This window comes from Leptosomus discolor, chromosome 3, assembly GCF_034619465.1.
Source record: "Leptosomus discolor isolate bLepDis1 chromosome 3, bLepDis1.hap2, whole genome shotgun sequence".
In the NCBI taxonomy this organism is placed as follows: domain Eukaryota; kingdom Metazoa; phylum Chordata; class Aves; order Leptosomiformes; family Leptosomidae; genus Leptosomus; species Leptosomus discolor.
The window spans coordinates 79,470,451-79,614,629 of NC_141393.1; the positions used below are offsets into that span (position 1 = coordinate 79,470,451).

The 144,179-nt window shown below is 41.9% G+C and overlaps 2 protein-coding genes across 3 annotated transcripts; one reads left to right on the plus strand and one right to left on the minus strand.

The window, feature by feature from the left end:
* The first annotated feature begins 15,520 nt into the window (after window positions 1–15,520).
* CNN3 (calponin 3) lies at window positions 15,521–39,216 on the plus strand. 2 transcript variants are annotated; one of them, XM_086462717.1, is made up of 7 exons: window positions 15,521–15,577; window positions 34,809–34,930; window positions 35,384–35,450; window positions 36,855–36,992; window positions 37,309–37,425; window positions 38,202–38,348; window positions 38,869–39,216. In XM_086462717.1, exons 1-7 carry the CDS (start codon window positions 15,521–15,523, stop codon window positions 39,214–39,216), a joined length of 996 nt encoding a protein of 331 aa, XP_086318843.1. The 2 variants fall into 2 exon arrangements, with proteins under 2 accessions (XP_086318843.1, XP_086318844.1); XM_086462718.1 differs by lacking the exon at window positions 36,855–36,992.
* A 5,445-nt stretch (window positions 39,217–44,661) lies between these two features.
* SLC44A3 (solute carrier family 44 member 3) lies at window positions 44,662–84,615 on the minus strand. Its single transcript, XM_086463056.1, has 16 exons — window positions 84,589–84,615; window positions 84,217–84,324; window positions 81,593–81,735; window positions 80,861–80,997; window positions 79,387–79,480; window positions 76,831–77,000; window positions 76,178–76,267; window positions 75,384–75,508; window positions 73,604–73,790; window positions 65,476–65,641; window positions 59,233–59,389; window positions 56,633–56,716; window positions 46,985–47,122; window positions 46,261–46,497; window positions 44,993–45,091; window positions 44,662–44,847 (listed from the first exon to the last, which is right to left on the minus strand). The coding sequence occupies exons 1-16, from the start codon at window positions 84,613–84,615 to the stop codon at window positions 44,662–44,664; spliced, it is 2,148 nt and encodes a 715-aa protein (XP_086319182.1).
* Window positions 84,616–144,179: the final 59,564 nt, after the last annotated feature.

Genomic DNA, 144,179 nt, shown 5'->3' on the forward strand with positions numbered 1-144,179 from the left:
AGTGAAGTCCCTTGTGAGTCCTTAGAGTATAAAGGAAACAGTTATATTAAGTTGGCTTCATGACAGTTTGTACTCCACAGTCTTCCAAAACCCCCAAAGCATTAAACCAGTATCATTTTTCCTCTGGGCTTGTCAAAGCTGTCCTTATAATCTGTAGTGCACCTTTCGAAAATTGTTGCTCTCTTCTTAAGATAAATAAAAAAGTGACAAGTGTCATGCTACAGGCACAGTACTTACAGATTTAAGAAGTACTTTCTTCAAAGCTTGTGTGCGAAAATCCTTAGCGGGTTTACATCACGGAGAGCAAACTGTCACTTGGGAAAATTGAACTGGTTCAAGCTCTAAAATATAGAAAAGAGGAAAAAAAAGTGTTACTGTCAGTAATAGGGGAAGGAACAGAGTTTCCCTGTCTTTTCCTGATAGAGTGAATTTGACTTTCAGTATATCCTGTTTTCTCATTTTCAGCACCTTACTTTCAGCAGTACAATACGCACTTAAGATTTTGTCATGGAAAATAGTATTCTGTACATTGGAACGACTTTTAAAAGGTATTTTGTTGGAGCTAAGCGTGTGAAAGTCTACTTTAGCATTTCCATTCATCTGGCAAAACGTAATTCTACACGCTGTTCCACCTATAAAGCAATATAAACACATCTGTCATCTGTACACACACAGAGCTATGTGTCTGGCTGCAGAAACATATACAAAGAAGAAAGCTCAAAGAAAAGTAGAAACGCTTTACAGACTGCCCAGCCTGACTCCGGTGAAGCCAACAGCAGCTCCTCGCGCTGCCGCAGGAGGAGACTCACTCTCTGAAGCCTTTTCCTCAGTGTTGGATGTCAAACCGTTGCAGGAGCTGTTCTAGTAGGGAACAGGGGCTGGAATTCGGCTGAACAGAAACGGTGGTTCCTGCTGTTAGGGAACGAGAGTCTAGAGGAAGAGTCTGCTTTATGCAGAAAATGGTTAGAAATCACCAGAAAACGTGATGCAGAAAACTACTGTCAGGGCGCTGCGGGGCCCTGTGGAGAAGCCAGCCATTATAACCTGTCCGACAGGCTTAATAATCCCCAGCGTAAGTAGAGTCCCTTGATGTGGTCACATGTGACTTCAGAACAGAGTTTTTGTGGTTTTTAACCTAGATTATGTCTGACATTAAAGAGCAGTTTAGAGTAAGTGGGAAGGACTCTCTGTGCAGTACATGCTCGGGTCCTTGAAAACGACCTGGCTGAAGTAAATCTGATGTGTGCAAGGGCTTTTTTTTCCCTGAACGGGAGTGAGGACTATCTTATCAGGACTTTCTGCACAGTTGCAGATAGTTTGGTAAATGGGAGAGACACTGGACTTTATTATGGCTAACGGTAGTTTATCTTAGCTTAGTCGTCTCTGCGCTGAATCTTGCTTTGAATCTTGTTTTCTGTTTTGCAAGGGAACTGGAGTAGAGGGGAATGAGGATGGAGACAGCCTCTTCCTCTGCTCCTGGTAAGGGGCAACAGCACAGGATCAACGCCCCGAGGCTTAGAGAAGCATGAGAAGAGAAAGGCAATGAATGCTTCCATTCATACACCACATCCCGTGCCTGAATAGCCCGCTGGCCTGGCAGCGAGGCAGACTCGTAGGCCGCCTCATCGGTAAACACAGCCAGGGCTCAAATGGCGCTGAGTTCACATGCTGCTTCTGTTTAGAGCAGAGCAGAACGTAGCCCATCCTCATCTTACTCGAGATTTATACCTCAGTGAAAGCATCGCTGGCTGCTCGGTTCCTCCCTTAGAGCCTTGCCCAGGGCAGGATTTTGGGGTTTGGTGCACTTTCAAACTGTGGGCTCATAAACTTGGTGAGTCTGCCTTCGAACGCTGGGGAGTCCCAGGAATTTTCTTCGGCCTGTCACCTGCATGGCAACGACTACTGCGAAAGGAAAGCTCCTGCCTGTTCAGACTTGTAACCTCCCGTGTAAACGCTCTGAAGAGAACAGGAGATTTCTTCACAAGAGGCTGTTCTGAAAAACTGAACCGCTCCAAGCCGTCTGATGTGGAGGAATCTTATTTTTAAGGACTTGGGAAGACTTTTTGCCTTTCCCTGCCAGCTATTTGGGGGACCAAAGCTGAGAGAACCTCTGCCTGTGTTCCCCCACCAGCATGTTCTTTAATCTGTTTGGTCAACCTGGGAAACACAGGTTAAAACCGCTTATAAAGTTGTTTTTAATCCGGATAACCAGCTATGAGAGAGTGGTACGGTACCCATTTCCCTATAGTTGTTGCTAGTTTCCTTACTGATTACTGGCTCCAGTGCCAGCTTGAGGTAAGGACACTTACTTTTCAGCAGTTCGTAATTAGTCTTAGCAAGTGAAAACTCGGATTAGAAATGACCCAGAAGTCTGTAAAGCTGAAGCAGCTACAACTATTCAGAAGAGCTCAGAAACAGAAAGATCACAGGCTAACTCTGACCAAAGCCTTCAACAAAACTCTGCATCGCAACCATGAGGGATGGATTCCTGGCTTGAATTCTCTTAAAGGAAGTTTTATTATCAACTAGATTGACTTTTCCTTGAAAACATTATCTCAAATAACTGCTAGTTCTCTCCAAAAGCACGGTGGAGCTGAAGTAAACTAGCATTTTGTTATTGAGTAGCTCTTATCTTTTGTTTTTAGTAAGTGGGTACAACCAAACTGTCATTGTTCTAGGGGAAAACTGCATTCTTCCTGCTCCCAGCTTGGAACAGAAAACAGTGCTCCCGGGGTCTATCCAAAGATTTAAAGGTCGCTGACTGGATTTCTTATGTTTAGATTCTTGGGTTTTGCTGTGTCCCATTCTTTCCCTTAAATATTACTATTGAGGCAAACACGTTTGCATTATGTACATGAGGGACGTTTGGAGTGAAACACGTTACCTCTTTTTTCTCCATTTCCAAAAGAGAAAAACATAGTATCTTACGGATTTAAATAAAAATAGGGAAGAACTATATTCTTAAAGAAAACAAATATGACTTTATGGAAATATCATCAAAATTGGCAAAGATTCAAAAGAGAACAGAAGGCATCCAGAAATTCCTTCCCTGAGTCCTAGCCTGGAAGCCAAATTCTAAATGAGTTTTAGTTATCAGGCTGTTTTATCTAGGTATGTATTAGTTGACAAACAATAAGTATTCAGAGCTGCTTTTCTTTTGACCTGGTTGTCTTCTAATGGAGAGTATATACTGTATGTACATTAAAAAACAGGTTAATTTTATTTTAGAAAAGGAGGAAGGGAAGATAAAAGAGAAGCGCCAGTTGGACTTTAATGAAATAACAGTATGAGAAGAAGGTTGACTCTTGATAAAAACAGCTTAGGAGATTATTTCCAAGTTGTGCTAGAAGAAAGCTAAACAGACTGATCTGAAAGCTAAACAGACTGATCTACTTTCAGCCAATGATTCGAATTTCTTACAACGCTGCAGTGTTCCAATACTTATAACTTCCAATAAAGTTACACTGTTCTGTAACATTTTGCAAGCCATTAAGGATTTCTGGGGGCAGTAGTCAAAGTCTCAAAAGTAACTTCTGAAGTTGTACTCACACAATTCTGCAGACATCTGTTTTTCATGCCAAAACACCCTGTCGTAACAGATGACAACGCCTTGAAACAAAAGATTCCTGTATACAAATCACACATTGACCATTTCAGAGATACAAATGCAAATCCTGTTTGTAAATTTAGCAGAAAGAACATAAACAGAACCAGTGAGACCATATTTTCCATCCTTTTTTCACCCTCAAATGAGCTTACCAGTGTGCCTTAGCCAATGTTCTTATCACAAATCACATCCAAGCAGCAGCCTCTTTTCCTGGGACAGGAGAGAAAGTAGGCTGTCTACGTGGAAGAGTATCTCAGAGGCAGTTAGGTGGTGGCACTTGCACAAAAACCTTTGCTTGCTTCAGCACCAAGTGGTACAATCCAACTGAACGCATTTTTGCCCCAGATGGCACAAAAGGCTTGCTGTCACCATTTCTCTCCAAGGGCTGCGTCTCCTACAGCTTCAAGGTGGAAAGGAAGGGTTTTAACAGACCCTTGCTAGATGTCTTCAGGGTTGCTCAAGCACGCTGCACACACAGTGCTTGTTTTCCCCCTCAAGTCACGTTTGTGTTGCCTTTCCCTCTACCGATCACACTTGAAACCAAGTCAGTGTGGTGGGCTGTGGAGTTACAGCGCGGCAGCAGGTACAAGCTGCTGATCTTACACTGCTTTTACTTCTTCTTTAAAGGAACTTTTGCTCTCCCGGCTGGAGGCACTGGGAGGGAACACAAGCGTATACAAGGACTGTAGCCGTGGTTCACTTCTGGTAGTTTGCAGTGGTGCGCTTAGTAAAAGCCTGACACAGATTACTGCTAGGTCAGGCATGTCAGAAACGTTGAAGCTTTAAAAAGTCATTTTCTTTGATTTAAAACTTTCTGTGCAAGTCAGAAACATACATTTTTATCTAACATGGGCTGTTTTAAGACAGTATATCAGGGATAAGCAATAAAATTATCTTCATAAACATTTTCTACAGCGGATTGCAATACCCCTCTCAACCTTGTATGGATAGAGCAGATTGCGTTCACATTGTCCCTGTAATGCATGTTACCTGTTTACTGTTAGTTTGGACACAGGTAGAGCTTTCCATTCCAGTCAAGCAAGAGACATCGACAACCACGGTGTATGTAAGAGCTTTGATCGCTGGGGTATGTATCAGGGACTTACCAGCACAGGAACAGATCGTACAGCCCTTAATCTGCATTTTCAAACTGACTTCAAGAACCTAGTTCATAAAGTAATTATAAGCTGGTTGTTGAACGTAGTGTTTAAGACAACCGTTCCCTAGGATGTTAGTTTGTAATTACCGTTTCAGCAAAAATAGTTTCCCATTCGTTAGTAACGCTGTGTGAATGAAGGACAGCTTACGTGCGATGAACACACGAAGGTCGTTTAACTGAAGCTTATTTAATTAATGCACTGGGAGGGCGGTGTCTGTATTATGGGACAGAAAAACACAGTTCAGAAATTTTACAACGGAAAGTAAGAGCTTTCCAAAAAAATGTACAGTTAAAGAAAACTGAATTGTATTCTTGTACTAGACGTGACAGTCATGGGAGTTAAAAAAACCTGCTGGTACTGGTCACCGTAAGGCAGAGCACAAGCAAGCACTGTGTGAGGTGTTTGAAGAAGCTCCCTGGCTCTCGGTCAGTGCTTCGATGTTCTTCCCCTTTTGCTGGCCCATGCTGAGACCACATACTGCTCCAATAAATACCTGGTTGTTCTAGGAGGTGGGTGAGGATGTAGGAAAGTAAGCATCGAGGCCTTACGGTTGTTTGCAGCGCAGTTTGAACCTAGACCTTTCTGAAGCTCGGATTTGACTTTTTTTAATCACCGTACTTCCTTATAGCATAATGGTAGTCTCATGACCGGTACTGTTGAAATCAATGGGAAGTACTTTGGGGCAGAGGTCATCTTGCAGAAAGCAGCTTCGTAAAGGACAGGATCTTGCGCACGAATTTAAGAAAACGGGTAGCGTTCACTGTAATAGCTTTGGGCAGCATTTCTCATCTGCATTGCTGCTTCATGCTGCGATGGTAATGGAGAAGGAAGAGAAAGTGACGTCTGAATCAAGATCAGCCTCTGTTGATGTGCTTATTTAAACTCAGGTAACTATTCTGCACAGTGTAAAATTTCACATTTAGTATCTCTTATATCTTCACCTTTAATATCTTTTATATCTTTTTTACCTCCTAACACAAAAAATGTTTAATATGTTTTATAATCCAGTGAGTGGGTCAGGCAGAAATATGCATGCAACAGAAATAAGCAATTTCATGTTTAACTGTGCCAGTGACAGGCTCTAACCATGCCTGTGTCTATAAAAAGGTGTATTTGTTGATGGATATCAGTTTTACACCTACCTTTTGTTATCTTTGCTCATACCTGAGGACCAAAGCTAACCAAGATGTTTGACATGTTTGCAATTCTCTAACCAGAGAGAGACTGGGGGTAGTAATAATATTTAACAGACAAGTATGGGGTAAACAAGGGGTCTTTGCCAGGAATGTTTCATATTTCAAACAATTTATAGCACTTATTATTAAGATATTATGGATATTAAGCCTATTGTTCCACCCACCGAGAATATTCTGTTTGGGGTTTGGAGGGCTTTCCTTTTTTTTTGGCGGGGGGGTGGGGGTGGTTTGAGGGGGTCACAGTTGTGTTGGGGTTTTTTTAATACAGAAATCAGGTATTCATGACTATGCAATGAGATGACCTTCTGGACAGTACTGGATTTAGACAGGTGCTCAAAGAGATTTTGTAAAAACTTCAGAAAGAGAGAGAAAGAGTATTCGTAGATAGATGAAGTTGTCCTTGCACTATGCAGCAGACAATTTTTAAAGGAGTCCATCACACAAAGTTACAGCCTTGGTTTTTTAATATCGAGATTTAAGAAGTATTTTAAACCAAGCAGTGAAGTTGTGCATAATCCTACCCCTTCTATGCACTGGTGCACAGTAAGTTCTTAAAATCAAAACACCCTCTACTTGGTTTAAGAAAGAGTGGATATTTGTAATGTTATATCAACAGTCAGATCTGCTCAGTTAGCATTACTGTAAATTCTACTTTCAGCTGCCAGTAGTTTGGCAATTAGTGTTTCCTGCTTTATTGTTATACAGTGCAATTGAACTCTGCTGCTTTTCATTTATGATCCAGCTTGGGATGTCAGCTGATGCCGAAATGAATGTCCTAACCTCCAATTCAGTGGCTTAAAAGATATCTCCCCAACATTCCCTGCCAAGATCAAGTCCAGAAATTATTATTCAGCAGCAGTAAACAGGGCCTGTTTTTGCAGGCAAGCATTTGTAAAAAAGCAAGCACCACAGCTGGGAATCACAGTTAATGTTCTTTTTATATCCACACTGGAAAGCAAAATCTTAAAAGTAATGCTGCAGTATTTGTAAGGAAGCTCATAAGCAATATCTTAACAGCTCTGTACTAATATTTGTAGTAATTCCTTTAAAAAGTGGCTGCAGAAGGGTGTACCAAGTCAGATTTTGCAGTGTAGTTAGATACAAAATAGATACCTTCAAAAATTATTGGTGTAGGGATCTCCACTCTTCTTACAGACAGAAGTTATCTCAGAGCACAATCACCATTCTAAGCACATTTTAAATTAAACTCCAGACCAGAGATAATTTCTGGAAATCTTTATCTAACTTTTTCCTTGAATAACAAGAATGGGGGTAGAAGGCTGAGGAAGTACAGAGCGAGCTGCTTCCATGTAAAGTACTGCTTTGGAAAGATTGAAGTGATAATTCTGAGAGGAAAGAAATTATGACTGCTGCCTTGCCCACCCCCCGCCCCCAGTTCTTTCAGGTTTGTTGAAGATTCAGAATATGTAGCACAAAGCAAGTAAGGTTTTATACTGTGTAGGCTAAATTTACTACTGGTCTGTAACGTTCAACTGTGCTGGCTGTAGTATAATGGGTATTTCTCGAATATCGTGCTCATTTGCCAAACTTTTCCTCTGAAGAAAGTTTATTATACAATGCAGATGATAACGAAATAAAGTTGTCTCTGTTTACTTACGGTTTTTAACCTCCATAATTAGAATCTTCCTTTGTGTTTACAAGTAAACATCACGAGTACTTTTCACAGAGCTCTCACTCCGCCCCCCCTCCCCTTGGAGGTATGTCAACAGGCAAAACACACGCGAGACCGGCAGGTGCGGAACGGTACCGCCCCAATACCGCATTTACTACTGAGCACGTACACCTAGCACATCCAAAGTACGTCGTGTCGGTATCACTGAATTTTAAACAGTAGGTATTACTTGCCTTAAAATGTAAGCAAATAACTACTTTGGATATTAAATTTTTGTCCCAGTGTGGGAGGAAAAAAAAAGAAAAAAGTCTTCTCCACAGCACACCAAAAAAAAAAAAAAAGAAAACAAAAAAACCCCACACCCACATCTTTTGGAAATTCTGAAGTTTTGTGGGATGCAATACAAGCATAAAACGGACAAGATTAATGATCTGGGATAAAGTGGCTAAAAACCTCAGGATTCTGTGTTCAAGTACAGTCTCAGTTATCTGAGCATCAGCTATTCCTAATTCCCTTCTCTCCCCCCAAGTCTGAATCACATCCTCTGACATCTACTGAAGTACATTAACAGTGACATGGATTATTTGAAACCTCTCTTATCCAAACAGATTTGGGATCCTTACTATTGTAATAACAGAGTCTCCACGCCGTGGTAGCCAGCCTCTGGCTAAATGCCACTGTGTCTCAGCTAGTCACTCATCATGTGCAGCGCTCAGCAGCCTTTGCTGCTTTGCACCGTTTCAGTCCCCAGTAACCCTGTGAAGCACTCTGAAGAGTGCTCTTGAAATTCCCTTAACTTCTAAGTGCAGGTTTTCCATGGAAGTTCAAAGAAGGATAATGACCTAAAGCTAACAAAAAGGCAAAAACCACCATATTGTCTCGAGCTTGTAAGAATATCATGTCAGAGGTGGGAAATATTTCTGATAAGGAATTAGTCTCATTTAGAAAATACCGCCTAGATAATTAAAATTGGAAGAAGTCACAGAATTAGGCAGCAAGGAGAAGGTTTCTGTTCCTTTTTTTAAATATTCAGATTTTGACTACGAAGAGTATTACTGGATAAATAACCAGCCTTTTCAAATATCAGCACTGCTCAAGCATAGCCTGGTTTCAATAAGTGAGCGTGAAGATTTTACCCATCAGAAAACTGACCTATTCATGGGTCGATGTTCTAATTATTTTAGTGCTTGGTATCCAAATAAATAAGTTTGAATAATGCAACATGAAGTTGCATAAAAGGTTACCACATGCTATTTTAAAATCAGTTCTGTTCCAAAGTTGTTATCAGGGAACACAATGGAGGATGAAGGGAAAAACTGGTTGAACATACCATTCCTTGAATTTGTCCACACCCTGATAAGAGTTGCACTCAAACAGATGCAAGGAGAACAGGCTCAAGTGGCATAAAAATCAAGTTTTGGGATTCAGGGAAGGAGATAAAGTCTTCAAGTCAATCTCAGATCATGCTGAGCAGGCATCGGCCGTTGGTTAAGTGTAACAGCCTCTGTCCACATCCTGGAGAGACAGAAATTGCCTCTTCAAAATCTATATGTAGAAAATGGTATTTTATATGTATATATGGAAAGTTAAAGTGGTAGCTAAAAGCCAAGAACTACGGAAGCACAAAATATCACTAAATTATTGTTTTCTCCCTTCCTTTAATTCCCTAGTAGGCTGGTTCCCTCCGAAATAGAGCAGAAAACTGACTCATGAAGCTTAATAGAAAAATAAGGAAAGTTTCAGGCTTCATTCTGCATTAGAATTAACCGATTAGATCATTCATTTTTGCATCCACTCAGAGTTTAAGAAGAGTGGGGCACTTCACATCAAGTCTTGATAACTGTAAGGCATTTGGCCAGCAGCCCCTTCCCATCGGGGTGGAGGTGCCCCGTGGCTCTGAGCGCTCCCTCGGCTCCCGCAGCAGCATGCTCCCAGGCTAACATCACCGGCGAGCGTGGCGGGCACTCGCTATTTCCCCCTGTCACCACCGTTGTGCAGTTCAAAACTGGGAAGAAAAATTTGGGCATATGTTTGTGGGTCCATCCAGGCCTCGGCTCTCCGACCTCCAGGGCTGCCAAGCCAGCGGCCTGGTGAGCTTCAGAGCAACAGTGTGGCTGTTAAAGTTTAAAGAAGAGCCATCAGAAGCAAAATAATTAAGAAGGAAAAAGCCACCATTTTTAAGGGGCCTAGTGCTCTCTTTAACAGGAGCACAAAGGTACAGTGCCAAGTTATTTGCCTACCAAATTCTGCCTTAAGTAGAGGTATGAAAGCTGAGTTATTTTTCTCTTCCCAAGCATGAAGGAAAACAAAGACACACAAGTCTTGTCTCCCTCACAAGGAGCGGTTCTGGTAATGGACATGATCCCTGCAGGCATTTCCTTTGTGTGTTTTGCTGTGTTGTTCCTGTAGGTGAACATCACTGTGAAATAAAACTGATGGCTGTTAATACTCAGCTGGTTGACAACGAGAATCGAACACTGCAGTACACGCATGCTGGGGACACAGACTGACTGCAAAAGTTTTAGGTCCTACTGATGGAGAAGCGAAGCCTACCAACTAGGAGGGAGAAATGACTCTCTGCCCTACCTGCTGCAAGCCAGCAAACTCGCTGTTACAATGCTTGAGGAAGAAAATTGTGAAATATGTCAGGCATTTTGATTGCACAGCAAGCAATCTGAAGTCCTTTGTTGCCTTCTGCTTGTGTACTGTTCAAAACCAATACCAGCAGCAAGCCTTTCACTCAGCTGGGGGAGGAGAGGGGGGAGCACACAACCACACAGGACCCCCAACACTAATCAGGTTGCAGGCAAGTTATATTTTTAGTCTTTTTCTTTTATATTAGCTCAGTCCAGGAATGTACTTTGGCATTCAGCTGTTCCCTAGCTATAACCCCACCGATAAGAATGCAACTATCACATTTTAAGGGAAGGTCATGAATCTCAAGTAAAAATAATAAAGCACAAAAGGCTGCCTCAAGCTTATTTATCAACAGCTAGCACCATCAGATAACAAAAACCCCCTCTGTTTTCATAAGAGGATGGAGGATAGAAGACATCAGTGTTAAAATCAATGAAAAAGTGATGGATTAGGAAGCAAGCATTTAGATATTTTAACAATCTGAATATATTGTTTTGCTTTAAATAAAGCTTAACCTTTACAAATACAGACATGTAGATGAGTCTTTCACTTCAGCAAGTTCATCATAAATATGTGTAACATTTACGTCCTCAAAAATTAGGCACTGAGGGGAGTCTTTCCCAAAAATAAGACTCGGGCTCCCAGTCTTAAAACTGCCAGAACTGATGCTTATAAACCCTTCTCAAATCAGGGATTTCCACCACCACCCCCTTTCAAGAAAAGTTTGGGTTTATATTTCTTTTCTTCTGCTGCAGTATTTTAGGTTTGGTCCTATGCAATTCTCCGAGCATTTTGGCATCATGTGCATCTCTGAAGACATCTCCATATAAGGGAATTTACTCAAGCAATATAGGGAAAACACAGAACACAGATATCAGATAATAATTCCATCAAGGCTGAATTTGGCCCCATGATTCAGTTTGTGGTATTTGTAAGAAGTCTGTGTACTTAGTTTTTCCAGATGTTGATTTTAAGACACTTGTAAGCCAGCCTTTTAGGTAGAATAAATGACTGCCAAGAAAATGTTGTCTTCTGTAGTCTGGTACGGAGGAAAGAGGAGTGGGCTACAAACACCTCATAGCACCCGTAATTGTTCTACAAGGCAAGAGGATCTCTCGTGGGATGAGAATACTCTGTTAAAGTCATCGAGAAGCAATACAGCAGACATACATAGCATGGCATGTTTAATTAAAGTACTGAGGGCAGTACTGCACATCCCCAAAATCTTCCAAAATAATTAGCAGTATGAGCACAGCGATGTTTTAAGTAGGTATTTGAGGTAATATATGAACAGATGTTACACAAGCTTACTTAGGACACTGATTATTTTCAAAAGGAATCCTAATAAATGAAAGAGCAAAGGCAATTTTGGGAACTGCTAAGGCTCACCATGGGCTCTTAGAGCTCTTTCTTCAGTGCTACTGAGTGCTGCACTAATGTTTGGTCTCAACAGGCATGAGCCAGCAGGCAGATGCAAGTCTCACTAGAGTCACAAGTTGTATTTATCATACAGCTGTTTTAATAACTTTAATCACCTACGTTAATTAGGCTGAAACATTACTGAGCGTTCGTGTCCCTAGCACCCTGGGACAGGCTGTTTCACAACACCAGGGCTAGTTAACATCCTGATGTGGGACAGGATAGCCTGGGAAAGGCTCCCTCACCTTTAGGGGGATTGCAAAAGGGCTCAGTTAGCTCCTCGCCTCTTAGCTGCAGCGCTTCGAAGGGGGGCGAGCAGCACAGCCTTCTCCAGGTTGGTACTCGCTCACTAGTACTTTTTCCCCTTGAGCCTTTGAAGAGGACGTAGCTGTAACTCAGAAAGCTCAGAGCATCCTTCCCTTCCTTAAAGCACCAACGAGGTTGTTGGAAAGCACTTGCTTGAGCCAGGTCCCCCACCGGTTACCTGCAGGGCAGCCAGCTCCGTCGATGGCGGCGCAGCGCAGGACCCGCTCCTCACCAGTCACCCCCTGCCCGTACCAAGCTAGCTCGGCTCCCTGCTCCAGTTTCCTCCTGCGCTCCAGTACTTTGGAGCCCTGTAGCTCCCACCTCCCAACCAGGAACCTACTCCTCTGCTCCGGGCAAAATCACACCCACGCCCGTGACCACAAACACACACCCAGCGCTGTATTTTCTTCATCGTCTCCTACCCAGCCCTGTGGCTGGTACCGCCACCTTCCCCAATTCAGAACCGTACTCCTCTCCCTCAGAGCAGCCGCACCGCCCAGCAAAGCCTTCCTCCTTCCCTTATACATCGCCCTTTGGATCTAGTCCTGGCAAACTAACTTCCCGCATGCAGTTTAGTCCTCCAAAACTAACTGCCTCTAGCCCTCAGGGAGATCATCCCGCTCCTCCTCAGCTGAGCCAGCTGCTTCAACCAAGGCCCTTTATCAGGAGCAGACGGGTAGGAAGGAGACGATGATCCATCTCAGACATGGCGAGGCCTGACTCCACGTGTCGGACTCGCCCCCATTACACGTCCTCAATCATCGACACTCAGTGTGGCTCCGACACAGAGCGGAACACCGAAATCGGAATGTGGATTTGATAGTTTTCCGTTGAGCCACATTAAATCTATAGATTACGCCGGAATTACACAAGGGATAATTTAGGCTCAGGGAGTTTAACAGGACTACGCATATGCTTACAATAATTCATGTGCAAGAATGTTTGTAAGATTATGGTCCACGTTTCCAAGAAAACAGACTTTGTCTCTTCAGAGCTCTTTTTCCTTAGTTTCCAACCGAAGTCGTCAGCGCGTGTTTATGATATTACATGTGGTGGCTGAAGAAGTTATTACAATGTCACAAAGAGGATTACGATTTCAGGTGGGGAATAATTCTCGTACAAATCCTCTTTCCATACAAACAATCTTAGTAATAAGGAATATAGAAAAATAGGGCAAAGACAAGAGATTTACACATAATGAGCCAGATTGCCCAGTATGCCCCAGCTGCTTTGTCCTGCCCTGGTGGGTTTCAATTTGCTTTGTGTTGTCAGAGTGATGCAAAACCAAATGTGTTTTCAACCACGCTGAAGTATTTCTTGTACAACCTTTTCCCACGGGGTGTGAGCGTATGACTGATCACAGAATAAATGGCAGCCATCACCCCAAAAGATTGGTAGCTTTCATATCAGCTGCTCAGTATTGGCATAAAAACAACGAGTGGCATTTGTGCCCTGCTCAAATGAGGTAAAAAAACCCTCAACAACTAAATGATTTACTTGAGGATAATTTAAACCTGATTGTCCAGCAAGAAAATATTATGCCACATTTTTGTCTGCTACTAATCAGGACCATTTTATTTCAAAATTGATGAAACGTATAATTTATGGGGCTGAGAAAAGCATACCAATTGTAAATGTCTCAAACTGCCCATGTTACTGTGTATTGTAGCAAAAATGATTGAGAGCATTAACAAATAAGGTCCTGATCCAACTCTACTTAAGTCAATGGAAACATTTCCAAGGACTTCGGAGGATATTGAACCTAGCCCTAAATCATACGTTCTCTGAGGTCATGAAAGATGAGTTTACCCCAACACGAATGCCTCAAAACTAATGAACTTTCATTATGTTTACGTGAACCGCCATTTCCCTCACCCCATTCTTCAGTTTCCTGCTTCTTTTCCACAGTTTCCTTTTCCCAATGGGTAGTTCAGGCAGTTCTGCTTCCTTTAATTAGGAACAGCCCTGGCTGTTTTCGTTAGAGGCTGTGCAGCGGTGGGGCGGCTTAAGCTGAGCTGATCCACAGCACCACCGTACAAAACAACCTCCCGGCTGCCCTGCGAGTCCCTCAGGACTGTTACGGCCCGACGGGGCTCCTGCCACAAGTCTTTTGAAAGAGCCTTGTTGGCTTCAACCGGAGCTACACCAGGCACTTAGTCCTGAATTTTCTGCTATGAAAGGGGAGCACAGACCAGGTTATCTCTGGGGGGGCAGCAAGTAGGTGGGCCACAGCCCCAGCAGCCAGTCTTACAGACTGCTGCGCGCTTCTTATCCAGCTAGTTCTAGCAGCTGATCATCTTCCCATCCTTTTTCTTTTTTTTTTTTTTTTCCAGATTTGTTAAAATGAGGTTACTTTGTATGCCCAGGGTTACGGTAATGCTGAAGGAAACACAGTGCCGTTACTTTCGAGTCTCTACTTCAGTCAACGACCCGAGCGTTCAACCAGTTGAACTCTTTCAAGAGTGGCTTCCGTGCCGAAGCCAGCCATGGCCCACCACTGGTGCCGGGAACGATGCCATCCTGCTGGCGTGCCCACCTCATGGGTGCCCCACGCCTTCCACAGAGGGACGGGACTCTCCTCTGTAGACCCGCCACCCTCGCCAGCGGTAGCCAACACAGCCCTTCGCTGGCCCGTTAGTGCCGTAGCACGGCAGGAGGGGACCGGAGCGACCCGCACAGCGGCTCTCGCAGGGATGGACGCCCATGGCGGACAGTGCAGAGGAACGATCGCCGTCCTACCGCACCTTAATCTCACCGCGACGACTTGAGCACTTTTTCCCTCCCCGCCTTTTTTTTTTTTTTTATCTCAAAAGTTTCCGGTGATTTTGTGACCTTTCAAAGGTATTTCAAAGCCATGACGCAGCGCAAAGGAGCCGTTTGCGGGAGCGACCGAGGCCTTGCCCCGCAGCCAGCCCTTCCCGCGGCCGCTCACCCCTCAGGCTGGCCCCCCCCCTCAGCCCTCCTCTCCGGCGGGAGCCCCCGGTCTCTGTTGGGCCTGAGGAAAGGCGACGGAGAGCCACCAGCGTCCTCCCCGGCCGGGGGCTTCCCACCGCTGACCGGCAGCTGGCCAGCCGGGGGGCGGGAAGGCCCCTTGTGAGCCCCCCCCCCCACCCCGTCCCGCCCGAACTCGCTCCCCGCGGGGCCGCCGCATGCGGGAGGAATCCGCGGCGGCGGCGCATTCCGCGGCAGCTCCCGGCGACGCGGCCCTCGGTGGCAGCGGATTCTTTCCCGCTGACGTTCTCCCCTTCTCCGCTCCCCGCCCCGCCCCGCCCGGGACCGGCCCGGCGCGGACCCCCCGGCGGCACCCGGCGGCGGGGCGGGGCGGGGCGGGGGCCAGGCGGGGCGGGTGCCCCGCCCCTGCGGGCCCCCACGGCAGGCGGGCCGGGAGGGGCTGCCGCGGCCCCGCGCGCCCCGATTGGCGCGCGGGCGGCTCCAACGGCCGCGGGGCCGGGCCGTGAGGGAGGGACTAGAACTTTCCGCGGCCGCGGGCGGACTCTCCCCTCAGCCCGGAGCCGCCAGCGCCCTGCGATCAGCGCCCCCAGGCAGCGGGGAGACCGCCGACATGACCCACTTCAACAAGGGGCCCTCCTACGGGCTCTCCGCCGAGGTCAAGAACAAGGTAACGGGCGGCGGCGGCGCGGGGCTTGGACGGGCTTTGTCTGTACCGGGATGCGACGCGACGCGGAGTTTCGCTGCCTCCGGCTCCCGGGGAAGGATGCTCCCGCCGCCGGCCCCGGGACAGCGCTGTCCTCCGTGGCACCGCTCGGGAAACTTGCTGCCGCGGCGGAGAGTTGTCAGCGCCGGGCGGACCCGTGTGCGGCGGCGGAACGATTCGCGCCGCGTCCCGTTGCTGCCGCCCGGGCTGCACCTGCCCGCGCCGGTAGCCTTGATGCGGGACGTCCCGTTGTTCCCCTCTCCTCCCGCCGGGACCGGGCGGGGCGCAGCGCGGCGCCGGGGCCCGCCGCCGTCTCAAGCCCGTCCCGGCGGCCGGCGGAGCGGAGCAGATGAGACGCGCGGCGCGTCCCGGCGGCCGCCCCACCGCCCCGCCACACTTCCCCCCCCCCCACACACACCCCCGCCTCCCGCGCGCGCGGCGCATTCCAGCCGCATGACATCATGGGCACGGGCGGTGCGCGGCCAATCGGCGCGGGCCCCGCACAGACCGCGCATTGTCTGCCCGGCGCGGCCCCGCCCCGCCCCGCCCGGCGGGGGCACACAAAGGCGCGCGGGGGCGCCCGGCCCCGCGCCTGGGGGGGGGGGGGGGGGGGGGGGGAGCGGCCGCCCGGGGGTCCCGGGTCGGCGCTGGCGGGGCCTTCCCGGGGCTCTGCTTCGTTCCGCTCCCCGTCCCCGTTGAGAGCGGGTCCAGCGGGGAGAGCGCCGGGCGGCGGCAGCGGCTCGTCACGGCGCCCCGTGGTGGGGTTTAAAACGGCACCAAGAAGTCGCCGGTGACAGTGGCCGAGCCTCTGCTGCCGGGGGGCGGGGGGGTGGGTGTGCCTCCCGTGCGGTGTTTTACTGAGTTGCTCTGCGCTGGCTTTGCTGGTTTTTCCCATATTCTGTGGAACAAAAGGTGCTTTTTTTTTTTTAGTGGCCTGTTACACAGGCTGTTGCCTTGCAGCGGGCAATTACCTGGTAAGAGGGAAAAACTTGGCAATAAAAACTACACCGGTAAACGCTAGGGATGAGTTGGTGCTCCGTGTCTTTATTCACAGGCTGACGTTCTGAACGTGGGATTTAGTAACTGGTTATTTCACACACACGTCTGGTTTCAGGCTTCAGCACATCCCCAAATCCTGTTTTACTTGTGGCTGAGTAGAAAGGGGAGGAGGGAGAAAAGTAGTTTGCTTTAAACACTGTAATTTATGCAGAAAGTCTAAGTTAATGTGTTGGAAACTTTACACAATATACTCTTTTTTTTCTTTGTTGGCTTTCTTGGGATGGTTGTGGGCTTCTGCTGAGAAGTTTGATGACATCATGTAACCAAATGTCTTCCAGAGCAATTGCTTCCAACGTCTAAACTTAGTGATTTATCTACACTGTTACAGTCTAAAAAAAAAAGACAGTAAAACATATGTTGTGTATCACTGCGTGTGAATTAGGAAGAAAGTAAATGCTCTTCTACTTCACAAAATATTGATGGAATCATGCAGGCCCAACAGCCATCCCTTTATGGGGACAAGATGGGAAGAAGTTCTTTGTTCTTTCCTTCAGTTTCTTATTGTCATCAGCTTCCTTTGGGCCTCCTGAGAGGAACTGTGCCAAGCCCCTGCATTAACAGAGGGTTTGAAACTGGTGTATTTCACGCCTTTATGCAAAGGGCCTTCTACTTTGCCATGATGAGTGTCTGTCATTTAACTCGCTTTCTCTGCCTTCTTCAACGCGAGTCTCGCAGAGGGATGGATGTTCTGAGGCAGCTTTGGTTCCTTGTGTGCCGGCTGCTGCTGCTGCAGTCCTTGGAAATGTCAGTGCAGAAGTGCCATAAAAAAATTATTCAAACGCTCCAAAGACAAATGAACTCATGTCCCTTAAAAAACCCAAGCAAACAAAAAATCCAACAACAAAAACTCCAGTAAAAGATAACAGCTTTGAGAATGTTGCTCTTGCTGTAAGAGATCAAATTTCAAAGCGGTTATGTTATAGACAGATACACTGCGTACCTCCCCTCTAGCCTCCTGCATGGGTCTGTGCATTAGAGAAGTTCCTGTTTCTCCATTTAATTCTAGAGGATCAGAGAATAATGTCTCTGAAAAGATCAGAAATTCCTTTTCCCAGAGCTTTCTGTCTCTTAAAGATTTGAAGAACAACATCTAGTTTCCAGCTGTTGGTGGATAATTTTTTGGTACTGATTTTAATCACGCTTTCTAAAACGCTGACCTTTGTGCAAACTGTTGTGTTACGGGTGTGCTTTTAGTGTGGTGGTGGTGTAATGTTTGTAAGTAGCTGTGGTACCTCCCTGCTTGAATGCAACGTGAATGTTAGATACCCTTGTTTGAAATCTTCAGCGCTAATCCCCAAGCAGTGCTTTTCTGCAGAAAACAGATGCGTCGATAGCTGTGCTGCCTGAGGGCCCAGCTGTGCTGGATAGAAACATCTCTTGGTTTTGGTTTTTATTCTTTATTTTCTCATTTGGCATTGTATTAGTGTTCAGAGAGACCTTTTGTTTGCTATGGTATTTGAGTAGATGAATATAACATGTCCTGCTGCTTTATAAGAATTTTGTTTAATTGATGTTCCAGATTTTGTCTCTAAGCGTAAAATCTCTGTTAAGTTTGGTGTTTATGGGTTTTTTTTCCTTTCTTTCTTTCTCCTTTTTTTTTTTTTGTTTTTTTTTTTTTTTCCCCTGTCCTTTCGAGGCTCCACCCTTCTCTTGTTTTGCTCCTCACCTTAGTTGACACTGATAAGGTGTCTGGTCTGTTATGGATCTCTTTTCCTACAAAGGAAGGATGGAACTTGTGTACTGGTTCCCAGCTGTAAGGAAGCTTGTCTGCATGAGAAATGTGTAGGTAGTCAAACTAGTGTAATCCCTTTGAAGCAGATTCCCTGTTTACTTGAGATCACAGAAGATATTTGATCCAAAAGAAATATTCAGCAAGGAGCCCTTGAAGCTGATTGAAATGGATAGTTGCTTCTGCAGGCAATAAATGATTTTCTTCTTAAGCAATGCAAGGGCTTCTGCAGCAGATGAGGGTAGCATAGCTTGAGGTGGTGATGCAATTAGATAAAGCCACAAACTGTTACGTTTGTCTCTGATTTACAGCTGAGGTAGGTAAGAAATTAGCAGAAGCTTTTGCTCCGTTGTCTCGCTGCATAAGCTGTGGAGCAAACAGGAACACCGGGCAGGAGAAGGAGAGGTTCCAGTTCATCCCGCTGCTTCCTAGCGACTCCACCCTTCCCACGGAAATGACATTGGTATCGGCCGGGCATTTGTCTTCTCCCTCCTCTTAGGTTTGATACGCTGCAGTTTCGTCTCATGTGAAAGGAAGGCCAGGCAGAAATACCTTCTGCATGGGGAATAAACCTTTGCATAGCATGTGGCTATCCCATGCCTTGACTCTAGTCTCTGACCTTCCTTCCAGGCCGTCCCTCTGTCAGGAAGCTGGCACTGGTCAGTACCATTTTCCAAACTTTTTAAAGACAGAAGAGTAACTGAGGTTAGTCTGGCCCGGCAGCTGCCACCCTGAAAGGTCAAGCACCAGCGATATGGAAAAGGAAGGGAAACAAACTTTTTAAACGAGGCTATTGGACAAATGAAGCCTGTAAACAAAACGTCTCCGATTTTGCAAGTGCACAGGAGGGCGGTAGTACTTGCTGCTTTCCTTCTCGAGGGAAAACACGGACTATTGAAAAAGAGCTGAAGTCTGTGGTGAATGATGCTAGCCAGTCCTAGGTATGATCATTGTGTTCCTCCTGAAACTGCTGAGGAGAAAACTCTTTTACTGTTGTTTCACTTGCTACAGGCCAAATAAACAGATTTAATTGCTTTGTCCAGAAATTACTCTTTTATGGATATTTTTAACTGGGAACGAGATTTGAATCACTAACTTGCAGATTTTTTTAATTAGTGATTTAATAGCTAGATGAAGTTTTAGATGAAGTTTTGGCTGCTTGTAGTTGGACTGTTAGTCCCTCCCCTTCCTCTTCCTTCACCCCTCCTTTCAAAACAGTAATAATACCCATTTCCTTCTTACAATGTAACCGTTCCTACTATATACTTGTTTTACCCTTCTGTAGTTCCTGTAAATTATTTTCCTTTAGCAAACCTTTAGGTTTGCTCACTGAATTTTATGAACCTTAGATAAGGATGTTTGCTGCTGCTAAGACTATTTCTCTTAATGTTGTCTGCAATGGTGCAATGAAAATGGAGCCTGCATTGGATAAAGGCGGTGAAAACTTACGCTTTGAGAGCGCAGGTGGATATCTTCTGTGGTGGTAACTGACAGTGTCAGGTCTCTGCATTCCCATTCTCTTGTACGTAGATGTCTATAGAGCTTTTAAAGAAGTAATATTGTTGATTTACAAGTTTTGAATTAAGTTCAGGTGGTTAGTTTAAAATAAAATTTGCCTGCATGTCCTTTTCCATGACATAAATCTTCAGTTTGTTGCATGGAGAATAAATGAGAAGTCCAACATTATGGTGCAGTCAGAAATATTATAACAGAAATACATAAACTGTGATCTTTACAAAAGGAATTTCAGAGGAAATAGCAGAAGGATTTTACAAGATCAAGCATTGAACTTCAGTTTGCCTCAGCTAATTCATGGTTTCTGATAGTTGATCATAGCCCTTGAAGTTAACATTTACTAGCTAACTATCAGTTTCAATGTGCATGGCACTGAAACTTTTCTCTTTGTGTCCAATTTCTGTATTTTTTCCAAAGAACAGCGAATTTTTTTCCAGCTGGATCCAGGCTTTAGTAACAGATCTGCAGTTCAAATGAACAACTTCAGAACTTTGTCTTTTATATTTATTGTCTTCCAGAAATATCTCAGCATGTTAATCTTCAAGCATCCTATTTTTTTGATAGCTGTTCCCAAACCCTCCTTTATAACTGTAATACACAGAGATGAATGAAATGCTGAGGGAAAGCTTCAGCTATAGGTTTAGTCAAGAAATCTGTCAACTAGATGCACAGAATGCATTTGACAGAAGAGAATAGTACTTGATGGTACAGTTTTGATAGCTGAGTCAACAGCAAAACTGTCCACAAAACATAAGCGTGACAGTGGAAAAATTCCATAGCTAAACTTAGAGTCAATCAATGTTTAGCACAACTACAAGCATCACTTAAAACACATTAGTGATTGATAGAAACAATGAAAACTTGTGTTTTGTTAGTCTTAAGATGCGGTTTTTTAATGTATCAGGAACCAAATGATGAGAATTCTCCAACTTATTTACAATATCCCTGTTGGTTACTTCTTTCTGATGCTTAGTTTTACCTTGACTGATAATATGAACTTTCAGTAACTTGGGTTCAACAACACTTCCTGGAAGATGGTCCTGCTGCCTGCTTCCCTCCGCTTCCAAATCATGTGGTGTTCCTTGTCGGGGCAAAGAAGTCTCTTACGCTGCTGAGAAAGTCTTTGCCACCTCAGTTGCTGAAACGTGAGTTTAGCCTTTTGCTGGAAGTTTTATAGAGAATTTTTTTAAAGAAACCAAATGAAACACTAGCTTTATTATGCTGTAGTAACCTATTAATTTGTATTCTCCTAGTGCAAGATCCCATGTCTGAAGAGTTCTCATTGAAGGTATTCCTGTGGTAGAGAATCTTAACTGCAGTGTCTCCATTCATCTTCATGCTTTACTGCCTACCTCAGCGTGTCTGCTCTGTCTATCTCGATGAGTCTAATCCATTTTCTTCTTTCACTGTTGCTATCTCAGGACACGTCTGCTCTCTTGAGCACGCATTAGCCAGTTTTCCAGTTCTGTGGCCACTTTAGTAGAAGTATTAATGCTACAGCAGTAATAAGTAGACCTACTAACAGGTACAAACTTGGTGGTGAGGAAACCTGTGTAGCATTGAGTTGACAGTCCATACCTGTGATACGTCTCTTTATGATAAGCAGAAGCAAATAATTTGCCATGGAAACACTTCCCTGCCATCTGCATAAAGCCTCTGTGTTTGTCAGCCGAGCCTTGCCCGATCTGCCCACTTGCCCAAGCCCACGAACAAGGAGACTGGCCTTTGGGAGCCCTTGCACAACCCTGCTAGGTAGGCATGCCCTGTATCCAGCGTCACTGGTCAGTAGCCCCGAGTAGGTGAGATGAAACAAAGCTGTGAAAGTGGCCACCGTGGTGACGTCTGGCAGTTGTAGCTGTAACCCAGTGACACACAGGAGTTAATTTCTTTTTCTCAATGGTTCAAATCCCCAGTAAACCTTGGCATGTCGTTGCCAAGTTGACAGTTGTCTTTTGGAGTCCTCGTGCATCTCAAACCCGTCGCTCAGAACAGCGCACAGCCGTTCTTGTATCGCTGCTCCGCGTTAAGCCCTGCGTGAGGGGTGTAATTTCCAGTTCCTCCTCTCTGCTTACACCACTTTTCCTAGGAGGAAGGTGATGGATGGCATGGCCTAGCTGGGATTAGCTACCACTGCCTCATGAACGTCAAAGCAGAGGTGGAGCCCTGGACCGGTCCTGCTCCTGTGCGTGCCTGAGGACAGCACGGACAGAAGCTGCCAGTGCTGCTGCCAGCAAAGGACGGCACCCAAGTAAATTAAGAGCAAGGATGTTTGCTGTAAACTTCTGTTATGGTTAGCCTTAGGAAGCACGCTGCGCCTGCACTTTCAAATTTAAAGCACTTTCTGTGAATTTATAAAATGTATTATAGTGACCTTGTTATCTGGTGGATTAATAAACTTCTACTAAAACTTTTACTGGTGATAGGAAAACATAAAACTTGCTGAGGTTAATGTTTAAGGGTGTGGGATAGATCTTGCATCGTTTACGTGCAAGCTCACAGTAGACTTCCTATGACCAGAACACCTCTGAAGAAAGCAAATAGAGTTTGACAGAGTCATGACAATTAAATGGGATTAGTAGTCACAGAAAATAAAAAGCTTAATTTGCATTACAGCAGTGCTTGCTTGTTTAAAATGAACAAATGAATGTGCTTTTTGTGTGGTTTTGGAGTTGGGCTTAGTTTAAAATTTAGAGAAAAATACCTATTATATTCCCGTTGCTGGGTCAATGCCCTGAAAAGACAGATGGATGGATGGATGGATGCATTGTTTTAGGATAATGGCACATCAGTGATTTTTTTCTCACCTTGGCTGTTTTTGTAAGAACATTAATTTAGAGGCATTTTCTTGCCTCCGAATAATTTATAATTTGCCTTGGAGAATAAAGGATAGAAACTTCTTTGTACTCAGAATTGTTAGCTTCTGTAGCTGTGTAACACCGTATACGCTGTGCATCTGACACGTCCTTTTAAGGCAAACTTTGTAGAGATTCCCATCCCCTATGGAACTGTACAGGAAAGGCCTTCAGTGAAAACGGGCTTGAGGCCAGGACACGTAGGGCAATTTGAAACAGATTTCTTCTAAGTGAGATCATGTGAAAATCTGTCTTTTTTCTTTAAGAGGGACTCTTTTGCTTAAAAATGCTTTTTGTAAGTATCTGATTCTAAACAACTATGAACTTGTGTAGCAATATTCAGCAGCAAATGCTTTCTTTTGGGTAAATATTTTTGGTTTTGCAGTAATGCCTCAGAGTAACTTATGTTGTCGTTTCTCTTCAGCGGGATTGAATTACAGTGTTTTTCTCAAAAATAGTTTCGGCTTCCTTCAGGTGGGTAGTTCTATGTTTGGGTTTGTTTGTTTTCTTTAAAAAAACCACAAACAAAAGACCCCTCAACAACCCCCTTTTTTCTTTTCCCCTTTTCGCCCCCCTTAAACCAGTGGAGAGTGTAGTAGATATCAGGAGGGGAGACAAATAAACTTCTTTTTGCTTATAAAAACCCTATCTCTTACCTGAAGCAGATACGATTGTGGATGTATAAATTACAAAGACTTAAAGGCATTAGTCACAGTGGAGGAGCTGGCAGTAAGAGGCCATTACAGCGAGGCATGAAGTGCTGCTGTCACAGCTACGGTCTAGTGCCCCGTTTGGACTCTCCCCAAACTGCCTTGCCCAGTCCCAGTGGCTGGGCCAAGCGTGCTCTAAGCCCTGGGAGGCTGAACTTGCTCTGGTCACTGATCCTTGCTTGCTCCTGGAAACCAGGCTTTAACTGTTCAGTGCCTTTGCTACCTCCCTTCCAAGTCTTGACCTGGTCTTCTGGGGTCTAAACAGGGTTTTTCTGAGGACTTTATTTAGGCAGACATCCCTTTGGTTACAGAGTAACCTTAAAGAGGTATGGTGAAGTGAAACCCTACGTGGCTTGTGCATACACACTGCAGGACTTGAACACCCAGTCTTTTCCTAGATTTGGGCAAAACCGAAATATTTCTGCGCTTCCTTGCTGTTTTGAAATGCTTTCGTGAAGGTGGGACCTGATCTACTGCAAGTCCCAGATGGATGAATTATAGATGGATTCTAAACAAATCTTCCTACCCTGCTTTGCATGGTTGGACCCTGGCTTTTCCCAGGGTAAAACTGGACGGTACTACTATAAAAACCTCACTTTGCTGACTTTTGCTAGGAAAGTTCTCCTGTTTTATTGCTTCCTTGTTGATATTTCCACTGCTGCAGCCTCTTATTTATGGACAGAGAGCGTAATCTTAGTATTCCTAGTTTTGCTTGAATAAGAGTAATTTTATTGAAGAGTATTTTTCTGTTGTCCCTAATCAGTTGACTAAATGCTAGAAGCTTTCCCAGCAAAAGATAAGGCATAACAGACACATGCATTTGGGAAGGGATTTGGTGATACTCAAATCTTTGTGGTGAAAGCCAGCCCTTACCTTGCTGCTAACGTGGGCTCCACCAGAACATTTCCCCTCTGTGTTCGGAGTCAAAGCTCAGGCCAGCAGGCACCAAGCGGAAGGATGTGCTGGAACAGGACCTGGACTGCAGCTCCTGTTGGGATTCCCACCTGCTGACCAGCCCAAGCGGCCGCTGCGTTGGCTGACTTCATAACACCACGTGGGATCACCTTGATGTTATGTTATATATCGTATCTGAAAGTCAATACTGTGTGAAGTCAGCGAAGCGTGTGTAGTTCAGACACCTATCTAGTGTTCCAAGGCACGCAAGAAGCTGTCCCCTTACCTTACTGACATCATTGTATTAATCATGCCCCGGTAAAGGTAAAAAGTACAAGTAACTTTCTGAGAAAATACAGACTATTGCCTTTTTGCATGGTCTGTCTTGATAGCATCCTTCATCATTCATAAACGACGGTATGAAAATGTTTGTGATATGGAAAGGTACTTCTATCTGAAAGAATCTAGCAGTTTTAATAAAAAATTAACAAAAAAAGCTGTGAGAGTAAACATCAGAGATAAAGAACTGGTCTTTGAATGGTTGGAAAAGGATTGGAACAGAACGTAACTAACAAGTTAGAGTTCAGTCAGGGCACCTGAGCTTTTTATTCTGCAGAAGAAGAATGGAAGCTTAAAGAGGTGAGGACCGGGCCCTCTCTGGGTGCGTGTGTGTTTCACACCTGCTGTGAATTCAGGTGCGCAGCGTAATGAGCTGCACCTTCACTTGGGGTATCTGAGATTGGATGCGAGGCGGGGGGGTGTGCATCCCCAGCGCTAGCTGTTCCTTCTGCTCGTGCTTAATGGCTGAAAAACGTTGGTTTAGAAGTTGCTACAGGGTGTTTAACCAGAACCTCTCACTTAAGAGTTTGACTGCCTTTCCTCCTTTAACTCTAGTACTTTCTTTCGTACTCGTTATAAACCACAGTAAAGCAAGCTTATGGCTTGATTTTTATGTAACTTAAACTATGTTTTCATTAAATAAAAAGTTGAGCTAAAAGTTCATCTAATCATAACATTTTTTTAAAAAATACCTGTCCAGATTTTGATTTATGTAGAACTGCCTAGAGAAGCTATGTAAGTTTCGAATACTCTCTCTTACTTTTCTTAGATATTTCCCAGTAATCTTCTAAATTTCAATGGTAGGCCTTTAAAGATGGATATTATTACAAAACTAGATGTTTTCTGATATGTTCATGGTTCTTGTTTTATTTTTTTTAAATATCACATTAAGTGTAGTTCATATTCTTCTAAACTTTTTACATTGTTAAAGCACAGCTTGCCTGGGTGGCCATATCCAAAATATTTTTGGATGTTTCCTGGAATATAATCCCCACTGTGCATCACCTACTGAACTTTAACCGGTCAGAGATATACCCAGGAAGGGATGGGATGAGGTGGAAGGCAGGGAGCAATAGAAGCAGATTATTATGTTTCATTCTTTGTGCTGAATTCATTCTTCCAATTTTTTTGGTACTGGTAAAGCAGAACAATAGTACAAAGCAGCTGATAGGCAAGGTCTTCTAAAGCTTAGGGTGCAAAATCTGCATTTCTGGTGCTTCTGCTAAGAAAACTGGATATGGGGAAAATTAGCTCAACCAGAAAAACGTGCTATGTGTGAATTCAGAGATTTTGCTCTACTACCTGCATGAAAGATCAATCTAGGCAGGCTTTGCTATCTAGTAGAAGCTAGGGAACTTCTCAAGAAATCGTGTCTTTCACCTAAATTACAAAAACCACAGATTGAATCATTTTGTGCAAGGATGAAGTGGTGGTAGGAATGAGAGAAATCTGTATTTTCCTTATGAATACTTCTGGCAGGCACCTCGGTTAGCCTGTTCAGCTAATGTGAGTTCGTGGAATTAAATCAGAGCAGGCTGACAGGTGACCAAATAGGATCAGAGCCGTTGCTGGGAATTGCTGAGCACTATCAACTGGGAAATGGCCATTACCTTGGGACCTGCCATGTCATCTGCTTCATCTTTCAGTCAAGCCTGTGCCCAGCTGGGATCACAAGTGGCAGTGAGCAGTCAAGTGTCTGAGCTTATTGGGTGGGGGCAAAAGAGGTGTGAAAGCAGCAAGGTCTTGAGGTTTACCTTTGAGAAAAGTGCTGAGAAAGTGCAGCATGCACTGCGCCTTTGCTGGAGAGGCCATGTGCATTTTGAGTAGCATTTAGCAAAGCTTGCATCGACAGGCTTCAGCTTTCTTCGGCTAACTTTTTTTGAGAGCTATGTACGTTTGAGTTACTAATTGGCCACTCGATGCTATAAAACAGCAAAGCCAGAGGAATTATAAGTGAAGAGGGTTTGAAGAGAAGAAAAAAAGGTGTGGAGAGAGACTCAGGCTAAAATAGTTAGATTTTTGTGGTCCTGTTCGTAAGGTGAAGGTGGAAGAGTTGTCAACACAGTTGGGCCTTGGGGAAGGGCTACAGAGTCACAATACAGTTTGCTTGAATGTGACGTATTTTAAAAGCTGTTCTATTGGGGAGAAAAATAAGTAAACTTGAAAGAATATATAATTTCCTGGATCACTGTAGTAGCAGTAGATTAGAAAAGTACTCTCAGAAAGAGACAATGATCACTGATGTTGCTCTTTCTGTTTGCAGGCTCCGTCTAGCCTTTGAGAACTCCCGTGCACCAGAGTTACAGTAGAAGTTGTCTTGGGAGATGCTTCCTGGGTTACTACTAGGAAAACTAAATTGTTTTCAGATTTGGGGGGGGGGGGAGTGTGTGTTGCTGTTTATATACCAGATTATTCTGTTAGATTCCTGCCCCCCCTCCTCCCAAAAAAGCACACCTAGGGATCACTGCAGTCTGTCAGTACAGCAGGTTACCGATATTTCCAGTGCGGCGTTCAGCTCGTTGTTCCAGAAGTGATGTCAGCGCCTGCCCAGGTTTGCTGTGTTGTATCAGAGCTCAAACCAGTCATACTGGGGGTGGGTTTCAAAGCAGGGAGAATCTGTTCTCCTCGGGGAACAGCAGGCTTTTGTGCATCGGGTTGGATCAACACTGCCTTAGCTGAAAAGAAACTTCGTATCCCAGTGCTTTTTCAAATGAAAGCAGCAATGATTCCAAATAATAGTGAATATTGCTGAAACTGTGATCTCGGTATCAAGAAGTATAACGTATGCTGGCAGGACAAGAAGGTGCTACAGTTGAAAGTGGAAACCGATGACTAAGGAGAATTGGAGTTATAAGCCAGAAAACTGTGACTGGGACCGTGAAGAAATGATAAGAACAAGAAATGTGAGAAAACCCGTGAGAACAGATCTGGATGGGCACGAGCATTGCGGTAATACAGCTGCAGAGAACGAGAGGGGACCAGCACTCAGTCCGAGGGCGGGCGTACATCCGAGTTGGTAGGGCACTCGGGGAAGAGATGGTAGCGTTTACTTCTGGAATGGTTTGCGAGCTGTCATAAAATCGCACCGGACAGCCAGGGAGCAGAACACTTAGTTCTTCCAGCCTGCTGATCTGGCAACAGACGCCATGCATGACTACAGGCATCTTACTTGTAAGATGACTTGGAAACTTTGAGGCATGGCTTGTTCTTACTTCACAGAGTTTAAACTGGTGCCTGTGGGAAGAGTGCCAGGAATTTTGGATTAATGCTCATCCATCTCTCCTTTAAAGATTGCAGCCTAAATTTTGATTTACAGAGAAAACAGTGAGATGTTGGCCAGTTATCAATTATGCTACACATAACAAAAAATACTGTTGAATATTAAGCAAAATGGATACAGCTGTAAAATTTTTGTGCTAAGTAACGTAGTGGGACATGGTGAGATCTTTCACTATTAGTGTTAACACAGTGTGTGCTCTGCCTTTCTGTACAACAGTCCATAATCACAGAAAAAAATACATGTTCAAATACCAGGGCATACTTAATGGTGGCTTTCAGGTTTTTTGAGTACTTTCCCCTTTGGTTTTCATCTGGATTTTTACAGTCCCTTTACCTTTGGGTTTCTCATGCGCAAATGTGCCTCCTCTGACATCTGCTTTTGCGGGCAGTCCTGGTCAACAGATGTCAAATTAACAGGAAATTTTAATTTGTCCTCATGAGGAAAGGTCATTGGGCTGGTAGCTCAAATGGCAAGAAGCTCCACTTGACGGAAACCTTGGTACCCTGTCACTCCCTCTTCTCGCCCACTTTCAGTAAAAATCAAAACCTTCTGTTTTCCCACTGTCTTGGTTCTCTGTCTCAACTTAAAGGGTAGGCTAGCTATTTATTCTATGACTAAGTAACCACTCAGTTGGCAGACAACTAGAACCATTCTGCAGAAAAATACTGATAATATCCTTGTCGCTCTCCCTCACCTCTGAAGATTAGATACGTACAGTGATGTATTTACACCATAGAATTTTAACCAGAAAGTTTTAACTCGGTTCTATAATGAAGCAAAAAATCTAGAAAAACTTTCTTCCTGCTTGTGAGAAGAACACTTACTGTTCTGTGCCTTTTTCTTGGTCGTTCACGTAACCATTCTTAACGCTTTTTTGTCCCAGACAATTTGCTGTGTAAATTTTAGATGTGAGATTTGAGAGCTGTGTTCTGGAACAGCAGGTGATGAACAGATTGGGGCAGCTCAGGTGCCAGTAGCTGGGATTCTGGAGAGTAATTTGGGACTGGCCGTGTGGTCTGCCTCACTCCCGCTTCTGAGGAGTAAGGGCTTCCGAGAGCTTCTGCCTTGAGACCAGGAGATAATTATGCTTTCATCTTTCCTCATACCATCATGAAGACTTAAAAAGGGGAGGGGAGAAAGGTCTCATCACAAACTAGTGCCAGGCAAATGATAAAGTGTCAGCGTTGGTATCGCTGGCCTCTGCGATACAACCAGCTCCAGAGGGTAGTACTTATTTCAGAGCAAAGGATGTTTGTCAGCAGCACCGAAACCACAAAAATTGTTTCACTCTGAAATTTCCAAATGAATAAAACCTGAAAAGTTGATATAGGAACAAATTGCTGCTTAAAATTTAAACTGCATAACTTTAGGTCTTAAAGCTGGAGTTTTACCTGTTATCTTTATTTGCTTTCAGTAGTTTATGACCTAAATATGTAAAAGTGAAATTAATATTAAAAATCCTGGCTGGACATGGCTTAAATTCAGTATCAGATGAATATGCTCCCATACTTACCAGAAACCCAATAAGCTTTCTGTACTTCATCTTCTTTTTTGCCTGAAAAACTAGTAATTTTGTGTCACTTTAAGCAAGGATGTAGGCGACACCAAATTTCTCCCTATGAAGAATATTAACATCTAAAACGTAGGGCTTTATTTTTCTGTTCACTTTGGTGAAAAAGTCTGTGCGTAACCTCTTCATATACTATCTTGGAGCAAAGTCCTGGCTATTTCTCTTGCTGTACATGGCCCTGTACTTTATTTACCTTGGAAAACAGCAACATACAACCTATTTTGCTGCACTTTTATATGTACAAAAATCCTGGGGTTTGTTGACAAACACAGTTCCTACGATAGAGTTGTTCACTCACTTTGACAACCACAGGTTTTTATTGTTAAAACTTTCGACCAGAGAGCAGTTTCTTAAATCCTTACCTGTACTGTAAGTGTAGTGTGCTGCAGTTAAACATTTGACCCCTGCTATGGGGGCATAAAGCCTGAAGCTTTAGTCGAAAGTTTTATCAGACCTAAGAAGCGTGAGCTGCTACGGCGTGATGGGTAACTTTGAAAGTTTTACCTTTTGTACCTGCTTTTTAACTTACTAAGGTTTCTGTTTGTTAGTTCCAGTGACTTGTATAAAGCCATGCAGTGTGCTTAAACTCCTTCTTGAGATAGTGTTACAGTATTTTTCCAGAGTAGCAGCAATATAGACAGCTGAACTCTTAAACTGGAGATTTGGCATATATGTAGCCCTTAGCGTACAGTGTGTACTGTGTAATTTGGAAAAGATTAGTATAAAAGGACAATTGAAAGTCCATATGATATCACTTATGGTGTGAAATACTGGTTAACATCATCACTACAGGCACGCTGAGTAACTTCAAGGGACACAGACAGCTCGTTAAAATTGGCCAACATAACTTCATTTGTTTCCAGGAATCCATACACTTGATAAAACCAGTGATGACTGCTGTCCTTGTACTACGGATGGAGGGAGGGTTTTTACACTGTAAGAGGTCCCAAACAGGAAAGTCCTACCTGAACAGAACAAGATGCAAAAACGGAGTGTGAAGTTGCCAGAGGAATCAAGTTTAACCCAAGGATTCCAGCCTGAGGCCTACATTGGCATTAATGGGTGTATATCGGCTTGCACTAGGCAAGTAACACCTACTTTTTTCCTCCCGCAACCTTAGATCACTTATAATTTTGACCACTTGTATAAACTTTAGTTTCCTTTAAAATATATTTCTATTAAATCTGTATCTCTGAAGCATCAACAAAGAGAGTAGCGTTTACAACTTTATATATCTTTGATGATTTGTCAGAACAAAGTAAAGAAACCAACAGTTGGCTTCCTGCTATCTGGTTTTAAACGTCTGTAACATCTTTATATCCGTTGCTACAATCGAATCCTTTCTACTGTGTTTTGAAACCATGGCTTTTTTTCATGGCACTGCCGATGTATACTTTGAATGAAGCTGCTTCGCTACTGCTTTCATCTTTAGCAGACGATGTTTTCTTTTGCTATGCACTTGTAGGATTTAAGTATCTTCCATGAAAGTTCAGTAATCAAAAAAGGATCAAATGTTGGCGTGTTGATTAGTAGTAATGGAAAAAGCCATAAATTTTTTTTTCATTTATATCGAAGCTTCCAGCTTCCCCTCTGACAGACATGTGGAAAAGATGAAGTATTCACTAACTTAGTGTTACACAACTTCTGGTTGTGCCATCGGGAGTAAAAGAGCTAAGAATTCAGAGTGAGCTTGATGCCTGCTTCTGGTAGTGCCTGACCTGTCGCTCTCTGTTTAACCCCTTCTTGTCACACGTTTAAAACCGGATTCTAAAGTTTCCGTGTCTCTAGCTTTTCAGGCAGCCTGAGTATAACTTTCAAAGAAACCATCACCACTCTTCACTTCTTGTAACCTGGCTTCCCACCAGTTCAAAAATCAGAACAAAAACTTGACCATATTTAAGCCAAGCTGTACAACAGGGAAGACAATTCTGAAAACTTGCAGGTTTAATAGTAATGCTTTTAGTGGCAATAAGACAAGTTTCCTCACATGTATAAGCATTTTTTATTTCCAGTCTCTAGATAAGCACTGTAGCGATACCCCAAGACAATTTAAAACCTCTTGAAAAACTCAAGATCTGAACCCATGATAGAGTACTCCAACATAAAGTAAATATTTTTCAGGAGAAGTGATAAAATTCCATCTGGTTACTTCCAAGTTCCCCAAGCAATGGGGGCAGTTATTTAATATTTAGCTCGGTTGTAATCACACGTATGGAATGCACTTAGTATTAAATGAGGAAAATTTTTTCCATTCTTTTCCTTTACATGCTTACCAGGAAAGATTAAAATAGCCACACTTGCAGAAGTCTTTAGGGTTCTCACTCTTACTGGCTTCCATATTTACTCTTAATTTTTTCTAATATGGGGAGGGAGAAGAGACATCTTTAAAATGTGTCTCTTGGTGGCGTGATCGTGGACTTAATTTCCTCTTTTTTTTAAAAAAAAAAAAGTGATTACCAGTGCTTAAAAATAAATGAAGCTGTAGAAAAATAAGCTGTAGAAAGGCAATTCCAGTGGTATTCCAGACAACTCCAACTGCAGGATGGCTAAACTATGACTTAGCATTGTCTTTAGGCTGCACTGAAACAGAAACTGCCTGAATTTTCCGAAAGCACAATGTTCTTTACATTTCTAACTATCTAAAACATTGTGGCAGAGATCAGCTTAAACCCCTCTCTGCACCCACATGCACGTTAGAATGGTGATTTTAACGTCGTATGGACTGTCAGCATAGGAATGACCAGCCCCAGTTGTCTGCTGTCTTCTAACTGGAATATCAGAACATACCAAGTTCTGGCCTTTCTGCAAATCCTGTTTCATCTTATGAACTGGTGTACAGAAATATATTACCTACTGCATGTCTTGTCTGTCCGTGTGACTTAGGATTTTGTGGGTGAGATCACTTTTGTAAGAACTCTGTGGGTTCTTTAAGGTGTAAGAAGAATACGGTGCTGTGTTAGACTTTTGGGGATGTTTCGGGATCCTTCTCCTTTGCACAGATACTTACTTTCTCCCAAAATAATAACCGACTCGGTTATGACCAAGACCGCTGCTCTTCTGTAAGTTCGAACAAGCTAGTTGAGTTCTGCCAAATGTTACTGGGGACACAAATTAAGGTTGTGATCATGTAAACCTTGTTTCCATAGGAAATAAAAATAGCCATGAAAAGTGGTTTGTGAGCTAATCACCAGGTTAGGAAAGAGAAAGCTGGTAACCGGCTTCCTCATACCCCATTTTCAAGACGTTAATCTTTCTGGCAGCCCCTCTTTACCCACCCTTTACTGTTATTACTGTAAATGAAGAACGTGGTTGTGCTGCTTCTGGTGCTGAAGGTACAAGAGGACTGTCTGTCACCCAAGAGACAAAAATGCAGCGGCTTCCTCTATATGAAGCTGTGAACTTCAGCTAGCTTTTCTAGTCTGCTTCTCATCTTTGCTAGCTAATAGCCAAAAATGTGATTAAAAAACAAAAGAAAAAGTCATGGCATTTTCCTCACCCTGTTACTGGAGCTTTCTTCCTTTTTTCCTCAATGAGAAAAGGGGTGTCTTGATTATTTTAGGACAGCTTTGGTCTGAGGTGCTTGTCATCTTATGCAGAATATTGCACAAAATTTTACACCTTAATCAAAATCTGATTAAGGGAATGGGTTAGTCCGTTATCCCGATCTGTAACTAAGGCACCATAGCACCGCTATTACAAATAGTCTAAGGAAAATAAGTATTACTCAGACAAGTTTTTGAAGTAAAGCCAGAGATACAGGAATTTTCCATTCCCCTTAGAAGAAAAATAGAGAACAGAATACTGTAATTTTTAGTTTGGTCAGTTTGGAGTTGGGGATTACTAACGCTAGCCAAAATGTAGGGATTGCCTCCATCCAAGTAATTCGGATAGGTTGGAATTATAATCTCCTGCAGGATAAATATCTGCTAATACCTGGCCTTTCTGGGCTGAAGTCTGGATTTACATTTTGATCTGAATGTGAATGGCTTTACAGGAGTTTCTTGGTAGGAATTTGTAAGCAACTGACCGTAGCCGAGCTGAGTTTCCATCAGCGGGAAATACTGCAAGAACATTCTGTACCTGCCCGTCCGGTTTCTCACGGTGGCTCCCTCACTGCCCCGTCTCGCTCGCTGCCCCGTGCGGGACAACTGCTAACGAAGGTTCTCTGTGCCGTAAAATCTCGTGCTCAGGGGACTTGTTTTGGTTGCAGAAAAAGCAGCAATGCTCTCAGCGATCTAATCCCTTCTCTCCGACTCGCCAGTATTGAGAAGCGTTGCAGAAGCACCAGGTTTAGGCTGAAGGAACCCTGAGCTGCTTTTCCGTGTCTTCAGGGGAGGGGACCGAAGGGCAGAGGGTGGAGCGGGGACCCCGTTCGCTGCTCGTGTCGTTGGAGTTTGTCCGTTTTAATCGTTCCATTCACATGGATTGATTTCTAGTGACTGAGCACAAACTGACACACCGAGTAGCAAAGTCTGGACGTCTGGAAAAGGGAGTTTTTAAGTCGCCTTGCTAACAACTCTGGGCCTCTGTTTGATGCCTTTAACTTCAAAGACCACTGTAGGTTTTCTCTCTTTGCAATTAAGACATGAGATCACAGTTTATTCCATCAGAGTCTTCCAGCCAGGCCAAAGAAAAGAGAAATGGCAGGCATACTAAAGCTGAAGTTTGAAAGAGCCACACACACAACCCCCAGGATCCCCAGCAAGATAACAATGTTGTAGCAACAAGGCGAAAACTGACTAGGTCATCTCCATTAATCATACTCTAGCTAAAAAAGCAAACCCGCCATAACCTTGCGCTGAATAACTCCAAATCTGTTCTATGAAATTTCCCACGTAGCCATCTGAGCAGCAGTACTGATGGCATGGCAGTTCGGAATTCCTGTGTTCATAACACACTACTTCACTGTTTTACTTCCTGCTGAAGTACAACTTGGGTAGAATATTTTTTTTTTCCAAAAAAGCCCTCATTCCTGTGCAGCTGTCAAAAGACTATTCACAAGCTCCAGCAATTCTTACAGCAGGAAGAACTGTTAAGTGCTTCAAAGCGCTGTTTGCAAATAAATGTTTAGTAAAGCCATAAACATTACAGTAGATGGGATAAAAGGCTTACATCTGTATGCTGATACTTAAAATCCAGCAATAAAACTGGTGGGTAAATGCCCTAGCATACTCTTTGAAATGGATTGGGGGGAAAAGAGTTGCAGTTTTCTCTCGTGAAGTAACTTTTTAACTGCTTGTGTTACAGATTGCCCTGAAGTATGACCCCCAGATAGAAGAAGATCTGCGTAACTGGATAGAAGAGGTTACAGGGCTGAGCATTGGCGCAAACTTCCAGCTGGGATTAAAAGATGGCATAATCTTATGCGAGTAAGCATTTATTAAGTAACCTTCTCTTTTGGCGGTTTTCCACTTTTGAAGAACTAAGGAGGGACTTCCTGAAGACTCCCCTTCAAACACATCAACAACAGTAGTCAAAGACAGCTGACAGTAGGGTGGGAGACAGCTGCTTTGGAACTGTGGAAAAGAATGAAAACTTACATCTCCTTTGTATTTCAGCAAAGATCTCTTAAGTGTTTCTAAATTTAATGGTGAAGCTCTTTTCTATAATAATCAAATGGCACACAGAAATTCTTCTGGTCTGTTAGACTTGTTAGAGCTGAGGCCTGAGCTAGGCACTCTGTATAAACCAAAAAAATTAACCATTTTGTTGAAACTAATGCAACTAATAAAGCATGAGTGAAAATATTATATAATGCCTGCACAGATGGTATAAGGATGAGATTTATTGTTTAAGCATTTCCCTTTTTTTCACCTCCCCAGGCTTATAAATAAGCTGCAGCCAGGATCAGTGAAGAAAATTAATCAATCAAAACTAAATTGGCACCAGGTAAAAACAAGAACAAAAAAAAAACCAACCCAAAGCTACACCTCTAACCCCTCCGACCCCAAACAATTCTTCTGTCCTGTATTAACAAATTTGCTGTGACTATGGTACACCTGAAATCTGAGTGGCACCAAGTTTGGGATGTGATGCGTACACAAGAGTTGAGGACACTGCGTACACGGACAGCGTTTAACAGAGAGCAGCGAGAGCCGAGATGGCCCCTGAATGGCAGTTGAGTTCACGTGCTTAACAGCAGTGCTTTAGGTGCTAGGTGGCATTTCAGACGGAAGAACCTAGAGCCCTATAGCAAAGCCTTTTTCCAAGGAAGGAAAAAAAAAAAAAAAAAGCTGTGAAATTTTTATTACATCACAACTGGAGTTTTCCATCCAGGCAGTGCTGCAAGGTGTCAGGTGAACAGCTTGCCTGTACCTGGACATCTCTGTATGAAGTGTCCTCCTGAGAAAGCAGCTGCAGAGGATGGGGAGGGACAGGACCTGAACAGTCTCAGAAGAAATGGCTGTGTAACAGAACTCAGAAAACAATATGGTGCAAACTACAGTATGTATTTTATTTCAGTATATCCAGTTTTCATGTCTTAGAGTGCTCTGTCTAGCATTTCCCCCCCCAGGGGACTAGCAGAGGCAACACACATTTAGAACAAGCAGTGGAAGGGTTGCTGGTTAGAGCTGACTGCCTTTACTGTTGCTGGGTCCAGCCTAACACTGCTGCGTCCGCCTCTTGGTTTTACTGGCGCTGAACACTTCTAAATATGGTGGAGGATTTTTATTTTGTCAGAAAGTTCTAATACCTCCCAAGACTTCAGAAGGAAAGACGAGATTCTGTCCTTACTCCTTGCACTCCGTATCGCTTTCCAGTTTCCACAGCACTCAGTGCCAAAAAGGGCTAGTAAACCCCAAAAGGTTAGTTGAATTTATCACGGGAGATGAGCAAGAGAATACCTTCAAACCGAGGTAAATGCTCTTGCTATCCACGTAGTTATGGTTGTATTTTACTCAAAATTACCGATTGCTGAAGTCAGATAGCGTGGACACGGTGTCAAATTGTCCAATTGGAAGCAGGTTTTAGATTAGGATTTCTCTTAGAAGGGACACTGTTGCAGCAGTTTTGTCGTCAAGGCCCCCTCTAACGAAGTATGTGATACTGATGGAGAGATGCCAGGCTAGATAAACCCTCAGACTGATTTCTGAAGTTAGTATTAAACCTAAGACAAAATGATCACAGACTTCCCACCAGTCACTCATAACTCTGCCAGCAGTTTTGTCCGGTGTGCACAAGGCTTGTGTAAAACAAGCAAAACAAACCAACCAACACCAGAAAGCTTTAAAGTTACTTTGTTTCCAAATTGGATCGATGAGTAGAAAACTGCCTTTTTTTGTTTCCGTTTAGCTGGAGAACATTGGGAATTTTATCAAAGCCATCCAAGTCTACGGCATGAAGCCCCATGATATTTTTGAAGCAAATGATCTCTTTGAAAACGGAAATATGACTCAAGTGCAGACTACTCTAGTGGCGCTAGCGGGTCTGGTGAGTATTTGCACCGCTGGAGTCCAGAGTCAGGATTCTTGACTGCAGCTGGCCTTGCCCCGGGGCTGCGGGGGCATCCACAGAGCCCGGAGGCTCGCAGGAGAACATCCCTGCACAAGAGCCTTGTGACGAGACCCTTGGGTAGCTTGGAGTGCCACCTCCAAATGGCAGGGGAACCGTCACCTCCTCTCACTCCTAAGAGTTAAACCTGCTTGTAGCACCACTTGAGAGCCCAGGGTCAGGGCTGTAAAGCCAGTGTTCCGGTAGCAGAAGCTTTAAACACTGAATACTCTTTATTTTCTCTCTCCCTAAATAGGCAAAAACTAAAGGTTTTCATACTACAATCGATATTGGTGTCAAATACGCAGAGAAACAAGCACGAAGTTTTGACGCAGGAAAACTCAAAGCTGGTCAAAGTGTAATTGGCCTGCAGGTAAGTGTGAAATTCAAGTTTGCACTTAATCTGTGATATTTGAGAACAACTTTCTTGTTTTAAGATTAACCGATTAACTGTTAATCTTAACTGATTCACTGATACATTGTTTATGCGAAAACAGCTGCAGAATTACAATTTATTCTTATCATGGAAGGAGGTATGAGGTTTTAATTCTTGTAAGCAGTTGACTGGCTTCGTAAGCTCAAGTGACTGCCTGGAAGGTTCTTCTGTTTGTTTTAAATCTACAATAAGAGTGATAAGGAGGAAAGGAACAGCTAATATTAGCAGTGTCACCTCTGTCCTCTAAAGCGGTTTTAAAGTAGAGGCTTTGGATAGCTAAAGCTCCTTATATGGAGAAGCTTTTTTCTCTCCACTTTCCTTAATAGTCATAAAACCCAAAATAACTGGCATAAAACTTCAGAATTCCTGCGGTGGAGAAGTTGTGGCAGCTTAATTGAACCATCACTGTCCGAGGTAAAAGCTAATGACTACGTTTGGATGCCTCCCTCCGTTCTAACCGCAGCGCGGCTGGGCAAATGCCAGCCCCCGCAACGCCTTCGGGTGACAGTTGCCTTGCTTTTCCCTTTGGAAGCTGGGTATGGAGAAAGGGTAATTTATCCCAGGTAGTGGTCAGGCGACTGAGGGAGGCACGTGCCGCACTTGCTTGTTCTGCCAGCCACCAGTTCCCAGCCACGGCTGTTTCCTCAGGCTGTGCTTGCCGTACCAGTCAACATCCCTTTCTCTCTCCCCCTCTTCCCCCCGCCCCGATACAGATGGGCACCAACAAGTGTGCCAGTCAGGCGGGCATGACCGCTTACGGGACCAGAAGGCACCTCTACGACCCCAAAATGCAAACCGACAAGCCGTTCGACCAGACGACCATCAGCCTACAGATGGGCACCAACAAGGGGGCCAGCCAGGTAAGCGGGGCACGGCCCGGGCGGCGCGGGCGGTAGCGGAGTCTGAGGGGCAGCAGCGCGCGGGCGCCGCTCGGCCGGGCTTTGGTGCGGTGACCAAAGAGCTTCAGGAGAGGAAAAATTCTGACCTCTGACCAGTGCGTTCTGTGCGGAGGATCTTAAGGCGTAAAAATGAGCTGGCGCTGCTCGAGTTTCCGGCTGGCTGTGTTGTACCAGAAGAGAACGGTGACTTCATGGCAAGTACTGACTGGGCAGAGGCAAAAAAAGAAATGGTTTCCTGGGCGCTGCCTCAGTCCAAACGCTTAGTATGTTCTTTCCAAAAAGCAAAATAAACTGGACCTTTCTGCAAGGACTTTCTTCTGCGCCTACTAGTGACCACGTGCTGCTGTGCTGTGTGTTGTTACGCTTTAATTCCCGCTTTCTAGCGCGTCCCGTGAGGTGTGTACTAGTTGCAATCATGAGTCTAGTGCTGACAGCTCTTGACAGTTCTCCTCCCTGAACCTCTGCCATCCTGTTTTACTAGGCTGGTATGCTGGCACCGGGTACCAGGAGAGACATCTACGATCAGAAGCACATATTGCAACCTGTGGATAACTCGACTATTTCATTACAAATGGGTACCAACAAAGTAGCGTCACAGAAGGGAATGAGTGTGTATGGGCTTGGACGGCAAGTGTATGACCCCAAGTACTGTGCTGCACCCACAGAGCCCGTCATTCATAACGGCAGCCAAGGAACAGGAACTAACGGGTCGGAAATCAGCGATAGCGATTATCAGGCAGAATACCCCGATGACTATCACGGAGAGTACCAAGATGACTATCAAAGAGATTACCATGGCCAGTACAGTGACCAGGGCATTGATTATTAGCTTTGCATCAGAAGTTCAGTATTAGTCCATTATTTTATTCAGTAAGAACGAAACTAGCCTTGTGGAATTGTTACCTGTCTTTCCTACAAACTATGCTTAATGTACCTAAAGGAATACTGCCTTACATACATTCCTTCTTCCTTTCTCTGCCCTTTCCCTGTCTAGTTGCCTTTAGTGCTGTAACAGTTGTAGTCTACAGCATAAACAATAACTGCATATGAAGTAAAAGGAATACTGTGAAAGGGGGAGTGCTCTCGTACAGCCAGGCCGTCTAATGAGGAGCTATGCATTTTCACAATCTCTACTTAAGTAGGTATTTACATACCACATTAAGCCTTCATTTTACATATTCACAGCTTTTCTGTTTTCCAGATGAGATAAAAGAATTTCATGCTTAAAGTTAAATGCGGTCTTTGCCAGTTAGAGCTCAGACATCACATCAGTGATTTAAGTATCATTACTATGTTTCTGCGGCATTGTTTGCTAATGGTAAGTCCTGCATTAGACATAAGTGTGCATTTGTGATTGTGTACTCATTCCATTATCAACACTGACCAAACTTAGAAATAGTTGTCTTACTAAGAAGGGAGCTTGTACAAAGTCTTGAGCCAACAGAAGTCCCACGGTTGATGGTGCATTTACCTTTTATTGTGCCATAATATATCCATGTAGAAATGCTTTTTCTTCCTTGAACTGTATTTATTGCCACACTTCTCAAACTGATCCCAGTGTATTTTTATAAATAAATATTTTTTCTTAAAGGTACGTAGAAGATCCTGTCTCGTTTGTTATGCTGCCATTCTTAAAGATTAGGTGCCACAAAAATTATTCCCTAATCAGCATCACCCTTGCCTGTGTTAATGGTAACGTAGAACTGCTGTAGAACGTTGCAGTGTGGGCTCTTTCCTTCACAAGGTTGTTAGACTAAATCCCATGGAAAAAAATCTCCTGGGAGCAAGTGACAGTGACTTAACGGGAAAGGAATGCAGCTCCTTTACAGCAGAGTTCACTTCCCCTCTACTGCACTGTGAGGTTACGACCAGAGATCCTTGGCTGTGCACTAAATCCCTGCCCTTTTCTCAAGGCAAAGGAGGAGCTGCTGCACCTATTTTAATGCTGCCTCTGCGTCAGCCCGCAGCCTTCGTACCGGCACCGCTGAGGACTCCAGAGCACGTAAAGAGCTGCCCCGTCTGCGCCTGCTGCTCTGCGATCCCAGTTCTTGGCTGCCGACAGCAGAGCTCTGGGCCTAAACAGAAAACGCTTTCTGCCTCACCAGGGAGCGCGAACAGTCTGCACGGATTTACCTGGGCTGTTTTTAACGGGGGGAAAACCAGCCCGCTATCAATGGGGGCCGCTGTTGCTGATCCTAACGTCTGTAAAAATAAAGCTATTTTCAAAGTATTTACTGCAGATTAAACTTATTTACACTAACATGAAATGTTTTGTACTTGCAAGTTCTGGACTTGTAAAGGAGTCTTCCCTCAAGAGTAGGAATTTTTTGTACTTTGCTCCACTAGTTTCTCCTGTCTTTGGGTATGATGTGGTGACCTGACTTTCAACTGGCCTATTTGTTGCATAAGCCTTAAGCTTATTTGTTTCACAGAATTTAAATATGAAAGGACAGCGGGAGGTCACTGGTCCAAGCTCTGCATCTGAGGCAAGAGAGTTAGTTAGTACCAAGATGTCCGTCAAGACCTGCTCTTCCTGAACTATACTATTTCCTCCCTTCAAAATAATAGTATTTAACTCTTTAGAGCTGTGGTATCGAGTGCTGAAGAGCAGCGCTGTGATCCACAACAAAAGCTTCGTCGCCTTCATAGTTTGCATGAGAGCAGGGCCTCTCTCTGAAAGCCTGAACCGTCCCCTCCTGCTCTTTCTGAATCCAGAACTTGGGCTTTCACCTGCTTGCACGCGTTCAGTCTGTACGTACTGGAACAGAGGACACCACACGCACAAACTGCTCCGCGTGCCCGTTGTCTCCCACCCGCAGAGGTACCCGCCGGAATCCCAACTGACCTCAGAGTCTGAAGCAGACACCAAGCAAGACCAACTGCAAACTGCCTCGCTCAGAGCAAGCAGCTGTAACGCTTCGCCATCTCCTGGTGTACAGACACCAGGAGTTACCCCCCCATCGCCTGTTTTTGAGGACGGTAGTTACAGAAGTACCGCTTGTTCCTCCGAACCCCATCCTCCGTAGCTGCGGGAAAGAAGAGTTCACCCAGTACGGGGCTGCTTTGCAGGGCAGACGACGTTGAACTACCAGAAGGGGCTCGGACAAGCATCGGTACCTGAACTAGTGCTAACGATCTCCTCGCGGGAGCTGCGCCTCCACCCAGCCCCAGCGCCTCCTGCCCGCCCGCTTCACAGCTGCCCGCCTGCACAGCCCTGCGGGGGAAGGCGGCAAGGAGGACCGGGCGCTAAACGGCCTCAGCTTCTGTCGGGGCTTTATCCCCCGAACTCGGGTGAGGGCTCACAGCCCCACGCAGGAACGCTACAGCTGGAGGTTGTGTTGTGGAAGGTATGTAGGATCGGGAGGTCCTGGGTTGCACCTGGAAGCTACAAAGCTCTGCTTGGAGTATTAAACCTCATTGAAACACTGAGGACTTCTGTAAAAATACACTGTGACTCAAAGCATAGTGTCACGGGTGTAATGTGTGGACTATGGGCAGTACAGCATTCCTTAAATGAAACACACTCAAATACAGCTTAATTAGGATTTTTCAGTACCTTCCTTCTTTACAAAGCAAACCAAGCTTGGTCTTAAGTGTATAAAAGTCCTTTCTCCACCCAGGAACTGCAGTGAAGGCAATGACGCTGCATCACCACTGCAATGAACAGCATCACAGCATCGCTGAGATTGGAAGGGACCGCTGGAGGTCGTCTGGGGATTGTCTGAACGGGGACACACCTATATAAAAATTTTCCTCCCTTTCTTCCACCAGAGAGTTCCTGAGTCAAGGGCCAAAACGTGCCGTGTGAGTATCAAACGCAAACAGGACAAAACCCTCCCATGCTTGTAAATTGGTAAACGCCATTTTTACATGGAGGAGAGGCTCCCACTGGGAAGCAATCTCACCGGGACCTGTGGCAGAGGAAAAGTTTTGCCCCTCTGTAAGTACCACCCAGAAGTACCCAAGTACAGTTTTAAATGATGGGAGGCAGTGAGTCACGAGTCACGGGCCGGTAGGAGGTCAGCTTCACCTGCCAGGCAGCGAGTAATTAACCCCTTTCATTCCCCTTTTCATCATCTGTCCCACATTCCTCAACTTCTTGAAGTGCCTCATATTAAAGCAGACAAAAGCTAATTAAACGAACAACAAAAAGCAGGTGTTTCTTAGCATTCCCTAGCAGATAACCAGTCTCCTTTCAGCAGCAGCAGATCAGATACAGCATTTAGCTGGAACAGACTTGCCGTTCAGGCCACCAAGGAGCTTTCCTGTCTGTCACTCTGAGCTGTGCCTAATCAAAGCTTTATCAATCTATTCATTACGGCAGCTTATGAGTCACTTACCTGCAGCAATGTCTCCCTTCCTCTACTCATGTGGACTTGACCAAAATCCCCCGTTGGAGTCATCCTCCCACCTCGAACCTCTCCTCAATCAAAAGCTTAAAGGAACTTTTGAACAAAGAGAATAAAATCATGTGCCACTGAGTAAAATCTGTAACTACCCCCTGCTCGGGATGAGGTGGAGCCCATGGAGTGTGTTAGAACCAGGGGCCAGGCGCGGGGTTTAAACAAACCTCAAAATTGCTCACAACAAAATGCTGACAGGCTGTTTCCAAGTTTGGGTTTTTTTTTTAGAAGTGTCTACAGCTACCACGTCCCTCTTCTGGCCAGAGCCCTGACAGTCTCTTCGCCCCCTTCCTCGATGAGATTTTACATTTCACATCCATGTTACAGCTAACATGTCTATAAAGTATGATTGGTAACATCCTTTTATCTCATTTCTGGCCAGCCATTGCTCATCTGCTACTTCTTTGTCAAGCTTTAAATCCAGATACAAATTTTTCTGCTTCGTCTTTTCCATTGCAAAGGGAAGGTAATTGTTTATTTTCACTTACCAAAAAAAAAGGACTATTCCTCATCTGCCCTTTGGAGAGGAGCCAGTGGCTAGTTTATGATACCAACTTGTAAAACCATTCCCAAAAGAGTGTAATTAAAAGAAAGACACCTTCCTCATAGCCATTCATTATCCTGACTACGGAGAATTTCTATCAATGGTCATTCCCACCACCGAGCGCAGTACTGTTCCCTCATTGGTTGCACCGGCTGTTCGGATATACAGAATAAATCAGGCGGCAGCATTCATCTCGGAGTGCCGCCTCTAGAAAGGCTGGTACGTTTACTCAGCCAGGGATGACCGGCCCCATGTTCCCAGAGAAGCAGGAAAGCCCCATGTGTGTGTTAGCTGACACCCCACAAAGCTACAACGGCCCTGTGGACTTAGGATTTGTAGTCTGACAGCACAGACATTTACAAGGAGTTTGTTTATTAACAACTTTCAGACCTTCATAACAAGTATCTCGATAAAACTCAGATGTGCTGACACACAAAATACTTTATTTGTACAAACAGACTGTGTGTCATTTTGTCAGTGGGGAAGGTACAACAGAGATTTAAAGAACTGATACTTGTCCTGGGGTATTGGTAACCTTTACTGGGTTTTCTGACTGTTTTTGCTATTGCTGGTCTGCCTTCACACTTCCTGGTGCGCTTCACGTTCAAGTCTACAAAGAGAGAAGAAAGGAGTCAAATAACGTGCAGCACTAGTCCTGTTATTGCATTTAAATGTCATTAGGGCAAACTGGGGAAATAATAAGTGTCCTTTTGTGTCTCAAATCCACAATCCTGTCGCAGGGAGTAACACACACACACAAACACACACAATTTCTGTGCTTGGCAAAAAATGACTGAAGAATGCATTAACAGACCCAAACAATGACAAAACCAAGCACAATGAACTGCAGCAGTGCTCTGCCTACAGCAGAGTGCCCACGAGATTGCGTGAGAGCTCGCTAGAGCCTGCTACCTCTTGAAAGCAGATCAGGAAAACCCACCGACGTCTGTTACGCTCCTGTAAGAAGCAGCTGGCGGGAAGCACACGACACCAGCAGCGGTGGCCAGCAAGCCCAGGTGCCAGCGTAGCTGATGCTGGGGGAAAACCAGCCCAGACTCTGAACGTGCTGGGGCAGCTTCTCAGGTCGGGCACTTTGCAGTATTTTTTCAGATGTCAGTGAGTGAGCGCTTTCTCTCAGGACTTCCCCAAGCCTGGGTGTGAGGGGAATGTTCCCCTTCTGGCACCTCAGCTTTTTTACCCCAGCATAAAATAGAGTAAATAAATATAGACACTAATAAAGAAGAAAGAAAAAAGGGTGGGGATGGAGAGGGAAGGCCTCTAAGCTCTGATCGTGCAGCTCTGGAACTTCAGCAGTTCGGGCATGAAATCAAGCAGCCTGCCGCTCTTCCCACTTCCCTACAGCAGACGTGTGAAGGGGGATCTGAACAGCATTTATCTCCCACCCCCTCGCCATTGTTGGATCTTTCTCCTCCTCTGCTGGGCACACTGGGGAATGGGACGAAGGAGGAGGACAAACATTTGATCCACCCATTTTGCACCAGCAGAGGGGTTCCTGAGGAGGGAAAGCAACAGAAGGAAAAACTGGGGTACAGCTGTGAGACATCAGGAGATACATGCCAGCCTACACCCGTTCTTCTCGGGACACAAAGGCAAACATTAGCTGGCAGATAAATGCATACCCCACACTCGTGTCTCACCATGGGCTGGAGCTCTGTCCCATCTTCATTGTCCTGCAAAGGTCTCACGCTTCTGTGTCTCTGCCCTTCTGTTAACTTGTTACTCTGACTCACGAAAATCTACAAGCAAAAACCAGGGTGAGATCACTTGGGAATGCAAACCGTGCTGTCAATCTAAGGAACCGTAGCTGGTTCCGAGCTGGATGACACTGCGCGACGCCGGGAGGGACTCTGCAGAGGCAGCAAGGGTGATAACGCAACTGAGCAGGACGAAGCAAGAATCTCCCTTACATCTCCTGCGGGAAGGAGGACTCTGTCTGGAATCCTTCACCCAGCTCTCCGCCCGCTGCCGCCTATCGTCCCGAGGGCCACCGCGCCTCCCTTCCACCCCCAGATGTTTGCAACCCGCCTGTGACACAGACAGACGTCCCAAGTCAAATGCCTTCGTGCGTTGGGAAACTCCAAGTTCTTGGCTACGTGAGCAAACTTACTCTTGCTCATGCAACGAGCAGGAGTTTGGCTGTGCTGCCCCCAGTTTTTCCATACGAGGTTACACAGCCCGCCCTGCTTGGAAGGCGCCTTTCCCCTGGGGGAAATCCTCTCTTCACCCAAGGCCCTAGGGCATAGCTAATGACGAGGAATTAAGACCAGAGTTAAAGAGAAACTACCACAAAGTTTGGAAGTGGAGAAAGGAAAGCCTCAGTCTGTTTCATGAAGGAGAACTGGCTTAAGAAGTATTTTAGCATTTGGCAAAACGGAGGGAGAAGAACAGAGGTCAAGGCTTCAGAGTTTTCCGTTCAGTAACTTATTCCCATTCGGGACGTGCGCTTAAGTACTGTTCTGAATCAAAGCCAAAGAATATCTATCTGCTTTCTTCTGTGCAAAGGGTTAAGCCTATCTTCAGGCTGCCTTTTTGTTTTCAACAAAATGCTATGAACGTTACAGGGAATCTAACAGCAGCATTAAAAAAACACCCAAAACCAGTTCTTCTGACACTGTCCTGAAGAAATCCATCCAGAACATTCGCATCATATGAGCTGTTCTGGCTGCTGAGTTTGTTTTTCATGAATCACTAAGATTTCCTTTGTCGCATGGTTTATGAAGAAAAAGACAGAACTGGCCAAAATAGCATGGAAGGAAAAAACATCTGCATCTTCAGAGATTCTCTTAATATGAACGGGGTGGCATATATACATTCAAGTGCTTCAGACACAGCTATTAAGCAAAGCTCTCCACCACTGCTAGCTTAGGAAGGCTCAAATATCTTTGCTGCTATCCCTGGGGTTTACCAGCAGTTCCTGATCCATGAAGTATGGCTTCTCTGCAGACCCATCATTTGTTTCCATGTCAATAGCAAAGCAAAGGAACACGGCATCTGCTGTCACTTCAAACACGGACAGAAAGCTGTGGGACATCACGTAGGCGAAAAATCCAACCAGCAACACGGGAACTACCCAAGCTTGCAACTCCCGATGGTAGTTAAAGGCCATCAATCCTCCAAAAACAGTAAAACATACAACAAACACCTGTAAAGGGCGGCGAGAGAGAAATGCAGCCTCATCAATCACGTCGAAATGTATCTCAAAACCACCCCAACCCCCGAACCCTAAGGCAAACACATCCCAGCCAATACTTTAACAGCACATCTCTCCCGCGACAGAGCTGCACCGTTTCTGGCATCACGTACTTGTCACCCCCCTTTGTGGCCCATTCAAGGTGTAAATTCTGTAGGGCAGAGGCAATCTTCTACCGTGTGTTTACCAAAGACTGACTGCAATGGCAACTGCAAGAGTGGCACCAAGGACACTACTGTAATCCACCTAAGTAACTCCGTAAAGACTATGAACAGGATTAAATTCCTCAAACATTATCTTCTCTCTCGAACTCATTTTACAGCAGTAACAACACTGAGTTTAATAAAGATAAACCTTATTCACTTTAGGTGTAAGAAAAGACAATCAAACCCTGATTTTTCACTTCATTCTCACCGAACCGTACTTTCCTCACTCTCACCTTTCCTAGAAATAGGATAAAATCTCCAAAACAGCTAATGGATGCAAGTTTAGCAGAATTCTTCGCCAAAATAAAGACAGCATCCTTTGCTGATGTACAAAAATCTGTCCCGTTTATGGCTGTAGTTGTGTACACATGCTGAAATGAGAGAAGACAATAATGCAGTGAGAGGGGAAAGACTCATAATCTAGATTTTACTTCAGCAAAATGCAAAGCCTTACACTCTATTTGGAAATTCTGACTTTATGAATATAAAGAGTTATTTTGCATAATATACCAATTTTATTTTAAGTGACTATAATAACTATACTTCTAACTTCAAGTAGTTTTTCTACGTAATTTCCACCATTAGCAAATGCTGGAAGACTAAATAAAATTTCTGAACCCACCTTTATCCATTTTACTTTAAAACATCAAAGTTCTCTACCCTAATTTTTGATAATGAATATGACGCAATTACCACAAAACACTTACCTACCTGGTGTCACACTATCCAAACTCACTTGCTTATTTTCTACGAATCTGTCTCCAAGGCTGTTGGCAAACTACGTAAGCGGAACAATGAAGTTATGCAGTTGCCAAGTCATTTAAAAGTTGATGATTAAAAAGCTTTTATATGTGGCCCTTTCAAACTATTCAGATGCTACTGAAATTCAAGCCAATGGCTACAGCTGTTAAAAAAAAAACCTTTTCAGGACAGATGAACCCAACTGTGAAAATGGCTGGAAAAGAACAGCTAAAGGATCCCGGACTAGACCAGTGAGGGTTACGTCACAAAGACCCCCAGAATTTCAACAGACAGTAGGGGCACTCCCAGTTTTTCCATGCATTGAGAAGTTCACAAGATTTCTCTTTGTGGAACCTTGCCAAGACAGGTGGGGAGGACGGAATGTTTACCTTCACGGATCGGATTATTTTAGCGCTTGTTGTGCATGGCTTGACATAGGTGTCCCATTTATGGAGCTCCTCAACAAGGTTTGAAACTCTGTCCAAAATGCCAGCTAAGAAAAACAGCACTCGATACCTGAAACGTCTGCGGAACTTTACCAGCAAGGCTCACGAGTAGTTTCCCTTTACTGAAAATACCAGAAGGTGGATTATGCCACAAAACATTAGTCACATCTGGTACTGGTCAGTAAGAACCACAGTGGGCAAGGGATTACTGTCCTGAAGGGATTTATACACCCCAACATGTACTTGGCGCTCAGATTACTTTCTGCTTCACCTGGAAGTGGAACATAAGCTGTAACTGGTTTGCTGAAAGTGAATTATACAGACCTACTGCAAAACACTTCCTGTTCAAAAATCTGGTTTTTCTTACTTACAAATCAAAATGTAAAATAGCTTCAGATATCTGAAGGGAGAGAAAATTTATTTCCGCAGAGTCCAGTTTCACCCCATAGCAATTTCTCCAACATACTGTAGTGTAGCAAAGCTCTACTGACATTATCGTAAAATAGTACAGACAGAGAAAGAAATTAAATGCAGTCAAAGATCCTTTGTCTCTTTATTGTGGATATTATTTATTTTATGTATGACAAAGGTATTTTTTGTCTCTGATAGTAAGCAAAAAAAGGCTTGAAGTAAACATCCTGTAAATATTGTATATCTATAGCAGCAAATACATCCATAGATGGAAAAAGTAGACATTAAATAAAGACCATGGATTTATTGCCTACTCTAAGAAAAATCAAGGACTCCACTGAACTCTACGAGGAGTATCTGCATACAAATCTGTTTAAACAAGCGAGTTCGCTTCATTCCTAAATAGGAAAAAACCACTTTCTGGGCTAACGTTCATTTATCCTGACGCTGCTCCTTTCCCCTGGGAGTGCTGCACCCTCCAGCTCGGCCAGGCGCTGCCCACCACACCTCTGCCCTCTCGGCTGCCTGCACCTCCAGAGGAGAAGCACCCTCGTCCCACCCGCCTCACCCAGCCCGCGGCCATCCCGGCAAGCTGGCCCACGGCCGCGCCGGCCGCTCGGCAAGGCCAGCGCCAGCCTCGCTGGGCGACCGACTGCCCAGGACGCCGGCGGAGGGCAGGTGGCCTCACGTCAGGCCCCTTCTCCGTGTGGCGTCCCGGGCGCCGCTGCGTCCTTCAAGCACGGACAGGCCTCGCACGCCGTGAGTTAAGCCTCTGCCGTCGTTCCCATTAACAGGCAGGAGGCTGAGACACAAAGTGGAAAAGGGTTTTTCTAAGTTTGTTTCTGTCCCGTAAGGACTAAATTCACAAAGCAGATCCCGATCTGGTGAGGTCAGTATAAATTTTGCCAATAAATTAAACAGAGATTCTGTATTCATTATAAATAGCAAAAAACGTCCTGTGTTAAAAATTAAAAACAATGTTGAAAATGCCCGTGCACTTGTACAAACATTGTTTCCATACTTAAAATAAATAACCATTTGTTTCCACTCTTGAATTAGCCACTTCGGTATCCAAGGAATGTGCAACGAAAAGAACGTGTGATATTTATTAACTAGGAACAGTTATCTTGGAAAGACTGAAACTAATGCGGGAGACTGAATGCTACCTGCACAGGGATTTGTCACGTTACAAACCAGTTGATAAAACCCGGCATTTATAACAATTACAACTTCAACAACTCATGTAAGTATGACCATCCAAGCAAGAAAGGCAGCCAGGTAACAATCCAACAGTAAGATCCAGGAGTAAGAGAGACACAGACACGAACAAACTGCTGAAAGCTACAAAACTAGTCATTGACACAGGTGAAGCAGGAATGTTACTAGTACAGCCTGGAGGCTTAGCCAAGTGATTTTTATCTTTGGGCAAAAAATAGATTTCTGAGGAAAAAAAAATGATGTATTTGGAGGGTTTCTTGTTCAGCCCAGACCGTGGCTCCATACACTTTCCTCACAATTCTCAAGTTTCCCATCCAGCCGCACAGAAATCTACACGTTCTCACTAACAAAATACATGTCTGACGTTTTAGCAAATGTACGTTTCCACGAAACTCAGAGTTGCACAGAAATGAGCTCAAGTGATTTCTCATCCTCACCCACCAGAGGACACTTAACACGTGCCAGCCTTTACCAACATTTGCAAATCATTTTGGACTTTGGACTCAGAAGCTTAGATATCCCATTAATCTTCCAGTTGCAGGGTATGTGCAACAACCCAACCCCTTCCAAAGAAAAGATCGTTGCGGAGGGTAAGGTGGTGGACCACGGTCAGTTAAGAACCTGCTGTCATGGAGAAACAGGTTATTTAAATGTGTTTTTCTTTTCCCGTGCACAAAAGCTTTAGTGGACTTGAAAATGTTCGAGAGAAGGGCAGCAGGAATGATCCAAAAGGTATGGAATGTCTTCTGTCTGGGGAATGGCTGAGTACACCAGGCTCTTCTGTCTGGAAAAGAGATGACTGAGGGAGGACGTGGTAAAAGGGCTACAAAACCATGAGAAATGCAGAGAGGGTAGGTAGGGTGAGGTGGCTCACTGTTTCTTCCAGAACAAAGACTAGGCAGGGGGGGAAGACCATACGAAGCAGTAGGAGCCCAATTTGAAAACAGATGGTGTTTCTTCTCACCGTAAATCCGTAAGCTGTGAACTGCTGGACAAAAGATCCTTTAGCTGCTAAAAGTTCGCATGAGCCCAAGGGAGACTGGGAAAAGTCCAGGGAAAAGGAATCCACTGGGAGTTAATAAACACACAGAAAGCACACTCAGCTCGAGAAGTCCCGAGGCTGAAAATAGCTTCTTCAGAAACAGCACGGGGACCAGGGCAATACGCGCTCGTTCTACCTTCGCGTTCACTCACAGCCACGGTTGGAGATGGGAGACTGAGCTAGGTGGAGACTCAGGTCTGGCCCAATATGGCTGCTATGGATTTTTTTAACGAATCAATGTTTTACAACGCTAGTCAGCTATGGTGACAATGGCATCGACAGCAGACCACTGATCAGAAAGTGTGGGAGATAGCGAGTCAGGAACAGCCTTTATCCCGGCACCAGCAGGTTGGTATGGGATCACCACCTTTGTGGGGAACACAAGCCTCCTCTGGCTGGGAGCCTGGGAACTAGACACTAGTTTCTCAGCCTCAGGATGAATAAATAAGGAATGCGAATGTTTACATATTTCCAAATACCACAGTATGCAAAAAAAAACTATTTAAAGAATACATCCTTCTGTGCCTCACAACACAGAATGTCAAGGGTCTTGGAAAAACTGACCTGCTAGTTTCATGAGAAAGGCGCCGTGGCTCTGATCCAGGCCCTAAGTTCCCCAATTGTTGGGAATAATTGCTACTTTGTGTAACAGATGAATTCAGTCCTCCGTTCTAGGACTTGCTTTAATAAAACGAGCTTGGGGAAGACAGGATTGCCATAGCGACAGAATCTTCTTAAAAAAGAAGCAGGAGACATGCTGGTCTCGCATCCCACCGCAGCTTTTTCTCCTCCGCTGGTATTTCCAGCCTGATCTGATCTCGTTGCTGGCGGCTCTCTCGGGGGCTGCCCTGGTTAGCTACACCCACCGCAAGGCTGTGCCGCTCAGGCTGGGAGTTTCAGTGTCTCAGCTCGCAGGCGTCACAGCCGCCAGCGGGATCCCCTCAGAAAACAAACCGCAGCAGTAGCGAGAGGCTATGGCGTTTCTGTGGCTGCCGTACAGCAGCGAGTGACCCGGGGAGAAAGCTGTATCGTGTCTCTCAGACAGCGGTGAGGAATCCGAGCGACGTGGGGCTGTCAGGCCCCACTGAAGAGATGAGGACATGTAAGACTGGAAGGGACTTTCAGCCACTCTAGTCCCTGGCTATTTCAGATTAGCACATTATACCATTTCGTCTCTTTAAGTGGAAAGTTCCCTCTTTAAACTACTTAGGGCTTCCCCCTCTCCCAGCCCTCACCTTTGGAGCTGTTCCAGACTGCTGTCCCTCCGGTTCTTAGGAACCTTCTTCCAACTTCCAGACAGTACTTACTCATGAACAGTTTACATCTACTCATTCTTCTGCTGATCTTGTCTTGGCTCTTATCCCTCCCTGCCGTTTCTCTTATTGATATACTCGCAGACGGCTAACGGGCTTGCTCTTACCCTCCATTTGTCAAAGCAGACACACCAGCACATTCTAGTCCCCCCGCCCCGTGACATAAGCCTGATCACCTAGCCAGCAACTTGCACAATGGCATTTATCCCCCTCTTTCTGGTGCAAGTATTTCATCTCATACCTCCCAGGACTGAATCTGCCCTTTCTGCAGCCTTGTTAACTAAAGGCTGTTGTCCTGTGGATGACAAACACACGGAGAATATTCTCCTTATATCTGCAGTCTGGACTTACTGGAGAAAAATCTTGTCCTTCAGCTTTCCTTGCTTCCTACTCCGCATGCCATCTACTCCTTCCATGGCTGTCATCCAGTGGGCAAGACCAACACAACTTTCTCCCCGGAGGGTGCTTGGGTGCCCTTTCCAGCAGCATCCCACCGCTACACCTGGGCTCCATTTCAACCACAGGGGCTGGGCCACAAGGATCCTGCTTTCGGTGCCCGTTGCGTCATGATTACATCATTACTGGAGTTGCCTACAGTGGCTTCTGCAGTTAGTGTGACAATGTTCTCATCTGGGATTTCTGAAATAAAATCAAGCTGAACATTTCCAGAGAGTTGTTCATAAATTGCTGTGCTTAAAAACACAGAATTATTGGTCACTTGCTTCATTGCCTTCTATTTTCTTTCCTTTTTTTTTTTTTGTTTTTAAGGGGATAGGGGAGAGGAGAAAGGTATTAAAGCAAGAATCAGTCAGCCTTGTTCATCTCTATCCTCTACATGGTTCACCCTACAGAGCAAGTCAAGACTACAGAATTTTGTTTCCTGTTATCGCACCCATAAAACCTCTAGAGGGAAAACAAACACATTTAAAATATGATTTCACTGAAGATGAACAGTTTAGTCAACCACGTTTTCAAGGTGATTGAAAATTTAGCTTAACATCTAGAAGCAATTTTGCCAGTACCATTAAAATGCAGTATTGGTTTTGGGAGGAAAAAGCAGCACTTGATGGGGTGAGGCACGATGTGTTTGACAGCGCAGAGGAGAACTGTACTTACATCAGCATGCATGAGTTTTGGGTTTATCTAGGTCACTTCACAAGGCATTTAGCCACAACCTTCTGATAGGCTTCCATCCAAAGTTTAAGAGACAACCAACTGCCATGGATATACCACCAGACAGACTTGCTTCTGGGTTTTTTTTTTTACACTAGGCAGTTGCTGGCTTTCAGTATCAGCGAAGGGTCTCAGCACCAGTAAATGCAGGCTACCACAGCGCCGACTTCAGCAATGGCTACCACAGGGCCCGGAAGGCTACGCTGCAAGGAACCGCGCTGATGAAAACAGAGAAACCACGTCCCGCTCAGCCACTCCTTCAGAAATCCATGTGCTGTGCTTCGGAGCGGTTGCTTGCCAACTGGCTGCAGATGACCCCAAAGCAGACACAGAAAATAAAACTATCCTGAAATAGATACACTGTTTTAAAAAAAAAAAAAGTCACTGCAATAAGGCTGTAAAGGGAAAAAAGCGAGTGCTTTGATGCATCGAAAGTTAAGACTGCCACTACAATTTAAGAAAGGAGGAGACAGACAGACCTTGTAGCTCCCAAACCACATTAAAAACCCAGTATGTGCTTTTTTACGGAAGAGAAATTTCAGTCTCCCAGATTTTACTTGAGATGATTGGCTATGTTTATCTGGAACATACTGAAACCATCGGAGCCAGCAGATGAAAAATCTGTGGTAATTCTGACAAGTGTTGGCAAACAGAACTGTCAAGTAAGGATAATGACTTTATATTCACAAAGCACTTTTCATCCAGATAGAACCCAGAGTGCTTTACAATTGTTACTAATGGATTATACACACACATGAATCACTTTGCCCATGACTGAAATGGAACAGCTTAAGGGGTGAACTGTTTAACAGCACATAGCAACACTACACCACAGTTTAGCACAGGATCCAGTTGCAAATCCAAAAGAAATTTAGGAAGGCAGAAGGTAATTATCCACACTGCAATGTGCGCAGGGTGCTGGGTTTACATTACCCCTCCTCCAACAACCACCACTGGAAATACGGCAACTGTCAGCGTCCAGCACAGCGCTCTGTCACCACGGGAAGAGGACAGGGCACCTTTTTGGCCCCATTTTGGTTAAGTTTCGGGAGAGCTGAACAAAACTTAGCGGAGCCTGCAGAGAACGAGTCGCTTCAGGGATGCAGGCAGCTATCAAAGTCAGCACCTCAGCCCAAAAAGGACTCTGATAACGTAAGAGAGCGCTTGGTTGATACTGCACGGGAAGAGAGAAGCTCACGCTCTGTCACCAGTGTCACTTCCTCCAGCACCTGTTTCTCATCTGCAAGTTTCCCAGAGGGAAAACAAGGGGCTCTGTTTAGTCCTGATTAAACTGGTGAATGAAGGAGCAGAAAGAATTTAAACCAGCTAAGCAATATAATATCAGGTTGAAGAAAATAGTGCAGAAGGGATGAGGAAGGCTTTTCTTTTTTTTTTTTTTTTAGAGTTTCATGTACTTATATGCTTATTACTACAGCGAAAGTAATACTAGAATAAAAGGCAAAACTATAGTAGGGAATGTTAACGCACACAATGAGCTTTGGACCAACTTTTGTAACAGCTGTTCCACATTTCAGTAATTTCAACTCACACAAATATCAAAATCTGAACTAAAAAATACTTTCAAAACGTTAGAAACATAGGTACAAGCAATTTTTTAACCCCTCCCAAGTCGCAGTCTCAAGTCCACGTTCCACACCTACGTGAAATTTCAAGGCTGTACCCAAGTTTCACTGCTCTCAGTAAGAGCTTTTAAGAGTTCAGTGCTTTTGTTAATCAAGCCGTATGTTAAGCTGCTTAAAACTGCAGACCTGTCTTTTTTTTTTTTTTTTCCTTTTTTTCTTCTTTTTTTACATCTGGCTGCAGATTTTACAAAATTGAAGATGAAGGTTTTCAATCTTAGTCAAAACATATTTTTTTTAGAAATAGGCTTGAATACATTCTTTATAAGAAAGAAGGAAAGAAAGAAAGAATTAGATACATTAATTACTCCATGAAATGCAATAATCTGAGACAAATGTTACCCTTCCACGCAGATAAAATTTCTACTAAAATCTTACAATGTCTTCTAACTTTTCTTCTCCTCTAACCCTTGCCCAAAGAGCCCTGGATTTGGAGCACGTGGAACACCATCATCTTTGCCAAAAATATGTTCAAACAAACAATTATCTAACAGCAAACCGGTATTATGATCATTAGGTTAAAAACCACAACTTGTATAAGACCAGAAATTTGCCTACAATAGATTAGGAAACAGGAAATAAGAGCTACAATACAGCCCTCTGAAACAAAAGGAAGAACAATACAGTAATTAATTCTTCTTTTAACAAACACATAGCATACAACAGCTGGAGAAAGTAAACACTAGGATGCTGGAGATCTCTTTGAAAGGCAGGAAGCCAAGGGACAAGGGTGACTACAAACGGAAAGCCTGGAGTCAAAACGAACTCTGAGATTCCTCACCAAGTCAGCGACCATAAGATTCACCTAAAAAAAAGTAAGTCTGGAAAATCCATTGTCTAGAACCAGAGATTTCACTGCACAAGTATTTGATCTAGGCTGAACTAAGTGAAAAACTTTCTCTTTGTAGTTATCCAAGATTAAGCTTAATTTATGGACCTACTTTAGAGCAGAAGTCAGCTCCTTTATCAGAATTGTCTTGTTTACTTCACTACTACCCTCAGCAACGAGAACAAAGAACACAACAGGCAGAGAGTTAGGAATCAGCGTGAACATCTGATTCCCTTTCACATTAAGAATATCACAGTCACCAGAGACAACAAAAGGGGACTGACAAAGAGAAAAATTAACTATTTACAATGATGTATACGGAGCTGGGAAACATTTGGAGAAAAAGATCAGGAAGCAAAAAGTAGGAGCCAAGTACCTGAAAAACTGCTGCATGTCAGAAATAATCCATTTCCAATAAAAACACTTTTGAAACAAAACTGTTAACAAAACAAAGATGTCTTTCAAAGAAAGAGAGTATTATATCATCTGGCTTTTTCATCATGGATCATATTCCCAGATATATTGATAATGGAAATCTGCCAGGAGTTCAAGTTTCTTTACTCAGGACTTTCAGGTGGAAAATACTACAGTATTTAATCTACCTTAATCTAGTTTATTAAATAATCTAAAAATTAAATTAAAAACTAAATTAAATTAAAATTAACCTAGTTTAATGACACATCTCCAGGTGGGTTCCTTACTTCTTCATTGCTTCCTTCCACCTGGACCCTCTGTATTTCAGTAGTTTGTCTGGCACAACTCAACAAAATGTTACGTCTTCTCACCCGCAGAAATGGCAAGTGCCCTCTGAAAGGGCTGTCTCAAGCTGCACTAACGAGTTTTCTAAAATCTTGCACCTTGCGTGTTTGTCAGTCCCCTGCTTCTTTGCAACAAGTTCCACCTACACTTGAAGACTTTCCTGCGCGTTCAGTTTAGGTGGCCAGCGGGAAACTTTGGCCTGCACGCACCGGACGGTGCTTTCGTCGTGCTAAACGGAGGTAGCATGCACACCCCGTGCCTAGACTAGGGATGCAGATGGTTGAGTGAGAGAGAGATGACAGAGTGTACCTGGTTAAAGTATCTTAAGCAACTTTCCTGGCACCAAAACCAGCAGAAACAGCACTTGAGCAGGCACTTTGCACATGCGCTCTCCTGCAATAAAATGAAACGGCTGGTTACTGGACACAGAAGTAGACTCCAACAAAACTGCCATTTTAGAAAAACTCGCTTTACTGGCGACTGACTCGTCTAACAAAGCATTCACTTAGGCAGCAGATACTTCCTTTAGGATTATAGGAACTATTTTCAATTCAGTATTAATGACTGATGAGCTGAGCATATTTTTTTTTTTCTTCCTGTGGATAGAAGATTCTTCTCTGGGAAAAGAAAGTAAGTGCTGCAAGCAGCTTTGTGAGCTAACAGCTGCTTGCAGAACAAACCAGGCAGGCAAGTCAGTAACCCTTACAGTACTCTGCAGTGATCAGGGAGCACGCTGACAGACTTTTAACTTTTTTGTTTATCAAAAGACCTTCACAGTTCTGGAATGACTGGTACCCTAACGAACAAAAATAAAGGAATGGGCAGAAGGACTTATAGGCACGTGTGTGTGTTATTGACTCAGGGCACACAATCCTTTTTCAAGACAAGAAGAAAAAGCATGTATCAGAACAGAGCATTCATAGACCATTGATCTATATTAATTCCATGCTAAAAACAGAGCAGAAAAGCTCAGTGTTTGTTCCACCCACCCACCCCACCCCCCTCCCCTCCCCCATCACATCACGAGCTCAGAACTGTTTATCATATAAAGATTTTACCGAGCAAGACAAGAAAGAGACATCTTGGTAGTTGTGGTAGCCTTCCAAATTTAACTGGCTGTTTTTCTCAGCAGAGGAAGTTCAGTTCAGTGATAATTGAGACTTTTTAACCTTCTTCTTCCAGAGGTCAGAATGTTTTTGTTTTGTTTTGGAAAGCAGAGATCTTCCACTCACTGTATGAAAACCCCAGGTCCCCACAACTACCATTGTTCGTGCAGAAACCACAAACCTCCCAACTTTTTTTCCAAAAAAAGTTCTTGAAAATATTCCAGGAATAATTCCTTTAAAATGGCGACTGTACATGCAAACTCCTGACAGCAGAGAAATACTTTAATCTTGCCGTGTATTGCTGGAGAGATTTATTTTAGTAAAACTGTATTAATCTCAGTAAGTAATTTCTTAAAAACCTAGAGCAAGGGATTTCAACTGCAACCTCCTCTCTGATTCTGCTCAAAGGCTGTTGTGTAGAAAACATCTGTGAATTTACCTGCAAGTCTGCAGATCCCTGACTTTCCCCCCTGTTCACGGAAAACAGCAGCACTTTTGCAAGGGTGGCAAAGCCTGGGTGGGCTCTACAACAATGCAGCATCACTTCTCCATCCTTCAGTACCACCGCTCTGGCCCTCTGTGGAAAGAGCCTCAACGGAAAGGGGCCATAGCCTGTCCTTTCTCCCCTGGGAAGGAGCAAGGTTACTTTGCAGGGGGGGATCTTGCTGTGGACTGGGGAGAGGAGCTGGCCTGAGCACTCTCCAGCCTCTTTAGCAGCAGTTACAGCTATGGGTCATGTCATGTCCTCAGCTGAACACTTGGCAACTGGACCAAAAGGAGCTTGTAGCACGCTGCTATAGACCCAAATAATTTTTCTTTGCTAGTTCAATCTTCTACAGCTATTCAGATTACGAAACCACGTACCCAACAAGGCACTTATTCTGCTTCCTCTAGAGGCAGAAAATACTCTCATCTTCCGTCTAGCGCAGCTCATCCCACCGACCACCTTTAAACAAAGTTCTCAGTTGACCCAACTCACCAAGTTTTATAACCAAGGCTTTCACACGAAGTGGCATAAACCCAGGCACGTGTCTTTCAAGTATCTTATTACAAGGGGCTTTTATTTAAGCACTCACAAACTACACCCCACACACACGCCTCACAGGTACCAGGGATGGTCAATGTAAATACCCTGTCATCACTATACACAACATGCTTCAAGGCCAAGGTAAACTCTAGAGGGAAAGACCTACATTTAAAAACTGCCTGAATCTTCCTCCAAAATCAGAGCGGTGCAGTCATGACAGCCCCCTCTCCTTGCCAGAACTGCAATGGTATGTTTCCAGCGGAAGATAAGAGAGGTGGAGATGCACGAAAGATAGAAAAGGGGCAAGCAAAACAGCCCGGCTATGTTTTTTATATATCTTAAAAGATGTGGTTTGGATCCTACACAAACCTCTGGAATAGTTATTTCATACATTCTTTCTATAAACTCGTACTACAAGGCAGATGAAATGTTTTCTCTAAGATATTTTATGTGCAACAATAATGTTCTTAATTACCTTTGCTTTTTAAAATTTACGATGCAAAAATTAAATAGAGCATTCTGCCAAATTTTTCCTTTATCCTTCATAAAAATCTTTATATATAAACACCAATTAAAGGTGGTTTTTAACGTTGGTGTTTTCTGCTTCTGTCTGAGTTGAGAGGAAAAAAACGCTTTCATAACTAACAAAATGGGATAAAATATATAATCCACATCATAACATTAATTTTTAAGCAAGAAGTATATTCTTCACCTTTTTTCCATGAATCTCACCTAGCAACTACTATTTTTATAGTGTTACAGAAGTATAGACCTACCTTTTGTTTCAGGATATTATAAAGGTACAAGAGAACAATCCTTGGTATTCTCAGTATTGTGATCAGAAATGAGCCTTTTACAGCAGTTCCTAGATGATAGCAAAAAAGAACTGATATGGAAGACAGGACTGGGTGAGGTGGTGGGCTATTTTTATTCCTAGAAAAGCAAAAACAAAGAATTTGAGAATGTTTAGAAACTTATTTAAGAAGATATACATTGTATCTTTTCAGTATTTGGAACTTTAAAGAACTAAGCTGGTATCTCCTTTCCCACTTGAACAACTCCAGTTTTCCTACTGACTTCATCTGAATGTTCACCTTAGTCCAAAGGAAAGCAGCCAAGTTTATAACTTTTATTGGATTAGTTTAATTCTTAAGCAATGACTGGTTTGATGTATTCAGTAATGGAAAAATATCTAGAAAAAGCCTACAATGGAAAATACCAGAAGTAAGTGAACAACATCTGAGAATATTTCCTTGAACACCTCTCTCCAGTTTCTGTCGCTTCTCTTTTTCTCCGCAATCTTTTATGTGACTGTTGTTTCTGCAAGATTTTAGTCTGAAGGAATTAATCTGTTATTTCTGCTTTAGTGGTAAAATTAAAGCTAGAAAAAACATCACAAGCTCTCGCACATAGAATTGAGATCTACTGTCTACTTTTATTGTTGCAATTTAGTCGAATATTTGCTTAAATTTTGTTCAGATAATTAATACTTTTTTTTGTTTTCACTGAACAGGGTTTATTTTAAAATGGAATACACAAAAAAGGAGTATCACACTGTATTTTAGAATTATAATTTGGCCTAAAAACCTCTGTAATTCTACTGTACACTAACCTGTACTGTTTTGGAGAAATAATGTGTTTCCCAAAATTGAAAAGCAAAGACAAAAAATTGGCCTAGATACAAGTTTGACTTTCTTGGTTCCGTTATAAAGGTCAGTTTGAATGTCAATCATTTACAGAGAGTAGTATGACACAGCTCTCAAGAATTTACATAAAAAACAGGAAACGAATTTAAAGCCACTCTCCCACCCCTCTTCAAATGCTGCAAAAAAAACCCCAAATTCAATTAGATTAACACTATAAATACCTTTAAAAAATGTTTCAGAGGATTACAAAAACCCCACTGATCCACAGTCATACACAGCCCTTCTATAAAGCAACTCTTAAGCAACTGGCCCAACCCTGAGAAATTTGCTTAGGCAGCAGAATCAGCAGCAGCTTGACAAAGTAGTTAAGAAAAGATCAGACCTTATATCACAAATAAGATGTCTTGCTTTCATATGTGATTCCTTCAAAACCTCTGTTACCTTGAAAAAACTAATAGTGTGCACAGGATACTAAAAAATAACAAGGCAGTGATAAGCGAGTGACTGTTTGGGGCTAAAAAGCTCTACAAATATACTTTTATTAAACCCTCACTTCAGCAGGGATCTAAGTCATACACACTATATCAAGACAGGTATCACAGTTCTGCAAGAACCCTGAAGGTATCACTGCAGTTCATTCAAAACACCACATACTGTGCAGCCAAGAAGTTGTATTTAAATATGTGAATATACCACATTATTTTAAATAGGAAATTCCAGCAAAGCAGTTGGTGCATTTATTATTTTTGGTCTTACAACTAGGGGAATAGCTTGGGGGAACAGTGGAATTTTATACTGAATAAGGCAGGTTGTGGGGTTTTTTTTTTCAGTCATCAGGTTTCTGAGTTAGAAACACATACATCGCAATATAGATGAGTTAGTCTATCCATATAGTACTATTGTTTCCTTTTCTCTCATACACTACCTTACAATGACAGTCTTAGTCAGATCTCAGAATTTAAAAGATTATGCTTCTGCAAGTTGAATGTTAACCAAGGGTAAGAAACACAAAAAGGACAAAGTTTAGTCTTGTGTTAATAATCTACTTGCTACTGAAGAGAAAAATGAAGAAGGGTTTTGACATTTTTAACGGGACTGATTAATGATCAGGAATGTCAAAATTCAAAGTTTAGTTTAGATAAATTTCAACACATTCGGATGCTTTTCCACACTTTCTTTTCCTAGCAAAGGAATTCTCGCAACAACGGGGTCTGACAAAGTTTCCTGCTTTGCTTCCAAACAGATCAGAAAAAAAGAACAGATTTTCCTTGTAATTCTGGCTCCGGGTGGGAAGCACAGGCAAGCAGCTAGCTAACCACAGCAGGTGACGCCTGGGACTCTAAAAAAGCTCAAGATGGTTCAATCGCCCACCTACACCCAACTACCCTTAAGGATGACGTTTCACCCAGCTTTGTACGTTGTAAGGCTGCGATCCCGACATGGCTCCAGCACAAGCACCCAGTCAGCCACATGCACAGAGTTCTGGAGGCCGTTCCTCCCGTGCAGCGAGTGCTGGGGACGTGGGCTCCGCTGCAGGCACACAAGCTGCCAGGGGAAAAAAGAGGAATCTCTCTGACAGAACTGGTTACAAGACTGAGTAACAGTTTGCTCTTCCTCTTGGTATTCCTACTTTATGGTATCACATAGGTTTACGTAAAACACTACTATTCCAAAATCCTGTGAACCTCTACTCAATACCACATCATCTTTTAATATTTTTCTTTCTTCAGTGCTGCCAACAGCCTTTATTTTCTTGTGAGCTCTGACACTCGATATCTTTCTTAACTCTGCGTTCCACGAATCAAATGATCACTCATGCATCTCAGCTTTCATTTTAAAACCACTTTTTTGTGTGTGTGAAGAAAAAATGCAATCTTGACACACCCAAAAGACATAGACATTTGAAAGGGGAAAAAAAAAAAAGCCATTTCTTTAAAAACCTGTTCTTCTTTTCAGAGCTGTGCTTATAGTTCTCTTGAGTCCTGCCTCATCTGATTCAAAGACTGCCTAAAAAGAGATCTAGTGTAAAACACTTTAGAAGTGTTAAGGAATGAATCATATACTCCTCAATAAACATGAATCTCAGCTTTTAAACAAATACAATAAATTAGAAGATTTGTAATAAGAGACACTATCAGACTAACAGAGAACACACAGACTGTACTTCCAACTGCCCTTTTACCTGCTCTCAAAGCCACAAGGGACAGGCCTGACTACACACATGCTGATGGCTCTTTCACAAGGGTTAGATCAGGTATGTAAGCAGGGTAAAGGATGTTCATAAATACTGCAGGTGTATTTGAAAAGGGAAGGGGAATCCTTTAAGCATTTGGTCCTAGTTCATCTCTCAATGACTTTGGTGCAAATCCATAAACCTGGGTTTTTGACTTACTGGGAGATGTATGTATTTCACTTCTCACTGAATCTATTGGCAGTTGTGGTGCTGAACACCTCAGAGCCAGGTGGAAAACCCCAATCCTGCGAATGCTTACCTTCTTCCTTAATTTCAACCTTGTGCAGTGACATACATGCACTGGAGTTACTGAATAAGCTCAAGCATGGACAAGGACAGTGATGCCTGTGACACTGGTCAAGTTACCCTAATACCTTCCTTTAACCCCAGAGAGGGGAGAAGCCTCATCTCACTGAAAAGGTAAATATGCACGTAACACCCAAGCACGCCAAGATGAAAATAAACCCTCATGTAAAACAGCAATAGTAACAAAGAAGGTTTTTTAAAAGACGGAGCCCTTTTCACAAGCCCTGAAAAGTAATCATTAAGCAAAAAGGTTCCATTTACTTTACTAAATTAATAAAATCTCTCACGTATTCATGTTTCATCTGAAAGAAAAGAAGGCAAAATCCATTTTCAGTGGTGGCATTACAGGTCAAGCATATATCACCTGTAAAGCTACTCCAGCTAAAAGGACCCCCGCCCTCCCCCTTTGCAGCTCCACGGCGGCTGTTGGCCGTGTGGCACGTTGCTGTGCGCGCTGTGGAAGGCGATTTCCGCAGGGAAAGGCCGTGCCATTTCCTCGGAGCACTTACAAGCAGAGAAGAAAGCCTCTCTGTGAGGCATCATAAACAAACTCTTGTGACATGCCTTTATGATGCTGCCCCAGGGAATATATTAAAAAACACACAGCAGACAAGCTCAGAATTGCTGGAACAGCTTGAGATAACCCTTGCCCTGGATGGCGTGGCTGCTCTGGCAGCTAACCGTCCTCACCCCGGTCCTGCACTGCTCTGCGCCTCTGCAGAGCTCTGCTGACAGCCTAAAGGCCAGGAAGAGGGATCATCACCGCGGAAAAACTGCAAGCCCCTTCCAAGCACAACTCTCTCAACACAGCACATGTCACCCGGCAAGCAAGAGGAGGGCTCGCCAGTAGATGTACAAAATGACTTCGGTACAATTGGGTGCAGGAACCTTCTGTACTCTGTGGCCAGTTCCTGCAGCAGTAAAAAAAAACAGCTGGCAAGCGGAAGACCCTGACAGAGCAGTAAATGTCATCACAGCCACTTCTACAGGTGCTTCCCTGCTCTGTGTGAAGTAGACACGGACAGTGCCTTTGCCTTGGGGATTCCGACGGTGTATCAGACCAAAATGCAACGCAGCGCACAGCCCAGTAAGTCAGCGAAACTGCTTTTCTTTCCTGTGCTTTCTCAAGCAAGTTTAAAGCAACCCTTAGTGCCTCAGCATTCGGGTGCTAAAGCTGAATCAATTGTTAAATCTTGAGGTATGTAAACCTGCTTGGAAGAAAAGAGCAGCCCATTACCCACAGAACCACAGCCATGCAAGTTGTGTTTAGAGCTTCAACAGGAAAAAGGAGATGACATAAGAAATGCAAGTTCCTCCCTTTTCAGGTCCTATCATGGCATGTAAAGTAGTACTGTGAGACTGTCACTCTACAGATCTCAACCTTTTGAAAAGCAGCATTTTAGGTTTTGTCTGCTCTTTTACTAGCACCGGTTCAGTGGCACGGCTCTTGGCCGTGCAGAGAACCCTCGCAGAGACAGGCTCCAGGTACATGCCTTAAATGCTGCCCAGCCTTGGATTTCTGGATGGGACGACAAAACGTTGCTTAAAACGATGGTGGGCACTGGCTGTTACCAGCTCTTCTGGCTTTACTGGTTTGGCTGGAGCAGAGCCGCTGTGGGCCGCAGAGGGAAATCCCTCCAGAGTGGCTCCTGCCAGCAGGGCCTGTGCTGCTGTCTCTGCTGGGGGCGGGGGCGGTGGGAACAGACCATTTGGAAGGACCTTTCCATCAGCAGCTGAAACACCCAGGGATACATTCCACAGACCATCAACCTGCCACCTAGGTTTTGGAGAAGCCCAAAGCCTCCCTTCCCAGCTGCCCAACATCCTGGGTGGCTGCAGCCAGTGCTCCAGGGTCCCCAGGCCCGCTCCTGCCAGGCAACCTGATTCAGTCCCACATCACCTTCCCCAAGGGCTAATCTTCCAGCAAATGGAGATTATCACCATATTGCTCTAATACAAAATGAAGAAATGCCTTAAAATGCCAGATCAGAAAACCTCATCACAGGGTGTGGAGGAACAGAGCAATGAGGGTGAGAGAGCTCATAAAATACTTATGAGGAAAAACGTTTTCAGGATACTACTCTTTTCATTGTCAAAAAAATCAATGTATTGTGAGATTTAAATCTTCCCCTGCAATGAGAGGGCAGCACCATGCCAGTCCCTGAAACAGATTTCATTTCATGTTATAATATTACAAGTCTGAAAAACAGTATAAATAATAAAAAGCAGGGATTTTTCCTCATTTCCTCCAAATTTACATTTCAGGGCAACACAAAATTCAAGGCAGTTTGTTTACACATCTCTAAATTCTTAACAGTGGTGTTAAATCATTCTCAGTCAACTGAAAATACCTGCACAGAACGAAAGAAAGAGTAGCAGACTATGCATTTATGCAGCCAGAACAAATGCAAACCCAGAGCAGGGATGAACACCAAGGAAGAGGTCAAACTGCCTCTGAATACATGAAATTACTGAGGAGCTATATATTGCATCTCCATTTGGAGCTAATGCAGGCTCCAGGAAAAGGGTCAAATGCAGCCTGTGCCTTTCGAATGGCAATTTCACCAGAGTCAACTGAGCTCTGTTGGCTTGGATCAAGGCTCAGTTTGGCCCAGTAACTCCAGCGGCAGGGGTAAGACCCATTAATATCACACACATTGTAAAATCTTACTCAAGACTTGCAACAAACCACATTATTTTATATTAAATTGGATTCCAAGATAGCGCCATAAATTGCAGTCTATTTGAGGCTATTTTGCCTAGGAAAAGATGGAAAGTAAAAGCTGAAAAATGCCCAAAACTATTGGGGGAGGGGGGGGCAATTTTGCACTCACCTGTTGAAATAACAAGTAACCACTGCCCCAGCAATCGTCATTTGCTGACAGGCAAGAATGAATTCACTAGTCCAGATAAGGCCAACGAAATGATACCATGCCATGTAGCAAATTCCAGACAGAGCTCTGTATTCTACTTGTCCTCCTGAAGTAGTCTGGGCAGTACCTGGAGTTGGGATTACACCACTGTATTATTATAATAACACACCAAACAAGGGGAAAAACCCCAAAGTACATATAAGTGCTTCTGTACCCTTTTTCTTAGCTTTTCTTCAATAAAATTACAAAGATATTAATTCAGGTGCTATTTAGTTGTACCCATTGTAACAAAGTCAGAGAGCCAAAATGTTGTAATTCAAACAGAATTTTGAAAAATAAAATCTTACAAAATGCAAAAGCTTGGGTTTAAATTGAGACTGAGACACAGCTGCCAATGAAGTCAAGAGGACAGCTATGGATTAATAAAGAATTCTGAGAAAACATTACTAAAGATTTGAGTAATTGAGTGGTTTAGAAGTAAATGAAATCCTAATTTTCTTCATTCAAATTTGAAATAAACTCATAGTCAGTTATGAATGCCTTAGATGTTTTCTACAAGAAGCAAAAAATATTAAGAAAAATTATTAAGGGTGCACAACGTACTATCGCAACAAAACAAAACTGTTATCTTAATGACTAATTAGAAGCATGGCAACTAGTTTTCTGTTCTCTATACTTCACAATTTTTGTGCAAAATACAGGCACAAAAAAAACCCAGCAGACATCTTATGCTCCAGTGTCACTACTGTATTCAGGAACATTGGCAAATTCACTTATTCAAGCTCAAAAATATTGCCTCTGCTTCTGTTAATAATAAACAATTTATTCCATACTCAAAAGACGGCTTTTCACAACAGGTAACTCAGCAATCAGACCTTTCTCTATGCAATCCTATTTATGCCACTTGACTCTGAAGTCTAGTCAGGAGCCAACGGCATTTGTTCCTAGTGAGAGGTCTCTGGGTCCATAACCTGCTATTTTTTTAGCTTACCAAGCCTTAAGTCTACTATCCTTAAAGATAAATATGTTCACAGAATAAAATGATCTCTGTAGGTGAGTAGCTTCTTACTCTAACTCCATGAAAGAAACAACAAAGGGAGACATAGAATTGTCTATTACAGCTAGAACAGCATTGTAACTTAAGCTTTAATACTTCATGCATTCATTTGGTGGACTTGCCAGCGTCAGGTTTATGGTTGGACTCGATGATCTTAAAGGTATTTTCCAACCTAAACGATTCTATGATTCTATGTCCTCCCACAGGACAGCACACCGCCTTCAAGTTCAAAACTACCCGAGGTACAAAGCTATCTATGAAACGGTTCACTTATTTCTGTCCTATTTTTCTATATCCACAGAGTTCATACTCAAGAATAGCTAAAAGCAGAGACAATAAAGATTTGTTTTCAGCAACACCATCAGGTTTAAACAAGCTTTGTAAGTCCTTGGAACCAAAGTCTGTTTGTCTTTATATTATGAAAAGTATTCATCTTCCCCACAGTAGCACTGCAAAATGATTTTAAAGCGTTTTGAAAGGATTGTATGGGTGCAGAAACACAGATATTCTAGATATTTTATCTTCTGAATGGTTATCAATTTTAGCTAAACAGGCAAGCTCTCTGCAGTGCTGTATGGCTGGTCATTCACAGAAACACTGTTGCTTCCATTATATTCAAATGTATTTTAAGCCTGTGAAATGCAGGATACTTGATGGTGTGAAAAAGCTGTTACTCAGATCTCACAAACTCTCAGCCATTCCTTCCCATCCCATGCCTCCCTAGTTTTAAGTTTGGATGCAAAAGCTTTTTTCTTTTTAAGGGGAATTTTTGACGACAGATTCATTTACTTTGGTACATTAAAATAAGCTATGCACTATACCATTCTGAATTCAATGGAGTTTTCACCCCCCCTTACTTCTTCCAGAGGCTCTAGACTGCCCTTTTCCTGCAGCACACACAACGCTCATTAACCACAGCTTAAGCCCCTTTCTGAAAGAACTTATGCAAATGGTAGGTCAATGAGACACAAGAAGGTCTCCTACCTCCCCGTTTTTATGCAAAGACGTTATGCCATTTGGTAGCAGAATTAAGGACATTTTCCACCCTACAATCCACCTGATGTTTCTTTTCCAAAAAAGGCACATTTCAGGCTTTGCTTCAGTAGTTTTGTCATGAAGACTGACAAGTGTATGTATGGTAAACCAATTTTGTTTGCTTTTTACCAGCCTACTGAAATAACCACCTGCAATAACAACAGCCAAGGCTTTGTCTTTCCTGGCCAACCTTACGCATGTGCATGGGCACAGTGCTGTGCTCTGCTGCACAGAAATCAGGCACATCCACCCGTGAGTTCATCGCTGATCACTTTGCTGCCTAGGTATGGTAAACTGGTTTTGTTCCTGCGCAGAAATCCGTTCACCAATGTAAACATCTGTGTCTTGACTGATTCCCCGTCTTCTGGGCCCACTGTGCATGCATAATTTTGTCAACAGAATTACACGCAATGCTATTTTTTGTATGTCAGTCTTGGTAGCACAGATAAACTTTAAAGCTCTCCTAGATACCCTGTTGAGAAAAGTACAGGCCATTTTCCTCACCACTCCACTGTGATGTATCTGTTCACACAAGTTAAACTTTCTCAACGAAGAAAATGAAATATGGTTGAATTTGAAATATGGTTGAATTTGTCAACAGAATATTTTTCTCCAACTACATAATCATGAATCTTTCTGTTGAACTATACGCTCTTAGCAGGAACATGAAGAAGTCAGTAAAGACCTGAAGTCCCCACAGCTGAATGACCAAATCTGAAAACCTCTGACCAGTACAAATCGATCCGCTGCAGAGACCTCACAAGAAGTGCTGTTAACAAAGCAAACAAGGACAAGTGTTTGCAGCGGAATTCAGAAGAGTTTCTCCACCTGACTCTGCAGCCCAGCGCCGTGCCGTCACGTGCGTCAGCCAGCACAGCAGTGCAGTGACACCAAAGTCACCGCGCACATTAGCTGCGTTTTGGTACGTTCAGACTTCTGTCAGATGTTCTTTCTCGGCAACTGCTGCTGTGAGGTTTTGCTGATGCCTGGAGCAGCAAGCTGTTGTAAGGCATGAAAACTGCTGGGAAGTCTAGTTCAGCAACTTCCTTATCAGAAACAAAGAACCACTGACCAGAAAATACTGAGAGCCTGTTTATCAGTTCCTGTCAACATGAAAATATGATGTGCCCCTCCCACTGCAAAGTGAAGAGAGGTTCTGGCATCATACACTGAATCTTTATGCTTCCTGCAACGGAATTTATTGTGTCATTTTATTTAGCTTTTTCCATGTGGTGGTATTTACAGCTAAGCTAGCTGACTGTAATTGGAATGTCAAGGACCCTGCAGGAAATACACTTTTATTGCTGGCTTTGCTACTGCACAGCTTTATGTGGCAGTTTTATTGCTCAGTTGCCTGTAGGATGCACCTTCATTACATGAAAATCCCACACCGCCTCTCACCCTACATTACACGCACAGTACTTATACCGTGCGGATTTCACAGCTCCCGCACGCTGGGAAGCTGAAAGACATGCTTTGCGGTGCCACACGGCCTCTTCACTTCTGCGGTGAAATGCTGCACAAATTAGCAAACAATAAGACTCAATAACCCTAAGACATATCAGCTTTTCCAAAGCACAGCTGAATTCCATTCCTAGCCAGCTAATGGTTCTAACTGGTGCCACTGTTTGTGCTGTCTCAAGTCTTGTGGAGTCTTGGCATATCTCCTAGTTTTCTAGGTCTGGAATTCACTCTGTCGCCGCTGCTCTTACAGATTCTGAATTACCAAGGTACTTAAGCAGGTGCCTACCTCAAAATACTAAGTAGTCCCACTGATTTTAATAGGATTATCCATGTGTTTCAAGTTAGTCATGTGCATAAGTACCTTTCCAAGTGCGGGCTATAGTTTTCTATAGCTCCCAAGAAGTTAGGCTTTTCTCAGAGTAACACTAACTTTTGGAGGGGACGTAAATAAGGTGCCTGTGTGGTCGCATAATGATCAGGTGCACCACAGCTGAAGCAAGGATCAAGCGCTCCAGGGCTGTAAGATGCGGAGACACTGTAAATATTTTATGACTAGTGAAGATTCAAGGAAAATGTTAAGAACAGGTGCAGCACAGCAGCAAGCCAATTTCACTTGTCCATCTCTCTGTATTAGACAAAAGACTTTGTAAATGTTTCATTTTCTTAGCTTTCTTGGTAGAATTGTATTTAAAATATAGCCTGCATAGCCCCATAAAAATATATTTGTGAGAACAAAAAGTCAAAGCGTCAAAGACAAGACGATCACCACTTGTATCCTGGATAGGTGACTATTTGTCAACAGAGAAAACAAATTGCTCAGAGAGAGCGTATCTTGGGAGATCAGAGAAGTTCTCTCAGCTGCTGCAAAAAGTCCCCAAAACTCAAAATCAAAAGAAACGTCTTCCATTTACAGGGCCATTGTAGAAAATTAGTAGAAAACACAAAGCTGTTCTGCCAATGCATTAATCACCATACAGTACTATATGTACTTATGTGTAAGTACTGGTCAACCTAGAAGAGCAAAATGAGCCACCTTACTGTGAGCTGCTTTAACAGGCAGCATTTCCCAGGACTCACATCTGGGCTGAAAATTTGAAATACAATCTAAAGGAATATTCTCAATACCAAATCTAGTCTACTGTTCATTTGTCCAAGTTTTGAACAACAAAACAAATCTGAGGTAGAGTATGGGACTGGAAATCCAAACAACTATCACGCTTCTTGCTGACACCAACCTCCTGTGTCACCTCGACAAATCTCCTCAACCTGACAGCTGGATAGCTTCACTACCTCCCCATATCATTAAACGGCTAAAATTGCCTTTGTTGTCTCCGAACTCCTCTCAGGAGGAGTTACTCTGCAATCACAGCAGCTGTAAACAACCGAGCAGATTCAGAAGACACTTTCTCACACTACTTTATCGGCACCTAGCGGGCACTGACACTGCTGCAGGTCATTCACATGTTATTTCCATAAACACCTCAGTCCCTGGACTTTGCTAAGAACTCAGTTTACACCTGTTGGGCAACAACAACCACCATTTAACACAGATGGCTTAAGAAAAAGAATAATTACAAATACAAATGATAAAATTAATAGAATCGAGTTTTAACCAGAAAAATCATCAAATACATAGTGGCATTTTTCTACCCGCGCTCACGCTTAGGCTGCAACTCAGAATTGGTTTGGATTATTTATCAAATGCACCTTCTCTTCTAAATAGCAACACGCTAACTGTTAACAGAAAAATCTTACACGGATTGACACCTAGACTAAAAATATCCTGGCAGACGACCTCAGTCAAAACATATGTTTTACTTGATTCCTCACGTGAGCAATATATTGGCAGCTAAGTGCCAGGAAATGACCTTCCCTTCTTCTGCTGAATCTGCAAAAAGTCAGTTCTTTCAAAACTGAGAGCGTCCTAGAAACTTTAACATCACTCTTCCGTGCAGCAAGATTCTGCCGCCTTCTGTACTGTACTGTACTGTTTGTATCACTGGCTGGAAACAGCAGCATTCCTATTACGTTAGGGAGAAGACAAAAACCACCAGGAGACGTGTGCCGCGCTATGAATGTAACAGCAGGCCATAAACTGTTCGGATCCTACTCTCCAAGCAGGCGGAGGGGTAAAAAAAAAAAAAACCTGAATGGAAATGTGTAGCAGGAAACAGAGAATATAACCAATGGTACAGCACAGAGAAAGCATAAAAAGCCTCTCAAAGGCAGTTTTCATTGTGTTTTATTTCCCTGTGAATACATGTGGAATTTGCTTTCAGATATAATGTGCAAGTCACTACTTTCCTGCAAAGTCTATAAAAGCATCCAGGAAATACCCGAGCAGCTCCCCATCCTGCACTTATCATCAAGCCGTTTCTGTCGCATGAGCTAATATATTCCTACTCTTCTAATGATTGCTGCATTTCCAAAAGCTTTTGAATACAACAGACTCAGCTGGCGTTTTCTAAATTTAGATTTAACAAGGGCGAGCTTCACATCCTTATGTGTGCATATTAAGAGTACCAGTCAATTTTCCTGTGGGTAATGGGCCAGCTCAGCTTAACAAGGATGTAATACTTCCTCCAATAGTTATTGTTAATTATCTATTTAGCAAATCTGTGTGTTATGATTAATTTTATTTACCTGCTACTAGATTTACTACAGTTAATATTTATCTTAAATTGCATCTGATCCAAGCAGGTGCATGAAATGAACAGCTGGCTGATAGGTCAGGAGATGCTTTTCTCTACAAAGGACTGGTCTGAACCAGTGATAAGGTATCCCACAAGGCCAGTTTGGCAATTACTGCTGCCTGGCTGCTAAATGGGATGAAGATTCTGCAGAAAAGCTAACCACCACACAAAGCTGTGTCTAGCACGTAGTGCTGCCTCTGTAAAGGGAAAATCCAACTCAGAGGAGTGTGGAGAAGGAATATTCATGACACCTAAAGCAAAGTGAATCCACTTGACTGTTTAGTCAGCCAGGAACAACTCACAAAGAGACTGCAGGCTGGACATTTGGCCTTGCTAGGTCTGACCCCTTTGCAGGAGAAGCAGGTGATCAGCCAGACAAGTGCTTCAAGCAGCCACTTCTGACAGACCTGAGCTACTGGGGGAAAGGCAGCAGAAACAGAGAGACCTTTGCAAACCTGCAGGACTCTCCAGTGAAAGCTGGTGGGAAACAGATCCCAGTCTAGTCTAAGAAACGGGCGAGTGATTTACAACCCCAGCACGGACTCAGACAGACGGACTGTCATGTTACAAGTGAAGTGGGTCTTATACAGAGCCAGAGTATAACAGGGTGAGACTGAGATGGAAGCAGTGGCGATGGAAGAGGAGTGAGGTACCTGACCCACGGAGGTGGGGAATAATTCCAGTTTTGCCAAATGAGCTCAGCTACAGAAAGGCTGGAGGCTTTTCTGGCCTAGCAGGGATCTGTAAGCCTGTACAGAGGAGTTACTGCAGCCACTGTCTCCAGGGCTGGTGGAAACACAAGATAAAATGGTAACACACAAGCATTTGAAGAGTTCAGCTGCATTTGGTTTTCCACACAGAAACCACTGCCAAGTTTCCGAAAAGAGAAAACCCATGAAAAAATATGGGAATGACAAACAACGGCCTCTATCGGCATCAATTCTGCATCAGCTCCAAACCAAAGGACAACAGCTGACCCCTAGCAGTGGCCCTAGAAATTTAAAATGTAAAAAAACCAACCCCCAAATCATAACGCTTCCTATTTACAAAGGCTGATGTCTGCATGAGGGGTTATCCCTGGAGCTGCACAGAGTTTAGCTTCCCTTCTTTGGGTGATGTTGCATGGAAGAACAACCTCCCCTTCCCTTGGATGCTGTGATACTGGGCCAAGGGACAGCATCCAAATTATCCCAGTTCAATCAGCGACAGGTCTTACAGTGGTGTGTCCCTCAGTAACACCACTTCCATACTCAAAATCTGTTCTTGCAGCTCTTTCATAGTGATCGACTATTTCTACAGAGCACCTCCCCTACAACTGCAAGAACCTCTGGATTAACCCAAATACTGTTGATCCAAATACTGTTGTATCAGCCTAAATAACGATAGCAGTTGTCACTGAACTACTGCCCAGAAACAACCTTCTGTCTCCATGACAACTGGACATTGTTTACAGTCAGAGGAGATGAACATTCTCATTTCACAACTGCGCTAAAAGCTGTCTCCTCCCTCCTGTTACTTTCTGCATTTAAATACATCAGACATATACCGTATCTACCACAATCTACTAACAAATTAAATACTTAAGAAAGAGCAAAACTAAAGCCCACATACAAGAGCAAAAACTCTCTGTTCTATAGTGCTGTGACTCACCGAACTATGGCAACCTTGAAGACTCCAGCAAGTGGGGAAAAAAAAATAAACAAAAAAAGGGAAGAGTAACACAGCTGTGTAACAATGCTAGCCCACATTTTGTACACTAACACCAGGAGGTCCCATATTTAAGAAGTGAACTTAGGAAACAGATAGCATTCATCCAAAAACACGGAAAGCATATACTTACCCGCAGTTCCTAAGCTAAGTAGTACAGCAACCCAAAATACCCAGAACACAATGAGAACCAGAAAGGTCCAGAGTGGTTGGAAGAGGAGGAAAGGAATTCTGCCAATGATTTTGCCAACAATTCGAAAGAGCTGTATGGTGAACGGAAGCCTCTTTTGTAGTACAAGTATAAGGGAAAGCACAACAACCTGTTACAGGAAATAAAAAGACAAATTATCGGGGTTTTTTCGTTAAGAAAAGAATCAGAGTTGTCAAATGTGGGATCGGGGGGGGTACAGATTTCACCAAGACATGACAGCAAGGCAATTTACACAGTTACTGTGCACTGAAAAAGCCTTCTGAGACACTGCCTATATTCTCAAAGAGCCTGTGGATTAAAATCTGGTTTTCTGAAATAATTTCTACTGTTTTTTTAAAAACAAAAATCGGATTTGTAAAACTGTAATTCACCGAATGGAAACAGTCTGTTTCGCTTCACAGCAAACACAAATGAATGTTACACATTGCTTTCACGTACCCTGTATGTCATGAACATTTAAACTTTCTTCCTACTCAGGTCAGCTTGCCACTGTTCACAATGGTAGGAGGACCAGTCCTTTCCTGCAGAAAGGACAGCAGCACAACCAAACTAACTTGGGAGCTGTGTATATATGGAAGCAAAGCAGACACGAAATGAAACCTCATTTAAATAAAAAGTAAAAAATACCACCACCACCAAAACCCTGAGTCAAAAACCCCAGAATGTCCCCAGTTCTTTGTACACGACAAGGAACGATGAACAGCAATTAAAAGAGAGGTTGGAATCTATAAAATAATAAATGCAACCAGTGGCAGGTGCTTCACTAGTTTTCTTGCCTGCTCCAGAAAGAAGCCGCTGGCTCTGAAGAGAAGCGTAACCTGCAGCAGTGGATGTTCCCCCAGTTCTGCAAACGACAGTCGGTTGTATTGGAACACACATGCACACAAATGAACTTTTTCTTACCCCTTTAGTATCAACAGAGGTAAAAAGGTCATAACTTAAAGAGGACGTGAAAAAAATCTCATCTGTGACATATTTATGATTCTATGATTTATATTTGCCACTGTAAACTGTCAGACTGTTCATATGTGGTGAATTCCAGTCTATGGATCCTACTCTTGCTTTAAGAAAACAGAAGAATAATCATTTTGACAAATGTCTCGTGAAATGCAAACTGTCTGTACACTCACATCGAGCAATGACTCCTTTAACATTGCAATATCGGAGTGAAAAGATAACTTTAAAAGTTGCAAGACAGACTCAGATTTTCGTTTGGAAAACAGGATTAATGAGACAAAAGCAGAATTTAACCCCATAACTTGAGGCCTAGACATTGCTGCCTGTGCTTCGCTACCCCTTTCATTGTCGAAAAGAGCTGCCACCCCTTTCTCCTACTGACAAGGTAGGCTGAATCCACAGATCTCACGTTCATACCGAGCCAGTGCCCCTCTGTTCACTCAACATGATTCCCCATTTAGCTGATGCAGAGAAAAACTGGGGAGGGAACACAACTCTTGCATTTCTACACCACCAAAGCGAACACTGTTTGTACAGGTTTGCAGTGTGGCAGAGCCCTGTGCTGACAAACAAATTTCGCAACGAAGATATAAAGCTATTTAAATACGTGTAAGCAGATCTTATAATTGATCCTCCTTTTCAAATTTGAAAGGAATGAGGAACGATTTTTACTGTTGCAGAACCGCTGTAGTTCAAGTTTTCAAGTTACAGCCTCTGCCGTTGCTCAGGGTAAAATGCTACTTACGGTAACGACTGTTGAGAAGACAGCGTATCCAAGCAGAAATTTTACGTTTTCCTTTTCTGTTTCCAATTCAGTGCTGGGATCGTTCCTGTAGTCATAATAGAGCCACCAGAGAACACCTGAGACAACTAAGCAAACAAGAGCTGCGTGAAGACGGGCAGCGCTCCCCGGGCTGCAGCACACTGCGCTGGCAGGCTGATCGCTGCCTCGCCTCCCTCCTGGGTCTCTCGCCCCTCTGCCTAACCCAAGCTCCACTCTGGAATGCTGTCGTGTAGCGAAGAGGCACAGTTATCAATGATCACGGAAAAAAATTGTATAACGGTCTGTTAGTCTGAGGTAAAACCACAGCAGAATGTTTGGGTTTCTTGCAGTTATTCTAAGACTCAGGCGTGTAATTTCACTAAGGAGATACAACACTGACTTTCATGGAATGACAAGCTTTAGCTGGCCCATTCCTATAGTTCTCCTTTTGTAAAGCAGGCAATGTAAAACTTCTCTGAACTTTCTTTGAAACAGCTTTTTCATAACTGCATCCATCTGCCAAAAGAAATGTTGTTTCCAGGCATCTATAAAACCCCCACAAATCATCACTGTCCCAATGCTCGGCAGCCGGCACAGCACAGCCAGACCTTGTCACCGACAGACAAGCAGGGCTCAGCTTGGAAACAGCCGGGTAAGCTTAAGGTTATGAGGATGGCCATGGAGAAAAAGGATAGGTGTTTGGTCAGCTGCCTCTCCTTCAGTTCAGTGAGATGATCCATCTAACTAAGCATATAATGAAAGGTAAATATACTTACACAACAGCCCGAACACAACCAGTGCAATCAAAGTATGGACCAGAAGCGGCCGAATGAATCTGAAGGTTAAAACCAGTATAAAAGACAAGGCTGAAAACCAAACAAAGTAAGTTTATTACGAGTGTTACAACCCATTTAACTTAACTCTTACTTACTTTAAACATAAATTTAAGGTTATTGCAGAATTTAGCCTTTTATTTTTAAACAGTGGTCTCAAAAGCAACAGCATTTAGTAAAGCTGGCAACCTGTTTAACATTTAAAACACACAGATACCTGCAACTTACTAATAATGAACTTACAACTGAAATACTTCACCTTGGGAATTATTAGCTTTTCAATAATATTTTTATAAGATTTAAGTTAAAATGCTTATGCTGATGCCAGTTTTTTTTTTCATCAACAATTTCTTACAGTCCCCTGAAATGAGGTATATAATCATTTGAAGGAACACAATCTGGTATTTCATGGAGCTGCATTTCATCAGTCTATTAAACGCCTCCTGATAAAACACAACCCCTCTTTCTTGAAAACAACTCTGCCCAGAAAATATGAAAAAGATCACTCTAAAATTAAAAATACAAAGGTGATAGAAACATTTGAAACCTCACATTTTAATTTAATATCATTATTCACTTTTTATTTATAAACTTACCTAGTGCAAGGACACTGAGTCCTATCACAGTATCTCTTCCTGCCAATATTCCACTCAGAATTCGGTGAAAAACATCCATTTCATTAACCATACTTATTAAAGCAGATGCATATTTGGAGTAGCATTCAGGATTTTGTGGAACACATCGATTAAATAATGGGAAAGATTTACTGGAAAGTTAAAAACAAAGATGGTAAAAAACATTAATTACTGGACAAACAGTTTCAAATCCACAGAGATCCATTCCATCACTCTTTTTTTGTAGAATCATAGAACATTTTGGGTTGGAAGGGACCTTAAAGATCATCTAGTCCACGGGCAGGGACACCTCCCCCCAGACCAGGTTGCTCCCAGCCCCATCCAGCCTGGCCTTGAGCACTGCCAGGGAGTGGGCAGCCACGGCTGCTCTGGGCAACCTGTGCCAGTGCCTCACCACCCTCACAGGGAAGAATTTCTCCTGATATCTCATCTAAATCTCCCCTCTTTCAGTTTGAAACCATTATCCCTCATCCTATCACCACCCTTCCTGTAGCTCCCTTACTACTGAAGCGCTGGAAGGCCGCTCTAAGGTCCCCCTGGAGCCTTCTCTTCTCCAGACCGAACAACCCCAACTCTCTCAGCCTGTCCTCACAGGGGAGCTGCTCCTGCCCCCTGAGCATCTTCCTGACCCTCCTCTGGATGCACTCGAGCAGGTCCATGTCTGTTTTGTGCTGGAGGCCCCAGAGCAGAACACAGCCCTGCAGGTGGGGTCTCACCAGAGTGGAATAGAGGGGGAGAATCCCCTCCCTCGACCTGCTGGCCACGCTTCTCTTGATGCAGCCCAGGATGGGATTGGCTTTCTGGGCTGTGAGCGCACATCGCTGGCTCACGTTCAGTTTTTCATCCACCAACACCCCAAGTCCTCCTCCCCAGGGCTGCTCTCGATCCACTCATCCCCCAGCCTGTATCTGTGCTTGGGATTGTCCCGGCCCAAATGCAGGACCTTGCACTTGGCCTTGTTGAACTCCATGAGGTTTGCACAGGCCCACCTCTCCAGCCTGTCAGGGTCACTCAGGATGGCCTCCCTCCCCTCCAGCGTGCCCACCACACCACACAGCTTGGTGTCGTCAGCAAACTCGCTGAGGGTGTACTCGATGCCTCTTGTTTTCAAGCCCTCTGCAGTACCCTGCTGGCATCCTCAACATAGTGTTGCAGCCACAGCTGGCCAGTCTGATCTGCAACCTGGCAGGCATCCTCTCTGGCCAGGAGGGGAACTTGCACACCGAGTCTGACACAACAGGGCCCTGGGCGCAGGAGTGGTCGGTTACAAATGGTAGTTTTATGTTTCATCTGCAAAATAAATTCCTAGCAGCATCATGCCTGTATCCCTGTACTGGCACATCCATTCAAGATCAGTCTGGGGGAAAAAACGAGCCACTATCTCCATCACCATCAGCACATAGCTCCTATTCCCATTCTAGTCTGGCTTCACGTGCTCTGCTCCCATGCTAAACTCCCCTAAACTCAGGCTAACATAGCTGTAAGATGCGTTGGTGCAGATAATTCTAGACTACAAACACTTTGCATTGTTTTTATGATATCTAAGCATTCCAAAAGCCACATCAAAACAATGTTTGTGAGGTACAATTAACACCATCAAATATTAACATACAAAATTATTTGGCACTCCCAGACAAGCTTCTCAAATATATTTATTGTCCCACTTTGGCAATGCTGCACTACAATAGTCAAAGACATCTGCAGGTCTAAAAAGGAGAGGTTTATTCATTAATGGTTAAAAACTTCTCTGACTAGCTTTCTTTCTACTATAAAAGATTACTGTGCAAGATGAGTAACTTTGCTTGGTCCCTTGCCAAACAGAAAAAAGCCTAAAAAGTAGAAGAAATAAGTAAAAAATGCCATATTTTTTCATCAATTTACATGCTCTCCTTTGATCCACTGTATGTAATGTTTTAATGTGTCTCCTGCTCTCTTCTGTTTGCTTTTTTCCTCTGTTTTCTCTTGTTCAGAGCAGATGATTTCGCTCTCCAAACATGGAGATTCCAATTCTTTGCTGTGTTTTCATGACACAGTGGAATTTAAAATAATGGGTTTAAGGATTTTGACTCACAAATGCCAAATGTTAAAGACAGTGCCATCCACAGACCTGTGCTTCAAGCCAGCTGGCTATGAAATGATTCTGACGGAAATTTCTGGCTTCAGGATAACAAGCAAGACCACACCTCCTCTTCTTGGAGGAGGGAGAGAGCAAAAGCCTGTGCAGGAGAGAAGTCACTCCTCATATGCAGTGTATTCTCCTGATTTGGAGAGGAAAACTCTCTAAAGCACAGAGGAATGGAGGGAACGCAGTCCGTGTTCACTCTGTGGGACGGGACACCGGCGTGTTCACGCACATAGGTGAGTGTGATAGCTCATAAGGATACATGTACAAAAATAAATAAACAAAGGAAAACCATTCTGACTTAAAGCATCAAGCCAAATACAAAACGTCAGGAAGCAACAATCCCTAAGAAGCTGTTTGGACTCCAGGGTTGTAAAGTACCCAGTAATTCTTACCTTGGTGGAACTGGCAGTGTGGGACACAGCTCAGCTGCCTTTGGATCTAGTGTGTAACTGGAAATGTTCAGGTTGTAAAGACAAAGACAAGAACCTAAGAAGGAGGGGAAAAAAAAAAGGTAACTTAATATTAGTTACAGTTTTAGAGCAAAACACATGATCAGTTAAGTTTTGTTTACACTTCTGCTTTGATCCCTTAGCAGGCCATACTCATCCCTGATACTCCAGTGGGAATGTAAATAACAGATTAGTTAATTGGGTAAATCTAAAGCAACCTCTGCAGCCATCTCTTGCCTTCCAGACTTAACTGCAATTACCATTTACTGAACTTCCTGGAGGGCAGGCAGGCTGTTTGTTCCACAGTGCGATACTTCAGCTCTGAACTCTTACTCGTTACGATAAGGTAACAGAAGAAGCTACAACAGAACTAGGCCCCTCATGATTTAGAACAGAGTATATATATCTATCCAGAAACTTCACATTTTCTGGGATCTCAGCTAAATATTACCAGGTACTCTGCTAATAACACTCTGCTCCATTATACAATGCTTCTGGGAATGAAAGGCTGGATACATTCAAGCCATTCAAAATGCAATACTGCCCTCTCCCTCGAGATAAACATGCAAGCAGTTTTAGCCTGTAGATGGAATTTCATGCAATTATATTCAGTTACACTGAAAATGCTTATATATCACAGCTGTTTACAGCTTTCTGGACATACCAAGCGATGGCAAACTACCCCAAAATGAAATTAAAACGAATGTTGTCGATTTAAATAGCAATGCTTGCCAAACAAAACAACATAACAAAAAAAGAATGGAATTCTGACCTCTGATAAAAATAGCCACTAATACTCATATAGTCTGCAGTTTACGCATACCCTATGGAATAGCAGTTAGGCTACAGGTCATTTTATTTACATGTTGGACATGAAGGAACTGGAGCTGCCTCTTTTGCACAATAGCTACTTCTGACATCATATCCATCTCAAACAGCAGAATATAATAAAAAAATTTCTAGGTGGAATAGCAAGCTTTGGGGGATCTGATGTCTAAGGGGATAAACCCACTTGTGTAACTCTGGAATTGATAACTCCATCATGGTTTTAATCAAATTTAAAAGAACCAACTGGATAAGTTTCTCCAATAGCAATGAGCTCTGTTCCCCTACTGGCACCCCCACCAAACTACACTAGTTCATTCTCAGCAGCCAGTTTTCTGCCGCATCATCTCAGCATCGTGCAGGAATTAATCAAACAACTTTTGAATTTGCATAAGAGACCTGTAACATTTCTAGAAACTATGTCTTTGAAATAAAGCAGAAACAAGACATTTTATTTTCTGTTGCCATGGACTGCTCAGGAAATTAACGGTAAGAAATGACTCCCTAGCGTAGCAAACACAAGGATAACAAAGTGGAAGTTGTTCAACTGTTCTACAGATACACTAAGATATTCACATTCCCTGTTGCACACCATTATTCCTTGCAAAACTCTGGAGGTCTTCCAAGGAGTCGAGTTGCTCTTGTGGACAACTAGACACGCACAAGGAAAGTGAACTGATTTTGAGGCTTTGCATTTCCAGGCTGCATGAATTCAGAAAGAACACATACCTAGAAAGAAAAAAAAGATCCTCTTTTCAAAAAACGAGCTTTCTGAGTTTTATAGGTTTAAATTCTGAGCCTTCTTTCCATCTTTTTAAAGCGCAACAGAGCAAATGAAACTCTTTTTTCCACATATAATGGAAAAAAATGGAGTTTGAAGTCAGAAGTTAAGAAGGAATGTGAGAATATGCTACATTTTTATGCTTCATTTTATGTCCTTAAATGGGATCAGAAGATGCCAAGGTGGGTGCCATTCTACAAGTACAAGTACATGGGAGGTGACAGAATGCCTGGGAACTTCCACGTGCAACTTCCTTACGTACAAAGATTTGCCATATAGAATGACTGCTGGTTTGGCTGAAATCCTATTTAAGATCCTGTTTAAGAAGCCAGCATAAAGCATAACAACGCAGCACATTTTCAAATTCCACCATAATTTTTTTGTTTCACTCACCATTTTGCACCATTCTCACACATTTTTTTTGCCTTTCAATATAAGCGCGTAATACACACATATACGTATATATGACTGACAACTAGAAGATGTGTATGTTATCAAGTTCTCAAACATTTGAGTTATTTAGACATTATCTGATGTACTTACTTTTTATTAGTCATGTCCTGTCCAGAAAGGGGTGCCCCTTTTACAGGAGTGTTCTTCCTACCACATATGTTCCCAAAGCTGTCGTATCCAAGCACAAGTCTCTCTGCAGCTCCAGCCATCACAGCATAGCCAGTTATAAACATCTGTTAAAATATTTTTTAATGTGAAATCATGCCACAATAGCTTTTCCTTCCCATTCAATAAACACTCCTTTTAACCCATGCACTTTTGTCTTGTGGATTCAAAACCAGTTACTTCTAAAATTCACCCCCCTGCACAAGGCCGGAGCAAGTCACAGGGACAAGTTTAGCCCTGTCGCCTCCTTAGAGCTTTCCTTTGTCTGTTGTTGAAAGCACATAACTTCAGCAGAGTATCACAGGAGAGGAAAGATAGGGGTCCTGATTACAATACTAGGAAAGCAGCAGTGAGGTGCTAAACACCACCTCTACCGAAGTTCGCGTGTGTCACTAGGCAAGGTCACTCAAATGGTACTTTTTCACGTGCTCACTGCTTCTCGTTTTTCAGGGTGCCCTTCAAGACACACCTGGGCAATATACCTGCTGAAATGCTGAGCCCTTGCAGCTGCTAGTGAATTTAATCAGAGGTATAGTTGAAACACATCAAGCGTAATTAAAATGCAGGTTACCTGAAATTTCAGGAAGACGCATTCTTTGACGTATGTGAAAAACCTGGAGAGAGCCACACTGTGGACTCAAGTGACACTGCACTGATCTTTTAGATGCTCTGCGGTCAGATCAAAGCCCCAGTAGATCAGCTCCCTGTAAACCCCGGGGGCAGCTAAGCACCTCCTTTAGCCAAGCAGCAGCAACGCCTAGTCAATATAAGACACCTTGCCTAGGAATGCAGCTTAAACCCTGCCCATGTACCCCATGATGGCCAAAACATCCCTTGAAACCTTTCCAAGTTCCAAGCAGCAGTAATTCTTCTGGGAAGGTGGTGAAGTCCTGAGCACTGCTTTACCCAAAGGCTTATTTACAGCACTCCAGCTATTGAAGAACCCAGTGATTCAATCGTCTCCTCTGTCCCACGGGGTATAAACCACATTTCACACACACCAAGGCCAATAGGCTAAGCTCTGTGGCTACGTGCCAACTGCTGGCAGCAGCAAGTCTTCTCAGTCCCACATTAACCACTACTACTTTGCACAGATATTGCCGAGTTATCAGCTGCGCTGGAGACAGATCACATGTCTCAGATCCAGCACAACTGCTTTCTTACTCAAGGTTTAGAGCCTTTATTTGTTATTCGACTTTTAACACTTGTGACTAAAGATGGGATCTGCACAAAAACTGAGTGTCCTACACAAACATGTAAGTATGTGCTTCCTTAGTCCTCAGTGTAGTCTCATGTCTGCAGTCTAACTAGTTAAATAACTTTTTTTTTTTAATTATGACTGCATGTTAATGCCGTTTCAATATGGAGATCTTCATAGAGACTCCAGAATTAAAGCTGACATACTACTTGTGGATATGACATATGTTATAGTAAGAAATACTTGTTAATTTTTAAATTATTCTCAGAAGAAAAAGGAGAAATGAGCTGGCATTGTAATGCAACCTGAAATATGCTTTCACAAAAATTCTGGCATTGCTTCTAAAGATGGATGTTACAGGTCCATCACCATCAGCGCAGCAAATAGTGTGTACATGTGATTTCCTTTCTTTTTTTAAGTGCAGAATACTGGAATCAAGACATAACCACTGTTAAGTAATAGCTATCTGTATGAGTGCTGGAGGGGTGTGTCTATACATGTCAGCGACACGCATTTCCACAGAGTTGTTAATGTGGTTTCAATTTTTTTCGCTATGTGAACAAGTCAGTGTCACCAAATTTTTTTTAATCTTTTAAAAATAAGATCAAACAAAAGAAAACAAATACATCCATGCAATAAGCTGTTTCGCAGAAACTGAGCAATATAAACAGTGAGAGAAAACAAACAAAAACCATTTGACAGGTTTAATTTTTGGCATTCCCTCTCCACTGATCAAAGCACTAAGCAGAAGACAGCATGTAAAAAACCCCTATCCTGATCACAAAGTTCAGCTTCTACTTATGCAGTATTCAAAACGTGTATGTATTCTTCTGCACTGGCTTCCATTAAGAGCTAACTATTAGGAACTGAATTGAAAACTAACAGTGTATTCATGAAATCCTGAGTTGCTTCAGACATATCATGAAAAAAACATTCATACTTGAGAAAGACAAAGCCTGTTCCCAAAAGCTTGTGTGCTCTTCTAAGCACAGGACAGATAGTGGCTTAACATCAAACGGACACATTGCAAGATAACAAGAATGAGATAGAAATAAAAGCCCAGTCAGAGCCTAGTCTAATTCATTAAAAAAAAAAAAAAAGGTGTGAATTTTAAATAACCCAGCCTTGTGTATATATGCCTTCTAAAGCATTTGGGCAGAACATCAAAGTCTTGTGTCACAGGCACTGCAATAAAGCCCTACTCTGCCCCAAAGGTCAGTTCTGTCCCAGTGCCATCCTGGGACCCTGACACCTGCGCCCACAATAATTTCAGTTTAGATTTAGTCCTCCACCGTGCAAAACCCCGTTAACTTTGGATCTGATTTTTCTCCCAGAAAAAAAGCATGCTTACCAAACCAGCCCAGAAAAGAAAGAAGAGGAGCAGCCAGAGGGTGTCGGTGCACTTTCTGTAAATGACCGGTCTCCATTCCCTCCGTTCAGACACGCTATCTCCAAAATCCTAAAACGAAACAAAGAAAGAAAAGGAAAAAGCCAACCCCCAAACTTCCTGGGAAATTAAAATCAAGTTTCCAACGGCTGAGATTCCTGCCAGAGCCCAACCTTGCACTGAAAACGCCAAACACCCGGCAGCCACCCGCAGCGGGGTGCGCTGCCACCGCACCCCACACCCCGCCCCGCACTGCCCGGGGCCGGCCTGGCCCCCGCCCCCGGCCCAACTTTCTCTCCCCACCGCCCCCGAGCACCGCTCCGGCCCGGCGCTCACCTGCGGCCGGCCCCCGCGCCGCTCCATGCTCCCACCCGCCGGGCCGGGCCGGGCTGGGCCGCGGGGCTGCGCGGGGGCTGCGGGCGGGCCTGGGCCGCAGGCGGCTCGGCGGGGCAACGCTCGCTGAGGCACCGCACCAACGCCCGCCGTCCGCGCCGCGGGGCCGGGCCCGCCCGGGAGGAGCGCCCCGGCCGGGCGGTGGCACCGGCGGCAGCTCCTCCTGCCGCTGCGGCCGGGCACTGCCAGCCCCGGCCCCTGCCAGCCCCGGCCCGGCCGCTCCTCCCGGGCCGAGGGGAGGCGGCATTTTCCTCCTCGAAGTTGAAGCGCCGGCGGGCGGCTGGGCCCGGAGGCGGCGGGCGCTCGGCCGGAGCGCTGGGTCGCTGCGGCTGGGGACAGCCGGTCCCCGGGCGGCCCCTCCGCTCCCTGGGTACCGGGGGCTGCCCGCGGGGCTGGGTGCTGGGGCAGCGCCCGGGGAGGGGGGGGGGGGGGTGCCTGGAGGGTTACAAGTGGGCACTGGCCAGAGCGGGAGGCTTCTTTTTCACCGTTTTTTAGTTTATTTATGGGAATAACTGTGGATTTGTCACTGCCTTGTGTAAAGCCAAGGGATGCTGAGACCCGTCTGGGTGTTCTGGCTGCAATGCCGGTGTGCAGTCATAGATCCTTTTCAGCTTTGGTTTCTTCGTTGGTTGGTTGGTTTGCACAGGTACATTACATTGACATGTTGTGTTAGACCATCATTCATTGCCTCTCGTCGATGTCCGTATGAATTTTGCACACACAGAAATAGCCACACTGAATTAGATCAGTGCTTGTGACTTGAATGACCAATGAACGCAGAAATCATTAGCCCCTTCTAATCTCTCAGTGCTGTCCCTGTTGTCTCTTTATTTATGTGTTCACTAAGTTCACCTCAATAATCTAGAGAAAATTAATGTTATAAAATTAATGTTATGAATCACAGAATCACAGAGCAGTAGGGGCTGGAAGGGACCTGTGGAGATCACCTAGTCCAACCCCCCTGCTAAAGCAGGTTCACCCAGAGCAGGTCGCACAGGACCACATCCAGGCGGGTTTTGAATATCTCCAGGGAAGGAGACTCCACACCCTCCCTGGGCAGCCTGTTCCAGTGCTCTGTCACCCTCAGGGTACAGAAGTTTTTCCTCATGTTCGGGTGGAACTTCCTGTGCTCCAGTAAATTGAAAATTGAAAAGATATTAAAAGTATGATTTTGTTCCCCTCCTGACAGTCAATGGAAAAAACGTGCTCTTTAAGAAGTAATACAACAGCTGCAACTGCAATAAAATGGAATTAAATTAAAGCTGTTTTGGAAAGCTGTTCAGGAATTGGTCCATCTTGTACAGGAGACGGAGCATTAGCCTGGTTTTGCTTCAAGAAAATAACTTATTCCCTTTAGCAAGTGAAAATGCAGAATGAAACCTCACTGACAAACTAGCATCGATAGAAGTAAATTGGTAATACCAGAAACCAGGATTTTTTTTTTTTAAAAAAAATGAATCTCTGCCCCAGAGCGTTTCAGAGTCCTTCTGAACTAATTGGAAATAAATACATTTTTCAAAAAAGTTAGCTTGTTCATTGTTTCTGAAATTGACTTTTCAACTGATTTAACAGAGCTCGGTACAATTCTGGTTTAAATTTACCCCCCCAACAAGTAGTTCTGAGAAAACACGACAGGAAATATTTCTAAAAGCTCTGTGGCTTACAAAGGATCTATTAAACTATTTAGTTTCCAGCCAACTCACAGTTATTGACATTATCAGAATTGTGCCTTTTAATGCTCATTATTCATCAATTTGTAGAGAGTTTTCATAATTTGTATGAAAATGAAAATAAAATTCTGAAGTCTAATACATGTTGCAAAAGCCATTTTGTGTCTATAGAACCATATAAAGAAAATAACTTTTCCTTCACTTTGCACTATTGTACTTTAAAAAAAGTGTGAAAAAAGTCATTTGACCTTGAAATACAAACGTGAAATGTCATGTGAAACGTAACTTTTTTTCCATAGGATATTTTTATTATATCAAGAAAAATAACCAAAGTTATTAATATTCTTTTACCTAGACACAAAGAATAACCTTGTTATCTGATTAGGAAAAATCATTCTAAAAGAACAATGCCAATGACGAAGGCCGATACTAGAATTTGATGGCTTGCTGTCATCACATGCTAATATTAGCTGTCATCGTTGATCTGGCCCTTTTTGAATGATTCTCCTTAAACTTTGGGTTACATTTTCATTGTGAATAAAGGGAAACAGCAAGTGGAACAAATATTTTCAATAATATCCAGATTCTAAGCAACTGAAGTTCATGGAAAAACACAGGAATCGACAGTAAGGCCTGCTTTTACCGAGCAATATCAATCGTAGTTCTTGCATTCCTTCCATTAGCCTAGGAAAAGTTACCTTATACTCGAGAGCAAGTAACTCAGGATTAGCATAGGCTATTTTTTAAAAATTCTACATTAAATACTTTAATTATAGTGGGTTTTTTTCTGAATTTCAAATATGATTGAATAAAACATTTATGCTATTTATTAACAGATGAGTAATTTCACCATGTGTCACTAGGTGGTGACCTGCTCCTTGTTTAGTTACACCACCGCATTTCGGATGGGTCCGAAGAGGTTATGCTCTGGTTAGCCGCTGTTCACAAGTGAGGCTCTTCGCGTTACAGTCAAAGAGCGTGCCAGGAAGCGAGGCTCAGATCGGGTAAGGGGTTTAAACATCCACATCCAAAAGGTAATACTGACAAAACTCTTGCTTGTTATTTGTCCAGCAAGTGCCCAAACTGCCAAGATCGATTTTAAACTTTCTGTCTTAGCGCTTTCCCAGGAAGGAGCCTGGTTCTGCAGCCGGGTAGTTCCAGCACTCAGTGAGGAGTAGGGAGTTTTAGAACTGACATTTCGTAGGGCTGATTCGGTTTAACCTAAAACAGAAATGAGATTAAAAAGAGTTCTGGAAAAAGAGTATTGGACTACAGAGCTGTTACTTTCACGGGAGCATTACGACTTGGCCAGAGGGGCACGCTGGTTTGTGCTCACTCCCTCTGGTGAGAAGCCCAGGTTGGAGCCTTTGGTCTCAATCCCTTGGTCTACCTGCGTGAGATGCTGACTTTGTAATGTGCATCATCTAGGTCTTGTATCCAACTACAGCCACGTTCCTGGGAGATTAGTATGATGAGGGTCCACACTCGCCTTGAGTCTTCACTGCTCTCTCGAGTATGTAATGTTTCTTGCAAAGGCAAAAAAATATTTTAAATCCTGGAACTCACAGTGATTTAATTGGGAGTTAGTAACAATTCAAACTGCTTGGTGTGTTGTGGTGGGGCGGTCACGGGAAGGGAGGTTAGTATTTACATTTTCAAGACCACTTGTAGATTTTAAAAGCTTTTTTTTTCACACGTTACCCATCTTCAGACATGTTTATCAGCGTCAGCAACAGAAATACTGCAGCAGTGAAACCTCGTGGGCATTTTTCTCTGGTTTCAATTCTTCACAAAGTCACCCAGAATATATGGAATAAAACTAGACATAGACTCAAGCTTCCTGACTCCAAGCCTCTGCTTTAATCACAAGGTTCTTATTATTTCTTATGAGTCTGTTGTTTATTCACAGAGAGTGAATCCTAGTGCCTGCACTTAAGGCTCCACTGTCATACCAAGAAACTTACCTGGTTAAAACTGGGGCAGGAATGTGGGTTGGGAGAGGAAGTTCTTAAACGAAACCATGACAGTTCCCTGCTAGACTGGTTAAGCGAGATGACTACCCCTATCTGTATCCCCTTCTGGGTCAGACAAGGAGCAGAGACCAATTACTTTAATAGCAGGACACAGCAACTGAGAAAGTCAGCCTAAAAGCAAACATTTTCTGCCTAATTAGAGAAGGTGCAGCTGAGCATAATTTCCATTACTCTCAAATGATCTTGCTGACGTACAGTAGCTTAGCAAGCAGGCACTATTCTCCATATGTAGTTATGTTCCTTGGAATATCTGGAATCGAAACACCCAGAGACTGAACGTAATGGCACCCGTTACGTTCAAGCTGCCTGTCAGGTTTTCTGATGATTTCCACTCCAAGACCTGGTGTTTATGACCTTGCCTCACTTGAACCATTCAGTCTGAAAGTTCTTGTGGCAGGTGCTGAAGACTTTTGGATAACTTCAGCACAAATTATTCAGTCGTTTCTAAGAATGAAATTAGAGAAGCAGACATTATGGTATCTGCTTTTTGGGTAGCAGTAAAGAAATTCTTATGCATGATTTGGATCAGAGATTTTTAATGGACAGGAGAAAGAAGTGCTTCCTGCCTTTTCTCATGTCTGAGAAACTTCACCCACATTTGCCCAAATCACTTAGATAAATCACAGTGCATGCTCAGTCATCTTGCTGAGCCTCATGGCTAAGGAATCTGAAGACTGCGTCTGCATGGTGTACTCCTGAGCCTGCCCGAGGCAGTTAGAACCACCCCAAAACGTGCTTCTGACCTGCCACATACTTTCACTGTCTTGCCTGTGCCTCAGTGGTTGTCCTGGTGGTGGCCAGGCATGATGGACAAAGAAGGATCCTGAGAGGAATGTAAAGAAAAACAAAAGGAGAAACGGCTATTGCTGTTAAACAGCTGCTTGGAGTTCGTAAGGAATACCTTGGTTAATAGGGAAAGCAGGGCCTAGGAGCTCTCTGAGAAGGATTGGGGGATTCATAAAATTCAGTGTCAGGAAGGATGAGTAAAGCATTTAACTTAATGCTGTACACAGTGGGCCATTATGCCCTTGTTGAACCACGGTAGCTGTGACTGACCGAAAGCCAGGACTGGCTCAGAACTGGCTAGAAGCAGAAGTCTTAGAGGAAGATGGCAGGCTGTGACAGTGGAGAATGACAGCCAGAGAGAGGAGGTGGACAGAGGACTGGCTGGCAAGGGACAGCATTGGAGGGAAGGGTAGGACTGGATGTCAGTGAGGCTGAGAGCCAGGAGGAGATGCCTGGAAAAGGGGGGTGAAGATTGAACAAAGGAGGAACCAGAGAGCTGAGGGAGGTTGGGTTTGGCACAGGGAGGTATACAAGTGGTTGGGGAAGAAGAGGATAGATCAGAGAAGTATGAAAGCTATGTGGGGATTAAACAAGCAATAGCACAAGTCCTGAAGGTACATAAAAGAATAAGGCTGTGGGGAATGAGCAAAGGAATCCGGGTCTGCTACCACTCCCTTTCACAGCCTGAGTATCAGCTTTCCTCTGCTGTCAGCAAACATGCACAATGACGACTTGAAAGTGCCCTGTCACACTCCGGCCTGAGTAACAACTCAAACCTCCCTACAAAGTTTCTGATCAACCTGCTAGTACTGTCAGTTATACCGCTGGATCAGCTGGCAGATGTCTGTCCTATGTATCCAGGGAATCCAATCCTTTATGACGACTGGAGTTGGTCTCTTCATGATGCTCCATGTTAGATTCTGTTTGCTCATCTAGAAAATTCCACCTGATAATTTGTTTGCAGCTGGAAATTTAACTACTCTGTAATCCATACAATCACAAAAATGCACAAATGATAAAATAAACAATACTGCTTTCTAGTAATTTGATGATTTTTGAGATGCCTCATTTTGCAGCCCTGAAAGTCACTTGAAATTAAGAAGTTAATAACTAATTAATAAGCCACTTATTTCCAGCTTCCGATGAACATCAATCCCACCTTTTTCTGGATATCTCTGATGCATGAGAAGCTCTATTTTTATTTCAGAATATTGATTATTGAGTAGATTATCCAGGGATCTAGAAGAATAGAGTGTGCACAACTTATAGCCCAGCTATGTAGCTTTAGCTTACTACTGCTAACAACCAGACCAACCATATGAATCATTCAAGGAAGGACTATAATGCCACAAAGTTAATTTGTTCCACTTTCCACACGAGCAAGCAGAGATCTGCACAAAGAGCCCTTTCATCCCTGTCAATACACAAGCTAGAGTACAGTCTGACCCTAGGAAAGTGTTCTGAGTGTGTTTGCTGAGTTGAATCTGCTAATAAACTTTAGAGCTGCCTCATTTCAAGGTTTTGGAACAGAGCAAGAGGATCAGTGGTTCAGGATTAAATCGTACTTTATATACCAACTCAGACTAGAGCCAGCACTAGAGCTGTGGCTTTCTGGGATGTCAGAATTACGATGTACTCACTCAGTGTTCTGACTGGTAAATGGTATGGGTAGAATAAGATGAAAGAGCTCGAGTTGGAACTACTTCTGTTAATAATGTCCCTCTCCAGTCCAAAGAGTAGACATGCCAGTACATTTGAGTGCATCAAGACAGAGAACAGAGAAGTAATTGTATTGCTCTTCAGAACACCCCAGAAAAGGCCAGGGAAGGGAATTGCTTGAGTTTCAGAGAAATTGAAAAGTGAAAGATGCGGATTTGTAAGGCTGGAGAAGGGTGGCTTGTTCTGTAAAATGGGTAAACGGAAGGAAGGATGGAAGGCATTCTTGGGAACAGCGAAGAAAACAGAATAACCTAGGATAAACCCAAATCAAACAGGCAGCTAGCAAAGGCATCAAGCTGGCCCACGTGCAATCTGTAGAAATATCCGTGACCTACACAGTTAGGTCTAGTTCTGAATGAAAAGGATGAGAGGTTTTCATTAATTGGGTGGAGACCAGGGCAGTGTGGTTTTTATCAACACTGAGATAAGCAACAGGTTCATTACAAGGACTAGAGGGAAGTCTTTTGTGTCAGGACAAGATCCTCCATCGGTAGTTTAGCTCTTGTAAGGACGATTTGTATTGATGGATTCAGCTACTGAATGTTTGCCAACGAAAAAGAGTCACGTCGAATCCAGACAGCCGGCTGGGGCTGTAGGCTTGACATTAGGCCCTTCTAGGAGGGCAGCGTCTGCCCAAGGAGCTGCTGCGGCCGCCGCGGGTTTCCCCACACGGTGTCACTCTCGGGCAGCTCGGGCAGCCCTGGTCCTTGCCTGCCGCAGAAGGGTTACGAACTCGGGATGGCAAGTGCGTGTGTAGAGCATCACTTTGTTTACAGGCTCTTCTAAGTGGCTTAAGTGCAATTTTCTTGTTGCTTTTAGTTTTGCTCTTTCTGGGAACTGTTTTCCACTGGTGCCTCTAGTGACTACTTAAGACTGATTTCATGGATTTATTGTGTCTAGATGTTTATTGTATGGCGGTTTAAAAGCATGTACAATCCCTTCTGTATTCTATAGCTGTCTTTTCAAAAGAAAACATGTTACTGTATAGTGAGGCTTGGACAGCAGCATATATTTTCCTGTTTTCTCTTCTTACAAATAACACAGTTCTTACATAGAGAAGGCATTAGACCATCTAGTCTGCTCAAACCTAGTGCTCCCAACCACACCACAGGCAGCCAGCAGAGAATCTGCTCAAGATGTTAGGCTATTTGTAGACTTCATTGTATTTGCTGCACAGTGTGGCCTATTACTGCAGTTCCTGTACATAAGAATAATCATTAATTTAGTCAGGATCTCCAGGATAAGCCTCTTCATGTGTAATAATGTGTTTCTGCATAATTTTATAGAACTGGACAAGACCCAAAGTTCCACTGCAATACACTTTAAAAAGACTCGAAGACATGGCATCTTTATTGCTTGAAAAGAGAATACTGAACATCCTGCTTTGGTCAGCCTGTCAATAGTGGGAGGAAAGGTGACTATCGGTTTGCTCAGTGCCAATAGCCTGCCCTGCCAAAGAATCGACAGTCTGCTCTATAAACGCTGGTGTTCGAACAGCAAGTTTGAAAGAATCTGTATGTGGCTAGTCATGTTGAGTCAGGTAATGGCCCACAAGATGTCTATTATTTATCTGACCTATTCTTTATCCTACCTTTGGTTTACCTTCATGTTTTTACAGACACTTCTCATGAATTACCTGCTCAATTAAGTTTCACCTTAATTACTCATGAGAAGAAAATCAACAGTGAGTGGAATGCAGCCATGGAACCAGCAGTCAGTGGTAGCGTTACAGAATACGTGGTGGCACGACTTACATTAACAGTTTACTCATCTTCATTGAAGTTAGATGGAATCAGCACCGAAGTTGCATGCGAGAAACTCTCTCAGATGAGTAACTCTAACTCATAGGACTTCTGCAGTCATCCTTAGAGGCACAGCTATTTACAGGATAAGAGTCCAATAGCTGAAATATTTGCTAAGAACAGCGTTCCAGTTCTGCAAACCCTAATTAAATGTTGAATAACTAGCGAAAGAATTCCAACTTGATTAAGAGTTCCTGGGATCCAACACTATATGCTACTGTTTCAGAGAGAGGAACCCTGAAATCTAAAGTCTTTTCTATAACATTTTAATTTTCCCCTTTATCTAAAAAGATACAGAATATTGTTACATGTTATGTATCAGACTCACTTGTAAGATCTCATCCTGCACATACAGATGAAGTTCAGCTAGTTAGAGCAGCCAGGCTCTATAACCAGAAGCCTCACAGCTCCGTGTCGTTGGCCAGCCCTACTCTGTTTCAGGGCTCCATCCGGTTGCCTCCCGGTACTTCAGGTATCAATATGCAGTTTCATTTTAATTTCATTTTCAAATTTTTAATCACTTTGCCTCAATGTTTCAATTGATTGTTTAAAGTGAAAGAAGAAACAGTTTTCCTATAATAGCAGTAAGATCAATACTCACTGGTTTTGTAGTATTGTCACTAGAGTTAATAGGTAATATTCGTGCCATAAAAAAGAGTTGTCATTCTACGAGCTGTTCCTACGAGAGCTGCATTTTTCCTAGTAAATGCATGTCATTGCAATGGAGTAAACTGTTAGGTAACGTATGATACAAAAACACCTGACATAAGATAAAAATGTCCTCTTTGAGAAGATTTTTGAGGAATGGTTTTGCAGCAATCATTACGTGTTCGATAATGGAAAGATACTTTGAAAAGAGGATGTTGACCCTCTTTCTAGTGACTAAAATTTGAAGCAGTCTGAGCAATGGCAATATAATAGTTTCCTGTTCACGTAACCTGTTTGCACAACAATGTTGCTGATAACACTAGCTAGTAAAGTGTACAGAACCGAAAGGATGTGCAAGTGTCTGGGAATTCCCATGGTCCTTCCTGTCTACCAGTAAAGAGTATTTGTAGGAATAAGACAAAACCAACATCTATGAGCTAATCATGCAAACTCTTATTCATACAGTTTACTGCTCTTCACCCTGTTGACCCGTGAACTTTACGCTTCAAATTTCTGTATTCAAACAGTCAATTATGTAGCTAGTAGCAATCCAGCTTTCTGTCAACACTTGGCTCAGAAAATAAATAACATGCCAGATCGAAAACAATATTAGCTTTGGTTCTATTTTGTGTATGTAACTGTTGTAGGAGAGTTAGAGGCAAAAGGATTCTGCTCTGTTTCTGGCTTTTCTTTGACCTCACAGGAACCCGTAGGTCAGGCAGTGGTCTAGCTGCTGTCGCTGAACGTGGAGTGTTTTGAAGCGCACAGGGACATACCAGCAACTTGCCCCTGCAGATGGCTTTTATTTGTTTGTAGCAGTTTGCTTGCTCATTCTTGCAGGAAAAATTTTCGTATGATTGAGGTTATATGTAGGGATCTGGCCTTTAGATCTAGCTTCGCCCTTCTTCTGTGCCTCACTCACTGCTGTCAAGCAAGCATCTTCACCTTTCCATGCCTCAGTCCTGCCTCTGGCTTGGGAGTAGCTGTGTTCATCTACTCTCATAAAGCACTCTCATATCTACGTATAAAAGGCAAGCTATCTTTGCCACAAAGGGCTTGGTTCATTATTTTAATCTGATTATGGTCTGCTATGGACCATACCCAGTGTAAGATGAAGAACATGTATATTGCACATAACTTTGATACTACTTATGTAACAAGGTTGTTTAAGTTCTAAAAATAGTGGCCAGTGTACATCAGTTTTCCTATTTCCAGCTGATCTATTAAAAATTTTTCAAATACTCAATTTTGTACTAGGAAAACAGGCATCAAACCCCAAAATATTTATTTTAGATAATGTAATCTGAATAAAAACATTCAACTGTGATATGTTTCCCCAAGGAATCAGACTCCCACATAACTGGCAGTCACAGCTGGAGCCAAATTTCCTTGCATTTTGAAAATCATTAGTAAACCTGATAGTTTTGTATGCCGTAGAACAATGCTCTTCTCACTAAGACACAGTCCCAGAGAAGCATTTATTGTATATGTATCTGATGCTTTGAAAAGGACGATAGCTATAACCCAAAGAATTTTAGCACGTGTTCTGCCTTACTTATCACTCTTCTTCTAAGAACGTTATGAAAGAAACATTGAGGTCCAAAGTAGGTAGTGTTTCAGCCATTGATTAACAATGTTGTGGGTGTAGCCTGTTAAATGGCACCTGATCAGATCAGTGTGGACAAGGCAGTGCGTTTCTTTGTACCTTATTTTAAAAGCTCTTCTGTTAGTACGTGTGTAAAACAAGCCACTAGTCATGTCGTTCACGTTGCAGCTTGCTTTTCAGGCTGTTGCGTGAGAACACAGCGCTGGTATGTTAGTGTTCTAGAGCAGTTTGGATTTCTGGAAGTATCTGTAATTTCGATAACTGGAGGGAAGTTCCTTATTGCTCATACTCATGTTTGTTGCAAGGTTTTACAATTTAGAAATCCTCATGTGCAAATCTCACTTCCTTCCTTCTAGTGATCACTGAAGTAGCTTTTTAATACTGAAGAGTTTTATTTTTCAGGCAGTTGTCCGTTCTTCTTTAGATTCAGCTAATACATATCATGTGGCAAACAGCGCTGGGTGTAGTACAGAAAATTTGGCGGGTAATAGAAAATAAAATAACTGATGCCTCAAAGGTTCTAAGGTTAGAAGCAAAAGATTGTGCAACAGAAAAGTTAAGGAGAGGGAGAAGGAGAGAGAGGGGAGAGATGTGCCTCAGGACAATGATCTTAAGTGCTTGGGTCACCAGGGAGGAAACAGGCATCGTGAGTGTGTAGGCAGCAAACGTTCTCAGACAATCTCTTGCTATTTCTTCTTTGTTCTTACTTATAACACAGAATGAATCTAGAAATCTCATGTGCCTCATGTCTAGTCATTATTTCAGTGGCAAAACACAGAAACAGAACAAATCCTGTCTGTCTATTCAGAAAGATTGTAGAATTACTAACAATAGAACAGTAAGGTTTGGGGACAAAATTGCAAGTAGGTATTCAATATGATTTTGTGGTAAAGGGGAAGGTAAGGTGCGGAAGAAGATACACCGGCTGCTAACATGTGCTATCCTTCCTGATGTCTCAACAAATTAATTCTGTAGCTGTCACATCTCTTGCCTGAACCCCTCCAGGGACGGAGACACCTTTGTCAGTCTGTCCCAGTTTTCTGGGGTTTGTGCATTCAGGGACTTTGAGTTAGGCATACAGTTATTGACAGATGCCATCCAGTCTTTGATGGCCTCAGAGTACAAACCACACAACAACAGCTTCCGAGATACTCGCCATCTGTAACAGTAGTTATTGTGTATAAATAATTCTCCTAAATGAAGCTGATTGAATAATGATTTCTTTGACTGATTCGGCCTTTTTTTCTGTTTATGAAATGCCAGTGCCAATTTTTTTTTATGTTGACTTATTGAAACAGTAATTTTTTTTCCACTTTTTTTACTTTGTTGATGACTGTGACTGGCTGAAGAAAAGTACGTGTTACTGTTCGTTTCTGATAGTAGGAGTCTGAAAATCTTATGCAACTAATACTAAGAGACAGTTTCATAATACACATTCTGCACTGGTAAATTGAAATGCTTAAGTGTTCTTGCATGTAAAATGGATGCAAACATGAACAAGATAAATGGATTAATTTACATACTCAGCTTGCTGATAATAGAAGGCATATGCATTATTTGTGATGTGCTTTTTAAAATCTGGTTGGTATATGGGTAGCAGCACAAATTACTACCTAATTGTCAGTATACTGCATATAGTTAGTAATGCTGTGGAAGTAATTGCCTGAGTTGTCTGTGTTAAACAGTGATGACAAAATACTACCAGAGCTAAAATCGGAGTTGAAAACTATAGTTAAGTAGCTAATAGTAAAAACTATATTAAAACTAAGTATTGATGCTGAACATATTTTGATTAAGACCTACCCACTTGCCAGCATCTTTTTCAGGAATATATATGCCTGTTTACAATTAAACGTAAACATATGGCCATGACCGTATATTTAACCTAAAATAATGGAACTGTGAGGGTACAGGTGGCCAGATACTTATAGTTTCAGGGCATTCTTGAAACCCAATGCAGCAAACGAGCTGGTAACCGCAGGTACACACCGCATGGCCATGTTCACCTCGCATTTTTCTCTAAACTGAAAAGCAAATTGTTAGGTCACAATATTGGGACCTTCAGTATGAATGTGAACAGCTGAAACAGCAGTAGCTAGGGGTGGAGATATGAGCAGGCAACGGACAGATGAGCAGACAATGCAAAATACCCATCCGTGCTTTGACTCGTAGAAATGAGAGGGCCAGGAATGATGAGAGATGGGCAAATTCAGTACTTTGTTTCATTCTTCTGAAAGGAAGCGATATAAGGTGGACAGAAAACAGAATATGCAACACATTTTTTTTGTTGTTTCTAGTATACTCCTTTTGTGGTTTACTTCATCATTTTTAGCCTGTTACACCAAGTTTGGCAAAGAGAAAACAAAGGAAAAGTAGATAAAGAAGAAATGGGTGACGGAGACTGACTCATTGCTATGCAAAGCCTCATCAAAGGGTGCTTACATGAATCAGGTGGTCTACATTGGGATAGCCTTGATGTTACAGCCTGTTGGACAGACAGAAAATGTCTCCGAAACTGCCAGGCTGGAATTTTTACTAGAGTTACAATTGACTGAAGCTGGCTGTACGACAAGATGAAGTGGACAAATACACTCAGTGAAGTCTAATAAAGATAAACCTTATGTGTTTGCCTGTACTTCAGGTTGAACTCTAGGCTGGTAGTAATCAGCCTGTTACCGAGGGACACTGCAGGTCAGCGAGACATCGGAAGGTAATACGCAAAACGACTGCAAAAAGGTTATTCCTCTGTCCACCTCACCCATGCGCGGCAGTGCACACGGTTGGCAGAGTTGTGTCAGCCGTTCCTAGCAAACATGGGCTGTCCACAGCTCCCACAGGCCCAAAAGACACATTACGTCTATATCCCCTGCGCTGTTTGTTAATATGGGTAGAACAGCTAACCTGTAATACTGTAAAGTGATGACACTGTGCTTAGCCAAACCACAAATACTTTACTTATCTTCCCTCGAAATACCAGATAATAGTGGGTTACGTCATGGCTTTTCCTCAACGCAGTCAAGCAGCCACCGTACCAGAAAAGGCTACAAACACCAATCCAGGCCAAATTCTATGCTCATTCATGCAATGATGGGGCACAGTACAAAAATAAGTGTTTTCCCTGCTGCAAGGGTCCCTCTGAGATAGTGAAGGGACCCTAGAATATATTCCAGTGCTTGACTTTGCCTGTCTGGAAGGGAGCAGATAACCTTTCCTCGTGGTCCTCCACCTACCCCAAGCCACAGTGCTTTGGAAACGTAGGGTCTGATCCAAAGTCTTGGACGCTCTAACTGAGCGTGTATTTAATGAACTGTATAAAGTGAATTTGTCATGCTACTTGTTCTGCTCTAAGTCTTTAAGAGGATGCTAAAATGAACAGGCAGGAGCAAATCCTGCATCTTGAAGACAGACATATAACGTGGTCCATGTCTGGTACCAATGATGTCACAGAAGTAACAGAAGCAAAAATTTTAATTGGCGAAATGGTCCTTTCCTTCTTCACCAGAAAGCCAGCACTTCCCCTGAAGTTGAGTTTGGAGCAGTTTTGACCGAGATGATCTGATCAGGTTTTTGGTGCTTACCCAGGGTATCTGTTTGATAGCCAAAATAATGTTCTGACATTATCCTGCAGATTATTCCTGGTCGTTGGACTTACCTTAGTAATCTTTTTTCTTTCCCATTCTACTATTTACTGTTATGATGCTATTCCATTCCCAGAATTGTCAGTGATCATCTTACTCCCTCTGTCAGTTAGTTGTTGGCTGATTTAGGAAACAGTGTAAAAAAGTCTAAAGTGAATTGGACTGAAAGACTGTAAATAATGCAGTAAGGAACTATGCAGTATCTTCAAGAATTTTAAACACAACAAAAATATTTACTTACTAATAATCTCTAAAGTATATTCTTTAGGAAACAGCTGCTCCAGTCTTCCCTGTGTGTGGTTTAAAATTAAAACAAAACAAAGTAAAACCATAAAACTGGAAAGAAGAGACGTCATTAAGTCTCCTTCATTTTTACTGTAAGGAGTCCAGCCTTGTTTAATTTAATGCAAGTGTTTATTCCTCTGGAAAAACAACGACTGCCAAAAAACCCAACTTGTTGAATGAGGATTAACAGTAAATACAGAATATTTATATATGTTATCTATGTAGCCCTTAAAAAGTCATAACAAAATTGAGTCATTGCCTTGACTAACTTAATCAGACATAGAAGATGTCTCAGATGGAGGAGGTGGTGCAGTGGAAAAGACAGAACAACAAACTTAAGATGCAGCCTCTTCTCAGACTTACACTGGGGATGATCGCAATCATTATCTGCTTTGCCCCCAGTAGGGCATCGTTATCTGAACACACTATGAGAAGTGAGGCTTGAGGAACCACACGTAAGTAACTCCGGCTTCTGAAAAGTTGTGTTTCTCCAGGAAGGACAAAAGCATCTTTCCAAGTGCCACACGTTCCCTGCAGAAGATGCAATGCCAAACTCATCCCTGGCATCGGAGCCACTGCTATTATCTGCAGGATGTAACTGATGAAATGTGCAAAAGGGGAACCCCTTTGACATTCTTGTGCGATGCATTTTAAGAAACACGGCTTTGCTAGATAACAGAGAATCGGGATGTGAAACTCCTCGAGCTCCATCTTCCTGAAGACACTGCAGGGCGCACTTTCATTCTGAATCAGCCGGAAATATAAGCAAACAGATATTAAATGTTTTGATTCATGAATATTTCAATGTTGGTTGTTTTTTTTTCTGGCTGAGGATGACAAAATATGGTATTTTGTCATGCTGGCACTTTTTTTTTTTCCAGAACTCTGTGAAAATGTCAATATTTCACTCATGATGAAAGTATAATGTAGGCTCTAATGAGGGAATTCCCCGTTCTGATTATTTGCATTGCTGGCTGAGTTGACATGGATGTACTTTGTTTTAATAAAGCTGCAGCCAAAGTATTTTAAGAGCTAAACATTCATTAAATACTTGCCTTAATATGAAAATGTTCTCAATGCACTAATGAAATACTCTAAGTGAAATTGAAATTTTCACTCCAGACATGTTTCTGTAATATAAAACTATATTATTTACTCTCTCTCAAAGTCTGGGTAGTCTGAGTCTTAATGGAAACTCCCCACTGCCAAATGTATCTCAGAGTTTGAAGGAACTGTGGATTTACATTTGAGATTTAAGTCTCTAACTCTAGCTATTAATTAGGAAGGATATAGGCATCACTGAAACTGCATTTCAGACCCTAATAATTGATTTGACAATCCTCAATAGTGATTCAAAGTAGCATAGGGTCATATCACAACAAGATGAGAGGACAGAGTGTTTATTTTTCTAGTATATGTCAAGGTCAGGGACCCTCTTGCCAGAAATAAAGATGTTTTTGCTTTCTTCTGCTGATCCATAATGTATGTGCTTAGATAGTGTTTGAGAACTCTCCTGGTTATGATGTCAAATCTGAAACTAGAAAGGACTTCATACTTTCATTTACTTAAGCAGACAGGGAAAAAAAAAAGAAGAAAATAAAGTAGAAATAGGTAAAATTTACTTAATGCCATAATGATAAGAAGAAATTCGGACAGACATATCTCTTGCAGTTTAAGAGCACTTGTACTTTAGGAACAACGATAGCAACAGCTATGGGTGACTCAGGCTAAGAAAGCCAGGCCATGAAGAGTACAATATAGAAAATATTTAATCACATGCTTTTGCAGTTCTCACTTGGTTTTAGGTGTTAGTAGTGTGTCAGGAAAGCAAAAGCCCTTCTCCATACCCTCAGCTCTATTTTCCATTGCTCTTTCCTGACTTTTTCTCTGTTCTTTTTACAGCCCTTTTTGACAAGTCTAATAGCTGTGACAACTCACGGCCGTGCTCTTCTTTCTCAACCCTGTTGGAAGGAGTTTATCTCAAAAAGAATGTAGAGGGAGAGGAACAACGAGTCCAGCTACAGCCTTACCGAAGCCCACATAGTGCTTTCTGCAGCCCACCACTGACTCCACCTTGGCCTCTCCTGTGGTGGCAGGGCACAGGCTGAGAATTTGGGGGGCAGCACACCGAATGCTTCCTGAAGGAGTTGGCTGTGTGAAGTTTGGGATTGCAGGTACTGTGATGCAGCAAAGGGTAACTATGCATCTATGACAATCTGTCCATAATATACTTCACTTCTGCATGTCTTTCTCAACATTCCTGTTGTCTTTTCCCTGCTCCCACACTTTTGCCACTGTCAGTTACCTTTTCTCTTAGCTGGGGGATGTACTTTAACCCTAGCAGCGTAACCCTGTGCCAGATTTGGCCTAAGTCAAAGGTGCCAACACACCTTAAGCTGGAAAATGAAGGTATTCGTAGTACCTGACCATCTGAACAGATTGCAACCCTTCCTTAAGGTTATGAAGGTCTTATTCACCAGATTCTCAGCCTTGTGGAGGCATTTCTTCTACCAGGTCAGTGGCAGCATGCCCTGCCACTGCTTAGCACACGGTATTCCAGAAGTTACAGAAGCTAAACAGCGGGACACAACAGGTCAGTGCAAGACCTGCCATGCTGGGAACCATCTGAGAGTCATGATATTTGAAACCTTGTCCTGTAGATCATTTCGTGCCTGTCTGGCAGACCAACATTTAGATCACTTCACCTAGTAAAGCATAAACCCAGAGTTCAACTGAAGAGAATAAAACACAAATTAGTGAGGTGTGGGCAGGGTCTGTGTTCAATTTTATATATGCCACCAAGCTGTCATGACATAGGACAGTGGGATGGAGGTCAAAGTATTGTGGAGAGGAAGACAAGAGACACTGAGTCTGGAGTACTGGGATGAGGTGTCAGTGGGAGTGCGGCACAGAGCTTCAGGGCCCTGGGCTGAGAGAGGTGGTAGGACAGGCAGGGTAGCACTGAGGAGCTGTGGCCCCAGCACTGTTTTGGAGCCAGAGCAGACATGGTGGAGCAAAGCTTGAGGGCTGGGAGGATGATGGGAACAAGATGTGGTGAGAAGGCAGCTAGCAGGGCACAGTGCCAGGGGCAAGGCGGGCACGAAGCAGTGAGACCTGAGGCAAGGGAGGACCATGAGAACAAACATTGAGCATAATGAGGAGGTGCAGCTCATGGCACCACTTCAGATGTGAGGCGGGCACGGAGGTGCAGGGCTTGGGGCTGAGAAGGGCCACCAGAATTGGCCAGAAATGTAGCAAGTCCCTGGTGTGGCTACAGAGAAGACAGTTCCCGGCAGCGCTTCTGAAGCATGGGCCCATGCTGAGGCTCAGGGTCTCAGGGGAGGGCTGCCAGGCCCAGCAGATGCGAATGAGCTGGGCCAGGACAGGACCAGGTGTGGGGACCAGAGTGCAGTGAGAATAAGGAGCAGCACAGCTGGGAGGCTACGAAATGTCAAGATGCTCAGTCCTTGGCTCTATACCCGGACAATGATAAAGAAGGAGGAGAAAGAAAGAAATCACATAGAGCAAGTGGCAACATGCTCTGTCCCATGGTCCTCCCTGGAAACGCTTGGCAAAAAATGAGTTGCTGTCTTAAGTGATTTGTGTCAAGTGGCAACAACATTTCTGAGGAGCCAAAAACTGTCTTCACCATGAGAGACTGTAGCCTAATGCTCTATTTCTGTTTGTGGCAAAGTTGATTGAACGATTTGCTATTCTCTTCTTTTCCCCTTTTCCAGCTGCTTAGTGGAAGGGTTACCTTTAACATCTATTTTATATACTATTGTAAACTTCAGAAGCGAAATAGTTCATGGTATCATTATTGGGTTTTGTTGTTATTTTGTTTTTTTCTCCAAAATGTCTCCTTTCCCCTGTTTAAAAAAGAAACATGAACGATGGACTCCCTGTAGCCACCTAAAACCGAACATCTAAAATCCTCAAAGAAATGCATTGACTCCTATGTGTGAAACTTGCTGAGTCACACTACATCTTAAAAAAAAAAAAAAATCTGCTCTAACTCTTGCAGATGATTTGCTGTTCTTTCAGACCACATCCTCTAGAAGACCTTACTACTCCATGTTACATAATGTCTGTGGCAGTTGTGCTTTTTATCAGCTGTATTGGCACTTAGTAAGCATACAAATATTTTCCAGTTCTTTTGCTTTTTATGTCTCTGTATGCTTATGCTAAATGCTGTGTCAAAAATTGCTGTGAATAGGACGCTGTTACATTCCTTAGCACTGAGCAGTACTCTTTCTTTAGAAAGAGGAGATATAATTTGAAATTGAGCTTTTTTTCCTGTGTGGTACTAACTATGTGACACACACACACATATATATAGCAACACATAAACATACTGCTACATACATGACAAAATACTGTATTTCTGAATGTTGCTGTTCATATGTCCTATAATCTAAATATAAAACCTTAAACATAAAACATTGTATAACCAACCTGTATTACAGACACATTTTAGAGTTTAATGCCTACTGGTAACAATAGAAATAAATACAAAAAATATTCAATTTTGTATTATAGAAAAGAAAACCCAATACAGAAAAATAACAGCAAAATCAGAGGGAGGGAGCTGCTTTGTCTACCCCACTAAAAGCTTATCATGTCTTAATTCTGCATTCCTTGTGAACCCTAAATTGCTATCAAAGTTGATAAAGCACAGTAAAGTGGAAGTTGGGGGTTTAAAAATCTATTCACACAGGTTTGTGAATGAACATTGACGTGACTACAACGGTTATCTTTAGGACACTAGAATGCAGAGGTGGAAGTTCATTTACCTCAGAAATGGATCTTAGTGTAACAATAAGAGTCTGTACACTCAGATGATCTTCCAGGTCTTATTTCTTTTGCTGGTTAAACACATCCATGGTTAAAGGTGTCCAGAAACACACAGTGAGATGTGGAAACTGTAATAGTATGCTATTGAGTATATAACTTCTAAACACCCTGGAGGTAGCTATATAAAAATATGAAATTATCTCTCTAATGTTTATCAGAAACTGCAGTGAAATCTGCACTACTGGAATATAAAACAGCAGCTAAAGCTGGGATATGTTCAGCTGTGACAGTAAGAGAATGCACTTTTCTATTTTAATAGAGTACCTTTTGAAGTCATATAAGCTTTAGCCATTGTCTCTTATGCAGATGGAATGTATTTGAGAGAAACTTTGTCTAATCTCTACATCAACCTATATTTGTTGATTTCAATCCCTTTGCCAAAGGCTTTTCTCCACTGACCCAGAAATTTTGCTTATTATGTGCATTACTTTATGCCACTTCCTTCGATGCGTCCCTACAGTCCATCAAATACTATTACTATTTCGTGGGACATTCATTTTACAAAACTGTGAGGAAAGATCATGGCTCTCAACTACATTTGAGCGGAGCAAATATTGAAAAGATATGCCCTATCCTTACACAAATATGAAGATATATATGTTTATAAATATAAACAAACGCACCGGAGCTGTCAGGAGAACTGAGGGAGTTTGCAGGTGGCTTTGCCCAGGGCACTTCCTGTGACCCTGTTTCCCCATCTGAGAATGAAAGAGTGTCACCTAGACCTCCACCTTCCTTTTATAGTGTTTCTCAGATGAAAAAGAAGATATTGTTGTTAGCACAATTACTTTGGTTTGCTTTCTCCAAAATACCTTGAAATATAAGAACAGACATAAACACCATAAGCACACGTTCCTTGTTAGTGAGTCTGGTGGTAGCGAAAGAATACTAAATACCCTCATGCCTCAGTTTCCTACTATACACTACCACAATGAAGAAGTACTTTATTTCATAGGAGCAGTAACCATTACAGTGCTGAACTACTTGAAGACAACTAGCTTGGGCTTAGAGGCAGAGAAAGCTTGAAAAATTAAAATTTGGGTTTGGTTTTAAATGCACAGCAGGCATTTAACTATCTTTGAACTCAAGAAATTTCAATGCTTTGGGGGCTGGTCAGAAGTCACATTTTTCACCTTCGGGAACGTCACTAAAATCTGGCTCCGGGCACAAGCAGTTTTAAGTTTAACACAGGAAAAATATTTGTGATTAGCAAATAATATAATGCATAATTATTCAGTGCACAGACTACACAAATAATAAGATACACAACACTAAATGAGAGAGCAACTACCATCCACTTGGTTTGGCCAACAACATTACAAATACAGACAGACATTTTGCACAGTCGTGGTCTCTTAATATTGAGATTGCAATTTTTCATGACTGCTTCTAGGATGTCTGTCTTTATGCAGTATTGTTACATTTGGAATCATCCAGCACATTTTTGCTAACACAAACATTATCGATTCCGAGAACTCTGAGTTTCTCAGATTTTTTCTGAGAAAGCTTAGTCTTCTTGACTTTGTTGGCATGATTCTGATTTCATGGGCTTTTTGCATAGGGTTTGTTGGTGGGAATTATATTGACTTCTCCTGAAGCGGTATCTATTAGGCATAAACATTTATCCACATGTTCAGCCTACATTTTGATAGCTCTTCTTATATAGGGTTTTAAACATAGATGTGTGTTCATAATTGAACTCTGTATCCAGACTTTCTGAACATGAGTCTGGGCTCAGACACAGGCTTTGGGGGAATTTGCTAGCATTGGGAAGAGACCAATAGTGTGCCTTCTACCCTGTCACACAGGCCTGTTATTCGTGTGGGTAAGCAAAACACGGGCTGAGCAGGCACAGCTATGTCCAAGTCTGCCATTGTACACCCCATAATACCCTGCAGCAATATCAGATGACAGCCAGGTTGCTATACTGTTCCATAACTTAATGTTTCACATACAAGTGCCTTATCAGAAATACAGGTTACCAAGCTTATATTGAATAATGTGGATATCTAGAACAGGCTCTTATCTTGCCTGGTCTTGGGACTCATATTTCATTTACCAGCATAAAGGTAGACTTCATACCAAAAAAAAGTGTTAGAGGGATGCTTCATACATGTTTCCAGATAAATAGATAAAAAGAATAGATCTTTCTGTATAAAAACTTTGTGACATTTTCAATAGATTTTGTTTCCAAATTTATTTCCAGATACTCCAGAAGAACGAGAAATTCAGTATTTAATGTCTTCCCATAGAGTCTTGGAACAGACTGCTGGAGTGGGAGGCCTTTGGCAGAGTTCTGCGTACACAGGAATCAGACATTAAGAGCAAAATTTCCTTTGAGCTTGGAAAGATTTCAGCCATACATTTGACTTTAAAAAAACATCTGTCTTTGTTTATTTCCAGCCTATTTATTTATTTTGAGACAGATGACTGTCATTAGCCTGTTGGTGGGGCTTGGCTTCCTGAGGTAGTGTCATGCTCTCCTCTGTTAGCTATTGCTTTTTCAGTTTCTGAATGAAGAGCTTTTGGAGTTCCTCCACTGCTATACAAACATGATTTCTTCCTTTACTTTTGCACATGGTCGTATGACCCCTCTACTCTTCAGCCAGGAAATTACAGTCTTCATTAATTTTCATTCATTCGATTTACATGTGTAAATCCTTTGTCGTTTTTCAAAAAGTGGGGAAAATAAATTTTCAAAAAAGTAACAAATTAAGTAAAAAAAAAAATAAATCAAGAATTATCAACTCAGTAGCTATAAAGACAGCAGAAGCTCTGCTTCAATATACAAGACTACCTGTCTTTCCATGTTCTTGTTACAGCATTGCATTTTCAACACACTCCAAGAAACCAATATTTGGTTGTTTTTTCCTTGTTGTAGACTACATTGATGGAAAAATATTGGCGAAAGTCAATGAAGGCTCATCAGAACAGACAGAAGCATAGGAGGTCAGAAGCCAGCCTGTTTTTTTTCTGCAGTAGAGTTTATCAGTCCATCTATTTCCAAGTCTGTATTCAGATGGCATATTTTAAGAAGCTGAAAAAAGTATCACTGGATGCCAAACCCCTCATTTTTCAAAGTAGTTTCTACTAGTGCACTGTGTCCTCATTACTTCTCTGGTCTCTGGTTGCAATAAAGCTGCAATGAATCAGCACATTCCTGGTCTTGACTGGGTCTACCTACTCACGGACGTAGTTGGGCTAACAGCGGTTAAGAAACCTCAGAGAAGCTGGGTTTCCAAGAAAATAACAAGCTGAAGAGCCTCCCCTATAGCTAGTAGAAGGGGAAATCAAATTGCTTTGTTCAGCTTTCTTTCAACCAGACGCTTACTGCACAAATTAGTGGAAATGCATTCTACCATAATAATTTGTTTGTCATTAAGTTTCTTCTTTTACCAGTGTGGGAAAAGAGACGTATTCAGCTGGTTTCACTGCTGGCCCCTCAAGTCTGTCTCTTCCATTCGGGGGAGTCATTAGTTGGCTGTTTTGTTTTGTTTTTTTTAGACTGGAATTTTGTGTGCTAGGGAATAGAAAAAATTAATTAAGTGTCTCATCTGTGGCTTAAAATCTATGCCAAAATGATGACCAGCAAGTTTCTCAAATTAAAAGTCATACCCCACAGAAAGAAAATCCCTTGGTATCAAAAAAAATATCTGGTGTTTGCTTTTTGGTAGTTTTATACTTTTAACTAGCCGGATCATTTTCAGAGATTAAAAAATTATTAGTTTTTAAATTTAGTATCTTTTACCACATCACTCAGTTCTCTAGTGCTTTCTATTTCTCTGCTCCATGAATCTGGAAAGGATTGATAGAAAAGTGGGAGGCTGTGGAAAAGGAAGAACATCTGACTCACGCGGTCAGAAATCGTGGCCAAACCACTCTGCAAGGAGGAGGTAGAATGTCCTGGGAAAACGGAAAACAAGCTGTTGGAAACAAGAAACACCAACTGTGTTCAATAGGTCCATGTGAATCTGTGTATTTAGTGTATTAGTCCAAATATGTACTCAGCTACAAACATTTCAAATTACTCGTGTCATTTTCTGTCACATTAACAACTGAATTAATGAAACTAGTTAAAATAACCACAAACTTACTAGGGCTTCTCTGTGTTTGAAAAAATAGTTTGTATATTTGTATAATAAAATTATGTGGACATCTAAATATTAGTAAGAGTGATCATTATGTAAGCAAATCAGAAATCTTCTTTTGTCTAAAAATCCATTGTTATGTTCAGAAGTGATGCAATCAGTTGTTTAACTAAAAGTTTGTACTCAAAGACAACTGTTCTGGAGAAGAAACACCTTTTTGATTTTTGGAACTGTTACAGCTGTCATCCATGTGACAAGTCAGCTATCATCTTTTCTTATTACTAGATAGCTGATTTTTATTGCTTATTTGCCTTTACTATATATATGGGAGCTCTGTTTTTAACAAACAGAATTTTATACAGCGATGTCCTCTATTAAACAAATCAACAACTGAGATTTCAAAATATGTCATTCACACACGAAAAACTAAGCAATTGGGGCAGCGTAACTGCGAGGATTGCAGCAGGGCACGTGGGACCTCTCCAAAGGCAGTGAAGTGGAAAGGCCTGATGGGGCAGGAGCAGCACACAGACACTGCCGAGCATCGGCTAAAGTCCCAGCCCGCGGGAATGGCCACTTTCACCTGTAGAAGGAGCAATGCAAGAGGAGCTGGATATAGGGGCAGGCACTGAGACTTGTTCCCCCCTTATTAGATCCCAGATTAGCTAAAGGGTCTAAGTGTTTAAGAAGCTTTTTTTCATGCAATAAGTTGAATCACTCTTCTTTGATTTGACTAGCAACAAAGACAGAAAGGTTTTCTGTTGGAGCCATGACAAACATTGCTTGGGCTGGGTTACCTGTATGTAATGGCAAACATGAACAATACAGCCGTGGGAAAACATGGATCCAGAAGATGCGGTAAAGGGGAAAGAGCAGGAAAACCAAGTCTATAGCAGATGCTAGTGAAGAAACAACTGCAACCACTAATAACAAATCCTACGAATACTTATTAAAACCCACTAATAACTAGCAGCAAATCCAACAGAAACTACAGGAAAACCAGTCCTGTTAGCAACTATAGCAACTCCTTGCAGAACATGGCAGTTACAACAGTGGCAATTTTAGGGAGAGAACTAACAGCAGCTTCTGCTCATCTGTGAGCCCATGAGAGCCAAAGTCCCTGCTGTAGCACTGGGAGATGCTACAGGAAATATGGAAGTCCTCTTACAAACGGAGCACAGTTAACTCAGAAGCCACTGCCAAAACTTTTGAGATCGATAACTTACAAAGGGGTGAAAGAGCCACCCAGACAGATTACTGTCTCACTGGGGAATGCCACAGAGTGAGTATGAGGTGCAGGATGGTGAAGCACTACAGATCTCTCCATGCAGCCAGTCTAGATAACACTGGGCCAAGTAAGAGATCTTAGTGATGGTGAATTAGACAAAAAATACCCCAGAAATCCAGCCTTGAACAGTAGCCTGATAGTTCACAGATTTGTATGTATGTGTAGACTGAAAACTGAGGCATATTGCAAAGGCGATATGGAGCAAGTCAATATAAAACAACTTTGCTGTATCTTTGAGACAGACCTTGGTCCTACTAGCTGTTTGTATTTTGGCTACACGAGGCAATATACCTGACGAAATTATTTGAAAATGGAACTGGGGTACCAGCTGGGAGTTGGGATAGGGATGCATCTTCTAAGGGATAAACCCAAATGCTGAGCTCTTTACAGCACAGTTGGTCTTAGGTTATCCCATGTGTTGTCAAGCAACATGAAGACTTAGCAGTTGCAAGAAGCACACAGATGAAGAAAAAGAGGTCTTGTTTTGTCTTGTGATCAGTAGGTGACAAGAGCAGAGGCTGCCCCTTTGTGTGGCATCTCATTCTGTACTTCAGATACTAGGGAAGATCCAGCAGATCATGCTGTTTGTCATGTCTGTGTGTGTATGCGGGCTGCCTCTGTGACAATGTACACTTCTGGCCTATGCACAGGAAGACAAATAATATATTAACTGCTATGAAGCAACTGCAGTACCTGGTAATATAGGCCTAAGACTGGGATGCATGCGCCTGGCGCCTGAAAACAGCCTTGGAACATTTAATGGAAAAATATTGTCCTTTCTGACCCTCACTTGTTGATCATTAGCCAGTATCCTGCTGAAAACGGTGCTGAAACAGCGGGGAGATGTCTGTAGCCCAAAGGAACTTGAGAAAAAAAAAAATAGCCTTGGAGTGCAGTGTAGTAGAGAAGCTCTGGGGAAATATCTTGGGAAGCAGGCTGCTCCCACAAACCCTCTGCAACTGGCTGACATTCTCTGGTGTCAAGCAGATTTTGTTCAAGGTCAGAGAACCTTGTGTTTTGTACATGCTGTTCAGCAGATGGTTGATCAGCTTCCTTTATTCTGAAGTTTCCTGGGTATGATAATCCTGAACACAGTGGCAGGACACGGGATTGAAAATGCCCAAAAAGAGACAACACGTTCTTTGGGCTTTTCACCATTTGAATGACTATATGGAAGGCAGCCCAACAAAATACTGGAGTTCTTCTGAGAATATGATCAGAGGGTCTATTTGTTGTCTTTGGTTTTAAATGCAACATCCAAATCTAACATTTATTCAATGTCTTGGATTAATGAAACATTAGAAGGTTCCATAAAGGCATGATATTATATAACACCACCTGATACGACACAGGCAACAGCATGGATCCCGGAATTCAGAGCAGCTTGCTGCACTTTCTGGGCCCTGACATGTTCAGAGTCTCCTGTTTATGCTACATGAAGTCCCAACAGTACTTTAGAAACTGCTCTTATTTCCAGGCAGGTGATACACCTTGGTGATCTCTGCCAACCTCTTCATGGGCAGAGCTCTTGCAGAATGTGCGAACTGCCCAGGAGTCTCCATCTCAGCTTGTCTAGATGTCAAGTCAGACATGAACAGACAAAACACATACAGTAAAGCCTGAAGAATTAAACTGCCTTTCAATCAAGATTTAAGATAAGCCCTCTTCAGGTAAGGTGAGATTCCTGTTCTATTAAGCAACAGAAGACATTTTTGGGATGGTTTTAATGATCACAAAACCATTAGCTGATTTGCTAGGAACAGGAAAGTAGAGACTACACTACAGTATAGAGAAGTCCTGTATAAACGCACTTGGCAAGATATAAAGACAAATATATACCTTTCTAGATTTCACTCTGTCAATGGGTGCTTCTGAATGATGTTATTACTCCTGCTCAGTGGCTGATATAATTAATTACTACTTTGCTGTGTGTGTGTAATGTGGTCAGGATAAACTCACTGATAAAAAACTTGGACATAGCTCTTTCAAGAGCTGCATGTAGTTTCTTTGCTGCAGGTAAGAGTTACTTAATTTCTTGTATTTTTTTAGCATTTTATTGCTTTTCAGTTTATTAAAGTTGTTGAATAGTCTGTAGAGTTTAGTGCTACACTGTGAAATGATTCCTTATTCCAATCAATACATAATAGAATCGAGTTCTTTGGTTGTATTTTGCTTGGAATAGCATTCACAGGCCAGAAATGGCATCAGTATGAAACCTTGGCATACTTTTGCTAAGGGTTGTGCATTTCTGTTCAGTATATTGCTTGCAAACTGCTAGATGATGGTGCTTAGAGTCATAAAAACTTCTCCACCATTTCATGTGATAAGAAGGAAAGAAATACAGGTTTGTATAAAATATCCCTGTTCTAGAAATCCATGTACAAGTGATTTTTAACTTCATTAAAGATTGTTGTCTATCTAATAATGCTGCTTAAAGATACCAGAGGGCTTAGGGCAAAAGATTGTGGCCTTCCCTGGCAAAAAAGGATTACATAAAGTGGAGGCCCTTTTCAGTCCTTCAAATGAAGAAACAGAAAGCAAACTCTCATTTCTGATCCTTTCTGCCTCCCACTTTGAGGCACAGAATTATACCCGTGCTAAAATACGAACTCCATCCTGTTGTCCCGATCTGTTTCACTATGCTAAAATACAGGAAATTTACCATAATATTTGCCTACATCTCACTATGTAACATCTGACCAGTGGCTTTTTCAGTGATATGCCATGTAACTGAACTTTAATTACTAATACAGACAGATGGCTACAGGAGTGTTGGTAAAGGAGGGGGGAGATGTTAGCTTTTTAATAAAGTCTTTGCCTAGCAGCATGGCTAGTCTTAAATAGTGATTCAGTCCTGAACTGAGAATTTACTTTTGCAAATAAGCTGAATATGTTAATAAATTATTAGCTATATGCTGGTAGTCTGTAGATAACTCCAGACTGCCCAACTGTTTCCCAAGCAACTGAAGCTCTTCTGCATCTTTTGCTTCTTTCCCGTAGTTACACAAGGAATTTTGCACACACTCTGAGTGTGGCTCAGCTGCTCAATGTGTGGCAATTTCTGGAATTTCCATATGTGCTCAGAGCCACTCATCATGTAATGCATGATGACATGGGAAAAAAGCAGAGCTTGGAAAAAGATATTTTGAAATCAAGTATAGTCACCACATTTGTGGCTATGGATTCCTATCAACAGCAGCCCTGTCACGAGGCACGAGAATCCTCCATTAGCTCTTCTCTCTGTTATTGTTATGTTTGGAATATAGAGTTAAAAATTCAAAACAAACTCACTACTAAATCTCTTAAGTCAAACAGACATTAAGCTATTTCACTGCAATAGTATCCCAAATATTTGTTTAAAAGTACTACTAGTACAACTCCATACCAAGTTCAACTATTATTACAAGAATAACTTTTTTCTTAAATAGGCTGAATTCAAAAAAGAAAAATAAATTACAGGAAACAATCATCAATTCCCCTAGCTTTCTTACAGCTGGTTTTTTAATACCAATCTTTCTCTATTATAGTAGTTCTGTTAAATCCTCTCCATGCTCTCCTCCATTATTTTCTCTTTATATTTTACTAACTTTTAATAGCCTTACATAAATACAAGGAAAAGAATCATACAGATGGAACAAAGAATACCAGATTCAGGCAAAAAAACAAGCAAAGATTTAACTAGAATTGGATTGACATTAACTGCTAAATGAACATGAGTTATACAAGGTGTATACACGATACAGCACAAAACCCTGCTAGCAATCAGCTCACTATTTCAAATGAAGATGCTGTCATTTTGGCAAAGTTTAAGTGCATAAATACTTGTGAAAGTAAATCCAGTGACAAGAATCCTGTAAATAAATGAAATAAACACTGGGATTCTACTGAACATAGGATTCTAATAGTGCTCTAGTACCAGAAGATAGAGTGTCCCAGCTGACACTGCATCTCTGGATATTGTCACAGTTCTTGTTTTCAAAACGATTCAAAACACCCATCAATGCTCACTGAAGGTGAGTAGAATTGTCAGATGAAGCAACAGTTCTGTTTTGTCAGTTTTAGACAACAATTCAGTAGTGTCTCAAAACGAAGAAAATAAATTAAATAAATTAAATGTGAAATTAGCACAAGGATAAGATGGTCAAAAGACTGAAGGTCTGTTACTTGTGATTTGGCTTGGCTAGTGCAATAATCATCTCACTGTTGGGGTCTAACATCTAGGCTAGTATTGGAGAAAACACACCTTGTATTTTTTATAATAAGAATCAAATTTAGTATGACATTGAGATATCTGTGAATTTCGCTCACTGTAGTTCTAAAAACCTGAACAGAGAAGGTTCACTCCATATTAATTTGTAGCTGCTTGGAAAAGCACAGTCATATCTGGCATGACACGTTAACCAGAGTAAATAAAGAAGAGCATTGAAAGCAGGGAAACTCAGTCCTAGTAGAAGTAAACCCAGTTTCAACTAACAACCAACCAAAAAAAAAAATATTAAAAACTAGGAAAACAAAGAAAGCAACAATACAGTAACTGAATAGCACAAGAACTAGGTTTTTTTAAAACTAGGAAAATATGATTTCTGCTCAGACTGACTTTGATCCTTTTTGAGCTGCCACATATAACCCTGAGGAATCCAACATGCTTATTTAATCAAATGAAAGCATAAAAGAACTTCACTTAGCAGTGAATTTTCACTTAATAGTGACATTTTAATTACTAATAGTGATTTTCGTGCATGTGTGTTTATCTCATACCAAAAGCAAAGAACAAAAAAGTATGGAATGTTATATCCTCAGGAAGTAACTTTTATGTTTTGCTCTCTTTAAAGCTCTTAATCCTTCAGAATAACAGAAGTCTCATCTCCGACACATTTAGAGTCAAGATATAGGAAAACTGCCCAGACATTATCAATGTGTACATATAAATACGCATATATACATGCCACAGACTGTCTAACTGTTTAAATGGAACTATTTGAAGGGAGTAAAATAAAAGCCACCTTTTGCCAACCAGTTTTACTTGTATGATACGTTTTTGTCTGACTAAGTAGAATTCAAACTCCATCTACACTACATAGAATTCAAAAATTAGAAAAAGAAATGAAGTGGAAAGATATCTATCTTTCTTTCCTCATTTTGAGAGGTCTAAGCTCCACCACTTGATGGACATTTCTGCCATTTCTACTGCAGCACTAAAAGAACCAAAGAAAACCAGAATATCTGGAAGAGCTACTGGGGAGTGCATGCTGCTTTTATGATGGAACAAACTAGAGTGGAGGGTTAGCTGTGGGCTTTCACTCCTATGAGAGCATGACGCGTTTTGAGTCCCAGAGATCAGAATATCCTTAGAACCAGACCTGAAGGAGATATTTCATGCTTGGGAACTAAAACCATTAAGACCTTTCTTGGCAGTTTAACAATCTTCAACCCTGAAACAGATTATGTTGCAGATGTTCCCCAGATGTGAAGCCAGTGCTCCATAGCAGTAAGGTGAATGAGTCAGAAAGGAGTCAGACAAGTATCTGTAATAAGGTACTACATGCTGCCAGAAGTCCCTTAAAAGATATATACTCTTTGCCAACTATTCATTTAAACAAATCAGTTTTCTAGTGAAAAACTGTTTAACAGAAAATTGGTGACCACTCCTACTTATCACCTTTTTACAAGATGCCCATTCACAAATGGAACAAACAATCTGTTTCTTGCATTGTTCTTTCCACTAGGCTATTCTAAATAGGATCTAGCAGATACAACTAAAATCAAAAGGCTAAACCAATATAAGCCTACTCAGATGAAGGGAAAGGAATGGGAATCTCACATTCCATATCCTCCTCCAAAGTTATGAAACCAAAATCAGTTGTTTAGACTCTATTAATCTTTAATAGGTCATCTTTAAGAGACACACATTAGCAGCGACAACATCTATTGACTTTCAAGAAAGTGTGCAAAGAATAAACCTCTAGCATCTGTTTGTGCTCTATTTTAAGAATGTAGAAAAATACTCTCAGTTCTAAACCTTTTTTCATCCTTAACCTCTGTGCTGCCAAATAGACAAAACATCCTATGTGGATAGCATTCTAATTACGTTACTTTCATTTCTGAATAGCAGCAGCATGTGATTATTGTAAAAGCAACTCTTCTTTCTGAAGAGGATATGCATGATCTGATGGCCTACAGATGTGCACTGAAAACTGCCTTTTGGTCTCCTTCCTAGAGCACCAGATGGTCTCTCATCATGAGATTCCTCTCATATACGAGTATTGCAGTCTATATGCTTAGTCACTAGAGCTATAAATAGTATAATTTTTTTTTTTTTTTTTTAAACCAGCAGCATTCATCAGTCCCTTTCATAGGAAAATCTCTCTCAAGGGAACAGCAACAGCTTGAACACATGGCTGGTTGAAACTGTATTTGTTAAAACTTACAAAAATGTAAGTATATAAGGTAGTTTCCTAAAAAAAAAAAAAAAAAAAAATCAAATAAATAAACTCTTGGAATTGCTGCCCTGAGCTCCCATGAAGAAGCTTAGCTTTTAGCAGTTGGTGTGGGAGGATACGGTAGGAAGAAGCTGGTAACAATTACTAGTCAGAGTTTCAGCCTTTTGTGTAGTCTGTCTTTTTCTGTGCCTCGCCACATGTATTCTTTATTGAAAAAAAATCTGTTAGCAATTGTTAATCAGCGCTGCAGAGAGCACCCCGGCAATGATGTCAGCTTCCCAAGGTTTCTGCTGGGAATGGTTCTTAAAACAGCAGAAAAGAGCCTCTTTTAATCCTGTTCTTACTTCATTATTCTCCACATGATATCTATGATATCATGCTTCTGTTATGTTGTGCTTTTACAAGAACGCCATAAAGAAACTCAAAAGGCTATGAACTGGCCTGGTCTAAAACTCATTGAAGAAATAATTGGAAAGACTGATTTTAACTTCAGAGGATTTCAATTCCAAAAGACTCTTCACTCTGAGGTGCATGACTCCTTCCTCTCTTTTCTGGAGTGGTGATTCGAAAAGGAACCCAAACCTGAATTCCAGCCCCAAATTCTCCACATATTTTGAGGAAGTATTCATTGAGGTCTGAATCGTGTAGCTGCCCCCACACTAATGGCTGAATCAAGTTCTTAGTTACAAGCACCTTAAGGATGTAAGTTCACACCATTTAAAAAAATTAACCTATTTGATTCCCATGTATGTAATTGCCTTCCTCCCACACACACCATGGGCAGGGTGGGAGGAGGTTCACCTGTAAACTATAAAGTTTAACTAATGGTCTACCTGCAATTAAAAGCAGAAAATCCAAATCAGTTGTATTGCCATTTGCCTAAACCAAAAGCTTTCATTATAGAGCTAAACATTTGTTTAAATGACAACTTCAGTTTTCGGCCAATTCAGACATGTCTTCTTTCCATCCTTTTTAAATAAGATGAAATATTTTCCTGAGCAGGTAACATAAGATATTGCTAATCTTTAAACGTTATTCTGAATTTTCTGTGTTTTGACATTTTTTACTACGAATAAAATACATGAGGTACCAGTTAAATGATCTTCACCGTGACAGATAAATAATTCAGTTTTCAGAAGACAGTTTCTCTCAAATCCATTTTAATTTCATATGCATTTCAAGAAGTAACTCCTTTCCCCAGGCATCGCGGACTTGACTCATGTACTATGATGATCAGCGGAAAGCACTCTCTACTCACAGATGTTTTCTGTGACACGTCAGATCTAGTATGAAATGCCTTATAAGGTATTGCCCTGGTTTGGCCTTCAGCATATTATTCTGAGATTTTTTGGCATGATTTGTAGGAAATAAAAAGTTAAGTAATCCAAACCCTGCAGATGTACAATGAGGAAAAGCCTTGCAGGGATGAAGTGATGTGGGGTTTTAAAAAAATATACTACACAATAATAGCTAGCAGTAGTCTCCAGTGACATTGCTTAGCCTGCTTCATTTAGAGAGATTCTTGAGTCTTTACCTTTTCAATCAATTAAATAATAAAGATTTTGGAGAATAAACCGAGTGAGAACTCAGTCACAGGTTCCTAAGAAGGATAAAGCTTCATTCCCCTTCATGCTTCATATTCTAGTCAAAGGGTAGAACTGCATGGTGTGAGTAAAGATGGCCTTCAAACTGGGGGAACAAGTCCTACTCAAAGAAGCACAGATACATCTTGTAATTCTTATCTGAGTGTATTAGCAGCTACAGATACGATACAGAAGGTAAAACTACTACTTTCACAGAGCCTGTACTTGTTAATGCACTCTATACCAATGCTTTAGGATAATTTCATCATACTCCTATATTAGCCTGATTTTCAGTTCTTCCGAAGTGCTGCTTCATCCAGGTCTAAGGTGTGAAATATATTCAAATGTCATGGTTCCATTTCATTGGAAATAACTGGTGGATAGCTAAAAATATCTTTATGAATACTATCTACATACATCAGTTCAGTGTTCCTACACTATCCCTCTCTATATAAAATCTACATTGTTATTTGCTACATTATTATTTGCTTTACCATAATGCCTAGGTATCCCAGCAAACACTAAGACCTCAGAATGGTGCCTTCGTACTAGTAGTAAGAAGACATCTCAATTGCAAAGAGCTGAGCAGATGAGACAGTGTGGAGAAAGGAGATACTATTTCCACAGCAATATGTAGGAAAATGAGATGCAAGAAGATGGTAGCCTTGGTTTTTGGACTTCGGTATGCCTTCAATGGAGCACGGAAATATGCCAGAGTCCACAAATCCCCTTCAATGCTTCACCAGTTTTCACAGTTTGTGCTCTGAACACTCTTGCCCTTTTGCTGACTAGGGCTGTTCAGTTGAATTCCTGTTTGTCATCTCCCTTCTAGCCTCTGTGTTCTAGGATCATTCCCTCTGCCCTCCAATCTCTTCTCCATTCCATTCAGTGTTTCTTCTTCTCCCTTACTGTTTCCCCTTTTGGGCAGATTCCTCTCCTAGTAGAACTTCCTCCCTGCTCCTAAGCATTCACAAGCTGCCTCACTGTTTCATCTCCTGTATGCTTTACTTGTCCTCCCTGCCCAAGCTCTCTCTAGCTTGCCTGCTCAGGCAGTAAGTTCTTCTGGGCAGATATTATTTTGTTTCCCATTTGTGTAGTAGCTATAGAATAATAAGATCCCTATATTAACTATTGAGGGACCTTGACAGCCTGGAGAGGTGGGCCTGTGCAAACCTCATGAAGTTCAACAAGCCCAAGTGCAAGGTCCTGCATTTGGGCCAGGGCAACCCCAAGCAGAGACACAGGCTGGGGGATGAGTGGATCAAGAGCAGCCCTGTGGAGAAGGACTTGGGGTGTCAGTGGATGAAAAACTGAACATGAGCCAGCGATGTGTGCTCACAGCCCAGAAAGCCAATTGCATCCTGGGCTGCATCAAGAGAAGTGTGTCCGGTGGGTATTCAGCCCCTCCACTCCGCTCTGGTGAGACCCACCTGCAGTGCTTTTTCAGTTGTCCAGTTCTCGGGTGTAATGCCCAGTGTACCTGAAGAACGTCAGTGACCTCATAAGTTTCTGTGTATTCTCTAAGAGAGGCCTATTGTATACACTGTTAAACAAGCCCTGTGGCCAGATAAAGAAAGGCCACCTGTTTGCCTGGGAGAGTGCTTTGTCCTGAGATCAACTGAACGTGCTCAGACTGGGAAAGCTCCTGAGGCACAACCTTGGGGAGCCAGGAAGGAGACAGTAAGTGAGAAGCTGTACAGACTGGGAGACTCCTGTGAGAAGATTTTCACCTGCTGCAGGGAGCGGCTCTAGTGCCAGTATGACCGATGATGGGCAGAAGGCAGCTATGACTGCAGTGACAAGTGAGTTAGGAGCAGACTTGTACAGTTGGTCCTGCAGACCAGATATCTACAGTGTGAGCCAGTGGTTTTACTGCAGACAGCTCTAGCCTAGTCCCATGACCAGAAAGCTCAACTGTATTTGGAAGACATGAGTGTCCAGGGGCAGATCTTGCACTGCAGTTCCATCTGAAAGGAGTCCACTTTATGTGCTGAGATTGCTGAACAATATGAAGCAAAGCATAACGAATGAGAACACTGGAGATTCACTTCAAAAGCACATTCATGATAAAAATTTAGAAATGCTGAAGTAAATACCTTCAAAGGTTTCCCTAAGAATCCAGAGAGAACTGTTGGGAAATAATTTGAAAAAAGAAAGTCACAGAAAAGGTTAGACATCACTTCTGCAACGATACAGTAAGCAATAGTTTTGTTTACAAGTCTTCTTTTAGTCTCCTATGCCCAGTAGTACAATGTTCTCTATTATTACAGAATTGTGGTTTTTTCTGGTTTATTATTTGTGCATTCTAATGCTATACAACCCATCTTTAAAGGAAAGGCATATGTGTGAGCGAAGGCTCCAGTTCCTCCTCACATCTCTGGCTGGCACAGCTCAATATTGTGTCTTTATTTCTGTAACCATGAGGATGTGCCGCGCTTTACTGAAAAGATAACGCTATGGTCTGTAACAGTTAAAGTGGATTTGTCCATCACCTGAATAGTCCTTCCTTTAGCATATCAGCATCCCAGTAATTCTGAGCTGCTGCATATGTAACCATATTCAAGAACTATCCCAGCACGTTACTAAACTCACAAACATGAAGAAAGTGTTTTCAGTATTAATAAATTCCTGACCTTTTTTTGTGCAGTTAGCCTCTCACCATTCATTTTATGATGTGATGATATAAGGAGGAAGTGAGAAATGGAAATGCTGGCACTGAAAGGCAAGTATCTTTACTTCCTGATCGTCGAAGAGGTGTATTACAGGAAAGCAGCGTCAAAAATCTCCTCTGTGGATTCTTATCTGAGCATAAGATTTTTCAGGTTGTGTTTTTTTTTTTTTAATAGCACAAGATATGAAATGGTTTACTTAGAAGAATACAACTGCATTTTATAGAAGTTTTGAAATCAGTATGTGTTTGTCTGATTCCATTTTTACAGTGAGGAATCTTTGGCTGCTTTGCTGTGACTTTTAGATCTTAATCACTTTCAAAGATAAGAGAAGCAAACTGTATTGCAGTTTAAGAGCTTTTATCATCAGTAATAGATACACTTAGAAACCCATATGTAAACATCATACATTTTTTAGAACACCATTATTAATTCTGTTCAAGGTCTGAGAGGTGCTGATGTGTTCCAGTTCTCCAAAACCAATCCTGCCTATGGTAACAGGCAGATTAGTTCACTCTCCAATTCTGAAACAAATTCTAATACCCTCTAAATCCCAATACAAAAAAAAAATCAGTTTGCTTACAACTGGAGTGCTAACACTCAGATTTGGTCTCCTGTTAACACTGTGTCAGCACCTAAGACTTGTTGCCCTTTCACAGCCAATTTGATTATGGAACTACAAAAGGTGAATTCTGAGGAGACGAGGTCCCTAATCATCTTGTGTTTGCATAAACCTGCAGCTCCCTCCTCCTGCTTTGCCAGATTTTGTGAATGACCTGAAGTCCCAACTCTACAGTTTTCCCAAGCAGTGCTTTGGTTCACCTGCATACTTCTAGATATACAATCATGACAAGGTTTATCTTTTTGTAGGTCTATCCAAAACAGAGCTCAAAACCTCTCTCACAAGGTCCCTGACAATGAACAGCAGCTTGTCATTAATATGGACAAAGTGACATGGGAGTATACAGAGAGGCACTGGGGGAATTTGAAGCTAACTTCTAAACTTTACAGAAGCATCATTCTGTCTGGTACCTGTATGTTACCAGATGTCACCTGCCATTTTTTAAGAATGCAATATAGCAAGTGCATTCACCCACGACAAGGCACTTCAGGTAAATTAGATTTCTTAGGCACTTAAATTATTTAGGTGATATAACAGTCATTTTTGCCTCGTTTGCAATTTCCTTTTGACAAAGACTGTGTTGATGGGCTGGGCTTAAACCAGGTTAGCATATTAGCTAGCTACCAAAGAATGAATTTCAATCAAGTCTCTTGTGGTTTAACTGCACAGTAAAGTGTCTATTTTGGCACAAATTTAACATGTATAAAAATAGAATGGTGTCTCCACAATTGCATGGCATGCCAAATAAGATTCAGCAAAACACTACAAAAATATTGAGAAAATACCTAAATAAATGCATAAGCTAAAGTTCTTCAATTTTCCCAAAGCATACAAATACTTATTTCTCGTTAAATTAAATTAATGAGTATGTGTTTTCCATATCCCACATATAGCTTGACCTGTAAATACTTTCTAAGGGTCCATATAGGGATGGCTTTTGAGATCCCCTGCTCAGTGGTTTCCACGATATTTGTTTAATTTACTTGTTCTTGAGCAAAGAGTCAAAGTGAATAGAGCTACACACTAAATTAGATGATCAGCTGCTTCTGTTAATCTTATTATTTGGATTATATGGCCACAGGTGTAAGTAACTGGAATTAGTAAAGCATGTTTCTGCTAAAGCACAAGACAGTAATAGCCACCTCCTGCTTTCAGATGTTTGTTAAAAACAAACCTGTAAGATGTACTGCTGACAGAGCAGAAAAAAAAAACAAAACCAAAAAAAGCTGTGCCTATTAAAAAATACAACAAGCAGGAAATGTACCAAGTTTCTATCTCTAAAAAGAATTATGTATTTTTTTACAGGACTATCCTTTAGCAGTTAAATATACTTTTCTTTAACAAAACCTTGTAACAGATTTGAAATGCATAATGAGTTGTCTAGAAAAAATAACTTTCTGAAAATTTAAAGAACACCCATTTTATCATAATATTGTGCTGCGGATGTGTAGCTTTGTGACCTTTCAGGATCCTGCACTTAATGCCTACTTTGTGCTGCTATTTAATAATCTCAACCAATATGGAAAGAGCTTGCTGATAATATATAAATAGGTTGAGGTTTTGGGCTTTTGGTTTGTTTGGTCAGGGTTGGTTCCCCACCCCACCCCGTGGTTTTATTGCACTGTGCCTACAAAAAGAAATTAATTGAACCCGTTTCTGCTTACTCTGATAAAGCATGCTTAGTCTTAGAGATACACTAGCACAAGTAACAGTTAAAGCCAGAGTAAGTAATTTTGGCAGAAATTAAGCCATTGAAAGAGTTCGTTGTGAACAGGGCATGTTATGATACATTCAGTTGATAGATTTTCAAAACCAGAGTTACACAAAGAATTCATTTGACCAAGGACATGAAACTTGCCCATGCCAAGAAGAATGGCATTTACTATGTCAATACATATATCAGTCATCAGTATAGGAACCTGATATAGCAAACAGCTTCAAATGCAACTGGACTGTATAATCCCTTGAAAAATAAACTGGTATGAGTTTAAACTCATATATATGGGTGAACTAAACCCATTAGAGGTCAAGGAGTGTTCAAAAGCACTTGTGCATAAGGAACAGACTGTACCCACCTATGAGTAGGCACAGAAGCACAGACCATCTGGGACATTTTCCAAAGCACAGGAGAAAAGCAAGCGGAGGGAAGGTGGCAAAGCATAACCAGGCCTTAACATCTCTTTGGGTTGAGGGAAGCAGAAGATGCCTAATAGCTTGTCCTTCCTCTTTGGTTGGTGGGATGCAGGCTGCCCAAGACTGAACAAATTGCTGCCGTTTAGAGAAGAGTGACAGTAAACTATGAGGAAAGAGAGGTAAGACCAACACTTATCTTTTCCACAGCAGACAGCTGGGATGCTGTAGGGCATTACCACTCTAATTCACTAATTTGTTGAGCCTTATTAACTCAGGACTAAGCCTTTCATGTTTAGTCTTACTGAGTAAAATAGACTGCTACTAAATTACATTTCCAGGATTTCAGTATTTATCGTGAAGCTTTCAACAGTGCAAGTTGTTTTCATAATCTGCCCTTCTGCAAGATTTTGACTTACTTGCCCATAAATTGTGAAGCCTTGTTATTTGTGTACAGCAGCTTTGCCCAAATGACACAGGTTTCATTAGATGCATGGCAAGTGACTTTCTTTCATCTGAGATGATCTCAAGAGGTGTCACCAAAGCTAGGCTTAGGAGTAGGGCAGAATTTAATCCATTTTACTCATCATTCTACAGAGGAAACAGCCCAGACCAGCCCTAGAGGTTTTAAACTTGCAGCTTAAAGAAGTATCTGAGCAATAGTGTCTGCCTCAAAGGCATTTTGTCTTTGTGAATAGTCTCAAGCATTATAAAACCTATCATAATATTTACATCTAATTCTGCTTTGCAGTGATTGTTGAAATTTTGCATCTTATTACTGACCTTAAGGCTGTTTAGCTTCACTTTCCAAGCACTAGCTGGCATTGTGAGTGCCTCCATAGGCTTAAGAGAACCACCTTTTCTGCAGGTGGTTTCTTTCAGGTTAGCAGGAGCTGTTTATTTGTCTCCACATCAGCAAGTAAACAGGTTGAGTCATTTTATTGTTGAAATAAGGAAGGCATGTTTTTCTACTCTAAATTTTTATTATTACACTAGAAAGAAACAGTTAGACTTTCCATTTATTGCATATTATTTCTAAAAGGGACACTGGACTGTGACCAAAAACAAATGAGATAGTTGAGTAATTAGAGAAAGTGAAACAATTGGAAAAGATTGTCATTTTTTCCTATTCTGTGAGTCAAATCAGTTAATGTGTCTAGCCAGGGAAGAGATTGAAGGTATTACAAAACATATTGCTTTGTTCTTTTTCCTTTTGCTCTTCAGCTGGAAGCAAGGGCTGCAATTATTTCACTTGTAATTACTAGTATCAATTGTGCCTCTAGTGCCGTGCCACAACACTTCACATGTAAGTTGGTGCTACCATGGTCTGATCCATGGTGAGTCAAGTCTGGGAGCTAAGCTAGTAAAAAATTATTTTGTACAATCAGTTTTCTGGCAGTTTAGCTGTCAAAACCATTCCCCTGAAGGATCAGACAAATGCCTATGCCAAAACACGTGGGGAAATGGGGCTGTGGCAGAACTAAGTTATAATGGCTGAAGTCATTCTGGAGCTGCACCTTCACTGTGGGATTAGCATCGAGCTGATTCTAACATCTGCAGACAAAAACATCTCCTATGAATCAATTTACTCTGGAAAACATGAATGCCTTTGCAGCTGACAATGATTTGTGCTCAGACTCCTAGGTTCTTTCCAGCAAGGCATAAAGCCAGGAAACAGCTGGAGACATGTGAGCTGATTCTAACCTAGCTTCTTGATGTACTCATAGCAGTGATGGGATAGAAACGAAAAGAAATCTAGCCAATTAGTAAAATTCAAAACTTCAGAAGAAACCTAGGCCAAAAAGGCTTTTATGGTCTCAAGGATGAAAGGCAACATTCAACTTTGCAGTGGCGGCAAAGAAGATTAAGACAGAACCAGTGAGGGACCAGTCAAGTTTGAACAGTCTTGGTTCAGTAAATGGGGTCTTTGGGGTATGCTAGGAGTTGTCAGGGGAGCAATATAGGTTAACAGAGCTTCACAAGGCTGGAAGTCGTGGTGGTGGCATCCTAGACTCACAACAAACTATATAGCTGTGGTGGAGAGGGTTATGGTCTTGTGCCTGAACAGGAGCTCTGGGTATCCCACCTCTACCTTGCTTCCTCCCAACATCCTCCTCCTCCTCTCAAGACCACAGTACAGGACTCCCGCAGCCCAGCCTCCCCTTTATCACCCCATCTCACCTCCCCTCAGATATCACTCCAGCCATTGGTGCAGCATAGCTGGCCCAGCTCTGATGTGCATCTTCTCCTCTGACTCCTGCCACCACTAACAACACAAGGGGAAGCAAGGATCCCTTCCAGCAGCACTAAAGCTTGTGACTGTGTTCAAAACGGCTATTTAACACTTGCTCAGGCAGGTCTGTGCAATGTACAGTGCAACCTCTTCGGAGAGGGGTCACACAGCGTTAGTGGGAGATCAGGAGATACAGCACAGGCCTCCAGGGTCCCGCTGGAGCATGCTTCCTCAAAACTCCTCATGAGGCTCTCCTGCACGCTTTCAAACACTCTGCCACATGTTAACAGCTGCTCAGCCCTGTGAAAGACCCGGGGACAGAAAACAGAGCAGTGACAACTGGGTTTGGTGCCGTTGTGTTTACAGCATTCTGTTCTAGTTTGTAAAAGCTGTGGGTGCCTGAGCCAGGGGAGTTCTTGTAGCCCAGCAGAGCCTTTCCAAGCTTTACATAGATATGATAGCCTCAACATGAATCACATCAAAACAAGGGGGAAAACAAAGCAAGGTTTGGCTGGCATTGGCTTTTTACTGACCCAGCTTGGGTTTCTGCCCAAACTATCCACTAAAGAAAATACTATAGAAACTTTCTGCACAGCATTTGTGTACCATGTCAGTCTGGGCTTCAATCCAAGCTATCCACTAAACAAAATACTTGCTGAACAGCATTTGTACATCATATGTGCCCTACTTCAAAATATTTATGGAACTGATCTGCTATGTAGTAGCAGACTAAAAGTTGTCAATGCAATTTGTTTTCAACTGCTGCATTTAATATCCACCCATTCACATAGATAGACTTATTTCTTCCACTAGAATGCTTAGTGCTTTTGGATTTTAAAATTTTGTAGTGTTTTTCCTTATATTCTTACCTTCTATATTAGCATCACTAATTACAAGTGTTTGAAACACTTGTTGAGTCTGGAAAGAGCTAAAGAGAATGAAGGGCCAAAAAGTGAGTGGTTTAACAACAAGAACTTCAGAGACTACACAACTACAGAGCAATTTTAGAATTTGTAGCCATTTTAAATTCAACATATTGGATTAAATTTTCAGCTTGTGTGAAGTTGAATAGCTGCTGAAGATGATTGAATTAACATGAATATAGGGGATCGAGATGATTATATGGGAAAACATACAACTTTAGATTTTATGGTTTGTTTTTTTAATCTGGTGATGTGCTGAAACTGTGATACTTTCCCCAATTCCAAAATATTTTTTGCATGTATTGCTTTTATATGACAAAATATTGATAGTAAAGAATTATATTTAAACTAAACCATGTTTGTACATTTCCAAGGAAATTGTGCAGATTTCCCAGTTTAGAAAGCGATGTGTCAGACTGACCATTCTGCTGTTCAGAGACGTGACTGCACTGACCTGGCCATCCCCGTGACACCATTTTCTGGTATGACCATTCCAGGAAAGTAAATTATTCTTTTCAGTTTTGTCTTGGAAATCTAACCACTCCCAGTGCTCACAGGCAATATCATTATTGCTGTAGCATTTTCGTACGTCATTGCACCATTTACACTAGGTGTAAGAATTTGTTTTCTAATTCTAAATAAAGGAATCTGAGGAGTAGTGTATCACTTCAGCAATATTACTATTTTTGTTTCGAAAACCACAAAGTTGCCGTATGCATTTGTTTACATATTTTTGAAAACAATTTAGAAAAGGACTTTTAAGACTTCAAATTTTTTAAATAGAGGAAAATTTGATGAGCATTACAGGCATACTAACCTCCCCGAGTGATCCTTCGCCCTTCCAATATCAGTAAGGAGTTTAAAGAAAAAGTCTTGACATTTGTAATCTAAATATTTGAACAGCACACTCTTTGCCACATTTGGTCACTAAAATAACATTGTCCAATGTGACCTGCAGCGTCACAGGTTCAGCAGCTGAGTAGTGTTTTGTGCAGTTGCTAAGTTCTCCAGTCTTGTCTCCTCTACCCTGTGCCCACTGGGCTCATTAGACGGTGGCTGCGTGTGACCCGCCACACTTTACCCCATTCAATATCCGAAACCCCACATAACACATGTCCAACATGCCATTTCTACTTCACTTTTTACCACTATCCCCTCTTTCTTACTATGTTCCAAGATCAAAGAGTAGGTGAAAGTTTAGGTCTTCTCTGCTTCTTCTCCTCATCGTTTGGCAACGAAGCATACCAGCTACAATACAGTCTTTGCGTATAAGAAGTGCCCTTGTAGCAGGACTGCATCTTTCAGCAATAGCCTACCTACAGCATTTGCTAAATAATTTCCGTAAGTACTTCCACAGTGCTCTTCATTGCAGTAACTAAAGCCAATTGACAGCATTAGTAAAGAGATCTTCTAGCATGTATTCCTCACTGCCCAAATTGAAGAGACTCCAGAGCTAAACAAATTCCTCTGCAAAAGGACTAAGCTCAGTGGCGATGCCATCACAAAGCAGGAGCTGTTTCTCCCCTGCATTCTGCAAGCTTCCTAAAACCTCTTGCAGTTGTTCTCTCCCCCTTATTTCTGAAGTGATGTAGTTTTCATACTGATGGCAGATTGCAAACTGCAAATTCTAAGACTGAAAAAACAAATCATTTTAGTTTCAAATGTTTTCAATTTATGTTCTGTCTGTTCACCACGTAATTCCTATGGACATTCTAGGAGAAGATAAGGATAGAAGCTTCTCTAAAACACCTGTAACTGAGGGAGTTCCAGGAATTTATGAAGGTTGGCCATGTAGTGATAGCATCTTTTCCTCTTACCTGAATAAGTTGCTTCTTGGCTACAGGTACAATTCAGCTATTTCATAAATGACACTGGTATTTGAATTTTGACGTTGAAAGCTTCAGACCAAATGTCTGAATTCTTATCACTCTCTTTGCCACATGCCTCACAGGTCTAGCTGAGTTTGTGGAACTGCACACAAAGGATAGAAATCATACCTCACTCCCTGGTCTGCCCTGCCTTACATTATAAAGGAAGTCAATATTATAGTACAAACAGGTGGCTCGAACAAATATGTGCACTTAGATCAATTAGCATTCAACTTTAGCCTAAATTATGAGGCCAGTCTCTTTCATCTCCCCAATCTGGCTTTTGACTCCAGAACTGTTGATCTGTGTTTAGTGATGTATGGAAAGCAAGTTTAAAAATTATTATGACAAAGTACTCTAATAGCTCTCAAGCTTCTTAAAAGTGTCACTTTAAGTAGTGTTATCAAGTCTACCAGGTCAATAGTCTTACTACGTCCACATAAAATGGTAAATTGACAAGCACTGGCCATTCACTCCTACCTTGATATTTTGTAAGGTTTTAGAGTAGACAGAAGGAAAAACCCCACAAAGCCCCAGAGGTTTCATTAACCCTGCACCAGCAAGCTCCCAGAATCTTCTGTCATGAAATAGGGCCTTATTAGAAGCAAACTGTAGGATGAAAATCTCTGGGATATTACCTGATCAGACACTATGGCTTATCAGACTGTTGTCAGTCTGATGGGATATACATGACCCTACGTTGTATCAGAAGAATTATTTCCAGCAGAAATTAGTGGCTTTGTGCAAGTCTTCACCTGGGTGATTGGAAAATACTGGTCATCCATGTTAATGAAAGGAAAATTGAAGGTTCCACAAGTGCAAAAAGGAGCTAGTAGTTTGATCAGGGGAACAGAGATCCCACCTGATGGAAAAACAGAGAGCTTAGCTTGTTTAAAATAACACATGAAGACTCTCAAGCTATAATCTCTGTACATTAGTGCACAGAGGGAAGACAAAAGTGAGGAAAAGACTATTCAAGTTAAAGCCAAATTTGAGCAAAAGAACAAATGAGTGCAAGGTGACTATCAGTACTTTCAGGCTGATTCTCAAAGGAACTGAGTAGTCACAATTTAGAACAGTCTTATAGTGGGAGAAAAAGTTTCTCATGAAATTAAGTATTTATGAAATATTACATGATTTGGCACCTGCAATAGCATCAATACCCATAGATCTGTGTTCCAACCTTTTTGATATACATCTCAGTATATCAGCATATTCATTGCTAGCTTACAGTCCTAGCGAGTATACTTACTACTGCCTTTTTGTCAAAGCTTTTAGGGAAGTGTACATAGGACTAAATTGAAATTCAAAGCCAAGGGAAAAGTGAGATAAAATCTTATTTGTTAGATTTCCTCCAATATGTGCCCTTAAAGTATTACCATCAGTAAACTTTGGCAGCTGTGACCATAGTTATGCTACACTGAATAATCTTTTGACAGGAAAATACTTGGACACAAGGTAGCTTACTAGGTACTGCAGGCAAAGGCAACAGGGTAAATTAAGAATTAAATCAACAGCAGGATTACAGTCAGCATGGTTAAGTTTTGGATTGCTGCTGCAGAAGTTGATTTCAGGATGAGTTCTGATGGCCCCTTTTGACCATCCTTTTTTGCAATTCCAATTATTCAGCAGTCACCCAATTCATTGGTTTTCTCTTGCCACAGCAAAGGGTCTCTCAAGTACCTTAAGGAGAGGTGACATACTTGGATACCTCTTTTTTTTGCTTGCTGCATGACTGACCTGTGAATTATATGACAATCCCCCATGACTATAAAAGGCTGAGGACCTCAAAATCCCTGTCATTATTTGGTGTACAAGCAGGTATGACTGCTTATATTTACATACTACTATGAAACTAGCTAAATGGTTAGTTGAATTACAAATACAGTAGAAGATGTATAAGAAAAACAGAAGATAGGCTTTTAAAGACCTAATATGCCCTTATCTTCCCCACCCCCTGCAGAAAAAAAAAAAAAAATCATTCTGAGGGAGGACACACACATGACCAGCTACGGCAACTGCAATATTTAAGAGGAAAAATAACAACAGAGTAAACCATACCAGTAACTATGGAGATCACTGCCAAAATAAGCAACATAACACATAATTCTGAAGACAGACAGAAAGCAGTGGGGAGAGACCTGCATGACAAACCAACCGCCAGGGAACAAAACTTAGTGTCAATCTAAGTCAGCAAACTGGAGCCAGACAGTTTGGGCTAGACTGTGCCATTTACACAGAGGTCTGTGTTGAGGGTGTGACTCAGCCACATTTCAACAAGCAGTTGTCACTACACCAGCTCCGGGTTGCATAGTCCTTTCGCTGCTGTCAAACTAGTCCTTACTTCTCACCTTGTCCCCCAAGATGAGGCGGGCTAGGGCACATGGATTTGACAAGACCTAGTCTGTCTAGAATACATTATCATTAGGTCACTTGAAGAAAAAAGGTGTTCTTGAGTCTCCACACTACACTTCGCTAGATGTCCTTGTGTGAGTCATGAAAAAAAAGACTGGAAAGCTGTCTACGTGCACCCACCCATACTTATCTCAAACGGTCTGTCGCAATTTTCACTGAAGGGCAAGACAGTATCTACAAGCAGACGCAGCACATGCAAACAAGTGTCATTAAGCAATAAATACTCTCTTGATAATTTTCTTTATTAGTGCCAAGAGCTTTTAATCTCAAGTGGAATGTGTGTATTTATTATAACACTACACACCCATAAGTGTCTCACTGAAGTTATGAGTCCCAATCAGCCTTACATTAAGTAAATAAAGTTTCTTACTAAGGTGGAACAGCTCATATCGGTCTATTTGTCTTATTACAGCAGTGAGGCACAAGCTCACTCTTTTGTCATACTGCTTTAGTATTTTATTCCAGGCAATCAGCAATTCCTTGGGCTTCAGCCTATGTTGATCCCACTTAGGTCAACCGGCTATGATATACTGGCTACAAATACATAATTTGTTTTCAATTTTATCGACATGCCAAGATTAGAACTTTGTCACTCAGGATGTGAGTTAGCCTAGATAATATTTAGATTTATCAGAAGTCATCAAAAGCCCTTTAAATGCAGTATTGGTTGAAGTTGTTTCCTATGAAGTTGTCACTTAAGTTTGTGACATTTCACTCAGTGAAGGGAGAAAACTTGTACTGACACAACCAAGCCCTAGTTCTTTTAACTGTAAATTGAATCATAAAATCATTAGGGTGGAAGGTGGGGAGAGTGCTAGTGGACATTGAAAGGAAGAATATAGGACAGGTGTTCCGTACAACAGTGCAGATTTGGAGCTAAGAAAATTACCACTGACATGCAGTGCGGCAGTATGGCATAGCATATAGTCAGCTGACAGTACATACTACCTGCTAACAAGATTGTTAGGTCCCTTAGTCTACAGCTTAGTCACAAATGCCCCCAAAACACTGCATTTGTCAAAAAAAGCTTTCAGGAACCGTAACAGGTGTCCTCAAGGAGAAGTACAACTGACAGAGTTAAAATTTAGCACTGACTATGGGATGGCTAGAGAAAAAACAGAGATACTTGAAAAACAAATCCCTAAAATGGTAGTGGGTTTACTTGGAGATGTCTAAGGAAGTACTAGCAGAAAAAAAGGAGTGAAATTTAAGAAAATTATTAAGGGGTAAATGCTGTAAAATCTTTTAATCTAAAGTAGAAGCCTAAGGAAAGCCTATAGTCAGGAGCAATTACGTTTTTATAGCAGCATGGACTGCATTTCTGAAAGACATAAAAGCTAGAGAAAAACCTGACTTCATACTGTTATTGTAGGACAAGCACAGGAAAAATTGTTCTGGCCTACTAATAGGCCAGATTATTGCCTATTGGCAGGGAGAACTGTGAAAGGATTTTGCAGGTAACCGAAAAGAAAACATCCAAGTACAAACCAGCATCTTTTTCTCTCTGTATCACATGGTGCTGATACAAAGAGCAGAAAAAATTCTAGTTATTTGTGCCTGAAAACTTTATGTATTACTGTTATTCTGTTATAGGAGACCTGTACTGAGAAAATTGTTTTACAAAAGCATGATGGTAAGCACAAGTAAAAGATTACTATGTAAGTGCAGTGATTTTAGCCTGTGTCAAAGCTAATATTTTTCAGTGACTTTACAGCTCTAGGACAGATTAATCCCGTTTGTCATTTAGACATCTAGCATTTTTCTGTATCTCATGCCTCTAAATTAGCCATCAGCTGTAACTCTTATTTCTTAAGCAAAACACATTCCAGATTCTGCAGAGATTAGAATCTCTCCTAGTCCTTTCTAAAGTAAGCCAAAAAAAGTACAGAACAATGGTACAACTGATCAGAGAGTCCCACTGACTGACCTGGTTTGCCATACAGTCTAAACTGCTAAGGCCCCTTTTAAATAAACTGCTGCCTTCTGAGTTTGTGAAGTACTCTCAGCCAAGGCCTTACAAAACACAGATTGATTCTTCTCTTAGAAGCTTGTTTGGGACAGACAAGGAGAACAGCTTCTGTCTGCCTTTCTACCAAATAAGCCCAAACAAACAAAAAAACCAAACAGTCCTACTTCTACTCACCATATACCATGTTTTATTTGGCTCACAGGATAATTGTTTGCACAACTGAACTGCTGATACACCAAATCTATTGTCTCTAATTGAAACCTACTGACACTCATTTACCTTCTGTTGCAACAGCTGCATTTATCAAGCTTCTCCTCTAAGAAGCTTTAGTAGCACAGCTAGGCTTGCCAAACTTCGGGGCAGCAGCTGACCTAAACAGCTGACATGGAAGGTTCTTTTCCTACAGTGCTATTACCTTTCCTCCAACATGAAAGAACTTCTTCCTCCTTGGTTTAGCCAGAGAGAGGTTTGCTAATCCATGCCAGTGCCTGTAGATTGATTAGTGCAAAGTCTTGTAAATCTGAGCAGCAAGATTTTACATCTAACCGGGTCCCTATGGCCTCACAGAGGCCCAACTTTTACCAGTAAAGTCCTTTGTGTATAAGAGACTGACAATATTGCTTCAGAACCCTGTCTACCTGGTGACATTGCAGTCTCTGTTAAAGATAGATTACTTCTTAAAGAAGGATTAAGTTTCACAAATATTTAATTAGTATAGCAAGTATACAGCAAATAATCCATTATTTACCATAAGGAATACTGGGGCTGACTGTAACCTAGTATGCATTGATGCACAACTCCTAAGCTACTTTAAAACATGTTTAAAAGGTTTTTTTAAAAAAAAAAAAAAAAATCACAGCACCCCAAAATTCCCATTACACATCTTTCAAGAGTTCCTGCTTTAGCATCCACATTAAGCCTGTACCCAGGGCTAAACTGTAACAGTCACTCCATCACCCAACGACCCCTTACCAGCCAGGGAGGGGAATGGGGAAAAAGGAGAGCAGACTTGTGGGTGGAAGTGGAACAGATTTAATGAAAACACCACCCATACCAACAAGATATACAGAGTTATACTCAGCCAAATGAATATCCAGTCCTCAGGAGAAGCAAGAAGAACCCCACAGGAGCTCCCTCTCCTCAGCAAACCTTCCCCCTTTATACTGACCATGACATTACGGGATGGGCTGCCCCTGTTGCTCACTCAGGTCAGCTGCCCTGGCTGGCTTGAGCCTGCTAACAGCTTGCCCAGCATGGCTGGGCTGTGGTTCTGCCCCAGCCAAATCAGGACGTTTAACTAAATAAAATAATTCCATTTCAGTGCTCATTTTAGGTATGCACTCACTCTCCATAGCAAACTGAAATAAGTGGGATAAATCTATGACACAAGCCTATGTTCTAGAATTGCAAACATACAATGTGTCTTCTACTGGCATGGTGGTCACCTCCTTTCAGTTAGTAAATAACTGAAACTTTTTTTACAAAACTGATCCCTTAAAACAACAGTGTAAAAGCTGGTACTGGAGGAAATTTTGTTTTGCTGGAAAGAGCAAACTTTGGCTGTAAGTACCTCTTGTTCCAGTTCCCTGGGAAGCCTCATTAGATTTTTAATGTTCCTAGAAAAAGATGAATTAAGACTTCTTAAAATCCTTTCCTACTCTGGATAGCTTTCTTTGCCGAAGGTCAATTCATCCTGGTCTATGTGCCACCGATCTGAACATATTTACAGTACGGACAGTATTTGGCGCAGATGTCCTGGGATTGTTTAGAATGCAGCCGAGAATGCTGTACGTTACATCCTGCAACGACAGAAAACTAAACGCGAGTTAGGGGCTATGCCTTTGTTCTCATCTTGTAGGCAATCTTGGCAATACGGATTTTTTTGTATGGTACAGATAAACGTGAATTCTGAAGAGTACTATAAATGCAATCAAAGTATTTTTGTAGAGGAAACAAATCTCAAGCTTTGCACTAAAAATTACTTGATGGATAATAGTGGTAAGTGAAATTCATCTGATCAAAAAAATAATTTAAATTTTAATCAGTACCCTTATCTGTCATCTTTATCCTGAAAATAAAAATAGTTATATATCTCAAGTTTGTATATTCGTGTTTCACATGCCTGTTGCTCTACTTCTCTGTCCTCACAATGGGCTATTAAAAATATAACTATTGATGTGACTGTAAATTTTTAAGTAAGGTACAGATTAGATAAAGTCACTTGTAGATCTGAAGTAGCTACAGTGCAAACTCCACTTATTTCACTAGTTTCTTGTTTGCCACGTCCCCCTCATCCCAGACGAAACCATAGGCCTAAGGCCTTCAGCATCTTTCTGTGGCTGCTTACACATATACTGAAATAATCTTCACTACAATCTTTCTGCAGGAAGACATTTGCATTGTTAAACATCTTTAAACTGAAAATACCGTTTGTTTTTCTGGTATGATTCAGAGAAAGTGATTTATAGAATATCAACAAGGAGCAAAGTTAAAGGACCAAGAAAGCAAGTTTTATCCTCTGGTTACCACAAATAATAAAAGAACACCACAAATATATGAATCAAAAGACGCCAAACAGAATTACAGCTGTTAGTTAGACTGGGCAAAAAAAAGACAGGGGAAAAAAAAGAGTGGTTTACAGATACAATAATTCTCTATTTTTGGTAGTATAGGTTTGGATTGTAACAACTCAATTAACTCGTTTCAAAGAAAAGTAGATTTGTGATTACTGACACAAGTGCAATTTTAAAGATTATTTGCTAACAAGGAGAAAACATTCAAATCAAATGCCTGAAAAACTTTTTTACAGGCATTTTTTATCATAGTTCACCTAAATAGTAAGTCCCCTTAGGGAGTTAATTTATGTATGAAATAAGGTATATAATTCTACAGCAAAATCAGACAAGTTTATCTGTAGCAGAACATCAATTTGCATCAATAATTTTCTCTAGTATTACTTTCCATCCTGACCAGTCATGCAAGGCACTTAGACCACTGAGGTGAGCATTGAACTACACCAACAACTTCTTTCCTTCCAACTCACATCTTGACTACCTCACATATCTTAGATTTATAGCTATTAAATAGCTGTGCTTTAAATCCGAATCTATAAAAATATAACTGCAAAAATTTATATATTATTTCAAAAAATCCCCAGTGGTTTTCCTATAGGTATCGGCCCTATGATTCCTTTCAGCATTGAATTGATTTGTGATGGTTTTTAAATATATTAAAACTGAAGACAGTCCTGTGAAATGCTTCCAGAAAATTTAGAATAAGCGTACGAGAATTTAAAACCCCAACAGCTCTTTTTATGCAATTATATTCAGCCAATACAAGAACTAAATCCAGCTTCCCACCACCTGTCTGTAACATGAAAGATGACCAATCCTAGGCTTCTTGAAAAAGTGAAAGGTAGAAAAATCAAACTGTGGGCAGACAAAAGGGAAAGCTTAATTTGAGGAAGTTTTAGTGACCTTTCAGCTGATGGTATAGTGTTACAGTGCTTGGTCATTTAGAAGTGCTGGCAAGCTCCAGAACTGGATTGAATTCTCCTCTTGTCTGATTCACCTATACAGTTATTTCTTAAGCCGTCACTATGTAGCTGTTTAAATTATACTAAAAAACCTTATCCACAGGGAACCAGGCTGATCTGAAGACATCTGGAATTTTAGCACTACAGCAGATAAAGTGTTTTGGAGAACAACCTCTCTTTACAGTCCCACTGACTTCAATATCTCCTTGTTCTGCGCACCTTTTGTACTCTTCCTCTCCCCTGTACCTTCCCCATGCTGAACATATCAGTTATCTGATCTCTGACAGAAAAAGGTTTAACTTCTCTGACAGATATGAAATGCTTGGAAGAGGTCAGCGCAGTTTATCCTGTTATGTGGAAGCTGACAGGAAAATGCAAATACTATTTATGGCTTCAAATCCACTTAAACCTGCTGTGCAAGCTGCTAATTTCAGTCCAGAAGGTGTGGGAAATTGATGGAGGTGTCAGTACATCCTTAAATGGGCCAAGATACATTCTGCATTGCAGTCTTCATGTGAGCAGTGTTATTGAGGTGACAGTGTAATACATGCCTTCTGTAACATGAATTATGGATGCCTCTTTAATGTAGAAGAGATTCTGTACCACCAGTTTCATCACTTACTCTGAACTCAAGCCCAGCTCTGAAGTAGAACAGACGTTTTTACAAGGCTTGTCAGCAATTTTTCTTTAGGGATAAAAGGCTCTAAAATGTAAAAGGTATTCACTAGGTGCTGTGTGAATTTCTGCTCAAAAAAAGCCCTTTCTTTGAAATGCGGTGAAGAACAGTCAGATTACATATAACCAAAATCTAAGCACATGCACAATAAATTGCTACAAACTTTCAACCTGGTCACTTCAAGGCAGAGGAGATGTGTGGGAGAAGAAATTAAATTTCTGGCTGAGACTCAAGCCTTTTGGAAAGGAAGATGTCTTCTTCTCCCCTTCCTGTGTCCATCCTCCCCTTATGAACTACCGCTGAACCTTCTCATTCTTAAGGTATTAAATGGCAAAGATGAGACTTACTACTGTACTAAAATGAGATTTACTGCTGTTCCAAGTGGTCCTGGTTTCTGTTACATAAAACCTTGCTTGACAGTTAGAGCCTCGGAGTGATATGTGTCAGGTATTTTCCCATCAGTGGCTGACAGTCATTAACAGAGTTTTGTAGACATACACAGGCTTTTATAAACAAAGATTTAGAAGAAAATTTGAAAACTTACTCCAATGGGTCCTTTAAAGAAAGAAGTCAAGGTGTGTATCGAGGAAAATAAAAGCTGTTTGAAGCAAAAGCAGACTTAAATGTTGCAGAAAATTTAAAATGAGAAGGGGAAAAGAAAAAGGAGAATAGCACAAGCATTAGCATGTTTTCAAGGTGAGTGTACAACCTCATGTGGGTTAGAGTAATGCAGTGGAAAAAACTGGTGTAATCCCGAATCAAAGTTCAGGTAAGCAGGCCGCTAACTGGAGGAATCTGTGGATTTAAAGCTGAGACAATCCTTTTCACCAGGCTGCAGAAAACGACAGCCCCCATCTGGGGCTAGAGCAGCCCATGTGCCTGCCTTCCTGTTGGTGGGGGACAGCTGACTGAGCGTGGTGACCTCAGCCCTGACCTCTTTTCTGACTTGCCTCTTTGTCTTGCCTGCATGTGTAATGCTCGCTTCCAGTTTGTATTCTAAATAAATGTAAGGTTGCAGATAGAGGCTTCAGGAAATCGCAGTCCTGAAAATGAACAAAGTCAGCAACAGCTGGGTCAGATCTGCCATTCCATTTGCAAGCATGATGCTCCCTTAACTGCTTGTTCCATTTGAATGCTGTTCCTTAAAAAAGGTTCCTAGAAAAATCTAAAAGGCCAAATGCTTTACAGCAAGGGAAAACATTATGTTTGTTTTAACAGGAGCCTTTCTTCCTACAAAGGCTTGCTATAATGGAAAAAAAGTGTCCCTGTTGTAGTAATATGTTATTAAAATTATTTAATATTAAAAACATATACAAATAAATTATTTGAGCTGTTTATACTCTAAATTACTTGCATATTTCTCAGTTTAATGCTTTGTTTTTATAAGGTGGGGGCGGGTGAATTCCTTAGTGGAAATACCCAGTGATGGTATTAGCTGTGTCCTCTTTCGTATATTAAGTCAGTTTGTTCTTCAAAACTAATGGCAGAATTAATTGGTTGAGCTTTGCAAGTTGTATCACATAAAGATTTTCAAGCCCTTAAAAATTAATATTTTTATTTTATTTAGAAAATGAAGTCTCTGGACAGATAAATATTTTGACTGTGAAGCTGGATTTACACTGAAAAAACAAGTTAAGAACAGATGTAACTGAAAATATTTGGCATATTTTTTCTTATGTTAATTGCTCCCATGTCTGAAAGTGAATTATTGTAAAAAAATTCACCTGGAACTACTGTTCCAAAGGATAAATAAAATTAAGGATACAAAAATAATTTAATGTTAGTTCTGTCTCCATTGTACTTAACAGTATCAGTCGCCTTCCACTTCTATGCTGATCGGGAGAGAACTGGGATGGTTGGAATAGACCTGAAATGAGCTGGCCCAATGATTTAAAAACAAAATTTGTCTTGAAACCAAGAGTTCTTATCAAAAGAACTTCTGAAATACGGCTGTTTTCCCTGTATCCCTTGTATTGTAGGTACAAAACTGTTCTGTCATGAGCTCAGCTTCCAGGTTTTGAATGCACTGTGCTAATGACACTATTAATAGAGCATAGGTCTGGAGAAGACTGAAAGACCAAAAGCAGTGAGATAAATACACCGAGATAAACTGTATCTCTAAAAGCATTTTCTTTGTTTGTTTTTGTTAAATCAGAAACTAAGCAATGGGGGGAAGCTCTTAGTTTAACATACAGTGGCTGTAAAAAAGGAGAATGACTAGTTCACTCTTGACAGTCTTCAGCTAAATAATATTGATTCTACACGTGGATTATGTCGCTGTTGGAGGTATTCCTGTGAATTTATGCCTTCAAATTACATTGGTTTATTTTTGTGTCTGGAAACACCCATATAAATCACAGTGTAATTCATGGGGAGTTGTCCTTTTTGTCTTTTAAAAACTGGCTTTTTAAGAAAGGAGAACAAGGGCATGACTAGTAGTTGTAAACAGAAGTAAAAGTAAGGAAGGGATATACTCGTGCAGCAAATAAGCAGCTGTCACAAATACAATAAATATTATTAAATCTAAATCTCTTATCTCTTGAACCTGATTTTCTTCTCCTTTCCATCATCAAATTAATTCCATAAAGCTTAAGCTGCCATATAGCCAATGTAAGCAAGATTAGAATATGTATCCTTTAAACAGAGTTGCACAACTACAGAAAGATTACAAAGAAATGCAAATGAACTAGAAGTAGTTGATTTAAAACTCAGTTCCAAGTTCCACAGGTTCAAACTTGTGAACTACATACCTTCAAATTATAAATCAAGGTTGTAATTGAAAAATCTTCTGACAACCTCTCTCAGATCTAGAGAGAATTTATGCCTCTTTAGGGGTGGAAGGTAACTTTTGATCTGCCTCAGTAGTACACACTTCAGCATTCAGCTGGTAGTGTAGAAGGAAGATCTCTGAATATGAACTAAAACAGAAGCAATTGACTTTCATTTGCTGTCTTTCTCCTGAAAGCACAGTTGAAGGGAAATTAGCAAAGGATTGGGTCACTCATCTTCAAATCAAAGACACTTGAAAGAAGACAAAACCAAAAAAGCCATTATACTTTTTGTAATAATTCCAAGGCAATGACAAAAATACTTATAAAGCCAGAGCTGAGTCTCTGAGTATATACAACTCAAACATATATTTTGCAATTAAAAGGTGTCATGAAGAGAAAATGAAGTCTCTGGACAGATAAATATTTTGACTGTGAAGCTGGATTTACACTGAAAATTTTCGCTAATATAGTTAGACCTGTGTAACTTTCCCGGCCGAAGGCTTTCTGTACAGTAGTCTGCGTATTCCAGCCTTGCTGTTACAGATTAATTCACTTATCTGCCACGAGTAAGCTATACAGGAAAAAACAAGTTAAGAACAGATGTAACTGAAAATATTTGGCATATTTTTTCTTATATTAATTGCTCCCATGTCTGAAAGTGAATTATTGTAAAAAAATTCACCTGGAACTACTGTTCCAAAGGATAAATAAAATTAAGGATACAAAAATAATTTAATGTTAGTTCTGTCTCCATTGTACTTAACAGTATCAGTCGCCTTCCACTTCTATGCTGATCGGGAGAGAACTGGGATGGTTGGAATAGACCTGAAATGAGCTGGAGAACCCAGCTGAGTGAAGGCAACTAATAACACAACTAAGAGGGGAATTAGTTGCTGAGCAACAGCTATGGAAACGTGTGGAACACAAGCCGTATTTGCCAACTAATCCAGGCAAAATGCAGAGCTATTATAGACCCTGACTAGAGCATCAGTTTAACTTAACAGCATTTTAATCCACAACATTCCTTTTTAAATGACAGACTTTTTTTTTTTTTTTTCAGAATTAAATTAGGGCAAGTTATGAATGTGAGTTACAGGTGGCAAAGAAAGGAGGGATGGCAAAAGAGATTCATAAATGCTGGTCCCCTGCCAGCCTTTCTCAAACGGGAATCTGCATTGCTGATCATGGGCAAAATCACCAAAGAGGCAGAAGAAAATTTGCCTGTTTGTTTACTGGCAGCAAGAAAATGTGTTTCCCTGTGTACTTCTGTTAGTTTCTTTTGATTTATAATTTCTTCTAAGACCAAGAAAGTGTCTGACTGTCCTTTTTTTCCAAGTAGCACATAAAGGTGTTTGTAAATCTAGTATTTTTTGTTTGTCAGATTCCTGGTTCAAATGAATCCTTCAGCAATGCATTAGTCAATTCATGGGCAAAGCAGCCCATATTTATATTCAGAAAGTGTCTGTGTTCCAGTTCCTAGAGCTATCTCCTTTCTTTCCTTGAAAATGGAAGTATCATAATCTTTTTCACATGGAGGTTTAGGAATTAGCACAAGCAATGAAAGAGGAAATTCTCAGTGCATGCTTAATCCAAAAACCTCATTACAGAATCAAAACCGTTGTTAGTTGTGTATTTTGGACACTACTACACATGACTTCCCAATTAATTCAGTCAGTCTTTTCAAACAAAGAAACAAAGAATAAAGACTCACTGAACTTTGAATGAGTTTGGGTTTTGGACAAGAATCTATAAAGTATTCAGAAATATTTAAGACAGAAGAACAGAAGGACTGGAGACAATCTTTCAGATTCTGGGGGCATAGTTTGGACTTCACACAAGATAGCAAGTCTGGATACAGGCAGAATCATGCAGTAAGAGTTCAAAGACTATATCAAAAGAGTCTGGAAGCTGAAATCCAGCCAATTCTGGCCTCTCTTACTGGAATTCCACCTCCCCCATTGAATGACTGTCTCTGCCTGGCAGTAGTATGCGTTTGAAAAGGTAACACCTCGGGTTCAAATTCCTCCTGAGATTTTAAAATTCCAAGGTGATACAATCTCAGCTCAAGCCTCTGCTGTATGTCAAGAGGTGCCTACGCCAAGCATGCCTCTCAGAATAAGAGGAGAGAGGGAGGAAAGGATCTGGGAAACATTTGAAAAATGCAGTTCAAGATTTCGTTGGCCTAGCCAGATTTTATACTTTAATTGCAAGACTTTGAAGCTCTTAAAACTCCAACCAAGTTAATAACAAAATTAAATCATACTTAATATTGGCATCAGGTGGTCTGGAAATATATGCTTCTTTTTTTTCTAAAGCATTTCAGGAAAATGTATCAGGGCAGACCGTGAGAAAAACCAAACAACATAGGAGAACAGAAACGCTGTCAAGGACTGCAACAGCAGGTCCACAGTCTATTTTACTCTCCTTGGGACAGCGAGTTGATCAGCACGCTGTTATCTGCCTTCAGTGTCTTGCAATATTGCACAACGTTTCATTTGATAAAGGAAAAGATCAGCATAGATGCTACAGATTACTCACAAAGAAAGGCAAAGCTACCCATATCCAGCTAAATCTTTCCGTGTTCATGAAAAACCAATGTGCTGCTAGTGCAGGGAGTTGTTATTGACTCGATACTCAGTGTACACCCCGGCCTCTGTCGGCACAAAGGCATCTGTGTGTACAGTCACGTTTTTTCCCTGTATGTAGGACTTGCACTAGAAAACGGGAACTACCTCCATCAAGATTAACTGCTGGCCATACATGTATGGGATTCAGCAGGAAGTATATTCCGTGTATCTATGTACCTGCATGAATGTACAAATGCGGCTGCATCATCATCACCAGACACAACCTTGTCCTGTTTGCTTCCCACTTCTTACGTCCTCTCCCCAAAAGCCAAAGTGAAAACCAAGTAACAATTGCACTGAGTAGCAGGGGAAGACTATACTTGTTCTGCGTACTCTTAGAACATTGGGCTTATTGGTATCTGAGAGATTGGAAGAGGAGATTTACAAGTCAAGCAGTCCTGTTTTCAACCCTCTTCTCAAACAGCATGTGTGCTATCTGCTGAAGTGCTGCTATTTTTTAGTGAACCGAACTTCCTTACGTAAGTAGGAGATCCCATTTTATTTTCATGAACACCACTCAAGGACTTGGGAATTCATAAACTCATCATGTTTCTGAGAAAGCATCATGTTTCTGAAATTCTTATGTCTCTGTCACGCATTTTGGATTCAATTGCTCTTTTGTTACATGAAAAGCATGTTAAGTGCTATTCAAGTCAAATGTGATGACAGAAAATTCGGGATTTCTTTGTTTGTTTTTTTTTTTAACCAGACCTAGGGAATAATTTTTATATAGTGATTTAGAAGCTATTTCGGAAGTTAAGTGCTACATAGCAACATCAATTCTGACTTAGACGCCTTGAGAGAATATTAGTTTGTCCTACTCACTGTAACTCCTGGGTGGTGGTGATGATTAGACCTTTCTTTTGAAGAAAGGTCTTCTGTGCACCCTGTTCAGGAAAATCTGGTTCTCCAGAATGCCTTCTTCAACTGTGCACCTATAGGCAATTCTCAAACTCTAACTCTTCTAGGACATGAATGACAGATGTAGAAAATGGTTAAGGGCTGTTTCTTCATAGGGAGGACTGTGTTTTTCCCCTTCTGCATGCTCTTACTCCACATCACAGTATTCATTACCGAAGTAGGTTAAGCTGAGCGGCGCAGTTGTACGCTGAATTTCAAATAAGAGTGGTTATGTGGACAGCTAGACTTCAGACAAGCATTACCTACACCTCAGCTGATTTCACTAGTGTCTTCTATCATTCACCAGTGTCCAAGATGGGCAGCTGCTTACAAGGATTCTACAGATAACCCTCTCCTGAAGTTGTCACATTCTGTAGATGAAAAACAGTTTTTCTTCACCACTTTGTCACTAACATCTTAATGGGAATTCTAGATGTATTTGTGCAACTATTAGAATAAGTCCTAAGACCCTGGTTTACAATCTTGGAAAAGACTGAAGACTTTTGCATATCTTTGGGAGTTATTAGGCAATAATTCACATAAATTGATTGTGTTACCTATTTAAGAACCAACTAGTCTTTGGTTTAAATGACCCACAGGGAAAGGTAAGCAAATACATATAAACTAATGATTAGCCACAAAATTTAGGGCCTGTAGCATTTGTGATAATTTCAGGAGTCTTCTTAGAAAGGAATCTTTATTGCAGAATTGCAAGCTGTTTTCATGGTGCAATAGATGTTATCTCCTTTTTTTGCAGTTTACTTTGTCTTGTATGTTACATTCTGCTAAAAAGAAATGGAGGAAAAGAATGAGTGAGAGGCGTAGCAAGGAGGAAGCTGCAATAAAAGCAGAGAACGGGATACTGCTGAGAAGATCAGGGAGTGAACACACAGCCAGCTCTCCAAACTGAGTTTAAAAAGAAGCTTTTTCTAGGGACCTAGAGGGACTTTGTCAATTGCAACCCAGGAAAGATTGTGGGGTAAAGAGCAAACCTAGAGGACAAGACGGTGTTTTGCAGGAAAGAATGAGTAGAGAACTTTAATTTAACATGCACTTTCATTTTTCCTCTGTCTTGTTCTGCATTATCCTATTTCAAGAGTGCATATTTCTAATTTTTGTCTAAAAGCAAGTTAGTTTTGAGTTTATAAAACCCTTTAAAGTGCTAAAGAATGCAGCATTTGGAGAAGACCTAGGTGACAGTACTTCGAAGTTTCGCTGACCTGGGGACCTGCCACCAGCAGACATGCTACTTACTACTAGTCCACCAAAGCACTGAGGAGACTCTATAACTGAAGGTTACAGGGGGATGGTTTGGCTGTCTAGTTATCTTAGATAGCCAAGGAGTATTTCCTCTTTACATGAAAGGTTTCTCCTGTACTAACCATTGTATCAATCAGACCCCAACCACACTGTTTAAATCAAAAGGAACCAAATTAGGAGGTAGGGGCAGAGATACATAGTCCAAGATGTTCCTGCTGGTATCAGCAGGAGTCAGTATGGCCCAGTGTGGTTCAGATGATGGAGACTGATACCACGAAACAAAAACTGATCTGATGTTATTTTGAAGTAAAATGACATGGGGAAAGAACAATCATAACCGTACTCAAATGAAATCAGGTTTTCAAACTTAAAAACACAGACTATCTCTAGCTGTTAATAGAATAATCTGAAAGTAAACACTCTTTATGAGGAAAAGCATTTGAAATTCAGACAGATCAATGTTATTCATTTTTAGTTTGTCTTTGTTCTAAGGAAA

What these genes read in the sequence shown, in the direction of transcription:
- CNN3 (XM_086462717.1), top strand. Translation starts at nt 15,521, where the DNA reads ATGACCCACTTCAACAAGGGGCCCTCCTACGGGCTCTCCGCCGAGGTC. An exon ending in CAAAACTAAATTGGCACCAG is followed by an intron (nt 35,451 to 36,854) that starts GTAAAAACAAGA and finishes GTTTCCGTTTAG; the next exon opens with CTGGAGAACATTGGGAATTT. An exon ending in CCAACAAGGGGGCCAGCCAG is followed by an intron (nt 38,349 to 38,868) that starts GTAAGCGGGGCA and finishes CTGTTTTACTAG; the next exon opens with GCTGGTATGCTGGCACCGGG.
- SLC44A3 (XM_086463056.1), bottom strand. Translation starts at nt 84,615, where the DNA reads ATGGAGCGGCGCGGGGGCCGGCCGCAG. An exon ending in GGCGCGGGGGCCGGCCGCAG is followed by an intron (nt 84,325 to 84,588) that starts GTGAGCGCCGGG and finishes GTTTCGTTTTAG; the next exon opens with GATTTTGGAGATAGCGTGTC. An exon ending in ACTTAGCTTAGGAACTGCGG is followed by an intron (nt 65,642 to 73,603) that starts GTAAGTATATGC and finishes TCCCAACTCCAG; the next exon opens with GTACTGCCCAGACTACTTCA.